Genomic DNA, 144,179 nt, shown 5'->3' on the forward strand with positions numbered 1-144,179 from the left:
AAGCCATCATCCCGACCGACATCGAGTTCGACTCGCCGTGAGTCGCAATGTACACAGAAGCCCAAACCAAGGAAGCCCATGAAGACGGCGTCGACTTACTCGAAGAAGCACGCCTTTGGCCCTTAGGAGATCGCCATCTATTAGCAAGGCCTGAGGCATTACCACAACAAAAAGATCAAGCCCCTCGCACTCCGTGAAGGGGGCCTCGTCCTTCGACATGTCCAGCACCAAGCCAGCCAGCACAAGTTGGCCTCCCCATGGGAGGGCCCCTTCATCGTCAGCAAGGCCCTGTGTGACCACAACGCCTACTACCTCATCGACGCCCGCAAGCCGAACAAGCGCAAGAGAGATACCGCCGGCGAAGAGACAAGCCGACCCTGGAATGCAGAGCTCCTCCACCCGTTTTAGAGTTAGTTGTATGCACATATGTATCACTTCCTTTTGTAATTCTATGAAAAACTATGGGACCCCCGAACGACACTCGGGGGCTGCCTTTTCCTGCCAAGTTATTGTGTTCTACACATCCTTGTGAATTTTCTTAAAACTCCACCGCCGGGTTGGCACGACTAACCGAGTGGTTCGGGGGTTGGCCGGCTTGGCCATGACCCGCCGTCCACCTTAGCACATTCCGGCGTGTTTGGACAGCCGAGGCCCTCCACTTTGCCCTATGCCATCGTCCAGCTTCGGCTGTTGGCCGGTAAGAACCATGGGCCAAAGCACCTACACGCCGTGAAACACTAAGTTGGATCCGCCGGATTGGCCAAGCCGGCCTCACCGCACTAAGTTGCCGCACGACCGGCTGCTCGCCAGCCGTCCCAATGGGTGTTTCGCTCGGGCTCAATGTTCGAAGGGCCCAAGTACTGCGCGCTCTTTCCAAGGACCGAACTCCTTGTCACACACCCGAACCCGGCTGTTTGACTCGCGGGGAGGGGGAGGCCCAAAGAAGGAGCAAGCAAGAAAAAAGCCTAGAGAACAAAGAGCAAAGGCATAAACATTCGCGAAAATATTTACGTTACAATAATATGGGCCCATGGCCAGAGTTCATTACATTCACCAAGACCCCAGTGGGTGGGTGGACCTACGTAACAAAAGTGTGAAAAAGATAAACAGTGCGGCTTCAGATGGCTCCCGTGCCAGGATGCGCAACCGCCGACTCCTCCTTAGTGGCCTCCGTGTTCATCAAGGTGCCGGTATCGGCCAACCGAGCGTCATCGTCTGCATAGGGGCCTGACTCCTCAGAGCTGCCCAAGGGGTCGCCAAGCAGCAAGCCGAAATCATTAGGGGGCACCACCCCGCCTCATCAGTTAGCTCTACCCGGAACTCATCGTGTAGCGTGAACGAGGACAGGTAGCTAGCCCTGGCGGTGATTCGGCCCACCTCCGCCTGCAGCTGGGGCTCCACGGTGACTCGTTGGGCCACCAGCTGACCCAGCGCCAAGTATGGGTACCAAGACATGACAAAACTTAGCGCCATGTCGGCGCCGGCACGGGCGGCAGAGACGCGCCACGTGTGAAGCTGCACCGGCCCGGCTTCCAACCACTGCGCCGGCACGGGCGGCAGAGGCGCGCCACGCGTGAAGCCGCGTTGGCCCGGCTTCCAGCCACCACGCCAGCCGCGTGAAGCTGTTAGGCGCAACGGCGCCAGGCCACAGGGCTACCATCATCCCCACACCGGTTGCGGAGACCCACACCATCTACTCGCCCAGGACCTGCAGGCGGGCCTCGACGGCGTTCATGATCTCCGAGCAAGGTCCAGGCGACTTACGGGTCAAGCCCAGCACCCGCGTCCGCCAGGGGCGACCATTGAACATGAACTGCCTCCTCCGCCGTCCTCTACGTCTCCGGAAAGTGACCTATGTAGATTAAAAGCAAGACGGTCATCAACAAAAACACAAAGTCGGCTTCTCAACATGGCAAAATCAATAAAGAAGCACTTACTAGCGAAGGAATCATCTAGGTGTTTGATAACCCACAAGTATAGGGGATCGCAACAGTTTTCGAGGGTAGAGTATTCAACCCAAATTTATTGATTCGACACAAGGGGAGCCAAAGAATATTCTCAAGTATTAGCAGTTGAGTTGTCAATTCAACCACACCTGGATAACTTAGTATCTGCAGCAAAGTAATATGGAAGTAACGGTAACGGTAGCAAAAGTAATATTTTTGGGTTTTGTAGTGATTGTAACAGTAGCAACGGAAAAGTAAATAAGCGAAGAGCAATATGTGAAAAGCTCATAGGCATTGGATCGGTGATGGAGAATTATGCCGGATGCGGTTCATCATGTAACAATCATAACATAGGGTGACACAGAACTAGCTCCAATTCATCAATGTAATGTAGGCATGTATTCCGAATATAGTCATACGTGCTTATGGAAAAGAACTTGCATGACATCTTTTGTCCTACCCTCCCGTGGCAGCGGGGTCCTAGCGGAAACTAAGGGATATTAAGGCCTCCTTTTAATAGAGTACCGGACCAAAGCATTAACACATAGTGAATACATGAACTCCTCAAACTATGGTCATCACCGGGAGTGGTCCCGATTATTGTCACTTCGGGGTTGCCGGATCATAACACATAGTAGGTGACTATAGACTTGCAAGATAGGATCAAGAACTCACATATATTCATGAAAACATAATAGGTTCAGATCTGAAATCATGGCACTCGGGCCCTAGTGACAAGCATTAAGCATAGCAAAGTCATAGCAACATCAATCTCAGAACATAGTGGATACTAGGGATCAAACCCTAACAAAACTAACTCGATTACATGATAAATCTCATCCAACCCATCACCGTCCAGCAAGCCTACGATGGAATTACTCACGCACGGCGGTGAGCATCATGAAATTGGTGATGGAGGATGGTTGATGATGACGACGGCGACGGATTCCCCTCTCCGGAGCCCCGAACGGACTCCAGATCAGCCCTCCCGAGAGGTTTTAGGGCTTGGCGGCGGCTCCGTATCGTAAAACGCGATGAATCCTTCTCTCTGATTTTTTTCTCCCCGAACACGAATATATGGAGTTGGAGTTGAGGTCGGTGGAGCGTCAGGGGGCGCACGAGGCAGGGGGGCGCGCCCCCACCCTCGTGGACAGGGTGTGGGGCCCTTGACGTGGATTCTTCTTCCAGTATTTTTAATATTTTCCAAAAATATGTTCCGTGGAGTTTCAGGTCATTCCGAGAACTTTTGTTTCTGCACATAAATAACACCATGGCAATTCTGCTGAAAACAGCGTCAGTCCGGGTTAGTTCCATTCAAATCATGCAAGTTAGAGTCCAAAACAAGGGCAAAAGTGTTTGGAAAAGTAGATACGACGGAGACGTATCAACTCCCCCAAGCTTAAACCTTTGCTTGTCCTCAAGCAATTCAGTTGATAAACTGAAAGTGATAAAGAAAAACTTTTACAAACTCTGTTTGCTCTTGTTGTTGTAAATATGTAAAGCCAGCATTCAAGTTTTCAGCAAAGATTATAACTAACCACATTCACAATAACTCTTAGGTCTCATGTTTACTCATGTCAATGGCATAATCAACTAGCGAGCAATAATAATAAATCTCGGATGACAACACTTTCTCAAAACAATCATAATATGATATAACAAGATGGTATCTCGCTAGCCCTTTCTGAGACCGCAAAACATAAATGCAGAGCACCTTTAAAGATCAAGGACTGACTAGACATTGTAATTCATGGTAAAAGAGATCCAGTCATAGTCATACCCAATATAAATTAATAGTAATGGATGCAAATGACAGCAGCGCTCTCCAGCTAGTGCTTTTTAATAAGAGGGTGATGACTCAACATAAAAGTAAATAGATAGGCCCTTCGCAGAGGGAAGCAGGGATTTGTAGAGGTGCCAGAGCTCGATTTTGAAATAGAGATAAATAATATTTTGAGCGGCATACTTTCATTGTCAACATAACAACCAAGAGATGGCGATATCTTCCATGCTACACACATTATAGGCGGTTCCCAAACAGAATGGTAAAGTTTATACTCCCCCTCCACCAACAAGCATCAATCCATGGCTTGCTCGAAACAACGAGTGCCTCCAACTAGCAACAGTCCCAGGGGGAGTTTTGTTTGCAATTATTTTGATTTAGTTTGCATAAAGCATGGGACTGGGCATCCCGGTGACCAGCCATTTTCTCGTGAGTGAGGAGCGGAGTCCACTCCTCTTGAGAATAACCCGCCTAACATGGAAGATAAGGACAACCCTAGTTGATACATGAGCTATTCGAGCATACAAAACAGAATTTCATTTGAAGGTTTAGAGTTTGGCACATACAAATTTACTTGGAACGGCAGGTAGATACCGCATATAGGAAGGTATGGTGGACTCATATGGAATAACTTTGGGGTTTAAGGGATTGGATGCACAAGCAGTATTCCCGCTTAGTACAAGTGAAGGCTAGCAAAAGACTGGGAAGCGACCAACTAGAGAGCGACAACAGTCATGAACATGCATTAAAATTAATAAACATTGAGTACAAGCATGAGTAGGATATAATCCACCATGAACATAAATATCGTGAAGGCTATGTTGATTTGTTTCAACTACATGTGTGAACATGTGCCAAGTCGAGTCACTTAAATCATTCAAAGGAGGATACCACCCCGCTATACCACATCACAACCATTTTAATAGCATGTTGGCACGCAAGGTAAACCATTATAACCCATAGCTAATCAAGCATGGCACAAGCAACTATAATCTCTAATTGTCATTGCAAACATGTTTATTCATAATAGGCTGAATCAGGAACGATGAACTAATCATATTTACAAAAACAAGAGAGGTCGAGTTCATACCAGCTTTTCTCATCTCAGTCAGTCCATCATATATCATCATAATTGCCTTTCACTTGCACGACCGAACGATGTGAATAATAATAACAGTGCACGTCCATTGGACTAAGATGGAATCTACGAGCATTCAATAAACAGGAGAAGACAAGGCAATATGGGCTCTTGGTTAAATCAACAATAATGCATATAAGAGCCACTTCAACAATTTAATCATGGTCTTCTCCTATCGACCCCCAAAGAAAAGAAAAGAAATAAAACTATCTACACGGGAAAGCTCCCAACAAGCAAAAGAAGAACGGGAAATATTTTTTGGTTTTATTTTTAATTATTACTACTATAGGCAAGAAAGGTAAACTAGCTAAAAGCTACAACTATTTTTTTTGGTTTTTCTTAAGGGTTTTTTTAACACACAAGAAGAAATCATAAAAAGGAAAATAAACTAGCATGGATATTACAGAGAAAGAGTATGAACACCGACAACTAGCAATAAGTGTGTGAACATGAATGTAATGTCGGTGAGAAATACGTACTCCCCCAAGCTTAGGCTTTTGGCCTAAGTTGGTTTATTGCCACGAATGGCCTGGCGGATATCCATAGTTGTAGCTGGGGTCGTACTAAGATGCGGCAGCTATTGCCTCCTGGGCTGCAGCGTGGCGGTGAGCTGCCTCCGCCCTCCTCTCGTACTCATCTGCCTCCTCCCTGGTTATAAAATGTCTTCATTTTGCCTGAAAGTCAAAGAGAGCAGGAGCAGGGAGAATAATATTGACAGGGCGACGCCTGTCAAAGATTAGTCGATACTGGAGAGGTGATTCATTCCTCTCGACAAACTGGTGGTGAACCATAGCATTAAAGTCTAGATAAGTAGGAGGCAATTCAATATCATCATTACGTATGGTTACACCAAGAAAATCAGCTAAGCGGGTTGCATAAATTCCACCGAAGAAATCTCCATTAAATCTATTATGATGCAACCTACGTGCAACAATGGCTCCCAAATTATAAGATTTGTCTCCTAACACAGCACTCCTAAGAATACTGAGGTCAGGGACACACATATGACATGCTTCATCTTTGCCATTTATGCACCTACCTATGAAGAGAGCAAAATAATGTATAGCAGGAAAATGAATGCTCCCTATGGTAGCTTGTGCTATATCTCTAGATTCCCCCATAGTTATACTAGCAAGAAAATTTCTAAATTCAGATTTGCGAGGTTCACTGGCACTACCCCATTGTGGAAGTTTGCAAGCAGTGGTAAAATCCTCTAAGTCCATCGTATAAGATTTTTCATAAAGATCAAACAGGACAGTTGGAGAATTGCGTGAAGATGAAAATTCAAACCTCCTCACGAAGGAACTAGTGAGATAATGGTACTGGCGGCACTTTTCCTCCTTGAAGCTCACAAGATCAGCGTTACGCAAATATGCGTTAAATTCTTCCTTGATTCCCGCTCGATCCTTAAAGTCCTCTGAAGGCCATTCACAAGGCCGCACTGGAGCGTTTCTTGGTGGCTCATCGTCAGCATCGCGCATTGCAAGCCTGGGTCCTTGCTTCCTTGAAGAACCACCTTGGTACATTTTCCTAAGAATATTTCTTCCTCTGAAAAATTTCTGAAATTTTTAGTAACTTCAAATAAAAGTGAACCAAGCTCAACAAAATTGATAGCAACTACTCCTACAAGTGCCTAGAGCCTATATCATGCATTAGAACTACTTGGAACCATATAAATTTGACATGCAAGCTCAAGAACATGGTCACCTAGGCAGCACAAATTTGCAATGAATAAAGCACTAGAACAAAAACTAATTGGACCAATGGAGGAGTCACATACCAAGGAACAATCCCCCCAAGCAATTTTGTGAGAGGTGCTTTGAACAAGGAGATCAAAAATCGCAGCAAAATGAGCTAGAACTCGTGCTTGAGCTGGATGGTGAATTTTTTGGGAGGAAGAAGAAGTGTGTGGGTGCAGGAATAAGTGGAGGGGAGCCACCGTGGGCCCACGAGGCAGGGGCGCGCCCTGTAGGGGTGGGCGCGCCCTGGACCCTCGTGGCCAGGTGGTTGCTCCCCTGCTGTGTTCTCAGTTCCAGATATTCTCAAATATTCCAGAAAAAATCATATTAAATTGGCAGGGCATTTGGAGAACTTTTATTTTCGGGGTATTTTTATATTGCACGGATAATTCAGAAAACTGACAGAAAATACTATTTTTGCTTTATTTCAACTAAATAACAGAAAGTAAAAGAGGGTACAGAAGGTTGTGCTTTCTAACTTCATCCATCTCATGCTCATCAAAAGGAATCCACTAACAAGGTTGATCAAGTCTTGTTAACAAACTCATTTCGAGTAACATGAAACCGGAGAAATTTCGAATAACACTATGTTACCTCAACGGGGATATGCACGTCCCCAATAATAAGAATATCATATTTCTTCTTGACAGTAGGAAGAGGAAATTCAAAACCTCCAAAAATAATCGATGGAATTTTTCCAATAGAGTTGATACTATGAACTTGAGGTTGTTTCCTCGAAAAGTGTACCGTATGCTCATTACCATTAACATGAAAAGTGACATTGCCTTTATTGCAATCAATAACAGCCCCTACAGTATTCAAAAAAGGTCTTCCAAGAATAATAGACATACTATCGTCCTTGGGAATGTCAAGAATAACAAAGTTCGTTAAAATAGTAATGTTTGCAACCACAACAGGCACATCCTCACAAATACCGACAGGTATAGCAGTTGATTTATCAGCCATTTGCAAAGATATTTCAGTAGGTGTCAACTTATTCAAGTCAAGTCTACGATATAAAGAGAGAGGCATAACACTAACACCGGCTCCAAGATCACATAAAGCAGTTTTAACATAGTTTCTTTTAATGGAGCATGGTATAGTTGGTACTCCTGGATCTCCTAGTTTCTTAGGTATTCCACCTTAAAAGTATAATTAGCAAGCATGGTGGAAATTTCAGCTTCCGGTATCTTTCTTTTATTAGTAACAATATCTTTCATATACTTAGCATAAGGATTCATTTTGAGCATATCAGTTAATTGCATACGCAAAAAGATAGGTCTAATCATTTCAGCAAAGCGCTCAAAATCCTCATCATCCTTTTTCTTGGATGGCTTAGGAGGAAAAAGCATGGGTTTCTGAACCCATGGCTCCCTTTCTTTACCGTGTTTCTTAGCAACAAAGTCTCTCTTATCATAACGTTAATTCTTTGATTGTGGGTTATCAAGATCAACAGCAGGTTCAATTTCTACATCATTATCATTACTAGGTTGAGCATCATCATGAACGTCATCATTAACATTTTCATTAGGTTCATGTTCATTACCAGATTGTGTTTCAGCATCAGAAATAGAGATATCATTTGGATTCTCAGGTGGTTCAGCTATAGGTTCACTAGAAGTATGCAAAGTCCTATCATTTTTCTTTTTCTTCTTTTTAGAAGGACTAGGTACATCAATATTATTTCTCTGAGAATCTTGCTCAATTCTCTTAGGATGGCCTTCAGGATACAAAGGTTACTGAGTCATTTTACCAGTTCTAGTAGCCACTCTAACAACATAATCATTATTCTTACTATTTAATTCATTGAGCAAATCATTTTGAGCTTTAAGTACTTGTTCTACTTGAGTGGTAACCATAGAAGCATGCTTACTAATGAGTTTAAGTTCACCCTTAACTCTAGACATATAATCACCCAAGTGTTCAATCATATAAGCATTTTGTTTTAATTGTCAACCAAAATAAGCATTGAAATCTTCTTGCTTCACCATAAAATTATCAAACTCATCCAAACATTGGCTACCAAACTTAGTAGGAGGGATTTCAGCTTTATCATATCTATAGAGAGAATTTACCTTTACTACCTGTGTCGGGTTATCAAGACCATGAGTTTCTTCAATAGGTAATGGATTAGGATCCTATATTTCTTCAACAGGCGGTAAATTAAGACCATGTATTTCTTCAATAGGAGGTAAATTCTTAACATCTTCAGCTTTAATACCTTTTTATTTCATAGATTTCTTTGCCTCTTGCATATCTTCAGGACTGAGAAATAGAACACCCCACTTATTCGGAGTTGGTTTAGGAATAGGCTCAGGAAGTGTCCAATTATTTTCATTTGTCAACATATTATTCAATAGAGTTTCAGCTTCATCCGGTGTTCTTTCCCTGAAGACAGAACCAGCACAACTATCCAGGTAATCTCTGGAAGCATCGGTTAGTCCATTATAAAAGATATCAAGTATTTCATTTTTCTTAAAAGGATGATCAGGAAAAGCTTTAAGTAATTGGAGAAGCCTCCCCCAAGCTTGTGGGAGACTCTCTTCTTCAATTTGCACAAAGTTGTATATATCCCTTAAAGCAGCTTGTTTCTTATGAGCAGGGAAATATTTAGCAGAAAAGTAATAAATCATATCCTGGGGACTACGCACACAACCAGGATCAAGAGAGTTAAACCATATCTTAGCATCACCCTTTAATGAGAACGGAAATATTTTAAGGATATAAAGGTAGCGATATTTCTCATCATTAGTGAACAGGGTGGCTATATCATTTAATTTAGTAAGATGTGCCACAACAGTTTTAGATTCATAGCCATAAAAAGGATCATATTCAACCAAAGTAATTATATCAAGATCAACAGAGAATTCATAATCCTTATCAGTAACACAGATAGGTGAAGTAGCAAAAGCAGGGTCAGGTTTCATTCTAGCATTAAGAGATTGTTGCTTCCATTTAGCTAATAACTTCTTAAGATCACTTCTATCATTGCAAGCTAAAATAGCTCTAGCAGATTCTTCATCCAAAACATAACCCTTAGGCACAACAGGTAATTCATATTTATTAGGGGGAGAGTCTTCATCATCACTATCATAAATATTATCAGTTTCTATAATTTCATTCTCTCTAGCCCTAGCAAGTTGTTCATCAAGAAATTCACCAAGTGGCACAGTAGTATCAAGCATAGAAGTAGTTTCATCATAAATATCATGCATAGCAGAAGTGGCATCATCAATAACATGCGACATATCAGAATGAATAGCAGAAGCAGGTTTAGGTGTCGCAAGCTTACTCAAAACAGAAGGTGGATCAAGTGCAGAGCTAGATGGCAGTTCCTTACCTCCCCTCGTAGTTGAGGGATAAATTTTTGTTTTCTCGTCTTTCAAGTTCCTCATAGTGACCAGCAGATATAAATCCCAAGTGACTCAAAGAATAGAGCTATGCTCCCCGGCAACGGCGCCAGAAAATAGTCTTGATAACCCACAAGTATAGGGGATCGCAACAGTTTTCGAGGGTAGAGTATTCAACCCAAATTTATTGATTCGACACAAGGGGAGCCAAAGAATATTCTCAAGTATTAGCAGTTGAGTTGTCAATTCAACCACACCTGGATAACTTAGTATCTGCAGCAAAGTATTTAGTAGCAAAGTAATATGGAAGTAACGGTAACGGTAGCAAAAGTAATATTTTTGGGTTTTGTAGTGATTGTAACAGTAGCAACGGAAAAGTAAATAAGCGAAGAACAATATGTGAAAAGCTCGTAGGCATTGGATCGGTGATGGAGAATTATGCCGGATGCGGTTCATCATGTAACAGTCATAACATAGGGTGACACAGAACTAGCTCCAATTCATCAATGTAATGTAGGCATGTATTCCGAATATAGTCATACGTGCTTATGGAAAAGAACTTGCATGACATCTTTTGTCCTACCCTCCCGTGGCAGCGGGGTCCTAGCGGAAACTAAGGGATATTAAGGCCTCCTTTTAATAGAGTACCGGAACAAAGCATTAACACATAGTGAATACATGAACCCCTCAAACTATGGTCATCACCGGGAGTGGTCCCGATTATTGTCACTTCGGGGTTGCCGGATCATAACACATAGTAGGTGACTATAGACTTGCAAGATAGGATTACTAACTCACATATATTCATGAAAACATAATAGGTTCATATCTGAAATCATGGCACTCGGGCCCTAGTGACAAGCATTAAGCATAGCAAAGTCATAGCAACATCAATCTCGGAACATAGTGGATACTAGGGATCAAACCCTAACAAAACTAACTCGATTACATGCTAAATCTCATCCAACCCATCACCGTCCAGCAAGCCTATGATGGAATTACTCACGCACGGCGGTGAGCATCATGAAATTGGTGATGGAGGATGGTTGATGATGACGACGGCGATGGATTCCCCTCTCCGGAGCCCCGAACGGACTCCAGATCAGCCCTCCCGAGAGGTTTTAGGGCTTGGCGGCGGATCTGTATCGTAAAACGCGATGAATCCTTCTCTCTGATTTTTTTCTCCCCGAACACGAATATATGGAGTTGGAGTTGAGGTCGGTGGAGTGTCAGGGGGCCCACGGGGCAAGGGGCGCGCCCCCACCCTCGTGGACAGGGTGTGGGCCCCCTGACGTGCATGCTTCTTCCAGTATTTTTAATATTTTCCAAAAATATGTTCCGTGGAGTTTCAGGTCATTCCGAGAACTTTTGTTTCTGCACATAAATAACACCATGTCAATTCTGCTGAAAACAACGTCAGTCCGGGTTAGTTCCATTCAAATCATGCAAGTTAGAGTCCAAAACAAGGGCAAAAGTGTTTGGAAAAGTAGATACGACGGAGACGTATCAGTGTTGCGTTCCGAGCAACGTACTATCCCGCTCCAGGTTCTGGGCACGGTCCCGCACTTTCAGTGCCTTCTCCAGCTCGGCGCACTTCTCGACGGCCGCCTTCAGCTCGTCATTCTTAGCGGCGGCCGCCTCCTCATGCTCCCCGTTGAGACGGAGGAGCTTCACCTGGTGGGCCTCCGCCGCCTTGGCCGCCTCTGCCTTCAGGCGCTCCACCTCGGCCTGGAGCTGGCCCTTGTCATCGGCCAGCTGATCGCGCTGCTGGCCGGCTTCGACAAGCGCCTACTGGGCCTCTGCTGCCTTCGCGGCCTCCGCCTTCAGCCCCCCACTTCATCCCGAAGTCGGCCGGCATAGGCAACAGCCAGGTCACACTGCTAACCGGCTCTGACCAGCCAGGTTCGCCAGACCGGCGCCTCGGCCGCGGCAACTGCGCGACGAAGATTCAAAGTCAAGGCAACAAAAGAACAAGAACACTTCAAGATTCGACCCAACTACTATGTAGTTGGCCCGAATCTCGGGGGCTACACCCAGTGGGTGCGCCCGCGCGCCCCCACTAAGAGAACGCAAAACATACCTTCGGCAAGGCTGAGCGCCTCCTCCTTGGCGTCAAGCCGCGCCGTGAGCTGTCGGTGCTTATCCAGAAGCCGGTTGTAAACACCGACCCGAAAGGCGTCTAGTTCCTACAAAAGAGCAAGAATCAACATAAGACGAAGCATTTGAAGATTCGACCCAACAAATACATAGTTGGCCCGAATCTCGGGGGGGCTACACCCAGTGGGTGCGCTGGCGTGCCCGCACTAACCGGCTGCAAAGAAAAAGCCAGAGGAAGAAAAACTCAACATCACGGAGCGCTCTAGCTCCCGCGCCTGCTCCATCTCGGCATGAGCGAAGGCCTGAACCCGCTTCGCGTGCCCGCGGAGACGCTGGCTCATAGCGCCCATAGCCTCCTCCTCCTGCGTCATGGGCCCGAAGACGGTCTGGCTGGGCCCAGCCCATACCTGCTGCGACCTGGCGGCGGGACGGCCTCCCGGCGCCGTTGGCGGCTGCCTATCCACCAAGGCATGCTCGCCATCCACCGCCTCCTCTGTGGCAGGCCTTAACTCTGGCACACTAGTAGGCGTCGCCTTCGGCGCCGCGTCTGATACGTCTCCAAAGTATCTATACTTTTTTATTGTTCCATGCTATTATATTATCTATTTTGGATGTTTTATATGCATTAATATCCTATTTTATATTATTTTTGGGGCTAACCTATTAACTTAGAGCCCAGTGCCAGTTCCTGTTTTCCCTGTATTTGAGTTTCACAGAAAAGGAATACCAAACGGAGTCCAGACGGAATGAAACCTTCGCAGTGATTTTTCTTGGACCAGAAGACAACCAGGAGACTTGGAGATGAAGTTGGAGGAGCCACGAGGCGGCCACAAGGACGGAGGGCGCGCCCAGGGCTAGGACCCGCCCCCATCCTTGTGGGGCCCCCATGCACCTCTTCACCTAATTCTTTCGCCTATATATTCCCAAATATCCCCAAACCACCAGAGGCATCCACGAAAACACTTCTCCACCGCCGCAACCTTCTATACCCATGAGATCCCATCTAGAGACCTTTTCCGGCACCCTGCCAGAGGGTGGTTCGATCACGGAGGGCTTCTACATCAACTCTATTGCCCTTCCGATGAAGCGTGAGTAGTTTACCACGGACCTACGGGTCCATAGCTAGTATCTAGATGGCTTCTTCTCTCTCTTTGATTCTCAATACCATGTTCTCCTTGATGTTCTTGGAGATCTATTCGATGTAATACTTTTTGCGGTGTGTTTGCTGAGATCCGATGAATTGTGGATTTATGATTGGCTTATCTATGAATATTATTTGAATTGTTTTATGCATGATTTGATATCTTTGTAATTCTCTTCGAACTTCGGTTTGGTTTGGCCAACTAGATTGATTTTTCTTGCAATGGGAGAAGTGCTTAGCTTTGGGTTCAATCTTGCAGTGTCCTTTCCCAGTGACAGTAGGGACAGCAAGGCATGTATTGTATTGTTGCCATCGAGGATAAAAAGATGGGGTTTTCATCATATTGCTTGAGTTAATTCCTCTACATCATGTCATCTTACTTAATGCATTACTCCGTTCTTTATGAACTTAATACTCTAGATGTGTGCTGGACAGCGGTCGATGTGTGGAGTAATAGTAGTAGATGCAGAATCGTTTCGGTCTACTTGACATTGACGTGATGCCTATATTCATGATTGTTGGCTTAGATATCGTCATAACTTTGCGCTTTTCTATCAATTGCTCGGCAGTAATTAGTTCACCCACCGTGCTTTTCCATCATATAAGTTTCTATTTTCCATCATATAAGTTTCCGATCTATTATTTTGCAATCTTTTACTTTCCGATCTATAAACAAAAAATACCAAAAATATTTACTTTATCGTTTATCTATCTCTATCAAATCTCACTTTTTGCAAGTAGCCGTGAAGGGATTGATCACCCCTTTATCACGTTGGGTGCAAGTTGTTTGATTGTTTGTGCAGGTATTCGGTGATTTGTGCATTGTCTCCTACTGGACTGATACCTTGGTTCTCAAACTAAGGGAAATACTTATCTCTACTTTGTTGCATCACCCTTTCCTCTTCACGGGAAAAACCAACGCAAGCTCAAGAAGTAGCAACGTCGGGTGTCGCCTGCGCGCCCCGTCCACCATCGACTGCGGCGCCCCGTCTGCCATCGCATGCGATGTCTCCTTCGGGGCAGCCCCGCCTCCGCCTCCTTCCACCTCCACCCGCTCGACCACGTCGGTCCGTGGTAGGGTGTCGTCGCCGATCATCACGACCTCCCGGCTGTCCACCACCATCTCCGCCCAGTCGTCCGGGTCGCGCCCCTCCTCCGTCAGCGGCATGACGACCGCCGGCTCCGTGCCTGCCGTCGTCTCCACCCACGCCGGCCAGGCCTGGGCCGCCGCCTCCAACTCCTCTAGGGCCTTGTCCCGGTCCCTTCAGGCGCAGCGCTCCATGTTCGCTGGGTCCAGGCCGAGATCCTCCCCGACCGAGCCCTCGGGCAGGTCGATGGCGTTGGTCCGGGTCTTCCGAAACGTAAAGCTGCCCCCAGATGCGGCATCTGTCGCTGCCAGCGTCAACGCCAATGACGACCTGGATCACAGCGAGAAAAGCATGAGAAAAGAACGACTCGACAGCTCGCCGGAGTCAACAAGAAAACGTACCCGGTCGTCGTCGGGATGGTCGATCTCGCCGGCGTCGCCGGGATGGCGCGGCACCTCTTCTGCCGGGTCGGCCGCGTGCTTCGTGGCCGGCTACCTCGACACCACGTCCTCTTTCACGTGCGGCCAGCTAGCTACTGTCGGCGCGCGGGACGACCCGGCCCCCTGCCGTGTTCATAGGCCGCCTCGGCGTGCCGGCATTGGCGTCTCCTCCCCTCGGCAGTGCTGCACCATCAACATGCGTCAAAACCCTCACATCATCTTCCAATCAATCTCGCAAGGGATCAGAACACAAAAACTTACCCGTATGGCACATCTCGCCGGCTTTGGCGTTGGCCGTCTCCGGGTTCCTAGCGAGGGTCTCCGCCTCCTCCGAGCCGGTTTGCTGGGCAGCCGCCACCTGCGTTGTTGTTCCATCATATGGATGTCGGATGGCGTTCAGCAGCGCTTCCCTTATCGTGTCGGGACGAATAAGAAGATGAGACATAGGAAAGTATGAAGACTAGGGACTCACTGCCGGTGCCGGGTTCCCGTGGCTGTAGGGCGCCTTCCCAAACTGCCACTCCTCCTTCATCCCAGCCTTCGAGATGTCATTGACCTGACCGGCGATCTGCTCCTGCGTCAAACGCCGGGATGACATCCAGTTGGGATCCTGAAGGCCAGTCATCTGGCCGACGATATGCGTCCGGCGCTGCAGTGGCAGCACCCGGCACGCGATCAAGGCCGCGACGAGGTCCGTCCCGGTGAGCCCCTCGCGTGCCACCATCTCGGCAACCCGGTTGCTCAAGTTCAACACCTCCTGCACCGGGTTCTTGGGGCAGTAGGTCCAGTTGGTCTTGGCGTGCGGCATCACGTCAAGGAAGGGCGGCAAGTTGATGCGGTCCGCGCCAAGTTTGCGGATGTAGAAGAAAGAATTATGCCACTTCTTGGCAGAATCCTCGAGTGGCATCTTGGGGCACACCCCATGCTGCATGGTCGAGACAACGGCGGCCCCGCAGGCGGACATCACGCCGGCATCCGGCCCCTGCTGCTTCAAGAAGAGGAAGCGGACCCAAAGATCGACGCTGGGCTCGACGCCCAGATAGCCCTCGCACATGGTGACGAACCCCGAGAGCTGCAGCACCGTGTTCGCCCCCAGGTGATGCGGTTGAAGCCCGAAGAACTCCAAGAACGTGCGGAAGAAGTCACTCGCGGGGAGGCCGAACCAACGCTTGAAGTGGGAGAAGAAGACCACGCGCTCGGTCCCCTCCGGCCATGGTGCCAGCTCATCATCTGGCAGGCGCACGACCACCTCCATTTCCGGCGGCAGCCGCCGCGTATCACGCAGTGTTGGGTTCTACGGTAGGGTGCGTCGACTGCAAATTAAAATTTTCCTGCTCGCAGAACTCCCAGGAACATGCTATGGGAGATGGATCACAGTTCGTTACCACTAAACACGCGGTGCCGTGCAACGGAAGAAGAGTTGGGGCAGCGCGTCCGCGTGGTTCGTCTCCTCCTTGTCCAATCTCCCTCGAACAGCCGGTCGTTGGTTCCCACGTACAGGTTCGCCGGAGTGGCGCAAGTGCACCGCCTCTAACGGTATCCGCGCGTGAAGGAGGAACGTCGTGCGGCGGACTGCTAGGTCCGATCACACAACCGGCGGCGAGTGGAGGTGTCTATTCGCAACACATGCAAACCCTAGTGACAGCGCCAAAGCAATCAACTGCATGAGTGTGTTGCACCCCACTTTATATAGGCATCCGTCGTGGGCTCAACAATTGGGCCTCGCAAGGATCCTAAAGTCCACAAGTCTACTCGGCCACAATCTGAATACAGCTCGGACCACATCCGACCAGTGTCCTCGGATCCGACCTCGTAGGTTCCTTCCCTTAAGCGCGCGACCCCTTAGGTTCAAGCCGGCTTGGTCGCAGTTCGGATCACCTCCGAACTGCACGGTTGGTAGCTTCCTCTAGCAAGGCATACCGAACACCAAGCAGACTATGAAGCTGGTTAGCAAACATGTACATCACACTTCCATTCCTTTTGCCACACGATATATGTTGTCGAGCTCAAGGCGAGTCTGTCATCCTTGTGTTAGCCCAACCTCTTTCTCGTTCCAGTGATGCCGACCACAAACCGGATTATCTCATAATCCATGTCGCATGGCCATGCTTATCTTGGTCGGATCACACGAGGGGCCCAGAGTATATCTCTCCTGATCGGAGGGGTAAATCCCATCTTGGTCGACCACGTCTTGCGGCATGGGTCTAGACAAACCCGAAACCTACCTTTGTAAATACCCAGTTATGGAGTAGCGTTTGGTCGGCCCAAAGCAAGTCTGTCACCATCCCGAGTACATGCGTTAGCTCAGGTCTTAGGACATAGAACGTATGTTGTACTAGAGACTCACAGATGACATATCGATGCATCTCATAGTTGGGTCTGTCCGACTCGGACCTTATCTCGACTCGGATCCGACTACGTCGAATCTGACCAGATCCTTCCAAGTCCATATTATCCGGTTAGCATCCAATGCTCCATGGCTAGTGAGACCAAGCCATCGACCGTGTCATATGCTATTCTAGTCGGCTGCGCATCCACACAGCCCTTTCGACTAGGGACCTTTTAGGACAGTCATCATACAATGCATAGTCCCACAAACAAGTCACATACTTGCTGATACACATCATTGATAATGTCCAAGGACTATCTTTATTCATAAACACATAGGAAATATCATCATACATGATTGCCTCTAGGGCATATCTCCAACAGTCTCCCACTTGCACTAGAGTCAATCAAATAGACATCGAAGGCCCATAGCTCTAACGTGCCCCTCATGCTTGGGTTGTGGAAGTGGCTTAGTCAACGGATCTGCAACATTTGCATCCGTGTGAATTTTTGCATAACTCTATATCACCCTTCTTTACGATCTTTCATATCAGGTGATATTTCCGATCTATGTGTCTGACCTTGTCGTGATTCCTCGGCTCCTTGGCTTGTGCGATGGCACCCGAATTATCACAATAAAGGTCCACGGTTTCACCGAGGCTTGGAAAATACCAAGATCATCCAAAAAGTTTCGGATCCAAACACCTTCCTTTGGAGCTTCACAAGACGCAATGTATTCGGCTTCTGTGGTAGAATCGGCCACCGTATCTTGCTTGGAACTCATCCAGCTCACTGCTCCTCCGTTCATGACGTACACTAATCCAGACTGTGATCGACAATCATCTCTGTCGGTTTGGAAACTAGCATCGGCGTAACCCCTTACGACGAGATCTTCCTCACCTCCATAAACTAGGAACATCTCTTTAGTCCTTTTCAGGTACTTTAAAATAGTCTTTACCGCTACCCAGTGACTCTCACCTGGGTTGGCTTGGTATCTGCTTGTTAGGCTTATTGCAAAAGCAACATCTGGCCTTGTACATATCATGGCATACATGATGGATCCGATTGCCGAGGCATACGGAATCCTACTCATCCTGCTTCGCTCATCAGATGTCGAAGGACTCTGAGTCTCACTTAGCTTTATACCATGTGAGAGTGGCAAGAACCCTTTCTTCGCCTCACTCATGTTGAAGCGCTTCAACACTTTATCTATGTACGTGCTCTGGCTTAAGCCGAGAAGCCTTATCGATCTATCTCTATAGATCTTAATGCCTAATATATACATTGCCTCACCAAGGTCCTTCATCGAAAATTTGCCATTCAATGAATCCTTGACCGAGTTCAGCATCGAAACATCATTTCCGATCAGTAGTATGTCATCCACATACAAGATCAAAAACACTATCAAGCTCCCACTTAACTTCTTGTATAAACAAGAGTCCTCTTCGCTTTTGATGAAGCCGAAACCAGTGACGACCTCATCAAAATGAATGTTCCACCTCCGAGATGCTTGCCTCAACCCATAAATGGATCTCTTGAGCTTGCATACCTTACTAGTGCTAGTTGGATTGACAAAACCCTCAGGCTGTATCATATACACGTCCTCGGTCAAATTTCCGTGAAGGAAAGCCGTCTTGACATCCATCTGCCATATCTCGTAATCGAAATATGCAGCAATAGCTAGTACGATCCTTACCGACTTCATCATCACTACCGGCGAGTAAGTCTCGTCGTAGTCACTTCCTTGAACTTGTCCATAACCTTCAGCGACAAGCCGAGCTTTGTGGATCTGAACATTTCCATCCACATCGGTTTTCTTCTTAAAGACCCATTTGCAACCAATGGCTGTTACGCCAGGCGGCGGATCAACCAAGTCCCAGACTTGATTCTCATCCATGGACTTTAACTCGGATCTCATGGCCTCCAGTCATGCCTCGGAATCTGGGCTTACCATCGCTTCCGCATATGTGGCTGGCTCGTCGCTTTCTAGCAACAATACAACGCGCACTCTGCGCAATCTTTCCGACCTCCGTGGTTCCGGTGATGCTTCCACTACGGGTTTCCTGACTAACTCCGGTATGATCTCATCACCATCCGAGTCGTCCCCGAGTGGTCCTCGAAAATCTTCGAGTCGAACCGTCCTCCCACTGGCCTCCCGACTGAGAAACTCTTTCTCAAGGAAAACCCCGTTCCGAGCAACAAATACTTTGTTCTCTTCCCGCTTGTAGAAGCTATATTCCAAGGTTTCCCTCAAATATCCCACAAATATGCATTTATCCGACTTGGGTGTAAGCTTGTCTGACATAAGTCGCTTGACGAATGCTTCACAACCCCAAATCTTTAGAAAAGACAAACTGGGCCTCTTCCCGGTCCACATCTCATGTGGTGTCTTGTCTACGGATTTTGATGGTACCCTGTTAAGTGTGAAAGCTACAGTTTCTAGAGCGTATCCCCAGAATGACAAGGGTAAATTCGATTTGCTCATCATAGACCGAACCATGTCCAACAAGGTCATATACCTCCGTTCCGACACACCATTTCTTTGTGGCGTACCCGGAGGTGTGAGCTGAGGTACTATACCTCGGCTTTCCAGATGATCTTCAAACTCCTGGCTCATCACCTCCACGATCAGATCGTAGAAGCTTTATAGTCTTGCCGAGCTGATTCTCAACCTCGTTCTGAAACTCTTTGAACTTTTCAAAAGTTTCCGACTTGTGCCTCATCAAATAGATATATCCATATCTACTCAAGTCGTCGGTAAAGTCACGAAGTACTGATAGCCACCTTTGGCAGTTGTGCTCATTGGTCCACACACATCACTGTGTATCAGTTCCAACAGCTTGGACGCCCTCTCGCAACTCTTTGCGAAAGGAGACTTAGTCATCTTGCCGAGCAAGCATGATTCGCATGTCTCGAATGACCCGAAGTCGGACGAAGTTAGGAGCCCATCATCATGGAGCTTCTTCATGCGTTTCAGACTAATGTGTCCAAGCGGGCAATGCTAGAAGTATGTCGGATTTATCTCATTAGGCTTATGCCTCTTGACATTCACGTTATAGACCGGTTCCTGTTCCAGATTCAATATAAATAACCCATCAACAATGGGTGCATAGCCATGGAACATACCATTCAAATAAAATGAACAACCATTGTCCTTTAAATTGAATTCAAAACCCTGACTCATCAAACATGAGGCAGAAATAATGTTCCGACTAAGTGCAGGAATGTAATAACAATTATTCAATTCCAAAATAAACCCAGAAGGAAGCTAGAGTTGCATCGTGCCGACCTCCAACGCAGCAACTCTTGCTTTGTTGCCGACCCTGATGTCAATCTCCCCTTGTGCCACACGCCTAGTTCTTATCAGCCCCTGCATCGAGTTGCAAATATGAACAACCGATCCAGTATCAAATACCCAAGAGCTACTAGGTATGTCAGCAAGGTAAATGTCTATAACATATGCAACAAGTGTACCTTTGCCTGAAGCAGCATTCCAGGCCTTCTTGCCATGCTCTGCAAGCCACTTGCTACAGTTCCTCTTCCAGTGACCAGTCTCCTTGCAATAATAGCAGATGGTCTTCGAGTCCGATCCTGACTTCGACGCAGCAGCGGAGGTTACCGTCTCCGTGCCCTTTGCCTTAGCCTTTTTCTTGGACCAACTCTTCTTGAACTTAGCCGATTTCTGCACCATCAACACTTGATGTGTGCCTTTCTTAATATCTTTCTCTGCCACTTTAAGCATCCCATGCAATTCAGTGAGCTTCTTATCCATGCCATGCATATGATAGTTTGAGATGAACGTCCCATAGCTGGGCGGAAGAGAACCCAGAACTGCATCAGTAGCCAGCTCATCCAAGAGCGGGAAGCCCAACCGATCCAAAGCTTGCACGTATCCGATCATCTTGATCACATGCGGGCTCAGTGGATCACCTTCCTTCAGCTTGCAATCCATCAAGGATCGCCAGACGTTGAACCTTTCGGTCCTAGCCTATGTCTGAAACATGCTCTTGAGACTCTCGATCATATCGTAAGCCTCAACATTTTTGAAATGCTGTTGCAAATCGGGCTCCATACAAGCCAGCATCGGACAACTGATCTCTGTTGATTCATCAATGTAACATCCCAAAATTCTAAATTTTGGAATGTTATAATAAACAGATAGATTGGATTGATTGTTTGATTGATTGACTGAAAGTGAGTGGAATTCGAAATCTTTTGAAAATTAAATGAGAGGGAATAAAAGGACTTTCCCAAACTTTCATTTTGCTTTTATGATCTCCATGAATTCAAATTCTTTTCATCACAAAACCCTCGAGAGAAGATGACATGACTTCTTCCATTTATTTAAATGAAAAGGGGTGTTGAAAGTATTTGAATTTCATTCGAGAATATTTTTCCAATTCTGAAACTTTAGGCAACTCAATGATTTTCATGAGAGAAGATAATATGACTTCTTCAAAACAAATGAAATATGAGTTGGGAGTTTCAAAGGATTTATTCAAAGTCCCATTGAAATTATTTTTCAATATTGGAGTTATTTGAGTTTTATTCAAATTATTTTTCTCCAAAAACAAAATATACAGAAAATAGGGTAACATGATTCCCTACATCAGAAAATTGGAGAGAAATAAATTTGAAATCATTTTGGTATTTTAAAAATGATTTTTATTGGATTTTATTAAGACAGTAGCACTTTTTGCTTTATTTAAATTTGTGAGGATTTCATTTGACTTTACAAAAATGTTCACGCGGTAGGAAATCTTTTTCTGAAAATTTTGATATATTATATGCCTATATAAGTTTATTATTTATTTTGGTTTTATTGTTTGTCTGATAAAAAAACCAAAAACAAAAAACAAAAAAACTTCTAGACCGACCGGGCCGGCCCAGCCTGCCAGCCAGGCCACGGCCCAGCCGGCCCACGCGCCCGCACCGCCGCCTCCGACTCCGGGAGGAGTTCGCCGCCCGCACGCCTCCCGAGCGCCGCCACCGCGCCGTGCCGCCTCCGGTCTCCCCTTGCCCCTCCTCCAAGCCGCGCCCCTCCCCTGGCCTTTATAAGGCGAGACCGCCGCCCCGCCCCTCTCTTCTCGTCCGCCGCCGCCGCACCCCGCACTCGCCGGAGTTGCCGCCGCCACCGAGATTCGTCGCCGATGCCCCGCTCCGCCCCGCCACTCCCGACCGACGCCGCCCCCTCAATCCTCACTGCCGCGCTGCGCCGAGCCCCCTGACGCCTTCGCCGCCGCCGGAGACCCACCGGAGCCGTCGCCCCGTCGACGTCCGAGCCGCCGCCGCCATCTCCCTCGCCGCCGGCAGCCACCGTCGCCGCGGTACGCCTCGCCTTTTCCCTCATACGTTAGATCTAAGATTGACGGTTCAGATTAGATCTAGGTTTCATTTTTTTTCAAACCAGTATGTTTAGTTAACGAACGTTCATTCGTTTAGCGTTGGATGTGGATGTTTTCACTATATAAGCCTCGGCAGCGAATGTTCATATATTAGATTTGTTTTTATTGCCAGGGACCCGTTTGTAAGTATTTTTTAATTGCAGTTTAGCCCCTGTTTTTCAAACTAGCACAACTTTTTACTCGTTTGTCCAAATCCAACGAAACCAACGCCCACTTTTTCGTTATGATCCCCTCTATCCAGTTAAACAACTTAAACATGTTTTTGAAAGTTTTAAAATTTGATTTCAAACAGATTTGTATTTGAACTTCTTTTGTTCATAACTTGAGTTCCGTAACTCCGTTTGAGTTGATTCTTTTTGCAAATCGAAGCTCTTGACTAAACTTTCTGATAAGGCCAAATTCACATAATTTTGGTACTCTTAGAAATTGTTTTATGTCGCAAGAGTTATTTGCTTTGTTTTGATGTTTTCCGAACTATCTTCTTCGTTCTTCTCGATCTTTTGAGTGATTGCTTATGTGTGGTTACTATTGCTTGCTTACGATAGATTGACCGGAGTGTGACGAGTAGATCTATCCAGAGTTTTGAGTGCGAATCATCTTCATCAACATTGCAGGCAAGTTCACACTTTGATCATACCCCGTTCATACCCAGTTTTTATTGCATTAGATCTATTTCCTCAAACACTTGCCTGATTAGGATCTAAATAAACTGTGGGTACTGGGAAGTAGTTGAGGTAGTACCTATTACCTGTTTTCTTATCAAACCCTTGGGAGTTACTTCTACGTCACTTTTATTATTACCATGCTATGCTCGTAGACGTGGATTGGGTTTGAGAGATATTCACGACAGATGTGAGATGTTTATTAATGGTTCAACTTAAGGTGGCAACTAAAACTCACATCTGGGTGGATTGAGGCACCTGGAGAACCCAATGTTGTCTGTATGTATAAGGTCCGCCACCCAGGCTCAAAGGGATCATAAGATTATTCATGCTAGAAACTTCCGTGTGCAGCCACAAGCTATTATGGGCTCTAGCATAGCTGAGTAGGTTACAGGATCTCTTGAAGAGGTGGACTAGCAGATGTAGGGGAAAGTAGGTGTACCGGTCCATCCAGAGTAAAGAGTGATTGTTTCTGAAAGACTGTGTCTCGGTCATCCGTTTCTCAAACATCATGCAGTGCGAGAATCAAGCGGAGGCGATCGAGTCTTGTGGGGAAAAGTGCGCAAACCTCTGCAGAGTGTACAAACTAATCATGGTTAGCCGTGTCCCCGGTTATGGACATCTTGAGTATCTAGTTCTTGGATTATCCCGTTGATCTCATCATGTTACTTTTATTAATATTGTTGGGTTAATGATGATACTTAATTGGGATTGAGATGCTGTCAACCATCTCAATGTTTCACAACCACCATGATAGTTAAATAAAATTTATTCCTTTGCAGTAGGGAAAAATTGGCTTTTCGCAAAAACATTATAACCATAGAGCTTTTCCACTAGCCATATATGCATGTAGTGATAGCCTTTGTTCATCATTTCTCTATGGTGTGAATTTGCCAGCATATTCCATGTGCTGACCCGTTTTCGGGCTGCAACGTTTCATGTTGCAGGATGTCTTACGACGAGTAAGTGATTCGTTAGGGTTACGATTTCTACACTCAACTTTGCCGTTGGTGTTGATGGGAATCCACAACCTTGTTACTTCCGCTATTTTGGATTGAGGTAATAGTATTTACGTTATTTTATACATGTGATTTACCTCTGTTATAAATCCTCGAGTACTATGTGTGTCAGCATACCGATCCAGGGATGACACTTAAGCACAGAGACTTGATCCATTCGGGTCGGGTCGCTACAAGATGGTATCAGAGCGCATGTTGACTGTAGGACGTGACCCTAGAAACTGGCAAGCCCATAGGAAGGATTTTCTCAAAAACTTTCCTTTTCAAAAAGATCTTTTACCTCTCTTCTCTTCTGAGTTTATTCAAATATTCCCTTTTAGTGAGACCATGCCCTTTTTCCTTTTGGACCACTCGAAGATTCGACGGATGAGACCACTTCAAGAAGTACAAGATATCGGACAACTAAGACCATTCGGAATGAAGAGGAATTTACCGTGCATTATGATAATGGAAACTACAACGGTTGAAGACTCCGAAGACTGGGAGAATTTGAAGGCTCTGAAGAATTGCCAGATGTGTATGACCTAGGAAGGTTACCCTTATGGAACTTGGCAGACTATGGAAGCTGTCAATACCCGAGATCAAGGTGTATCGGAGAAAGACCGAAACATGGAGAGTTAGAAACTCAAAGTTTTGTCAAGGAAACCCAAAGACAGGAGATACCAGTTATGGAATGAAAGCTCATGGCAGTAACATGGGCATAGACACGGCTGACCATGGTGTTATTACCCATTTATGCTATTGTCACCGTGCGGAGTTAAGCATGCAGATGCATGGAAGGATTGGATGGTAGAAGGCTGATGGAGCACCTATCAGCAAGACGAAGTTTTAACCTTAGCTGGTGTATCACCAGGGTCTGGAGCATTACATCAGGAAGTTTAAAGATGAACCTTCAGGAAGCAGTATTCGACAAGTAAGTGTTTCGTGAAGAACTCAGAACCTAGAAGTTGAAAGTAGCCATGATGGAGGAGCAAAACCTCGAGATAACAGAGACTCGTCAGGAACTGAAGGACAGTAGGATCAGGGTTCATGTCAAGGATGTTGAGACCCAGAAGTTGGAGCGCAACTCCAGAAATATTAAAGGACGTCATGAGAGACTTCGCGTCAACAGAGATGATTTGGCAAAAGAACTTGAGAAGGACAAGCATGATCGGAAGAAGCCATTGGAGGCATGAACAAGACTTGGAGAGTTTGATGACATTGAAGACTTATTGACCTTTAGAAGACCAAACCCCTGTTATACCTACGTTAGATGCGACGTTTGTGAGCTGTCATTTGTTTGTTGTTTTTCCGACAGCCACAATAAAAATCTGTCCTTTCAAAACTATTGTTTGTATTGTGTGCATCCCTCTCGACCTCTCTTATCTCACCCCAAACCCATGGACCCAATAGAGGATGAATGGAGATGAGCTTGTATTTTCTGGACCGATGAGTCAATTGGAGACGGACCGATGGATTCAGAACATGGAGGATCACATGAAGAATAACCCTATAGTCGGAAAGGATATGACCCGGCATGCTCTTCAATGTTTTGAAAGAGGTGCTGCTACTTGGTGGAGGATGTACCAAACCATCAATGGATGGCAAGGAGTAACCACTTGGAAAGAATTTAAGTGGACTCTACAAAGATCTCGTCTTGTGTCCCAGAAATTGAAGCCTTATGGAAAGGATATGAAGAAACCTTGTGCATACAAGCCTTGTGGAGAAATAGGACACAACCATAAGGAACACAAGGATGAATGCCTAATTGTGAAGGAAGCCACCCAGCTGAAGAATGCCCAACTCGGCAGATCACTTGTTTCTTGTGTGAAGGGACTACCCACTACCCTGCTCAGTGTCACATCTACCCCATGGTACAAAGGACCGTCCAGCAGAAGAAAGAAGCAATGAAAAGAGCCCTCATGGAAATGTTAGAGGAATCTGTGATGAAGGAAGGGGTGGAGGACACACCCAAAGAAGAACCAAATAAACCCTGCACCAAGTCATGCTATTCATGTGGAGAAGAAGGACACATCTCCCAAAATTGTCTGAATGGGGATTTAGTAGAATTCCCGACAGAGGAAGTAGAGTATGACCCACAGGAAATAGAAGCCCTGATTGGAACGGAAAAGTCCAGGAAGAGAAATAGATTGGATCCCAGGAACAACCCAATTTCTACAAAAAAGACCTGAGTCATATCACATGTTACAGGTGCAAAAATTCAGGACACTACTTCAGTGATTGCCCAAAAGGGAAGATGAGGACCCCAGGAGGCTATATAATCACAAGGAAACCTCGAGATATGTCAGAAGTAATATGTTTCCGTTGTGATGAAGCAGGGCACTTTGCCAGAGAATGCCCCAAGGAGACGGAGACTTGTGGCAAATAGTTGAGTGCAACGAGAATATAGTAGTAGTAGTGTGGACATTCTTTATTAGTGAGGTGTCGGATTGAGGCATGTAATGGAATGCAGGAGATTGTAATAATTTGAGAATCAATAAAGTTAGCATCATTGGTATTGATTTGGATTTTATGAGTTGTTACTCTATGAAGAAAGATTTTTGACCATTTTCGAGGATATGAGAAATATGGTCTATGGAAGATTGTGCATTTTAAAGGGGGTAGTACCCTGTGAGGAAACTTGACCCTTGGAAAAGGTAATGATATTCCACGAAGTGGATTCGAACAAAATAAGTATGAGTTTTATCTCGATATGTTGGATACCCCAAGAATATGAGGGTATGGAGTATTATTGGATGTAAAGGAGGTAGTCTATGAAATTGGAGACGGAGCATGTCTTCGTGTGTTCCCTCTGCGAGGAGTTAAACTATTTGGAGTTAAGGGAAAGTTAGCCCCGAGATTTGTAGGACCATACCGAGTTTTGGAACGTATGGGAGAAGTGGCCAACAAGTTGGAGTCACCGAAGGACTGTCATGAGTTCATGATGTGTTTCACGTTTCCCAGTTGAAGAAGTGCCATGCAGAGATGGCCAATATTCCCCTGTAAGGACGCTTGACCCTGGAAAGGATAATGATGTTCCACGAAGTGGAGTATGGACTTCATAAGTATAAGTTTTATCTCGGTATGTGGGATATCCCACGAGGATGAAGAGTACTATTGGATATAAAGGAGGTATGATGTTGGAAATATGTACCAATGGAAATTCCATGATGAGTCTGAGTAATCATGTCCTAGTGGTGCCAATAGAAGGAAGGAAGACAGTACAATTGGATGGATTTAAGAATACTAGGAAGTTGGATGTTGGATTAATGATCAGTTGCTCGATGATAAGTTCAAGGACTACAAGTGATGAGATGGGCCATAACCCGCAGGCCCAGGACCTGCCAAGAAGCAAGCACACTCTTGTTGAAGGGAAGACCCTGGAAGAAGTTACGATTTTATCGATAGACGATTTTATAGGAGTAACGCAAAACCTGAGAGTTGTGAAGGAACGATAGATGTTTGTTTGGCTTGCAGAATCCATGGATTTATCCGAACTTGGTTCGTCGACAAGAGAAATTCTGCAATGCTTGCAAGGTTGACCGAGTGTTAGAATGCGAGATTCGCTAAACCATATACAAGGTAATGATTTGGGTGCGGAATGGATTGATCACCATACTGACTTACTCTTATTGTTCGCCTTGCTATACGGGATGGTAAATCTGAGTGACTTGCCTATAGTAGAGTGACGACGATTTAAACCTTGTTTAAACCTTAGAATGGTGTAAGTACTTTTTCCCCTTGTACAAGGCAGCTCTTGCCAATAGTAGGTTATACTGTGAGGATCAACCAGACCCATTTCCTGCTGGAGAAACCATAAATTGTTGACCACCAAGAGATGTCGATAGTTGTTTAGTTTGGCGCCAGACCCGTCAGCTACGAAGACCGAGTCATGGAAGAACCTTACCAAGATGAAAGGACAAAAGAATTGAGGAAAAGGTTATGCCGCTACCCAAAGAGCCAGAGAAGGAATTTTTCCGAGAATCTGAGAAGACTGACACTGTCAACAACAAGGATGGAGTATACGAGTTTTGATGGAACCGTAACAATGATTCTAAGGGTGGTAGCACCCCAGACCCTGAGATGATCGATGGATTTTGAGGACACCCCAAACCTAACCTATTTCTTTCTAGCCTCTCCGAATCTCGAGGACGAGATTCATTTTAAGGGTGGTAGGTTTGTAACATCCCAAAATTCTAAATTTTGGAATGTTATAATAAACAGATAGATTGGATTGATTGTTTGATTGATTGACTGAAAGTGAGTGGAATTCGAAATCTTTTGAAAATTAAATGAGAGGGAATAAAAGGACTTTCCCAAACTTTCATTTTGCTTTTATGATCTCCATGAATTCAAATTCTTTTCATCACAAAACCCTCGAGAGAAGATGACATGACTTCTTCCATTTATTTAAATGAAAAGGGGTGTTGAAAGTATTTGAATTTCATTCGAGAATATTTTTCCAATTCTGAAACTTTAGGCAACTCAATGATTTTCACGAGAGAAGATAATATGACTTCTTCAAAACAAATGAAATATGAGTTGGGAGTTTCAAAGGATTTATTCAAAGTCCCATTGAAATTATTTTTCAATATTGGAGTTATTTGAGTTTTATTCAAATTATTTTTCTCCAAAAACAAAATATACAGAAAATAGGGTAACATGATTCCCTACATCAGAAAATTGGAGAGAAATAAATTTGAAATCATTTTGGTATTTTAAAAGTGATTTTTATTGGATTTTATTAAGGCAGTAGCACTTTTTGCTTTATTTAAATTTGTGAGGATTTTATATGACTTTACAAAAATGTTCACGCGGTAGGAAATCTTTTTCTGAAATTTTTTATATATTATATGCCTATATAAGTTTAGTATTTATTTTGGTTTTATTGTTTGTCTGATAAAAACAAAAAACAAAAAAACTTCTAGACCGACCGGGCCGGCCCAGCCGGCCCACGCGCCCGCACCGCCGCCTCCGACTCCGGGAGGAGTTCGCCGCCCGCACGCCTCCCGAGCACCGCCACCGCGCCGTGCCGCCTTCGGTCTCCCCTTGCCCCTCCTCCAAGCCGCGCCCCTCCCCTGGCCTTTATAAGGCGAGACCGCCGCCCCGCCCCTCTCTTCTCGTCCGCCGCCGCCGCACCCCGCACTCGCCGGAGTTGCCGCCGCCACCGAGATTCATCGCCGATGCCCCGCCCCGCCCCGCCACTCCCGACCGACGCCGCCCCCTCAATCCTCACTGCCGCGCCGCGCCGAGCCCCCTGACGCCTTCGCCGCCGCCGGAGACCCACCGGAGCCGTCGCCCTGTCGACGTCCGAGCCACCGCCGCCATCTCCCTCGCCGCCGGCAGCCACCGTCGCCGCGGTATGCCTCGCCTTTTCCCTCATCCGTTAGATCTAGGATTGACGGTTCAGATTAGATCTAGGTTTCATTTTTTTTCAAACCAGTATGTTTAGTTAACGAACGTTCATTCGTTTAGCGTTGGCAGTGGATGTTTTCACTATATAAGCCTCGGCAGCGAACGTTCATATATTAGATTTGTTTTTATTGCCAGGGACCCGTTTGTAAGTATTTTTTAATTGCAGTTTAGCCCCTGTTTTTCAAACTAGCACAACTTTTTACTCGTTTGTCCAAATCCAACGAAACCAACGCCCACTTTTTCGTTATGATCCCCTCTATCCAGTTAAACAACTTAAACATGTTTTTGAAAGTTTTAAAATTTGATTTCAAACAGATTTGTATTTGAACTTCTTTTGTTCATAACTTGAGTTCCGTAACTCCATTTGAGTTGATTCTTTTTGCAAATCGTAGCTCTTGACTAAACTTTCTGATAAGGCCAAATTCACATAATTTTGGTACTATTAGAAATTGTTTTATGTCGCAAGAGTTATTTGCTTTGTTTTGATGTTTTCCGAACTATCTTCTTCGTTCTTCTCGATCTTTTGAGTGATTGCTTATGTGTGGTTACTATTGCTTGCTTACGATAGATTGACCGGAGTGTGACGAGTAGATCTATCCAGAGTTTTGAGTGCGAATCATCTTCATCAACATTGCAGGCAAGTTCACACTTTGATCATACCCCGTTCATACCCAGTTTTTATTGCATTAGATCTATTTCCTCAAACACTTGCATGATTAGGATCTAAATAAACTGTGGGTACTGGGAAGTAGTTGAGGTAGTACCTATTACCTGTTTTCTTATCAAACCCTTGGGAGTTACTTCTACGTTGCTTTTATTATTACCATGCTATGCTCGTAGACGTGGATTGGGTTTGAGATATATTCACGACAGATGTGAGATGTTTATTAATGGTTCAACTTAAGGTGGCAACTAAAACTCACATCTGGGTGGATTGAGGCACCTGGAGAACCCAGTGTTGTCTGTATGTATAAGGTCCGCCACCCAGGCTCAAAGGGATCATAAGATTATTCATGCTAGAAACTTCCGTGTGCAGCACAAGCTATTATGGGCTCTAGCATAGCTGAGTAGGTTACAGGATCTCTTGAAGAGGTGGACTAGCAGATGTAGGGGAAAGTAGGTGTACCGGTCCATCCAGAGTAAAGAGTGATTGTTTCTGAAAGACTGTGTCTCGGTCATCCGTTTCTCAAACATCATGCAGTGCGAGAATCAAGCGGAGGCGATCGAGTCTTGTGGGGAAAAGTGCGCAAACCTCTGCAGAGTGTACAAACTAATCATGGTTAGCCGTGTCCCCGGTTATGGACATCTTGAGTATCTAGTTATTGGATTATCCCGTTGATCTCATCATGTTACTTTTAATTAATATTGTTGGGTTAATGATGATACTTAATTGGGATTGAGATGCTGTCAACCATCTCAATGTTTCACAACCACCATGATAGTTAAATAAAATTTATTCCTTTGCAGTAGGGAAAAATTGGCAAAAAAAAAAAACATTATAACCATAGAGCTTTTCCACTAGCCATATATGCATGTAGTGATAGCCTTTGTTCATCATTTCTCTATGGTGTGAATTTGCCAGCATATTCCATGTGCTGACCCGTTTTCGGGCTGCAACGTTTCATGTTGCAGGATGTCTTACGACGAGTAAGTGATTCGTTAGGGTTACGATTTCTACACTCAACTTTGCCGTTGGTGTTGATGGGAATCCACAACCTTGTTACTTCCGCTATTTTGGATTGAGGTAATAGTATTTACGTTATTTTATACATGTGATTTACCTCTGTTATAAATCCTCGAGTACTGTGTGTGTCAGCATACCGATCCAGGGATGACACTTAAGCACAGAGACTTGATCCATTCGGGTCGGGTCGCTACAATCAATGAGCTTCTGGTAGGCATTCTTAGTTGTGGCACTAGCATTATCGGCAGGTTCCTCTGGAAGTGGATCCTCTAGAACATGTTCCTTTTTATCATGCTTGAGAACAATTCTCAGATTTCTATACCAGGTGGTAAAGTTTGTTCCATTTAGTTTATCCTTTTCCAAAATCTATTTCAATGCAAAGTTGGGTTGAGCAGGTGGTGCCATTGATCTACAACAGAAAATATGCAATCACTAAGCAATGTGTTTATGTAGAGTAATTCAAGCCTGAACAGAAATACTCCCACTGAAGTTAGCATCCCTCCGCAAACTCTCAGTGATTCAGGATCCGACTAGCACATGCGACTATTGAGCTTTAGCATCACTGCTAGACAACATGCCTATCCGGTAAGCAACTCCTTGCTAATCGTATCTCTATACGACTCCTGTCGGTCGGGAAGGTATCTCACACCCGGCCCCCAACCTTCTTTGCCACAAGGCCCAAAACCATTTTGATAGCCTTGTCAAGTTAACCTGATGCAATGCATGTTCGTGTCCGACACGAACCCTTCGGTTCAAGGACACCCAGCAGCACCCCAATTTTATGAGCCCACTACTAGACGTACTTGACATGCGAAGGTGCAACATCGGGGATGGAAAATTGCTTGATATTAACGAGGGATCTTTCTACCATTCTAACATGCATAGAAACAAAGAAGCATAACAATCACAAATAAACATATATTGTGAAATAGTATGGCTCCTTCATGGATGTTCTTCCAGGTCGGCTCTGACTCCGATGACCATCTAGGAACTCCATCTTGTTTGTCACGCCCGGACGCCCAGCCACCAACCTGATATCTATTATCCAACTACTGCAACTAGTAATGAATTTTACATAGGGTCACAAGTCGACACGCAGGTTGTTATACAATATAATGACAACACTTTGGCTCCTGCCGGCTGACAAACATGACACGCAGGCCATGTATAATTACACACATGCATCACATACACATGAGCCATACTATTCACATCAAACCTGCAAAACAAAGTTATGCATAGAATCGCATTCTACCGGTTTGTGTGTCGGGTACGAAATACACGGCGCTACGCACTCGGCGTTTTCGGAAATCACAGATCATATCTGAACTCCGTTCACGCCGAATTTTCTGATTTGGCCGATCTTATCGATCATCGTGAATCCCATTCGGATTTACGTTTCACTGTTAACCCCGATGGCGGATAACCGACCGGTAGGGGTAGATCGTGTCACGTCCTCATCGATCCCGACTAACAGAAAACATAGCCTCAACGATCCCCATGTGCAGTTGACCACATCAACCATGCACATAGTCGATCTCATCAACGATGACAGATCTCATCTACCGCCTCCACATATCTAATATGCATACGATCTGAATCCCAATCCTATAGCAGAGGCTCTGATACCACTGTTGGGTTCTACGGTAGGGTGCATCGACTGCAAATTAAAATTTTCCTGCACGCAGAACTCCCAGGAACATGCTACGAGAGATGGATCACGGTTCGTTACCACTAGACGCGCGGTGTAGTACGGTGGAAGAAGAGTTGGGGTAGCTCGTCCGCGTGGTTCATCTCCTCCTAGTCCGATCTCCCTCGAACAGTCAGTCGTCGGTTCCCACGTATAGGTTCACCGGAGCGGCGCAAGTGCATCGCCTCTAACGGTATCCGCGCGTGCAGGAGGAACGTCGTGCGGCGGACTGCTAGGTCCAATCACACAACCGACAGCGAGTGGAGGTGTCTATTCGCAACACATGCAAACCCTAGTGACAGCGCCGAAGCGGTCAACCGCATGAGTGTGCCGCACCCCACTTTATATAGGCATCTGTCGTGGGCTTGGGCCTCGCAAGGATCCTAAAGCCCACAAGTCTACTCGGCCACAATCCGAATACAGCTCAGACCACATCCGACCAGTGTCCTCGGATCCAACCTCGTAGGTTCCTTCCCTTAAGCGCACGACCCCTTAGGTTCAAGCCGGCTTGGTCGCAGTTCGGATCACCTCCGAACTGCACGGTTGGTAGCCGCCTCTAGCAAGGCATGCCGAACACCAAGCAGACTATGAAGCTGGTTAGCGAACATGTACATCACACTTCCATTCCTTTTGCCACACGATATATGTCGTCGAGCTCAAGGTGAGTCTGTCATCCTTGTGTTAGCCCGGCCTCTTTCTCGTTCCAGTGATGCCGACCACAAACCGGATTATCTCATAATTCATGTCGCATGGCCATGCTTATCTTGGTCGGATCACATGAGGGGCCCAGAGTATATCTCTCCTGATCGGAGTGACAAATCCCATCTTGCTCGGCCACATCTCGCAGCATGGGTCTAGACAAACCCAAAACCTACCTTTGTAACTACCCTGTTATGGAGTAGCGTTTGGTCGGCCCAAAGCAAGTTTGTCACCATCCCGAGTACATGCGTCAGCTCAGGTCTTAGGACATAGAACGTATGTTGTACTAGAGACTCACAGATGACATATTGCTGCGCCTCATAGTTGGGTCTGTCTGACTCGGACCTTATCTCGACTCGGATCCGACTACGTCGAATCCGACCAGATCCTTCCAAGTCCATATTATCCGGTTAGCATCCAATGCTCCATGGCTAGTGAGACCAAGCCATCGACCGTGTCATATGCTAGTCTAGTTGGCTGCGCGTCCACACAACCCTTTCGACTAGGGACAGATACTAAACGTCGCCGACGGTGATGGTGGATCCCTCCCACGAGCCTTTCAGCGGAGCCACCGGCGGCGCTCGGCATGAGTGCGAGGCACGAAGGAGCTGGCGGCGCTGGTGGGCGATTCGAGTGGCGTCTGTTTCTCCGGCGGGCGGTGAGCTGCTACCTCTTGAGCTTGCGTTGGTTCTTCCCTTGAAGAGGAAAGGGTGATGGAGCAAAGTAGAGTAAGTGTTTCCCTCGGCTTTTGAGAACCAAGGTATCAATCTAGTAGGAGACAACGCAGCAAGCCACCGAATACCTGCACAAACAAACACCAACTTGCACCCAATGCGATAAAGGGGTTGTCAATCCCTTCACGGTTATTTGCAAAGTGAGATCTGATATAGATGGATAAACGGTAAAGTAATATTTTTGGTATTTTTGGTTTACGGAATGAAAAGTAAAAGATTGCAAAGAAAGTAAATAGGAAATTAAAATTGTAGATCGTAAACTTATATGATGGAAAATAAACCCGGGGGCCATAGGTTTCACTAGAGGCTTCTCTCAAGATAGAAAATATTATGGTGGGTGAACAAATTACTGAAGAGCAATTGATTGAAAAGCTCAAAGTTATGATTATATCTAAGGCAATGATCATGAATATAGGCATCACGTCCGTGTCAAGTAGACCGACTTCTGCCTGCATCTACTACTATTACTCCACACATCGACCGACTCCTGCCTGCATCTAGAGTGTTAAGTTCATAAGAACAGAGTAACGCATTAAGTAAGATGACATGTTGTAGCGGGATAAACTCAATCAATATGATAAAACTCCATCTTGTTATCCTCGATAGCAACAATACAATACGTGTCGGTTCCCCTTCTGTCACTAGGATCGAGCACCGCAAGATTGAATCCAAAGCTAAGCACTTCTCCCATTGCAAGAAAAACCAATCTAGTTGGCCAAACCAAATCGATAGTTCGAAGAGACTTGCAAAGATATCAAATCATGCATATAAGAATTCAGAGGAGATCCAAATAATATTCATAGATAAGCTTATCATAAATCCACAATTCATCGGATCTCGGCAAACACACCGCAAAAGAGTATTACATCGAATAGATCTCCAAGAACATCGAGGAGAACTTTGTATTGAGAACCAAAGAGAGAGAAGAAGCCATCTAGCTACTAGCTATGGACCCATGGGTCGGTGGAGTCATGAGGGGCCCACAAGGGTGGGGGCGCACCCTACCCACTGGGCGCGCCTCCCGACCTTATGGCCGCCTCGTGGCTTTCCTGACATGCACTTCAAGCCCTCTGGATGTCTTCTGGTCCAAGAAAAATCATCGCGAAAGTTTCATTCTGTTTGGACTCCATTTGGTATTCCTTTTCTGCGAAACACTAAAACAAGGAAAAAAACAGAAACTGACACTGGGCTCTAGGTTAATAGGTTAGTCCCAAAAATCATATAAAATAGCATATTAATGCATATAAAACATCCAAAACAGATAATATAATAGCATGGAACAATAAAAAATTATAGATACCTTGGAGATGTATCAGGCATCCCCAAGCTTAATTCCTACTTGTCCTCGAGTAGGTAAATGATAAAAACAGATTTTTTATGTGGAATGCTGGCTAACATGCTCATCTCATATATATTTTTATTTATAGGATGGACATTTTGACTTTTTATATGGTTCAAGCAATAGTCTTGTTTTGACATGAGGACTTTAATACTCAAGCATATCAACAAGCAACCATGTCTTTCAAAATATCAACGCTAAAATAAGTTATCCCTAGCCCATTATGCTCAATCATTGATCCATTCATGAAACACACTCGCATATTAGCTACACCCAATGCTCAAGTACGGTCATAGTGCCCCTTAGTTGGTGCTTTATAAGAGAAGATGGAGACTCAAATAAAAATAAAAATTGCATAAAGTAAAAGAAAGGCCCTTCACGGAGGGAAGTAGGGATTTGTAGAAGTGGCAGAGCTCAAAGCGAAAAAGATAGAGATAAAAACATTTTGGGAGGCATGCCTTTCCTGTCAACGAGAACGATCGAGTAGTTCCCAATACTTTCCATGCTAGATATATCTTAAGCGGTTCCCAAACAGAAATTAAAGTTTATTCCTTTTTCAACCATACTTTCACTCTCCATGGCTAGCCGTATCCACAGGTGCCTTCCATACCAACACTTTCCAAGGAATTTATTATTTGACAATATAAAGTAAATTCATTTTTCACTTCGGGACTAGGCATCCCTAATACCTTTGCCTTACTCTCGTGCAATGACAAGTGAATAAACACTCATCGTGAGAATAACATATCTAGCATGGAAATATATTAGCCACCCCTACCGTTTCATGAGTGGTATGAGCACATAAAAGAGAAATTTATTTTCAAAATTAGAGATGGCACATACAAATTTGCTTAGAACGGCAAAATAATACCACATATAGGACGGAATGGTGGACTCATGTGGAAAAACTGGTTTAGAGGATTTTGGATGCACAAGTAGTGATCATACTTAGTGCAAAATGAAGGCTAGCAAAAGATTGAGAAGCGACCAACCAAGAAACGAAAAATATCATTAGTGAGCATTGAGCATAATTAACACCGAATAATGCACCACGAGTAGGATGTAATTTCATTGCATAACTATTGACTTTCGTGCTTGCATAGGGAATCACAAACCTTAACACCAATATTCTTACTAAAGCATAATTACTCATCAACATGACTCACATATCACATCGTCATATCTCAAAACTATTACAAGGAATCAAGTTTATTTTGTCCAATGGTCTTCATGGAAGTCTTATTATATCCTTCTTGGATATCTATCACTTTGGGACTAGTTTTCATATGTTGTTTTTGATAAGCTCAAACAAATATAAGTGAAGATCATGAGCATGATATTTCTTTCTTTCAAATTAATTTAAGTGAAGCAAGAGAGAATTTCTTAAAAAATTCACTAACTCTCAAATAAATCTAAGTGAAGCAAGAGAGCATTTCTTCAAAAATACTAAAGCACACTGTGCTCAAAAAGATATAAGTGAAGCACTAGAGCAATTCCATAGCTCATAAAGATTTAAGTGAAGCATAGAGAGCAATTCTAACAAGTCATGGCATAATTTTGGCTCTCTCAAATAGGTGTGTCCAGCAAAGATTCATGACTTAGAATAAAAAGCAAAAAAGCAAAGACTCATATCATACAAGACGCTTCAAGCAAAACTCATAGTATGTGACGAATAAAAACATAGCTTCGAGTAAAATACCGATGGTCGTTAGAAGAAAGAGGGGATGCCACTCGGGGCATCCCCAAGCTTAGTTGCTTGGTTCTCTTTGGATAATAGTTTGGGATCCCATGGGCATCCCCAATATTAGGCTCTTATTACTCCTTATTCCTTCATCCATCGTAACATCATCCCAAACTTGAAAACTTCAATCACACAGAACTCAACAAAACCTTTGTGAGATCCGTTAGTATAAGAAAACAAGTCACTACTATAAGTACTGTTGCAACCCATTCATATTTTATTTTGCATTATATCTACTATATCACAACTTTTCTATGGCAAAAAGTCTTCAAAGAAAATCATAGAATCATCAAAACAAGCACACAACACAAAGAAAGCAGAATCTGTCAAAAACAGAACAGTCTGTAGCAATCTGGATATTTCGAATATTTATGGAACTCCAAAAATTCTAAAAAATTAGGAACGCGTGAGAAATTTGTATATAAATCGTCTACAAAAATAATTGGTATTTTATCACGCTTGTGTTAAAAATGAGAATTATTTTCGTGAGCGCAAAAGTTTTTGTTTTTCAGCAAGATCAAATCAACTATCACGCAAGAAGATCCTAAAGGCCTTACTTGGTACAAACACTAATTAAAACACACAAAAAACAATCATAACAGTAGCATAATTTTACAAACACTCAAGAACAAAAAGCAGAAGACAAAAATAAATTTTATTCATTGGGTTGCCTCCCAACAAGCACCATCGTTTTACGCCCCTAGCTAGGCATAAAGCAAGGATCTAAGTTTTGTCATCTTTGTTTCTAGATCCATAAGATGCCCTCATGATTGATTCATATGGTGGCCTAATTCTTGTTCTTGGGAAGTGTTCCATACCCTTCCTTACTGGAAATTGAAATTTAATATTGCCTTCTTTCATATCAATCACGGCACCAATAGTACGTAAAAACGGTCTACCAAGAATAATTGGACAAGATGGATTGCAATCAATATCAAGAACAATAAAATCTATGGGCACATAATTCCTATTTTCAAGAATAAGAACATCATTAATTCTTCCCATAGCCATTTTTATAGTAGAATCCGCCAAGTGCAAATTTAAAGAACATTCTTCAATATCGGTAAGACCAAGCACATCACATAGAGATTTCGGAATTGTAGAAACACTAGCACCCAAGTCACATAAAGCAAAACACTCATAATTTTTAATCTTGACTTTGATAGTAGGTTCCCATTCATCATGTAATTTTCTAGGAATTGAAACCTCTAATTCCAACTTTTCTTCTAAAGCTTTCATCATAGCATCAACAATATGTTTAGTAAAAGCTTTATTTTGTTCATAAGCACGGGTGAATTTATCATAGATTGCAACAAAGAAATACAATCAACCAAAGAGCAACTATCATAACTAAAGTCTTTGTAATCCAAAAGAGTGGGCACATCACTAGTTAAAGTTTTGACCTCTTCAAACCCACTTTTATCAATTTTCTCAACAAGATTTTCACCCTCCAAATTATCGGGACACCTTCTAGCTAAAGTTGACTCTTCGTCAGTCCATTTTTGATTAATCTTAATTTTACTAAACAAGGAATCAATAGAAGAAACACCAATCATTTTAAGATGTTCATCACTTTTATGAAAGCAATCACTAGAAAACATTTTTTCTAAAAATTCCCTTCTAGCTCTAAGCATAGCGGTTCTTTTCTTACTTTCATACAAAGAAACATAAAGATCTTTAATTGATTCCTCAACCTTAGGCACAAAAATTTTCATATTGATATTTTCTACATCATGAGAAATTCTATCAACACTTCTAGACAAATCATCAATCTTATTCAACTTTTCTTCCATTGTAGCATTGAAAACTTTTTGAGTGTTGATAAATTCTTTAATATTATTCTCAAGATTAGAGGTGTTCCTATTATTATTAAAAGAAGGATTACTATAGGAATTACCATAATTATTAGAGTAATTACTAGGAAAAGGCCTAGGATTAAAATTACCTCTATAAGCATTGTTATTGAAATTGTTTCGCGAGATAAAATTCACATCTACGGCATCACTATTTTGATCAATCAAAGTAGACAAAGGCAAATCATTAAAATCAATAGGAGCGGTTTTATTAGCAACCAATTTCATAAGAGCATCAACTTTTTCACTCAAAGAAGAAATTTCTTCAACCGAATTAACTTTTTTACTAGTAGGAGCTCTTTCGGCATGCCATCGTGAATAATTTGCCATAATATTATCAACCAATTTGGTGGCTTCATCCAAAGTAATTTTCATAAAAGTACTACCCGCGGCGGAATCTAAAAGATTACGAGAAACAAAATTCAACGCCGCATAAATTTTTTGTATGATCATCCAAAGATTTAAACCATGAGTTGGGCAATTCCTTAGCATCATTTTCATGTTTTCCCAAGATTGTGCAACATGCTCATGTTCAAGTTGCTTGAAATTCATAATCTGGGTTCTAAGGGAAATATTTTTTATGGGCGGAAAATACTTAGTAATAAAAGCATCTTTGCACTAATTTCAAGAATCAATACTGTTGCGAGGCAAAGAAGAAAACCAAATTTTTGCATGATCTCGCAAAGAAAACGGAAATAATTTCATCTTAACAACATCATTGTCCACATATTTTTTCTTTTGCATATCGCATAATTCCACGAATGTGTTAAGATGGGACGCGACATCCTCATTAGGAGTACCGGAAAATTGATCTTTCATAACAAGATTCAACAAAGCGGTATTAATATCACAAGACTCCGCACTAGTGGCGGGAGGAGCAATCGGAGTGCCAATAAAATCATTGTTGTTGGTATTTGAGAAATCACACAACTTGGTGTTCTCTTGAGTCATTGTGACTACGCAACAAGATTGCACTCAAAAACAGATCCGGCAAGAAAATGGCGAACGAGAAAGAGGGCGAATAAAATGACAATTCTTTGTGAAGTGGGGGAGAGGAAAACGATAGGCAAATGGCAAATAATGTAAATTTCAAGGAGATGAGATTTGTGATTAGGAACCTGGTAGATGTTGATTATGTATCCCCGGCAACAGCGCCAGAAATTCCTTTTGATGTCCGCTAAAACTACGTCGGTATTTCCCCAAAGAGGAAGGGATGATGCAGCACAACAGCGGTAGGTATTTCCCTCAGTGATGATACCAAGGTTATCGAACCAGTAGGAGAACCACGCAACACTACGTGAACGGCACCTGCACACAAATAACAAATACTCGCAACCCGACGTGTTAAAGGGGTTGTCAATCCCTTTCGGGTACCGGTGCCAGAAATTGGCACGTGGACGGGAGAAATTTGTAATAAATTGATAGATCGAACGCCAAATAAAATAAAGTGCAGCAAGGTATTTTTGTAATTTTGGTTTAATAGATCTGAAAATAAAATAAAATAAAAATAGATCGCAAAGGCAAATATATTAAAGAAGAGACCCGGGGGCTGTAGATTTCACTAGTGGCTTCTCTCGAGAAAAATAGAAAACAGCGGGTAAACGAATTACTGTTGGGCAATTGATAAAACTTCAAATAATCATGATGATATCCAGGCAATGATCATTATATAGGCATCACGTCCAAGATTAGTAGACCGACTCCTGCCTGCATCTACTACTACTACTCCACACATCGGCCGCTATCCAGCATGCATCTAGTTGATACGTCTCCAACGTATCTATAATTTTTGATTGCTCCATGCTATATTATCTACTGTTTTGGACAATATTGGGCTTTATTATCCACTTTTATATTATTTTTGGACTAACCTATTAACCGGAGGCCCAGCCCAGAATTGCTGTTTTTTGCCTATTTCAGAGTTTCGCAGAAAAAGAATATCAAACGGAGTCCAAACGGAATGAAACCTTCGGGAGCGTGATTTTTGGAACGAACATGATCCAGGAGACTTGGACCCTACATAAGAGAAGCTTCCAGGAGGCCACGAGGTAGGGGGCACGCCCACCACCCCCAGGGCGCGTCCTCCACCCTCGTGGGCCCCACGTTGCTCCACCGACGTACTTCTTCCTCCTATATATACCTACGTACCCCCAAACGATCAGATACGGAGCCAAAAACCTAATTCCACCACCGCAACCTTCTGTACCCACGAGATCCCATCTTGGGGCCTGTTCTGAAGCTCCGCCGGAGGGGGCATCCATCACGGAGGGCTTCTACATCAACACCATAGCCTCTCCGATGAAGTGTGAGTAGTTTACCTCAGACCTTCGGGTCCATAGTTATTAGCTAGATGTCTTCTCTCTCTTTTTGGATCTCAATACAATGTTCTCCCCCTCTCTCGTGGAGATCTATTCGATGTAATCTTCTTTTTGCAGTGTGTTTGTTGAGACCGATGAATTGTGGGTTTATGATATGGTTTATCTATGAACAATATTTGAATCTTCTCTGAATTCTTTTATGTATAATTGGTTATCTTTGCAAGTCTCTTCGAATTATCAGTTTGGTTTGGCCTACTAGATTGATCTTTCTTGCAATGGGAAAAGTGCTTAGCTTTGGGTTCAATCTTGCGGTGTCCTTTCCCAGTGACAGTAGGGGCAGCAAGGCACGTATTGTATTGTTGCCATCGAGGATAACAAGATGGGTTTTTTTTATCATATTGCATGAATTTATCCCTCTACATCATGTCATCTTGCTTAAGGCGTTACTCTGTTTCCATGAACTTAATACTCTAGATGCATGCTGGATAGCGGTCGATGAGTGGAGTAATAGTAGTAGATGCAGGCAGGAGTCGGTCTACTTGTCTCGGACGTGATGCCTATATACATGATCATACCTAGATATTCTCATAACTATGCTCAATTCTGTCAATTGCTCAACAGTAATTCGTTCACCCACCGTAAAATACTTATGCTCTTGAGAGAAGCCACTAGTGAAACCTATGGCCCCCGGGTCTATCTTCATCATATTAATCTTCCAACACTTAGTTATTTCCTTTGCTTTTTATTTTTACTTTGCATCTTTATCACAAAAATACCAAAAATATTATCCTATCATATCTATCAGATCTCACTCTCGTAAGTGACCGTGAAGGGATTGACAACCCCTTATCGCGTTGGTTGCGAGGATTTATTTGTTTTGTGTAGGTGCGAGGGACTCGCGCGTAGCCTCCTACTGGATTGATACCTTGGTTCTCAAAAACTGAGGGAAATACTTACGCTACTTTGCTGCATCACCCTTTCCTCTTCAAGGGAAAACCAACGCAGTGCTCAAGAGGTAGCAAGAAGGATTTCTGGCGCCGTTGCCGGGGAGGTCTACGCAAAAGTCAACATACCAAGTACCCATCACAATCCCTTATCTCCCGCATTACATTATTTGCCATTTGCCTCTCATTTTCCTCTCCCCCACTTCACCCTTGCCGTTTTATTCGCCCTCTCTTTTTCGTTCGCCTCTTTTTCGCTTGCTTTTCGTTCGTGCGTGTGTTGGATTGCTTGTTCGTCACGATGGCTCAAGATAATACCAAATTATGTGACTTTACCAATACCAACAATAATGATTTCCTTAGCACTCCGATTGCTCCTCTTACCAATACTGAATCTTGTGAAATCAATGCTGCTTTGTTGAATCTTGTCATGAAAGATCAATTCGCCGGCCTTCCTAGTGAAGATGCCGCTACTCATCTAAATAGCTTCGTTGATTTGTGTGATATGCAAAAGAAGAAAGATGTTGATAATGATATTGTTAAGTTGAAGCTATTTCCTTTTTCGCTTAGAGATCGTGCTAAAGCTTGGTTTTCGTCTTTGCCTAAAAATAGTATTGATTCTTGGAACAAGTGCAAATATGCTTTTATCTCTAAGTATTTTCCTCCCGCTAAGATCATCTATCTTAGAAACGATATTATGAATTTTAAGCAACTTGATCATGAACATGTTGCACAAGCTTGGGAGAGGATGAAATTAATGATACGTAATTGCCCTACTCATGGTTTGAATTTGTGGATGATTATACAAAAATTTTATGCCGGATTGAATTTTGCTTCTAGAAATCTTTTAGATTCGGCCGAGGGAGGCACTTTTATGGAAATCACTTTAGGAGAAGCCAGTAAACTCCTAGATAATATTATGGTTAATTATTCTCAATGGCACACTGAAAGATCTACTAATAAAAAAGTGCTTGCGATAGAAGAAATTAATGTTTTGAGTGGAAAGATGGATGAACTTATGAAATTATTTGCTAGTAAGAGTGTTTCTTCTGATCCTAATGATATGCCTTTGTCTACTTTGATTGAGAATAATAATGAATCTATGGATGTGAATTTTGTTGGCAGGAATAATTTTGGTAACAACGCGTATAGGGGAAACTTTAATCCTAGGCCTTATCCTAGTAAGTCCTCTAATAATTATGGTAATTTCTACAACAACTCTTATGGAAATTTTAATAAGATGCCCTCTGAATTTGAGACTAGTGTTAAAGAGTTTATGAATTCGTAAAAGAATTTCAATGCTTTGCTTAAAGAGAAATTGCTTAAAGTTGATGAATTGGCTAGGAACGTTGATAGAATTTCTCTTGATGTTGATTCCTTAAAGCTTAGATCTATTCCTCCTAAGCATGATATCAATGAGTCTCTCAAAGCCATGAGAATTTCCATTGATGAGTGCAAGGAAAGAACCGCTAGGATGCATGCTAAGAAAGATTGCTTTATGAAAGCGTGTTCTTCAAATTTCTATGAAAATAAAGATGAAGATCTAAAAGTTATTTATGTGTCCCCTATTAAATATTTGTTTTGCAATATTAATCTTGATAATGATGGGACTGAATATGATCCACCTTTACCTAGAAGGCATTCCAAAAATTCGGAGTTTTTAGATCTTGATGCTAAATTTGATAAAAGTGGGATTGAAGAAATCAAAACCCTAGATGCTAATAAACCCACTATTTTGGATTTCCAGGAATTTAATTATGAAAATTGCTGTTTGATTGATTGTATTTCCTTGTTGCAATCTGTGCTAAATTCTCCTCATGCTTATAGTCAAAATAAAGCGTTTACTAAACATATCGTTGATGCCTTGATGCAATCTTATGAAGAAAAGCTTGAGTTGGAAGTTTCTATTCCTAGAAAACTTTATGATGAGTGGGAACCAACTATTAAAATTAAAATTAAGGATCATGAGTTCTATGCTTTATGTGATTTGGGTGCTAGTGTTTCCACTATTCCCAAAACTTTGTGCGATTTGCTAGATTTCCGTGATTTTGATGATTGCTCTCTAAACTTGCACCTTGCGGATTCCACTATTAAGAAACATATGGGAAGAATTAATGATGTTCTTATTGTTGCAAATAGGAATTATGTGCCCGTAGATTTTATCGTTCTTGATATAGATTGCAATCCTTCATGTCCTATTATTCTTGGTAGACCTTTCCTTAGAACGATTGGTGCAATTATTGATATGAAGGAAGGGAATATTAGATTCCAATTTCCATTAAAGAAAGGCATCGAACACTTCCCTAGGAAGAAAATAAAATTACCATATGAATCTATCATGAGAGCCACTTATGGATTGCCTACCAAAGATGGCAATACCTAGATCTATCCTTGCTTTTATGCCTAGCTAGGGGCGTTAAACGATAGCGCTTGTTGGGAGGCAACCCAATTTTGTTTTTAGTTTTTTTTTTTGCTTTTTTCTTCTGTTTAGGAATAAATCTTTGGTCTAGCCTCTGGTTAGATGTGTTTTTATGTTTTAATTAGTGTTTGTGCCAAGTTAAACCTATAGGATCTTCTTGGATAATAGTTATTTGATCTTGCAGAAATTTCCCGAAACTTTCTGTTCACGAAAACAATTGTTAAAAATCATCAGAACATGATAAAATACTGATTCAAATTGCTGCTGATCAATAAACAAATTTCCTAGGTCGTACTATTTTGGCTGATATTTTGGAGTTCCAGAAGTTTCCGTTAGTTACAGATTACTACAGACTGTTCTGTTTTTGACAGATTCTGTTTTTCATGTGTTGTTTGCTTATTTTGATGAATCTATGGCTAGTAAAATAGTTTATAAACCATAGAGAAGTTGGAATACAGTAGGTTTAACACCAATATAAATAAAGAATGAGTTCATTACAGTACCTTGAAGTGGTCTTTTGTTTTCTTTCGCTAACGGAGCTCACGAGATTTTCTGTTGAGTTTTGTGTTGTGAAGTTTTCAAGTTTTGGGTGAAAGATTTTGATGGATTATGGAACAAGGAGTGGCAAGAGCCTAAGCTTGGGGATGTCCATGGCACCCCCAAGATAATCTAAGGACACCAAAAATCCAAAGCTTGGGGATGCCCCGGAAGACATCCCCTCTTTCGTCTACTTCCATCGGTAACTTTACTTGGAGCTATATTTTTATTCACCACATGATATGTGTTTTGCTTGGAGCGTCTTGTATGATTTGAGTCTTTGCTTTTTAGTTCACCACAATCATCCTTGCTGTACACACCTTTTGTGAGAGCCATACATGATTTGGAATTTGTTATAATATTCTTTGTGCTTCACTTATATCTTTTGAGTTATATAGTTTTGCTCTAGTACTTCACTTATATCTTTTAGAGCACGGTGGTGGATTTGTTTTATAGAAACTATTAATCTCTCATGCTTCACTTAGATTATTTTGAGAGTCTTAAATAGCATGGTAATTTGCTTAAATAATCCTAATATGCTAGGTATTCAAGATTAGTAAAAACTTTCTTATAAGTGTGTTGAATACTAAGAGAAGTTTGATGCTTGATGATTGTTTTGAGATATGGAGGTAATAATATCAAAGTCATGCTAGTTGAGTAGTTGTGAATTTGAGAAATGCTTGTGTTGAAGTTTGCAAGTCCCGTAGCATGCACGTATGGTAAACGTTATGTAACAAATTTGAAACATGAGGTGTTCTTTGATTGTCCTCCTTATGAGTGGCGGTCGGGGACGAGCGATGGTCTTTTCCTACCAATCTATCCCCCTAGGAGCATGCGCGTAGTGCTTGGTTTTTGATGACTTGTAGATTTTTGCAATAAGTATGTGAGTTCTTTATGACTAATGTTGAGTCCATGGATTATACGCACTCTCACCCTTCCATCATTGCTAGCCTCTTCGGTACCGTGCATTGCCCTTTCTCACATTGAGAGTTGGTGCAAACTTCGCCGGTGCATCCAAACCCCGTGATATGATACGCTCTTTCACACATAAACCTCCTTATATCTTCCTCAAAACAGCCACCATACCTACCTATTATGGCATTTCCATAGCCATTCCGAGATATATTGCCATGCAACTTTCCACCGTTTCGTTTATCATGACACATTCATCATTGTCATATTGCTTAGCATGATCATGTAGTTGACATAGTATTTGTGGCAAAGCCACCGTTCATAATTCTTTCATACATGTCACTCTTGGTTCATTGCATATCCCGGTACACCGCCGGAGGCATTCATATAGAGTCATACTTTGTTCTAGTATCGAGTTGTAATCATTGAGTTGTAAATAAATAGAAGTGTGATGATGATCATTTTCTAGAGCATTGTCCCAAGTGAGGAATAAAAAAAGATAGAGAAAGGCCATAAAAAAAGAGAAGGCCCAAAAAAATGAGAGAAAAAGAGAGAAGGGACAATGCTACTATCCTTTGCCACACTTGTGCTTCAAAGTAGCACCATAATCTTCATGATAGAGAGTCTCTTGTTTTATCACTTTCATATACTAGTGGGAATTTTTCATTATAGAACTTGGCTTGTATATTCCAACAATGGGCCTCCTCAAGTGCCCTATGTCTTCGTGAGCAAGCAAGTTGGATGCACACCCACTTAGTTTCTTTTGTTGAGCTTTCATACATTTATAGCTCTAGTGCATCCGTTGCATGGCAATCCCTACTCCTTGCATTAACATCAATCGATGGGCATCTCCATAGCTTATTGATTAGCCTCGTTGATGTGAGACTTTCTCCTTTTTTGTCTTCTCCACATAACCCCCATCATCATATTCTATTCCACCCATAGTGCTATGTCCATGGCTCGCGCTCATATATTGCGTGAAGGTTTATAGGTTTGAGATTACTAAAGTATGAAACAATTGCTTGGCTTGTCATCGGGGTTGTGCATGATGAGAGCATTCTCGTGTGACGAAAATGGAGCATGACTAAACTATATGATTTTGTAGAGATGAACTTTCTTTGGCCATGTTATTTTGAGAGGACATAATTGCTTAGTTAGTATGCTTGAAGTATTATTATTTTTATGTCAATATAAACTTTTGTCTTGAATCTTTTGGATCTGAATATTCATACCACAATTTAGAAGAATTACATTGAAATTATGCCAAGTAGCACTCCGCATCAAAAATTCTGTTTTTATCATTTACCTACTCGAGGCGAGCAGGAATTAAGCTTGGGGATGCTTGATACGTCTCCAACGTATCTATAATTTTTGATTGCTCCATGCTATATTATCTACTGTTTTGGATAATATTGGGCTTTATTATCCACTTTTATATTAATTTTGGACTAACCTATTAACCGGAGGCCCAACCCAGAATTGCTGTTTTTTGCCTATTTCAGAGTTTCCCAGAAAAAGAATACCAAACGGAGTCCAAACGGAATGAAACCTTCGGGAGCGTGATTTTTGGAACGAACATGATCCAGGAGACTTGGACCCTACATAAGAGAAGCTTCCAGGAGGCCACGAGGTAGGGGGCACGCCCACCACCCCCAGGGCGCGTCCTCCACCCTCGTGGGCCCCACGTTGCTCCACCGACGTACTTCTTCCTCCTATATATACCTACGTACCCCCAAACGATCAGATACGGAGCCAAAAACCTAATTCCATCGCCGCAACCTTCTGTACCCACGAGATCCCATCTTAGGGCATGTTCCGGAGCTCCGCCGGAGGGGGCATCCATCACGGAGGGCTTCTACATCAACACCATAGCCTCTCCGATGAAGTGTGAGTAGTTTACCTCAGACCTTCGGGTCCATAGTTATTAGCTAGATGGCTTCCTCTCTCTTTTTGGATCTCAATACAATGTTCTCCCCCTCTCTCGTGGAGATCTATTCGATGTAATCTTCTTTTTGCGGTGTGTTTGTTGAGACCGATGAATTGTGGGTTTATGATCAAGTTTATCTATGAACAATATTTGAATCTTCTCTGAATTCTTTTATGTATGATTGGTTATCTTTGCAAGTCTCTTCGAATTATCAGTTTGGTTTGGCCTACTAGATTGATCTTTCTTGCAATGGGAGAAGTGCTTAGCTTTGGGTTCAATCTTGCGGTGTCCTTTCCCAGTGACAGTAGGGGCAGCAAGGCACGTATTGTATTGTTGCCATCGAGGATAACAAGATGGGGTTTTTATCATATTGCATGAATTTATCCCTCTACATCATGTCATCTTGCTTAAGGCGTTACTCTGTTTCCATGAACTTAATACTCTAGATGCATGCTGGATAGCGGTCGATGAGTGGAGTAATAGTAGTAGATGCAGGCAGGAGTCGGTCTACTTGTCTCGGACGTGATGCCTATATACATGATCATACCTAGATATTCTCATAACTATGCTCAATTCTGTCAATTGCTCAACAGTAATTCGTTCACCCACCGTAAAATACTTATGCTCTTGAGAGAAGCCACTAGTGAAACCTATGGCCCCCGGGTCTATCTTCATCATATTAATCTTCCAACACTTTGTTATTTCCTTTGCTTTTTATTTTACTTTGCATCTTTATCACAAAAATACCAAAAATATTATCCTATCATATCTCACTCTCGTAAGTGACCGTGAAGGGATTGACAACCCCTTATCGCATTGGTTGCGAGGATTTATTTGTTTTGTGTAGGTGCGAGGGACTCGCGTGTAGCCTCCTACTGGATTGATACCTTGGTTCTCAAAAACTGAGGGAAATACTTACGCTACTTTGCTGCATCACCCTTTCCTCTTCAAGGGAAAACCAACGCAGTGCTCAAGATGTAGCACTAGTGTATTAAGTTCATGGGAAACAGAGTAATGCAATAAGAATGATGACATGATGTATACAAGATATATTTATGTAGAAATAGACCCCATCTTGTTATCCTTAATGGCAACGATACATACGTGTCATTCCCCTTCTGTCACTGGGATCAAGCACCGTAAGATCGAACCCATCACAAAGCACCTCTTCCCATTGCAAGATAAATAGATCAAGCTGGCCAAAAAAACCAAATATCGGAGAAGAAATACGAGGCTATAAGCAATCATGCATATAAGAGATCAAAGAAGACTCAAATAACTTTCATGGATAAAAAGATAGATCTGATCATAAACTCAAAGTTCATCAGATCCCAACAAACACACCGCAAAAAGAGTTACTTCAAAAGAGAGAGAGAGGAAGCCATCTAGCTACTAACTACGGACCCAAAGATCTATAAAAGACTACTCACGCATCATCGGAGAGGCACCAATGGACATGATGAACCCCTCCGTGATGGTTCTGGAACTTGCGGCGGCTGGAATTGATTTTCGTCGACTCCCCTAGGGTTTCTGGAATATTGGGGTATTTATAGAGCAAAGATGCGGTTCGGGAGGCCACCAAGGTGGGCACAACCCACCAGGGCGCGCCTGGGTCTCCAAGCGCGCCCTGGTGTCTTGTGCTCACCTCGGGCTCCCTCTCCGGTACTTCTTTGGCCCACTGGATATCTTCTGGTCCAAAAAAATCCACAAAAAGTTTCGCTGCGTTTGGACTCCGTTTGGTATTGATTTCCTGCGATGTAAAAAACATGCAGAAAACATCAACTGGCACTTGGCACTATGTCAATAGGTTAGTACCAAAAAATGATATAAAATGATTGTAAAACATCCAAGAATGACAATATAACAGCATGGAACAATCAAAAATTATAGATACATTGGAGATGTATCAAAGGTATGCATGCTTCCAGCATATAATTGCTCTATGAGGGAGTACACATCTTTTAGTTTCATTAAGTTATCTTGGAGGTTGCGAGTTCTATCACCTGCAACAAATTGCAATGTGTGAGCCACCAGGCGAATTATTGTCTATACATGACTCGCCAAGCGAGTTATTACTCATCTATGACTCGTTAGGCGAATTTTTTTGACAAGAACTTAAGGGTTTGCTTGCCAAATATGGCATGGGTCATTTGGGAGATATGGTGCTTTAACCGGCCAACTCTTCAGTAACCGACACCAACTGGCCTTCGGCGGCTTCGGCACGCTTGATCAGGGCGGCTTTTTCAGTCTCAAAGGACTTCTTTTCTGTCTTAAAGCCTGCCTTTATTTTCTCCAATTCTTCCAAAGAAGATTGCAAGCATGATTCCACCTTAGCTCGTAGAGCTTGTTCAGATTCAAGTTCTTTTTTCAAGCCGGTCAAATTTGACTCGGCCGTACTGAAAGCTTCATACCATATAAAGAGGTCATTCAGCTATAAATTTTTGGATCAAGCCAACATCAAAGTCTAACCCGGTATTTGGGGGCTATGACAAGTAAAATCATTCTATTACTGAAGTCTCAAGCAGATTGCAAGCAATATGCTTAGCACTTGGGGGCTAATGCATGCCATTTTTTCCTCCTTAACAACACAAAAGATCCAACTTGGTTCATAAAAATAAGTCGGCCCAGTTCTTGTAGTGGTACACTAGCAGCCCCTCCTTGGGCAGTTTGTCTGCCTCCTCCGGGAAGAGGATCCTCACGATATCGCTCAGCTGCATCGGATCCTTCACGCCGGTGATCGTCCACACCGGGCGCGTGCGCTTCTGAAGGGGTGCGCTGCACCGGCGCAAGAACTCCTTAGCGACCATTGTTCCTGTCACCTTGGCGGCCCTCGGCTCCAGCATCCTCTCCATGAGCGACACTAGCCTCTCGTCGCGAAGCATGTTGTGCTCCCATCCGGAGCTCTTCACGGCTGGCGCGGTTGGGATCTGAAGGAGGGGGCTGAATTGTCCACATACACCCAGCGTGATCTGTAGCCTTCCACCTTCTTCAACATCTTCATGTCGATTATGCGCTTGGCCATCCTGTCAATGATGCGGAACGAGGCGCAGCCCATGCGCTGGTTCCCCGCCGTCAGTCGCAGGTTGTAGAAAGCTCTGAAGAGCGCTACCGAGGGCATCACACCTACGAAGCCTTCGCAGAATAAGGCAAAGATTGAGAGGAGGAGGATGGAGTTGGGTTGCATGTGCAGCAGATGGATCTGATAGTGGTCAAGGATGGCGCAGAGGAAGTCAAAGAAGGGAGGCATCAGACCAACAAAGATGAAGTGGAAGAATATAGGGATCGTCGTGGCCACCAAGTCGTCCGGGGAGCGTGAGCCCGGCCAGATGCTGGTGGCCTTCCACTCGTTGTGGTCGCAGGCCACCATTGGGCGCAGGCGCGCAGCTGTGACGCCCGGATAATTAGGCTACAGTAATCCCATGTTAATGATGCCACGTCACCACGGTTACTGTTGTTAATCTCGTGTTAGTTCAAAATCGATTCGAAATTCAAACTTAAAATAAAGTCAAACGGTAAAGATTTTCAAATATTAAAACTAAAATGTTGGGGTGTTGCCAAATAAGGCATAGGTAATTATTGTGGAGAAACCACACTTTTATAAAATGTTTAAAGGCTCTAAAGTAATTAAAACAGCAGCTATGACAATTAAATAAATGCCTTTTAAAAATAATAATAATGCAAACTATTTTAATTAGGTGTCAAACTTTTTGGGGCAGTAGAATAAATTATAACATTAAATTAGGAGTTGTATTTATATTTTATAAAACAGAAATTAAAAGAATAAAATAGAAAAGAAAATAGATAAAGAAAAGAAAACAGAAAAGAAACAAAAAAAGGAAAGACAAAGCCCCCCTCCCCCTGGGCCATTCGGCCCAACTGGGCATCCAGGCCACCAGGAGGCCCACCCCATTCCCCCTTATCCCCCTGACCGACCGAACCCTAGCCCGATCCCCTTTCCCCACTCGCCCCACTCCCTCTCCCTCGTCCCACTCCTCCTCGTGCCTTCCTCCCCCGTTCAAGAACGGATCGGGGCATGGGGCCCCGATCCCGAGCGCGCCTCGCCGTCGCCATCCCGATGCCATGCCCCATGCTCGACGTCGCCCACTCCCCCCCCCTCGATCTGGATCGAGATCGAGGGCTCGACCACTGACCCGCTCGACGCCGCCCCGCTGTCATCGCCGTCACCTCGTCACCGGGGCTACCTCGACGGACACCATCGCCGGCCTGCTTCCTCTCCGTCGCGCCGTCGTCCTCGACTTCCTCCTCATCCCCCCGTTGCCCCGATCCCTACTCCCCGCCGTGAGCTTCCTCCCTACCCCCCTTTTCTGTCGCCGGCGCCGTCCCCCCCCCCCCCGCCGCGCCCAGCGCGTGCTTGTACCCGCTCCCGCGCGCCCGCGGCCCGCGCTCACCTCGCCTGTCGCGCTCCTGCCGCGCCCACCGTTGCTCCCGCTCCGTCCCGCTCCTGGCCGCGGCCCAACGCCTCCCCCCCGTTGAGGCCTCTCTGCCGCGCCCGTGGCTGCGTCCAGCTGCGCCGTGGCCACGCCGTCGTGCCCTTTCCCCCGCCGTGGCTCGCATCCGCCCCGCTCGCCGCCCCTGCTTCACTCCCCGTCCGCCCTTACGCCGCGCCCTTCTCCAGCCGTCGCCGCCTCCTGCCACGACCCTCTAGTGCCGCCCCCCTCCACTCAGCCACGCCGGCCCAGAGCGCGACGGCCGCATCCCGCTCGCCCGGCCTGGCCGCGCCTCCTACCTCCCACTCCCCGCCTAACCGTCTGCGCCGCCACGACCTTGGGCCCGCCCACACGGGGGCCGCACGCTCTAGCCGCTGCCGGCTCCGGTCGCCGTGGCCCTGGGCCCCCCCCTCCGCGCCTGGTGCTGGCGCTCGTCGCCGACGCCTTCTCTATGCAAGAGCGCACAACCAGGACGCATGGCCGTGTGCCACTGGCCAATGGGGCCCGTTCCCTGAAAAGGAAAAGAGACAGAAACAAAAGAGAAAGAAAAGATTTGGTAAAAAAAAATTTAATTAATTAATTAACTAAATTAATTAAGTTAATTAATCCTGTTTAAATTAATCTAATTAATTAGTTAATTTAATTAAACAGTAATTAGTTTAACTAAACCCTAATTAACCTAGCAGAGTATGACACGTGGGTCCCACTGGACCCACGCGTCAGTTAGACCCAGTCAACCCCTGTTGACTGCTGACGTCAGCATGACATCATGCTGACGTCATAAATGCATTTTAGGATTAAATTAATTCTGTTAATTCTAGAAAATGATAAAATCCTTTTAAAATTAATATAAAATAAACCGTAGCTCGGATGGAAAAACTTTGTACATGAAAGTTGCTCAGAACGATGAGACGAATCCGGATACGCAGCCCATTTGTCCGCCACACATCCCTAGCATAGCAAACACGCAACTTTCCCCCTCCGGTCCGTTTGTCCGAAAACGCGAAACATCGGAATACTTTCCCGGATGTCCCCCCCCTTCGCCGGTACCTCCTACTGCCGCGTTAGGGCACACCTAGCACCGCTCATTGTCATGTCACGCATCGTCATGCTTATGTTTGCATTGTATTTACTGTTTCTTCCCCCCTCTTCTCTCCGGTAGACTACGAGACCGACGCTGCTGCTGCCCAGTTCGACTACGGAGTTGACGACCCCTCCTACTTGCCAGAGCAACCAGGCAAGCCCCCCCTTGATCACCAGATATCGCCTATTCTTCTCTATACTGCTTGCATTAGAGTAGTGTAGCATGTTACTGCTTTCCGTTAATCCTATCCTGATGCATAGCCTGTCATTGTTGCTACAGTTGTTACCCTTACCTGCTATCCTACTGCTTAGTATAGGATGCTAGTGTTCCATCAATGGCCCTACACTCTTGTCCGTCTGCCATGCTATACTACTGGGCCGTGATCACTTCGGGAGGTGATCACGGGTATATACTATATACATTATATACATGACACATGTGGTGACTAAAGTCGGGTCGGCTCGGTGAGTACCCGCAAGTGATTCTGATGAGGGGGCTGAAAGGACAGGTGGCTCCACCCCGGTAGAGGTGGGCCTGGGTTCCTGACGGCCCCCGACTGTTACTTTGTGGCGGAGCGACAGGGCAGGTTGAGACCACCTAGGAGAGAGGTGGGCCTGGCCCTGGTCGGCGTTCGCAGATACTTAACACGCTTAACGAGATCTTGGTATTTGATCTGAGTCTGGCCATTTGGTCTATACGCACTAACCATCTACGCGGGAGTAGTTATGGGTATCCCGACGTCGTGGTATCAGCCGAAGCTCTTCTTGACGTCAGCGACGGAGTGGCGCGCGCCGGATTGGACTGGAAGCGCGCTGCTAGGGGCTAGGTCTGCTTCCGGCCGCCGTACGCAACGTGCAGGTGTGCAATGGGCGATGGGCCCAGACCCCTGCGCGCATAGGATTTAGACCGGCGTGTTGACCTCTCTGTTGAGCCTAGGTGGGGCTGCGACGTGTTGATCTTCCGAGGCCGGGCATGACCCAGAAAGTGTGTCCGGCCAAATGGGATCGAGCGTGTTGGGTTATGTGGTGCACCCCTGCAGGGAAGTTTATCTATTCGAATAGCCGTGTCCCTCGGTAAAAGGACGACCCGGAGTTGTACCTTGACCTTATGACAACTAGAACTGGATACTTAATAAAACACACCCTTCCAAGTGCCAGATATAACCCGGTGATCGCTCTCTAACAGGGCGACGAGGAGGGGATCGCCGGGTAGGATTATGCTATACGATGCTACTTGGAGGACTTCAATCTACTCTCTTCTACATGCTGCAAGATGGAGGCTGCCAGAAGCGTAGTCTTCGACAGGATTAGCTATCCCCCTCTTATTCTGGCTTTCTGCAGTTCAGTCCACTGATATGGCCCTTTACACATATACCCATTGCATATGTAGTGTAGCTCCTTGCTTGCGAGTACTTTGGATGAGTACTCACGGTTGCTTTTCTCCCTCTTTTCCCCTGTCTATACCTGATTGACGCAACCAGATGCTGGAGTCCAGGAGCTAGAGATCCCGAGGATGATTCTACATGGAGTTCGGCTTCGAGGAGTAGTTAGGAGGTCCCAGGCAGGAGGCCTTGCCTTTTCGATCGTTGCTACTTTTGTGCTAGCCTTCTTAAGGCAAATTTGTTTAACTTATGTCTGTACTCAGATATTGTTGCTTCCGCTGACTCGCCTATGATCGAGCAATTGTATTCGAGCCCTCGAGGCCCCTGGCTTGTATTATGATGCTTGTATGACTTATTTATGTTGTAGAGTTGTGTTGTGATATCTTTCCGTGAGTCCCTGATCTTGATCGTACACATTTGCGTGCATGATTAGTGTACGGTCAAATCGGGGGTGTCACAAGTTGGTATCAGAGCCGACTGCCTGTAGGAATCCCCCTTTCCACACTCTTTGGCCGAAGTCAAGTCTAGTCATTGAAAAACCTTTACTAACATGGCTGTGTGGCTTACGGGCCCACGTCGCCATTGGGTGGTATTAGGATCTTTTACTCCTTGTCTATACTCTGGGACTCTGAACTCTCTCCTATTCGGGTTAAATGATTTTGCTAAAAGGACTAACTGTAGGTTCTCGTAAATACTTTCTCCCGGAGAGCCCTTTATCACAGATGGTCGCCGACTGCACCAGAAGATGTTGAAGATACTCTTCGATCATTCCCGAGACCCTTGTGCCCTCTGCCTTTTCAATTCCCTACTACCGATATATGCATATGGATAACAACATACACTTGTTGTTCATACAATTACTCTGAGTTTCTTGTGTTATTACCAGATACATCGAATTGCTCTCCGGCTTTTTAAGAATCCCTTGTACCACTGCCTTGCAGTTCTTTTCCACCTGAATACCCCTACGAATAATTTCTCGCACTTATCGAGTATCCGCTCATCCCCAAATGATTCATGTATTTCACAAAGTCTTCGAAATACCATTCGATCTTCCGAAAATCCTCAGCAGCCTGTTGCTCTTGAAATTCTTGCTTACTAGCATTATGATTAATCCCATAAGTCTCGAAATCTTATTGGCACCCTTTGTCATTATCATTTTGAGTCCGTTGATTCAATTTGTTGCGAATGCTCGCAATCCTCAATCATATCCTAGAATTCATTCTTCCGGCTCAGACGTCATTTTAAACGTGCGCTGGATCTCGACCTATCAAATTGCCATCGATTGTACCCCTAAGCCTACTCAATTTATCCATCCTTGCTCAGAGCGTTGCTTCTGACCCCCTGATTTGGAAATCATAATTCTTTTGCATTTGAACTTTGAGTTAGTCAGTTGTTTCTATAATCAGATCTCCTTGCATTCTTCTTCCTTTGATAGAGTACCGATACTCACATCAGCTCCGTTGTAGACCACCAGACCTCTTGTTGGATTATTATCTGACAGTGTCCTCCATATTCAAATAACCTTGTGAGCCTTTCCATGGATATATAAGGCCTTTGGTAAATTGTATCCTCTACTTTCTCAACCATGCTCTGTTTTTGAGCTGGTGGTATTTACTATTGAAGCTTGTGGTATATGTTTCCACGATACCCTGATGGGTTGAACCTATGCCTTCCTTAATCTGTGTGAACCCGAAAGTTTTCCAAGGTTCATACTCCTCTGGTAATTCACCAGGTAGGTCTTCGCACTCAAATTATTTTTAATGGAGCAGTGAATGAAAGGTTATGCATTGCAGAAGTGGGAGTCGACCTTGAACTTTGTGTTCATGCCCATGGACACGATGTAGATCTTATCATTAAAAGCTTCTCTTAAATTAATTATTACCTTGGTATAAGTTCATCTTATATCTGGGATCTGGCCTTTTGCAATCGTGGTTCCGACCATGTTCTCCTTTAAACACCATTTCTCGTGCAAGTTTAAGCACTTGACTTCTGTAGAGCAATACCCAATCCAACCTCTACTTTAATCTGTCGTCGAGTATTACCCCCTGGTATCCCGAGATTATCACGGAACTGCATAACTTCTTATGAGTTCTCCATCAAGTATTACATTCTCATTTATTCCAATTTTTCACGAGCCCCGAGTTATTAAACACTCAAGGACATCGATAACTGAATCGAGTCCGCATCACGATTAAACAACTCTTAGTAATCTCCTTTGCTTACGAGTTTGTACTTGATCACGTCATCCCTAGCCTGCTCGGCTATGTCATTATCATGCAACTTTTTAACTGTGCTATCTGGTCCTTCTTTCTGAAGCATGATTTTCGACGATGAGCTAAGCTTACGCCGACCTTCCTCGTCTTATCAATTCGCCTTGGACAACAAGCTTGGTCTCGAGTTTGTGTCGTACCCGTGGTTTCAATAACCTTTCGCTTCATCATTCCTTTGACTTGATGTCATCGCCGATCGATTACACCTTCATGAAATCTCTCGACAAATGTGTCGTGATCATCATGAGCATTCTGAGCTCTTCCAGGATATCAATGGAATTCATGATGAGAAAGACCATCCTTGCCCTCGATGATTAGTATTATCATCGACCACTCTACCACCTTTCCTCCAACACAAACTTGTTCTTGTTTTGTGTTATACCTTGAGTTCCTTGCAATCCAGCAATTGTTCTTCTTTACACTGGAGTATTACCATCTTTTATGTCAAGAATGTCGTGAGAGTTTCACCACCTCTTAAGAAATTCTTGATACAGTGATGCTTCTCACCATCATCATTCTTCTCTTGGTCCCCGTGTTGAGTGAACTCTGTTATGAGAATTTAACATCTCTAGCAACCTTGTTACTTCAGAGTTAATGGACAATAATTCCAATGTAGTGTGTTGGTTGCTAAATTTCCATTCCGATGTTGGTCGTGCAACCCAGCCCATATTTCGGGTGCCCCTTTCAACCAATGTTTAATTGTGTATGTTTTCCTCGAGCATACATCATTATACCATTTGATCTGACAAATGTTATCTCCTTGTTCACATAGTTGTGGAAATCCATCTTTTGTTAATCTCGATGAATTGTCGCTGATTCCATCAGCCACCTCCTCATCCTCTCGTTGGTTTACTGAGGGACTCTTGTTTCGGAACTCGCTTCCATAGTTCATTTCCCGAGAATCTTACAATGTTATCTCGTCAAATTGTGCCGCACCTTTTCTTCTCAGGCATCCTAAGTCTGAGGTATCCTGACACCAATCAGATCTGAATCTCGGTCAGATATGATGGTTGGAACATTTTCCAAGAGTCACAACATTGGTCTTTATATGGCCCGGTAAGGTGATGACATACCTAGCACACCTGGCCGGAGGACCTATTGTTATAGTTTCCATCTTAGCAAGGTTAACCATTCTTCCATGAGGAAATTGTAAGACTTATTCTATAAGTTGTTCCTGATGAATCCTCTGTATATCCAAGTCCAACCTTTGCTTGAAAACCATGTCAATGCTATCTCGAAGCATGTCTATGGTACTCCGGTTTTCAACAGAACATTTGAAGCCCAAAGCTAATGTTTCCTGCTCAATTATCCAAACACCATTGTATGGGTAATGTCATGAAGTTTCTCTCCCCTTACCTAAAGAGTTTTCTACATTATATCATGTCATGGATATCATGCTCTGCTTGTCCTAGGGAAGGATACACCCTTGAAATATGTGTTTAAACACATTTTCCTTTCCATTCTTCTATTTAATCTGATAATCATATTTTCCTTCCCATTGTTTGGTTTAACCTTTCTGGTGATCTATATGATCTAAGCAGTAATATTCTCCTGCTTATGTAAACACCTCGGTGTACAATTCTGTCAGCAAGACCCTGTTACTATTGTTGATGACATCCCGGTAGCCACCGATGGACGAGAACTTTGCCTTATGGTCCGCCTCGTTTCAACGAGCAGGAAAATGGTTCTCTTCGTCCCTCGCCCTTGGTACCAACGTGTTGCCGACATAACTGACAGGGTACTCTCTGACATGCCTTGCTATCATGACCATGCAACATGTCACTGCTCCTATAAAAAAAACCCCACATGGTGGGCCCATAACCCACAGTTCCACAGGATCGAAAACTGACTCTCCTGTACACCCCTGTTGCCAAAGCTATTCATTTTGCTTGACTTCGTAAGTAATTCACGGGTCACCTTCCTAGTGCTCAATTTTGGTATCAGACACAATACTTATTCCCGTTGCTTAGAACCCTTCAGGCATCAAACGATTGCCTGCCCGCTCGAAACTTCCCCACGATACCTCCTTACTTTGCTCTCGATATTGTCTTAAATTTCCATTCGAGAGTTACTTTCCGCCACCTTCCCCGATGTTATCAACCAGATAGTCAACCGTTCAGAGGCCTATTATTCCGAAGTTACCCCTTGTCCTTCGTAAGTACGATGGAGTTCCCGAAGGAAGGATGCCAGCTTCATCATGATGACCTGAAGCAGGAAAATGAAGACATCAACGTAATGGATCAACCGCTTCGAGAAGAGCAACCAAGATCGAGAACGCTCTTAGAATTTCGTGACCAAATCCCTTTCCCGTCACTTCCCCTCTTAAATCTCGGGACGAGATTTCTTGTAGTGGAGGAGAATTGTGACGCCCGGATAATTAGGCTACAGTAATCCCACGTTAATGATGCCACGTCACCACGGTTACTGTTGTTAATCTCGTGTTAGTTCAAAATCGATTCGAAATTCAAACTTAAAATAAAGTCAAACGGTAAAGATTTTCAAATATCAAAACTAAAATGTTGGGGTGTTGCCAAATAAGGCATAGGTAATTATTGTGGAGAAACCACACTTTTATAAAATGTTTAAAGGCTCTAAAGTAATTAAAACAGCAGCTATGACAATTAAATAAATGCCTTTTAAAAATAATAATAATGCAAACTATTTTAATTAGGTGTCAAACTTTTTGGGGCAGTAGAATAAATTATAACATTAAATTAGGAGTTGTATTTATATTTTATAAAACAGAAATTAAAAGAATAAAATAGAAAAGAAAATAGATAAAGAAAAGAAAACAGAAAAGAAACAAAAAAAGGAAAGACAAAGCCCCCCCCCCCCCGGGCCATTCGGCCCAACTGGGCATCCAGGCCACCAGGAGGCCCACCCCATTCCCCCTTATCCCCCTGACCGACCGAACCCTAGCCCGATCCCCTTTCCCCACTCGCCCCACTCCCTCTCCCTCGTCCCACTCCTCCTCATGCCTTCGTCCCCCGTTCCAGAACGGATAGGGGCATGGGGGCCCGATCCCGAGCGCGCCTCGCCGTCGCCATCCCGATGCCATGCCCCATGCTCGCCGTCGCCCACTCCCCCCCCCCTCGATCTGGATCGAGATCGAGGGCTCGACCACTGACCCACTCGACGCTGCCCCGCTGTCATCGCCGTCACCTCGTCACCGGGGCTACCTCGACGGACGCCATCGCCGGCCTGCTTCCTCTCCGTCGCGCCGTCGTCCCCGACTTCCTCCTCATCCCCCCGTTGCCCCGATCCCTACTCCCCGCCGTGAGCTTACTCCCTACCCCCCCTTTCTGTCGCCGGCGCCGTTCCCTCCCCCCGCCCCCGCCGCGCCCAGCGCGTGCTTGTACGCGCTCCCGCGCGCCCGCGGCCCGCGCTCACCTCGCCTGCCGCGCCCACCGTTGCTCCCGCTCCTGGCCGCGTGTAGCCCGCGCGCTGGCCGCGCCCAGCGCCTCCCCGCTGAGGCCTCTCTGCCGCGCCCGTGGCTGCGTCCAGCTGCGCCATGGCCACGCCGTCGTGCCCTTTCCCCCGCCGTCGCTCGCATCCGCCCCGCTCGCCGCCCCTGCTTCACTCCCCGTCCGCCCTTACGCCGCGCCCGTCTCTAGCCGTCGCCGCCTCCTGCCACGACCCTCTGGTGCCGCCCCCCCTCCACTCAGCCACGCCGGCCCCGAGCGCGACGGCCGCATCCCGCTCGCCCGGCCTGGCTGCGCCTCCTACCTCCCACTCCCCGCCTAACCGTCTGCGCCGCCACGACCTTGGGCCCGCCCACACGGGGGCCGCACGCGCTAGCCGCTGCCGGCTCCGGTCGCCGTGGCCCTGGGCCCCCCTCCGCGCCTGGTGCTGGCGCTCCTCGCCGACGCCTTCTCTGTGCAAGAGCGCACAACCAGGACGCATGGCCGTGTGCCACTGGCCAATGGGGCCCGTTCCCTGAAAAGGAAAAGAGACAGAAACAAAAGAGAAAGAAAAGATTTGGTAAAAAAATTAATTAATTAATTAACTAAATTAATTAAGTTAATTAATCATGTTTAAATTAATCTAATTAGTTAGTTAATTTAATTAAACAGTAATTAGTTTAACTAAACCCTAATTAACCTAACAGAGTATGACACGTGGGTCCCACTGGATCCACGCGTCAGTTAGACCCAGTCAACCCCTGTTGACTGCTGACGTCAGCATGACATCATGCTGACGTCATAAATGCATTTTAGGATTAAATTAATTCTGTTAATTCTAGAAAATGATAAAATCCTTTTAAAATTAATATAAAATAAACCGTAGCTCGGATGGAAAAACTTTGTACATGAAAGTTGCTCAGAACGATGAGACGAATCCGGATACGCAGCCCGTTTGTCCGCCACACATCCCTAGCATAGCAAACACGCAACTTTCCCCCTCCGGTCCGTCTGTCCAAAAACGCGAAACATCGGGAATACTTTCCCGGATGTCCCCCCCCCCTTCGCCGGTACCTCCTACTGCCGCGTTAGGGCACACCTAGCACCGCTCATTGTCATGTCACGCATCGTCATGCTTATGTTTGCATTGTATTTACTGTTTCTTCCCCCCTCTTCTCTCCGGTAGACTACGAGACCGACGCTGCTGCTGCCCAGTTCGACTACGGAGTTGACGACCCCTCCTACTTGCCAGAGCAACCAGGCAAGCCCCCCCCCATTGATCACCAGATATCGCCTATTCTTCTCTATACTGCTTGCATTAGAGTAGTGTAGCATGTTACTGCTTTCCGTTAATCCTATCCTGATGCATAGCCTGTCATTGTTGCTACAGTTGTTACCCTTACCTGCTATCCTACTGCTTAGTATAGGATGCTAGTGTTCCATCAGTGGCCCTACACTCTTGTCCGTCTGCCATGCTATACTACTGGACCGTGATCACTTCGGGAGGTGATCATGGGTATATATTATATACATTATATACATGACACATGTGGTGACTAAAGTCGGGTCGGCTCGAGGAGTACCCGCAAGTGATTCTGATGAGGGGGCTGGAAGGACAGGTGGCTCCACCCCGGTAAAGGTGGTCCTGGGTTCCTGACGGCCCCCGACTGTTACTTTGTGGCGGAGCGACAGGGCAGGTTGAGACCACCTAGGAGAGAGGTGGGCCTGGCCCTGGTCGGCGTTCGCAGATACTTAACACGCTTAACGAGATCTTGGTATTTGATCTGAGTCTGGCCATTTGGTCTATACGCACTAACCATCTACGCGGGAGTAGTTATGGGTATCCCGACGTCGTGGTATCAGCCGAAGCTCTTTTGACGTCAGCGACTGAGTGGCGCGCGCCGCATTGGACCGTAAGCTCGCGCTTGTATTAAGGGGGCTAGCTCTGCTTCCGGCCGCGTACGCAACGTGCAGGTGTGCATAGGGCGATGGGCCCAGACCCCTGCGTGCATAGGATTTAGACCGGCGTGTTGACCTCTCGGTTGAGCCTAGGTGGGGCTACGACGCGTTGAGCTTACGAGGCCGGGCATGACCCAGAAAAGTGTGTCCGGCCAAATGGGATCGAGCGTGTTGGGTTATGTGGTGCACCCCTGCAGGGAAGTTTATCTATTCGAATAGCCGTGTCCCTCGGTAAAAGGACGACCCGGAGTTGTACCTTGACCTTATGACAACTAGAACTGGATACTTAATAAAACACACCCTTCCAAGTTCCAGATATAACCCGGTGATCGCTCTCTAACAGGGCGACGAGGAGGGGATCGCCGGGTAGGATTATGCTATACGATGCTACTTGGAGGACTTCAATCTACTCTCTTCTACATGCTGCAAGATGGAGGCTGCCAGAAGCGTAGTCTTCGACAGGATTAGCTATCCCCCTCTTATTCTGGCTTTCTGCAGTTCAGTCCACTGATATGGCCCTTTACACATATACCCATTGCATATGTAGTGTAGCTCCTTGCTTGCGAGTACTTTGGATGAGTACTCACGGTTGCTTTTCTCCCTCTTTTCCCCTGTCTATACCTGATTGATGCAACCAGATGCTGGAGTCCAGGAGCTAGAGATCCCGAGGATGATTCTACATGGAGTTCGGCTTCGAGGAGTAGTTAGGAGGTCCCAGGCAAGAGGCCTTGCCTTTTGGATCGTTGCTACTTTTGTGCTAGCCTTCTTAAGGCAAATTTGTTTAACTTATGTCTGTACTCAGATATTGTTGCTTCCGCTGACTCGCCTATGATCGAGCAATTGTATTCGAGCCCTCGAGGCCCCTGGCTTGTATTATGATGCTTGTATGACTTATTTATGTTGTAGAGTTGTGTTGTGATATCTTCCCGTGAGTCCCTGATCTTGATCGTACACATTTGCATCCATGATTAGTGTACGGTCAAATCGGGGGCGTCACAGCAGCCAACCGTGAGCGCCGCGAAAAAGCTCACCTCGCGAGGATCTTGCCTCGCAAGGACCCCCGCCACGAGGCGGGACTCAACAAAAGACATCATCAGTCGATGAGCGGCCTCCCGAGGCTCCTCCCTCGCGAGGCGCCCTCCCGCTCAGTGGCCCGTGCGGCGCGGGCCGCATGGCCATGTGCCCATCATGTGGGTGACGTCGCCTCAATAGGTGACGACGGCAGGGCCGTGCTAGCAGGCGCGACCAGGACGATTTTCTTTTTGGTGCTAAGGGGACAGCGGCGTCTGCCTCCCCCCAAAGCAAGTACCAAAGCCTTTCGCTTTGGTGAAAGAAGACCAGTACGGTGCAACGCGACAGGATGGAGGTCATCGTGGAGCCCCCTACGCGTCATGGGTAACAACTTTAGCAGGCGAAGACCACCTTTAGTCAGGATAAGCCTGGTCGCCTGTCCCCTTTCGAGTTCCCGCCATGTGGTAGCCCTTCCCACCATTGTTTTCGGGGGAGGAGGACCGTGACGCTTTCAAAAGGGGCAGTGCTTCCAGCGTAGAAGGGGGTCGCGCCATGGCACCCTCAAGACTCTCGTCTACCTTGTAGCTCTAAGAGCACTGTCTCCACAAGCAATCACCACCAATAAGGAGTAGGGTTTTACACCACACGGTGGCCCGAACCTGGGTAGCTCGCCGTGTCCCGGTCATGCCTCGCGTGCAGCTCATAGCTTTGTGGTAGTGAGCCAAGCCCCCAGAGTTCAAACTAGGGTTTTAGTGGATTTCCCATAGCTCAGAATCAATCCCCTGACAAGTATTTCAAAATTACATGGGTCTGGCCCAAAAATAAGTGGTGCAGCACCTATATTAAGCTATGGACGAAATTTATGAAAGGCCATCTTGTATATTTCGTCCATGTCCTTGGATGTCATCATGGTGGCTCCAAAGTGGTGAAAACTCCACCAGAAACTCTGTTCTTGCTCCCCTTGCGCGCGCCATCTTCAACATGCTTGATCATGCTCCAATGTTCATCGTTCTTGTCCATGCTTGGCCCTTCATTTATAAGCAAAACAAATGTATCCAATTTAGGCAAAATCATATCCTATGAACATTAGAACCAGTACCAAGAAACGAAAGTACTTGGTAATTCAATTGGCGTGTGCCCGCTCTAGTAATTGGTACAGTATATGCAGTAGTAGGGGTTGTGGGTGTAACTTTGTTAGTGATTTCCTCATCGGGTTGTCAACAAACTCATGATTGATGCCCTCATCGGCATCGCCGCGGCACCTCTAGAAGAGAACTTCGGTATCAATAAAAAGGAGACTAAATGAATCCAGCCGGCTTAGCATGATAAGCTTGGGGGGATTTTGAGGCCCTATTGTATCCCTTATTGTTATTTTCCTATTGAACTTTATTTAGGAGTTTTTCATTTAGCCTGAATAAGTAATGACAGTCATACTTTCTTGATAAGAGGGGTGAGTTGTATCTGTTGAGTCATGGATGATTTAATGAGTGGTCGATTATGATCTTTATGAGTTTGCTTAGTATGATTTTGCATCTCCGTGTGTTAGATATTTTTGTTTTTAGACGATGATTATAAGTCTTCCACATCGTTACTATCAATCAGGAATGAGAAGTTGACAACTTGATGTGATGAATTGACCTTCATTTCAGTTTATTTCATGATTACTTGGCAAAGTCTTTAAACTAATAAGCCAGGTATGACAAGAGGACAATCTTTCTTTACTGTAAAAACAAAATTTAAAGGTTAAAATATTTTTTGTAATTCCTAATAATCAAACTTGGACAACCAAGCATACCATTCATATCACACCTCGAAGAGAGAAAAGGGAAAAAGAAAAATTCAAGTGATATGAGGTAGGCTTGGTAACTCAAGAAATAAAAGGGAAGAAGGAAATATAACTTGAGTAAAAGCAGTAAACCATAAGAGCTTGTCCAACTGAAGGAAGGGAGCCATTATCACTTAGAGTTGAGTAACGTCTTCTTAATGATTAATAGTAAGGTGTGGAAGCCTTCATACTCATCTAATGAAAACCGAGATATTATGGTGCACGATAGAGCCATTATATGATGCAAAATTTGAATTTATGATGGACTCATTCATTATCGGTTTATCTGCATCTCATAACTAAGATGACCTCTTTCTTACAAGCCGTGGCATTTGCTCGGGGATGAGCAAACCTTTAAGCTTGGGGGAGTTGATAAGTCCAAATTATGTGATTATTTTGTTAGTATTTTTCTGCCTACTCCGTAGGCTTCGTGGGATTTTACTGCGTTCGCGCACTTCCTTTTGTTGTTTTCCTCGGATAAAGCTTTTTGGACCAAACATTATTATATGGAAGAAATCTCAGAAAATGGCAGTGGAATCACACAATTAAAGTGATAATCACCTGCCATAAGAGAAAGAAGCAAAATGGGCAAGTAAGCAGTCGCCGCAGGATGTGCAGAGCAAAAGATGACGTTCCATACGACCGCACCTGCCCATATGTGTGGTCGTATGGAGTACCATTACTGCCCCCGGATCAACTATATTCACCCCGTGAAGACGGATCGTGGATCAAACGCCTAGAGACACCAGAAACTCGTCTAGAAGCAGGAACCCTAGCTGCCGGAGTGATCCAGAGGGAGGAACCGGCAAGGAGGAGGTCGCCGCCTCCACCGTCTTCATCAAGAAGGTTCAACATCATCCCCACTTTCATCATCACCATCTATCTTCTCCCTATTGTAATATCAAGAACCCTAGAGGAATAACTTGTGTATTACATGTGCGATTCGTTCATGTTGCCCATCTTTGGTGGTATGATGTTTGTTGCCTTCATGTGTGAGTAGTTCCCTTAGTTCTCGAGGACATGGATGAACCCTATTGTGTAATAGATCGATTGATATTAGGATTTAACATCCTCTTTGCATGTTTATGTTAATGATCTTCTTGACATTGGGTGAAGTCGACCATCCAATGCATGGCAACTTTGGACAGAAGGTTATTATTGTTGGCAAACCATGTGGTTGCGGAGGTGGGTGACGTGACGGGCCCCATCTCCCTTCGTAGCGGATCACTGCAGCAAGGGGTAAAACAGAGACCACTTTGGCGACGTCCACGGGGACATCTTTCCCCTTAATTACCGTTTGATAACTGGAGTGGGGAAGAACGGTGATGGCGTATGTGATACACAGTTGTCAGTGTATGCACGTATCTGTACCGGCTCTGCCCACAAAGAGAAACATGTAAAGTGGCTTAGAAATCCGAAGTAGTATTGTGTTTAGGCACCGCTATAGATGCACACTGAAGGGCATTCCGGATTCCCTGGGAACGCTTTAATCCCACTTGTCTCGAGTCTCTCATTTACTTTTGTTGAATTATTTATATTTAGACTCGCAACATCATTTCCATCACTTTACCACTGCTTTGGATCGCTAAAAATTTGCAGGCATTCTACTCGAACCATTCAAGAGACAAAAGGTTGATTCATGTGCTCCGTGTGGGATTGATACTCTTACTTTGAAAAAGCTACAACTAAACGTTGTGCACTTGTAGGACATCAGTGACCCATACAAGCCCCACGTGGTGAACTCACAGATCAGATGATGACACGATCTACGTGTTAGGTCAGCTCTTCGTCTTTGGCGCCATGACTTTTGTCGCCGACTCGACCAACCACATCGCCAAGTCGAGAACCACACTCTAGACCATATTGTTCAATTTGGCAATCTAGAGGACATCGTGGATTCACACAGCGAGCTTGTCCTCCAAGGCCTGCATGGTGCAAGGATGAGGGAAATATTCAGAAAGCGGATCATATATGACTCGCACTAGCTATTTTCTGATGTCTCAAAGTAAAAAAACGGGCAGGGCCAATGTTCGGAAGGGCGGTTGCGGAGAAGCAATGGAAGTCTCTTTGGATGATTAAGGCTCCTAATAAAATAAAATGAAGGTAGTCTTGTGAGGGTATGCTCAGAATTGTTTACCTGGTGGTTCTCACTTTTTGCACCGTCATGTACCTACATCCGAGCTTTCTTGTTTTTGTGCCTGGTTCGAATCTGTTGTGCAAGCTCTACTTTTTTGCCCATATGCTAGAGATATTTGGGATGTATCCTTCGGTGCGTTGTTCAGTTGGCACGGAATGAAGAAATTTCAGATACTATCTTTGCCTCCAATTGTCTTTCCTTGGTACAGAGGCTAAACTCTTCAGCTTTAGATCGTTCTCCAATTGGTGCGGTGGTTGCTGACATTAACCTCATCTCTAGTGGCTTTGCTTCTATGATGTTCAAGCATGTTTGTCGGCATTGTAATGTAGCGGCTCATTTATTAGCTAAATCGTGTATGTACTCTATAAGTCTTAGTTTTTTTTATATGTCCCAGATTGTATCTCAGGAACTCTGTGTAATTTGATTGATTGATTAATACAACATTCTCTAGAAGAAAACTCTAACAAGGAACACGCTAGCTTAGCGTAGAGGTGTTCCAAAGATCCATGATCAAACAAACAAAAACACAAAAATAATTCCCAGATTTTGAGAAGAGGTGGTGCCAATCAAACGAGAGCAACCTCCGTCATGAGTTTCATGAGAGTATCTACAACCAGGATTACCTAATTTGGTGCTATATACACCTGCAGGCGTGTCCGCTGGCAGTACCCGAATAGTAGCCAATTTTCCCTATCCACAATCACAAACATCAAATTCAGATACCCTATTTCATACAAAACCATGCAGTCTACGTAGACCATATAAATAGCATAAAACTTGAGCAATTCGGACATCAGACATGCAATTAGTTCATCCAAAAGGGCCGAGATAGTCCAAATTGAACCTAAAATGAACACCTGAGAGTTGCGGGCACGAGCACCCACCGTTGGCTGGGCGGTGCTAGCGCCAGAGGGGAAGGGGAGAACCTGTTTCGGATCTAGAGCAGCGCGAAGATAGAAGGGCGAGCACGGGACGGGCAGGTGTGGTTGGCATTCCGCGGAGCTAGAAGGGTGGGCGCGGCTAGCATTCTGCCGGAGGGATGAGGAGGAGCTTGTTGTGGGCGCGATGGAGCCCCGCCGATGTCGACGCGCGACCGCTGGATGGCGATGCGGAGCGCGAGCGCCTCCTCGTCAGATTCCTCCTTCACTAGACCGTCCAGTCCATGGGGCGGCCTCTACCGGAGTCCTGACAGAAGTTGGCCATGGCTGATAGGAGGGGAAGGGTTTGGGATGAATCGGAGGAGTCAAGGGAAACGGATAAGATAAGTGTGGACTGAAAAAATGGGTTTTACTAGGGTTTCATCCGATGGGGTGGGGCATTTGTGGGGGCATAAGTGGGGGGCGTCGCGGCGGGCTGATCCAACATGGCACCCGCGTTCGGACGCGTCCCTATATCCGCCTTATATATGGGCAGGATTTGAGGGTTGCTGGTCAGTCCGGACATTCGGGCCAAATTTGAGGCGCTCGTTTGGGTGTGATCTTTTGTGTCCGGTCATTGACCGGATAGCCATTCTGGACGTTTGGGGCGGGTATGGGTCTGGTTATAAATGTTGTGACATCCTGAAAAGAGCTTGACGAAAACAAAAACCTGATTTTTTGGGCGAACATAGTATATGGTACCTGAGGAGTGATACAAAGATATACCATATATATATATACTAGAGTATTAGAGCATTTACAGCCGGACTTCGCAAATCCGACCCCTTAAACGCGCGCGGACGCATCCAGGTGTGTCCGTGATCATTGATCGGGCACCCCTCAAATAATGTAATTCACACATTCGTACACCTCAATTATCATATCTCAAATCCATACAAACTCATGCAACTACGTCGATGCACACAAATCGTCCGGCTACTCCATCACTACTAACTAAACATGCCATCGGACTACCAAAATTTAGCATGTTTGGCTATAATGGAGTTCATCCACGGCCGCCCTTGTTGTCCTTCTCGCGGAAGTACCGGTCGTAGACGCAGTATGGATCGAGCCGGATCTGCTCGTCGCCGAAGCTGTCCTTGCCGGAGTTGTCCGCCTTCTCCTCCTTCGGTGGCAATCCGACCATGGCACGCCCGATTCTGCTCTCAGGCGAGGGTGCGCTGCCGTTTCTTCACAATGCGAGCGCCGCCGGCTTCCTCCTCCGCGGTTGCCGCACCGCCGCATCAGCCGACGCCATTTCTGCCGCGATACGGGCCTCGGCGGCTCTTATCCTCTCCTTCCCACGGCAGGTCGCCCGTTCCCGGTGGGACTCATAGTCTGCCCGACCGGTGATGGGAAATGAAAGGTGTTCCGGCTGCCGGGACCGCGAGGGTCCGGCACCAGAGAACCAGGGCCCGGTGAGCCGACGCTATGGTGTCACGGCGGACGGATCCGTCTGTCGCCCGGGCGCTTTCCTCCCGGGAGCGGCGGAGTGCAATGCGAACTACCATTGCCTCCTCCAACCCGCACGAGATGACACCCCAATCAAGGATCCGGAGTGGTCAGAGTCCGATCCGCTGCCTGCCATGCCGAAGAAGGCCGGAAACTGTCGGAGGTGAGCTCGGGTTGCGGAGGGGAGTGGAGTGAAGTGACTAGGGTTTGGTCCGACGAGCGGATGGGAACGAATATATATGGGTCGGGTGGGTCAGCATGGGCCGGATCCGACGTGATGGTGTGCCGGGCGCCTCCATATCCACCTCATATTTGGGCTGGATATAAGAGGTGCCGGTCATTTCGAGCGTTTGAGGCCCGTTTAAGGGGTCCGTCTGAATCGAAAAATCATAACCGGGTGGCCTGCCCAGGCGTTGGAGGATGGTTTGAGGCGTCCGGACGTAGATCTTACTGTTTGCTTGCTGTCACATGGGTTGGTCGACAAAAAATGAGCTGCACAAGGAAATTTTGACGAACAGCACTTCATGCGACCGCTTTGCTGGTCAAATTAATGACTGCGACGGCAGTCCATCGGCTTGTCTGTTTGCTCGATGCAGGATGTGCGGCGTTTCGCTTTCCTTTGCCATATTCGTGGACATGGCGCGCTCCACTTCAACGGGGCAGCGGACCTCTCCTCCACGACACCACAAGGAACCTCACGCTTTCACCGGATTACCTATTCGCCCTTCATCATTCTCTTTTTCCTCTTTTTGCAAAAATGGTCCAAATCTTTTTCTTTTTTGCGAATAATCACTCACTCGTCTGAGCGATAAGTAATATGAATCGGAAGAAATGTTGACTCCGAGATCATTCTCATCCGTGCTAAATCTCATTTTTTCTCGGATTAGTTTCGGCGTTAGTCGATTTAGAGAAGACGTGGCGTCGAATCATAGACGAGGAGAGGAGGCCACGGCCTCTCACACTATGATTAGCATGGACTTGACCAGAGATGGGGATATCGCGGTGTGCCGATGGAGGACAAGAAGTAGGATGATTTGCATTAGAGTTTACGTCTGCAAACTTCTTTTTCGCGTAAACGAGAAAACATTAGAATCCGAAACTTTGTAGATCAATTTCACACAAAGTACTACTATGTGTAGAACTTTTTTCAGGTTTTTTGGCGCAACATGTTATTTTAAAAATGATGCAACTCATTTGAAATGTGAAATTTGACAAAATTATGTTTCATAAAAAATCATTTTATGTGCATAGTGGCATTTGTATGTCGTTGACCTGCAAAGATCTAAGGTCAAATGTTTTCTTACTTGCAAGAAACAAAAAGGAGAAATTTCTATAGAAAGATAACATGGATTTTGATGCAAATTGGATGGCCTAAATAGAAGGTATAGCTACATAGGAGTGTGAAAAATCCACAATTCAGATTGATGGCATGGGTGCAATGCGGGGTGCGGTCACCGACGTTGGAGTTGGGCAGAGCTCTGGACGGACATAGGAGGCAGATCGAGCATGGTCGGGTGGCGAGACAGACATGGCACCGCTTGGCAGGGGCGACAATATGGAGGGGCGGGTCACAATAAGGAATGAGCAAGAGTAAGAAGAGGAAGAAGCAGTGTTTGTCAACCATTTGATTTTATTTTAAACGATCTAATGGCAGATGATGCGAAGCATTAGTATTTTGCTGCTCTAATAGTAAATGTATTTTAAAATGATGTTTTAAAATGATACCCAAACAAGAAGAAAATTGAAGAACGAAAATATAGCAGTGGCAGTATCGTAAAAGTTATCAGCCGCAAGTGCAAATCCGTCATCTAAACCCCTGCATAAACGATCTCCCCTTCGTCTTCTCTCTTGGTCACCGCCACCGCCACCTCTCTCCGCGCGCACCACCGCCAACGCCACTCGCGAGCCCTGAGATCTACTCGAGATGTGGCGCGGCTGCGTCTCGCGCGGCCTCTCCAAGGCCAAGGCCTCCGCCTCCAGGCTCTTCTCCACGACCTCGGTACCCTCGATCTCCTCCTTCTCTCTGCTTCATCTGATCGACGTAGTTTTTCCCGAAATCTTCGAGTATTCTTATAGTTGATCGCGGAGCTGGAGGTTTTGAGGTGGAAATTCTACCTTTTTCTTCGAGTAATCTTGGTTTTCCTTTCGCGAAAAAAAAGGAGTAATCTTGGTTTTCTATGCGATGAGATGTTTAGTGTTCGAGGAATGCACGACGATTGATTGTTCTTCTGTGGCTGTGAGCATTTGCAGTCTTCGTACACGGTGGTGGACCACTCGTATGACGCGGTGGTGGTGGGCGCAGGAGGCGCAGGTCTCCGGGCGGCCATCGGGCTCTCGGAGCACGGCTTCAACACCGCCTGCATCACCAAGCTCTTCCCCACGCGGTCGCATACCGTCGCAGCGCAGGTATATAGTACAATTATCATCGCAAACCCTGGGTATCGATATCTGTGTATCCTGTTATTCTATTTATTGAAATGAAATTCGCTGAAAGACATATAAGACGGAAGCTGTTTGTTTTTTCGTGTGCCGTTTGGTGCTAATTTTCGTTGGTTAGTCAGTTTTGGAATAGGATGAAAAAAAAATTGAACGATCCAGCAAAACGCTGGTTTATATATTATATAAGCAAGTAACAGGCTGATCCGTATCCAAGGAGGAAAGTAAAAGAACAGTAAGAGAAAAATATAAAGGCCCCGAAAAGGCCTGAAAGAGTTCCCAATCTTTCACGACGGATCCCTGAAAGAGTTCCCAAAGATCGCCGCGACTATGCTGGTGACAGGCGCAAGAACCACTCTGAAAGTGCAGTTGTTTCTCTCGTGCCACAGCTCCTAATCCCCCATGATGATCATCGACTTGATTTCCTTCTTGTGGTGACCATGCAAGGCATAGACGATCCCCATGGCAAACTCCGTTGAACTGCCCTCGCATGCCAATAAATTACCATTTGGTAGGGCTATTTATTTTTCTCTGGTACTCCTTGTGTAATATGCTAATCAAGTGAGTAAGATAGTAGAAGAGTGAAAGGCAGTCAAGTGGTTCTAAGCTGATGCTAGCCTGAGCATTAGATTGGATCAATATTGTTGCAATTCGCAAGGAGGAGTGGAGCATCTGTTCTCAGACTGCTGGATTTCATAATTAACAGTTTGTTAGGGGTGACCAAGGTAGAATAAAGTCTTGTATAGAATAAGCCGAAGTTCTGCTGTGTTTGGTCCAAAAATTAAATGATACGTGGGCTTAAAATCTGCGAATTATGTGTGACCCTGTTATTTCCATCCCTGAATTAGGCGTAGTATTCGCATATCTCAGCAATGCATTTTTCATGCTAAAGCAGATGTGCCGTTCAGGACTTTTTGCGTGCTTTCCTTTACTTGTAAGGTTATTACGTTAAGGAATATTCATATTGATGCCATACCATCCTAAGTTTGTAATGTCGAAACTCTCAATTTGTCAGCATGCATTTTACTGACAGAATACCATTCTAAGTTTGTAATGTCGAAACTCTCAATTTGTCAGCATGCATTTTATCTGACAAATTTCTGTGCTACTATGCCACTGAACTGTGCTTGCTTGACTTGTAATGTTGCATTTTCCATGTAGGTGTAACGTCACTTTCAGGCTGTGTGTCTTTTGCACTATTAATATGAACTGCTAGATTTCCTGTTTAGTTGTGAGTTATTGTCTAAGGTTTTTTTGACTTTGGGCATGCACTAACATGCAAGAATGTATGCAGGGAGGCATAAATGCTGCTCTAGGAAACATGAGCGAAGATGACTGGAGGTGGCATATGTATGATACGGTCAAGGGAAGCGACTGGCTTGGTAAGCTACTCCACAGATTTTGATGTTTTAGGGAAAATACATAGAGGTTATAATCATAGAAATTTGAGAGCTAATACGAACTGACATCTTTCTAAGCAACCCGCGTGAAACCCATTCATTTTTAACAGAACCTACAAAGCCTCATTGAAATTTCTTTATAATATGCAATTCTTATCCACTTTCAGGTGATCAAGATTCTATCCAATATATGTGCAGAGAAGCACCAAAAGCTGTTATAGAACTTGAAAATTATGGATTGCCATTTTCAAGAACTGAAGATGGAAAGATATACCAACGTGCATTTGGAGGCCAGAGTTTAGATTTCGGGAAAGGTACTTTCTAACTTAAGTGTAAGAAGGAAACCTTCATAGTATCTTATTCCTCATCTTACCACTATCTGCTACCATCAGGTGGACAAGCCTACCGATGTGCATGTGCTGCTGACAGGACAGGGCATGCTATGCTCCACACGTTATATGGTCAAGCCATGAAGCATAACACTCAGTTTTTTGTAGAATATTTTGCACTAGACCTTCTCATGGACAATGAAGGTAAGATAACTATGTTATTCAGATTGTCATGTATCTTCTCCCCTCATATCTGGTAGCACACGAGATTCAATTTGAATTAGATAAAATTATTTCGAATTGAAATGAATTGCTCTGCCAGACATCTTAGATTCAACTTTTTTTTTCTTGTGGCAACGCACAACAGAGACATCTGTTAGAACTTAATAACTCACTGGTAGGATCTAAAAGGAACATCTCAGTGGAAGTACCAGCAATGAAGGAACACCCAAAATTTGTCTGCTTGATTTTTTTTCCGAGCAACCGGCAGGAGCTCTGCCTTTTCATTAAGAAGAGAATTGGCCAGTTTATAAGGAAATCTGGCAGAAAACTGATACATCTGCGACAAGCGCACACGCCAGCCCAGAGGTTGCGCACCAACCGAGCTGTCGACACTGCCACCTAAGTGACAAGAGACGACACCCTATCACTCAACACCGGTTTTCGGGAGCTGTCGACACTGCCACCTAAGTGACAAGAGACGACACCCTATCACTCAACACCGGTTTTCGGAGCCACCGCTCCGACGACCACACCGACCCTGAGGCCGCGCACCAGCCTAGTTGATGTCTCTGTCACCCTAGCGACCAAAGACAACACCTTCGCACAGAAGATCTTCAGAGCCGCCGCTCCGATTTCCACATCAGCCCTGAGGCCACGAACCAGCTAGTCGATGGCACTGCCACCCAAGTGACCAAAGCCACCACCACGCGCAGGGGACTTCCGGAGCCGCCGCTCCGACTACCACACCGGCCCTGAGGCCACGCACACTCCTAGCCAACGAAGCTAACAAAGCCACTGCAATATGATTGTTAGACCACAGCAATTGTTCTTTCACTATCTTCAATTGCTTGATTCACCGCAATATGATTGTTATTGAAGCCAACTTCCTCCAGTCAAACAAAACACGACTTCATAATCAGCTTATTTCTGGTGGCGAATATTCAAAGACCGTAGCATTCATACCAATCCATATCGCCCAAGCAACTAACACAAAACCAGGCAGGGCAAGTTCCAGCCTATGTATTGCCCTGGAGCCACACATCCCCAATTTCAGAATATTACAAAGATATACGTATCTAGAAACAATCATATTCATCTTATGTGTTTCAAATTGTTGCTATGATGTAATAAAGTAACCCACTTCCCATAGACATGTTGAGCACTTCATATTGCGCTTTCTAGTTATGGTTCTGTATGAATCCGAAGCAATGTTTGATTATTATTTTTTGTTTTCCAAGCTTGTGGTGTTCTTGTTGCGCTAACCATAATGCTGCTTATGTGTTATGGACTTATAGGGGCTTTGTCCATTAGTGTTAACATGGTCTGTTTCATTCTCTATGCCATTGCCCATGAACCCAGGCCTGCTTGTTACATAGTTCTCCCTAAGTGTTTGTTGCCTCCTTTTGTTATTCTGTTCATAACGACATTGACATGCTTGCACTCTTCTTGCGCTTCTGGAGTTTTTGTATTGGGCTCATGAAGATTGTTTCGAGCTTTCCATGGTGTCAATACTAGTAATTAACACATAATGATATTTCAGGCAACTGCCAGGGAGTCATTGCCTTAAACATGGAGGATGGCACCCTTCACCGTTTCCGTGCAAAAAATACAATTCTAGCCACAGGGGTAATATTATTATTATTTCTACATTTGTAGGTATAAATTGTTTGTGCTTGCTTACTTTAGCCGTGAAATTATTTTTGGGTTATGGAAATAGGGTTACGGCAGGGCCTACTTCTCAGCAACCTCAGCTCACACATGTACTGGAGATGGCAATGCCATGGTTGCACGTGCTGGTTTACCTCTTCAAGTTAGTTTTTATCTAATGCTGATGCTAATTTTTAAGTTCCTCCTCTTCCATTATCCTGTTTGATTATGCTTGTGTGATATATGCATTGCAGGATCTTGAGTTCGTCCAGTTCCATCCTACAGGCATATATGGTGCTGGATGCCTCATCACTGAAGGTTGTATATATTCAACTATTTCTCCCTGTTGTTATCATTAGGGAAGCAACTTGGTCATAAAACCCTCTAATCTATGGATGATGTATTTCTGGAGTTGATGTTGTACTTGTCTGTTAAGCCCCCTTTTTCTCTTCTCTGGCAACTTGTGTTTACCTTGTTGATCTCACACGGTTTTCTCAGGATCCCGTGGTGAGGGTGGTATTCTTAGGAACAGTGAAGGTGAGCGTTTCATGGAACGATATGCTCCTACTGCGAAGGATCTTGCTTCTCGTGATGTTGTTTCAAGATCCATGACAATGGAAATTAGAGAAGGGCGTGGTGTTGGTAAGTAGTCTTAGTCATCTTTTTTATATGCAAAAAGTTGCCAAATTGTGTGGCTTATTCAGGTCAACCTAATCCTTTTGTCTGGTTATCGCAGGGCCATTGAAGGATCACATCTATTTGCATCTTAACCACCTGCCTCCTAAAGTTCTCAAGGAAAGACTTCCTGGTATATCTGAAACTGCTGCTATTTTTGCTGGTGTTGACGTCACCAAGGAGCCCATTCCAGTTTTGCCTACCGTTCACTACAACATGGGTGGGATCCCAACAAACTACCATGGGGAGGTTAGTCTTGAGTAACCATATTAAACATGATCATGGATCATGTTTGCTGTTCTCCTAATGGTTGTTCTGTTTTAAATATTATTAGGTTGTGGATATCAAGGGTGATAATCCAGATACTGTTATTCCTGGTTTAATGGCTGCTGGAGAAGCAGCGTGCGCGTCTGTTCATGGTGCAAATCGTTTGGGTGCAAATTCACTTCTTGACATAGTTGTGTTTGGTAGAGCTTGTGCAAACAGGGTAGCTGAGATTTCGAAACCAGGTAAGCTCCTTTCTTTTGTTCTGCATCTCATTGCTTTCTTGGCTCTGACTCACTATACCTATATTGCAGGTGACAAGCAGAAACCTCTGGAAAAAGGTGCAGGGGAGAAGACTATAGCATGGTTGGACAAGCTGAGAAATGCAAATGGTTCATTGCCAACTTCCAAGATCCGTCTCAACACGCAACGTATTATGCAAAATAATGCTGCAGTTTTCCGTACACAAGAAACGCTTGAAGAAGGTATTGAACATTGTAGAGTTCATCACCATCCTGTGTTTTTTCTCGAACAATCACCATCCTGTGTCCGTTATCTGTTCTCACCATAGACCCTTGAGAGGTAAGGGAAATTCTTAGAGCTATTTATGCATGAAAAGCACGAAGCATGAACAACATAGTAAAGATACACAAGCAGGAAGAGACGCTATTCTTGGTTATAATTATCATTTATCAAAAAATTCTCATTGGCCATATGTTTATTAGGTTGTCAACTGATCAGCAAAGCATGGGAAAGTTATCATGACGTGAAGATCAGTGACCAAAGCCTCATATGGTATATGTTATTCCTCGCAGGAATTGTATGAAGCAGTTTGACTTGTATTCCTGCAGTAATCACCCATTTTTCTTGTCGTTTGTTTATGCAGGAATTCAGACTTGATAGAAACCATAGAGCTAGAAAATCTGTTGATAAATGCATGCATAACTATGTATTCAGCAGAGGCTCGGAAGGAAAGCAGAGGAGCTCATGCTCGTGAAGATTTCACGGTTTGCTACTTGGCTTGTTTGTTTTACTGTCTCTTCTTCCTTGCACCCACATGCTTCTATGTAGTAACGGCAATTGTTTCTCCTCGTTGCTTACAGACAAGAGACGATGAGCGTTGGATGAAGCACTCACTGGGGTAAGTATCTTGACCGTCTTCTCTTCATTATTAAGCTTAATGTGGTTACATCAAACAATTTTGTGGAGTGAAACAAATTATAGTAGCGTGTAATTCGGTGTAAAACCCACTTAGGGAATCTCCAACGGTGTACCCCAAATCGAACACAATAAACGTCCGCGGACTCACCAAACTTCCGTGGATGCGTCCGCGGACCCGGATACGGGAGCCGGCCACCCAACCCTGTGCAGCAAACGTCCGCCCTTGTCCGTCCTTTTTTTTCTCCCTATGATTCCAAACATTAAGTTTTCAAATAAAATAATTCAATCTTGAATCCAACTTATTCACGCATATGCTCTAGTTTAGTTCTCCCCTTTAAGCGCAACAGATGCTCAATCAGATCATTCTGAAGCTGCTCATGAGTTGATCGATGGCTTGATGGCGAATATGTTGATGCATTTGGATAAAATCTCCAAACGTCGCCAAATTCTGCTCTGGAAGTTGGATAGGAACACTCAAATTCCAGACCTTCGTCAACTCCTTCACCCTCATCCTCCAGAATCATGTGGTACATGATCACATAAGTAACACCTCCTACAACGTCTTTGGATCTCGTTGTTTAACAGGTCCATGAACAACTGCAAAACAGGCTTGGAGCCCTCCAAATGCCTTCATCCTTTGTAGTGCCTTCGGACAAAGCAAGATCTTTTTCAGTACTAGCAAAAGAGCCCGTGCGTTGCAACGGGAGAGAAAACATAACACACGCTCTTAACCCAACAACCATCACTCAAGACCACAATAGGTCCATCTCCTTTATTTTTGCGAGGCATCATATTTGTGTTGCCGCTTATCCTCCTTCTCACCCTCGCCGGCGATGGCCTCGGTGTTCACACAAAACAACAAAAAACGTGTTTGAATATGGTTAATCCTAAGGCGTCTCTCTCTCCCTCTCTCCTCCCTCTCCCTCTCTCTCTCTCTCTCTCTCTCTCTCTCGCTTTCTCTCACTCTCCCGATGAGAAATCTGTTGTTTTCCCCTGCGACATTTTTCAGAGGTATGCATGTGTAGTTATCGATGTTTTCTTTTCCCTATATGGTTATAGTGGGGTGTTTATTTGCAATCCGGATCGTTGCCGGTACGAAAGAAAAACGGATCTTGCGCTATAAATTATAAGTTTGCTTCCAAAACAATATTTAAATAAAATTAACAGGTAAAATTAACATCATATTTAGATTCCACACATTTTTCTAATAAAATTTCATATATAATATATTAAAATCGAAGTTACGGTTTAAAAGATATGGATAATTTAGAAAATCATTTGTTTGATTTAAATATATTCCAAAATAATATTTAAAAATACTTAACAGGTAAAAATAATCTCATATTCGTATTCTACATATTTTTCTAATCAAATTTCATATATAACATGTTCAAATCGGAGTTACGGTTTAAAAGATATGGATGATTTAAAAAAGCATTTGTTTGACTTAAATATGATCCGCGGATGAATTACCTAAAACATGAGGGGGGGTTTCGAAAAATGTAAAATAACGGTTCGGGTGTGACTTAAATCCGGACTGCGGGTTGATTTCAAGAAAACAACAGGGACTTTTGTGTAAAATACGAAAAAACGATTCGTTCTAACTTAAAACAGGACTGTGGGTTGAATTCTCTGAAATAGAGGGACTTTTCTGCAAAATGCCATGACGGACTACCAGAAACCAATTTGCTTTATTATTAGGTAAAGATTTAGCTCAGACATGGTCTTGACAAAGGTCGCCCACCGATGATAGATACAATCAATCAAATAGTAGCCCATGTTGTGGTCATGACCATTGATGGTATAGTTGCACGGAGGAGCTTGTCACACTGTCAACCTAGCAAACAAAGGAGACTGCTGCAACACATTGATATCATTGTGAGACCCGAGCATGCCAAAAAAACTGCCAAATTCAGAGGTCTTGTGATGCATCTGCTTTAAGAATGATGGTAGGCTTCTTAACATGACCTTGATATTGCCCTCGTTTAACATATAGGCAGTTTTTCCATTTTCGGTGCATGCAATCAAGGGATCCGAGCATACCTGGCCACCCTCTTGCTTCCGAGAGTGCCATGAGCCTTTCGGTGTCTGGGACAGTTGGTTCTCTCTGCGGTCCAAACATCTTGACCACTGCAGTAGCAAACCTGACCATGGCATCTTCGCATGTGCTTTAAGACATCCGGAGCTACTCATCCCATGAATCTGCGGCCGTGCCATAGTCTAACATCCTCAATGCAGCCGTGCACTTCTAATAACCAGAGAAGACAATTTTAACGGCCTCCTTCAAGATGAAGTAGTCATCATAGGCTCAGACACCATTGTAGAGACCATCAAAAACATTTTTCCGCATCTGAAAGCGTCGGCGAAAATGGTCTACGAATAGGGCATTGGGTATAAAAAATGCCCCCAGCCCTATTCTGATTCAACACTCGTCCCTTGACTGATCCCTTGAAACTAAGAACATGCTCCCCGGCACATGCTCCTCCGTGCGCTCTGCATCTGGAAAGACCGCCCTCATCATCGCCATTAGTCATCATCCAATGAGCATGAATCCATGAAGTTGTAGTAGAAGTACTCCAAATCCATCGTGTTTGCTTCAAAGGAAGGAAAAAAAATGTCAAGAATTTGGCTATGGCATTTGGCCAAACACTTGTCAGGCGTGCTGTCCGCCATGGACGGCACAAGGCGGACGATACCTGGGCAGCGAACGGACGAGGGTGGAACGGTGCCGCACTCCAAGGCAGATAGGCGCGTGGGTGGGGCAGCGGGGGTGATACAGCGGCAACGTTGGTAGCTGCCACTCAGGGAGGGAGCGGATACAGAGTGTGGGGAAGGGGGAGTAAGAAAAACACAGCTCCAAGTGAGGTTTTGGGTGTGTCGGGGATGTTGGAGTCCTACGTGACGGATATCCGAACGCTCGCAACCTCCCCTTTGGTGCCGGTTTCTGGGTATTTGGACGCGTATGTGGTGTCCGGACATTTAGGGGTGGTACGGCGTATAGGGTTTGAGATGTCCTAAATTGAGCAACTTGATGTCATTTGTTATGTGTTTTACAGGTACTGGGAGAATGAGAAGGTACGATTGGCATACAGGCCAGTCCATATGAACACATTGGATGATGAAATCGAGTCGTTCCCACCGAAAGCACGAGTATACTGATTCATGCGTCTCAGCTCGGTGATTTAATTAAGGTTGTTAATAAAGCATGCGGTGGGTATTCTCTAGCTGAGAGTTGCAGCTGAATTTCGTCCTTGGTTTTTCCTGTGTATCCTGTGTAATTCATGAGAAATAAATAAAAAAACAAAAGAAAATACTAGTGCCTAGCCTGTTCCTTTCTGGGTACCTTGGTGTAAATGAAATCTTATATGAGCTGCTTTCATGCCGAACCAGATACTTATGATCTGGGATGATGATCTACCTTAGTTATGTTTTTCTTTTTCTTTTGTGAAACATTTTAGTTATGCATTTTGTGCTCGCGCTGGCTCCAGCAGAATCCACCGTCGATTTGGCTTAGGACTTTGGAGTCACAAAGGATCAAATAGGCTCTCACAGTGAGCACAGCCAACCACAAACGTGGAACAGGAATATGTACACGTACGTACGTACAAGTCAAGGACATGGAATTCTTGTTTCTTGCAAGGTACTGCCTTAATCTGCCTCCATCTCTTGACATGCTGCTGCTGCTGCTACGCCATTTCCATTGCCGCTGGGTGTTTCGGGCGCACCTGATGTCTCCGGAGTAGCTTCTCCGGCTTCGAATCTCGCTCTCCTCTCGACGGCCTCTTGCACCCTCTGCGCAAACTCCTCATCGGAACCAGGCAGCATGTACCGCAGCTTCATGTTTATCCTGTTGGCCACCAGAACCTTGTGCCGAGGCTCTATCCTATGCTCCAAAGAGTAACTGAAAAACCTGGCAAGGCACAAGGATGGGAAGCATCAGCCTGTATCATCTCATCTTCTTCTCAAAAGAGGATATGGATGCGGTACACTCACCGGGGAAACTCGATAAGATCTTTCAGCGGCCGTACCATGACACGCCTGAGGTACTGGTATTTTGGACGTAGAACATCCACATTGTATCGGAGAAGCGTCGGGAAGTCGGCAACCATCTGGCCGAGCACCAAGTGGTAGATGCCCAGTGACCGAAAGTACTTGACGCTGGCTTCCAGTTTGTGTGCGATGCTGCAGCCCATGAGCTGCGGGTCCAACGCAATGACCTTCCCAATGTCATCCTCTGTTACTCCAGCTTTTGTCCTCAGGAATATAACCTGCAGTTTCAAGACACATGAGCCGAATAGAGCACAACAAGGCTTAATGAGATTTGAAACTAACTGCACTTATGATGTACCTATACTTATCCTACTGAAAGCATTGTAAAACATGGTGAAATAAAATGATACGAGAACAAACCACTGGGCGTAACTTCCTGTACAGACTATAAGTTAGTACAGGGGGGAACTTCACTAGCACATTGCCGACTGCATCATTCCTCACACCAATATCCTGTAGAAATCGTACCTGGAAGAATTGATCGGATAGAAATGAGAAGGGTCAACTGTCAACAAGCCATGCATCAGAACTAGAAATCCAATTTGTACACTTTTCTCAGATACAAAAGGTAATTAATCCTAAGAGTAAAAAAAAGGCAGTTACTCCTATCAGAGTGTTAAAGAACAATGTTTAACAGATCATAATATATTTTGTGAACAGGCATACGAATCATAGTATCCTGCAGTGAATAACTCATAAAAGAGTGCCCAAGTAGCATCAAAACATGCATGCATAGTGCTAATTATTTAGGGGGTACCTTTGGTGCAATTACTGTCTCTAAATCAAGACAGAAAATCGTAGGTTGGACCACCAACATACGCTTCATACCATCCCGTGAAATGTTTAGATGATATAGGTACTTCACAAGTGGCTTCCACCTTTCTTCAATGCTGCAGGCCATGAGCTGTGGCTTATAAGCCAGCATTTTTCCAAGTTCTTCTGTGCTCAAACCAAACTCTTTCAGATATTGAACCTGTGAGCCAGAACGCCATTATTTTCAACACTGAATTTGTTCTAATTATGAAGTACAAACAACCATTGCTATACAATTAACAATGACAAACTGAAATGTTCAATTCAAGAACTCAGTTTTTCCTATATACTTGTATCCGTTTTTATGCTATCAGCTATTATGTTGATTCTTCTACAAACAGGAGCCACGGATTTACAAATTTTACTAACCACTGAATTTAGTGAGCAGCGCCAAATTCTTCTATGCATTGCTTTTCCCCCCTCTTTTGTCATCAAAGTGCCTATGGACCAGTTCTTTTTTAGTTACCCGAAGCCCATGTAGAGGCACCTACGACTGAGTCCTGTTTCTAAGTTTTTCAATACCATGTTTCCTGAAGCGAGATTTTGGCGCGATTGCTATAAAATATACTTCCTTGACAACTTGAAGAGAGATCAATCTTAAGAAGATCACTGCCTACTCCTCAGTACCCGATATAAATTTGGTGACTATTGGTATGTTTAGGCTTAGGTCACCTATTTTGAGTTATGGACACACAAGCAAGGCCAAAACATGTGTGTGGGGCGTGCAAGCCATCAACCTACTAGCTATAGGGGAGACAACTTAGCATCTCAAGACAAGACTTTCATTAATCCAAAGTCATATGAAAATATCTCCCAGAATTACAAGAAATTTACTTTCACTAGTTCATCAGTAGTTCAGTGTTAGATCGGTTATAATCATATGGCGGTCAACACTGCGCAGTCATTGATGCCTATCCAAAAAGGGAACTGTGAGTTTAGTTTTGCTCCACCAATGTTCTTTAACAAAATATGAATAGATCTTCAATCATCTGAAGATTAAATTGACTCTTGCATAATAGTAATAGTAAGAGAAAGGGAATAAATTGCAGGAAAAAATGGTGTCAAATATTCTTCCAAGTGGGCAAGATGCAGAAAGAAAAATAGCATGGAGCAAAACTTAATGCGCAATAAACACCTTACTGTTCATCTCTTCTAGGCTGAAAAACCCAAGAACTTTTGGATAATCATAGACCATAGTGCCAAAGTCATTCTCATTCATTCCCATATCTGTATAAAATCGCACTCGTGTCTCTAACTCATCCAAGGACAAATTCAATAGCTGTGGACATCTACTGACCACGTGACCAATCCAGTCTCTTCTAACACCACAGCATTCCAGATAGCCAGTAATCTCTTCCAATTCTTCAAAACTGCGACTCATAAGGGATTCACCCTTCGCAAGCACACGTCCCAAAAATACTCCTTTCACATAAATTGATCTCAACCACTTTAGCATCCTTCTCACTTTCTCCAGATCACCAGAACAGGAGCAAACTACTTTCGCGATTTGGGGATATGTCAATGAGTTGTGCTTGAACCACCTGAAGTAAATATATTGTTTCAATACTAGCGAGGAAACTATTTCCGTACGTATCATGAAATACACTACTTCAGAGTTTGCTAGAACAATGCCATGATTAGGACTTTGCACAGTTACTTATCATGTCAGTTCAAATGAAATGTTTAAATAGGCATAGTCATAGAACAGTGTGAAAACACATCAAATAAATGCAGTTTAGACAACTAAAACTGAAAAAAAAAAATCAATCAGCTCAAGTCCAGCAAGATAAATAGAACTGAAAATTTAATAAGATTAAGAGCTTGCTGAGGTTAAACAGCACGAATTGGAAAATAATCACAATGGAACTTGTTGACAGGGGTGTTATAGCCAAGCTTGTGATTGTCATGGTCGGTCACTGATAGGAGGGCACTATCATTTCAAGCCTAACAAAATATGCACCGTCTTGAAACCAGCTAGGTGGGAAATGGTCAAGCTTCTTGCTCAGATGAGATGGACCAACTTAGAATATGATTTTCTTTTCCCTCTGTTAAATGACAACTCCTGCAGCTTTTGCTCACACAAGAACGAAATTTCATTCGAGTCTCGTAATTGCATTATTGCAGTTCATGTGCTCGGTACTTGAGAAGAAATAAACAGAAGAATTGAACAAGAAAAAGGAAAGGGAACGCTGCGACGTTTACTTGACCAGCTCGACCACGCCCGATTCCTGGATGTAGGTCCGTGCCCGCGCGTTGAAGGACTGGTGCGCGAGCTCGGGGCGGTCGCGCCGCATGGCGGCGGCTCCGACGACGATGCGGTCGACGAAGGCGCCCATCCGTGAAGTGAGGTTGTTGACGTAGGTGAGGCCCCCGGCCTTGCCGCCGCTGAGCGCGGCCACGAGCGCCTCGGTGGCCACAGCGCGGCGCACCTCGAGCGCACGCCGCAGGACGTCATCGTCGGCCGGGACGTCGAGGTCCTCCCGGGAGTCCTGGATGCACGGGGGCGCGACAGAGCCCGGGAACCGGTGGGTGCGGCGCGGGGCGAGGGAGGCCTCCTCGGCGACGAGGAGGGAAGGGGATGGAGCGGGCGGGAGGATGGGATAGTGGGTGGCAGTGGTTGTGGCGGGGTTCTGGAGACGCGATGAGATGGCGGAGGAGGGAAGGAGGCGGCAGCAGCGAGGGTAGGAAGGGTTGGCGGTGTGGAGCGGGAGATGCAGGCGGATGTGAGAGCGTGGGAGAGTGGTGGTGGCCATTGGAGACGAGTGGAAGGTGGAGCGAGGTTTAGCTCTATCCTGTTTGGGTTTTTTCTTTCTTTCTTTTTTGAACTGTTTGCGGGTTAACTGCTTTTCTTGAGAGAGAGAGAGAGAGAGAGAAAAACAAGGCAAGGCAAACTGGCATGGCCAACTGCTAAACGGTCACATTTGAATTTATAAATTTAAAAATAAATATAAATTCAAATTGACTTATTTTTTCAACCTTCGACCCAGAACAATCGTGTCTCAAATTAATCAAACTAACTAGTACAGATTATGTCAAAATCAATGTGATTTGGTGAAAAGAAATTAATTGTGTCATACTGAATGTTGTTGCTCTATGTGCACTCTGAAAACATCATGTACCATCTCCATGTGCCAATGAAGGAAAACCCACAACTTAGCCTCTCTTTTATGCACACTTCTGACCTTGAGGAACCGAAGCCATGCACATCCGATGACAATTATACACAGGTAAGGAAGAATCACCAGCGTCTGAAAGAAACTCCGGATAAAATCTTCTCTTTTCTCTACACAGCGACGTCCTCGTCCAGCACTTGCGGGTCTGGAGCAATCTCCCGCAAAGATCTCTTGAAGGACGAGGAAGCTTCTCCCCCACTAATATGTGACCTAACCGAGCCTCTGCGATCAAGCATTCGCCCTGATGGCGACATGACCTCGTAGCTCTGGTAACGACTGCCCTGAAGAAAAGTAGACTGCCATGAGCTCCGCGATGACGAGCTCCTGAGCCTTGCGGAGTTGGACCGGGAACCCGCTCGGACCACCCTCAGCGGATTCTCCAGGGCTTTCAAGACGTAGCGAGCAGAGGGACGCCTTGACGGCTTTGAGTTTAGGCACGTCTTTGCGACGATCGCCACTGCCCATACTTCTTCAAGATGGTCCTCATCAACGACAAGTAAAGGATCGATGATATTAGTAATGCTATCCTTGTCACTGATGCTGATGCGATTTGTTGTGTTCGCCAGCCACTCCTCGGAGCCAGCATCGTTTGATCCACTTACACCAAAATTGCCTGTTACTAGCTCAAGGATCACCTTCCCAAAGCAGTAAACATCGTATGAACAAGTTGCTGGTGGGCCTGAAAATGAGAAAGACACACAAAAGAGATAAATTTTGTTCTTTTTCCGATATCAGACTTTGTATCAATTATGAAAGTAGCATGCGGACAAATGTGAAATATTTATGCACCTGATGTGTTCTTGTCAAGAGACCTGCCACAAGAAAGTGCCAGTTACCAATGTCAGTTAGGAACGTCAGTTAAGAAGACTGAAGAAGCTTAACAAAATACTACTAACATAAGTTTCTTCTAAAAATAGACAAGATTGGAATTTGCTCAAGACAACAGAATCAGAGGGCAGTAAGTAGGTGTGTGACCAAACAATGATTTACCAAGTACCAACCACCAATCAATCAAAATATGCCAAAAATTAAGATTCGTTATTCACTGATGTTTCTGCAATCAACAGTTTGCAGTCCTAGAAACTGGTAGTCAAGTAATAAACAACTCCAAATTCCTTACTGCCATGTCCTTATTTGGTGTGCATTTGGCAAATAAAAGGCACTTAATACCAGAACTCGTCACTTCTAGCATGCTGTAGTATTTTTAAGTTAGTACCAGTAAAATTAGTAAGAAAGTGGGCAAACAAATTGCTTACAGCAAGTCAAGTAAAACCACAAATATAAATTATGTAGATTAATGCCTCTAGCTTCTTTTCTATACATAGGGTCATCGATGATTTATAAGTAGAGTTCCTTTACCTTCCATTTATTTCTATATGTATGCTCCTTGTATATTAATGCTATATAAGCCTTAACATCAAGATAACTCAGAGCAAACTTTACAACATTAAGCTCAGGAGTTAATTAGCATGGTTATTAGATTCTTCTAAGCATATCACAAAACATGTAGAAAAAAAGAATTAAACAGGTCGCAATCTCACTTTGATGATCTCAAGATCCGAGAGAAAACATTCTGGCTTCCTGCACTTTGCTGAGCGCATATGTTACTCATACTTCCGAGTCGCACTTCAAATTTATCATCAAGAAGCACACTGCTTGCTTGGATATCTCTACAGTTGCAATGAAAGAATCAGAACTCAGAACATGATAAATCAAATATCAAGAACGATATTAAAGAAGAAGATTAGGGCATCAAGCAACATGCAGCTATGTGGAGATAAGGCCTGTAACTTAAAATACTTGACCTCACCTACTGACAAGTGACAACACTGACTAGTCAAAGTAATATAAGATGGCAACAAAAGATAAAGCAGTCAAAACAGGCAGGTGGAACAGAAGATGACTACTACCAATTATGTCAAAAGTAATACAATACTGGAATAACTGATGACGTCCAGAGAGCAGTTGGTAAAATACGAATACAAATGCTACGCCTACGCTCCAATAGAGACTTGAGGCTTTGGTAGAGCTTATTTCTATTAAAAAAGCTATTATCATATATCAAATTTATCTTCATTGTATAACTCTTCCTCAGATATTCTCTCGTGCAGCATATACGCTTTGTACAGAAACCACATGCATATATCAGAAAAACATACAATCAAGTAACATTTTTTACTTCCACGCAAAAAAATGTAACACTTTTTACTCAGCAAAACAATCAGAAAATGACTAGTCATACAAAATCATATACTTCTACATCAGGTCAATTCTTCTAACCATATACAAAGACAAATCATATTCCTCTAATCTTTCGTTCAGACTTGGGAATAATAGGTCAAACAAAAGTTTCACATATATAAAATTTCTCTCTCTTCAGCAATAATGCCTTGACAGATATGAATTTTACTGGTGTATTCATAAACGTCAAAAGCACAACCACCACTTAGAGGACCCCAGAAAGTATAAACTAAATGTAACAAATTTATACCATAAGATTAAATACTCCAATAGCATATTCCACATGTACTGGGAAATGCACCAGCAAGATGTTTGGAGCATACAGAAAGTATAAAATACCTGTGAACGAATGGTGGGCTGCACTCGTCATGAAGGAAGCACATGGCCTCAGCTACACCAGTGGCGATCTTCAGTCTAGTTATCCAATCCAATGAGTGCAAGCCATCTTCAGTGTCCACAGGTTTCTTGTGCAATGCATTGGTCAAGTCCGCCTTTGGCATATACTTGTAGGACAGAAATTCTTCGTCATTGTTGGCCAGATGGCCGAGCAACGGAACAATCCTCTCATGTGAGTACCTCGAATAGAAGTCCAATTCGCTTGAAACTTTGTTGATACTCTTTGTACCAATCTTCTTGACGATGACATGTGCGCCATTCTCCAACACACCATGGTAAATATCCCCCGAATGCCCATGCTTGAGGAGGTTGTCATCACCAAAGCCCCCGGTGGCATGGACCAATTGCTCATAGGTCAACTCACCAAAAACGGTAATCGCGTCCTTAGGAGTAGCATCGGCTCTCGGGGACACTGCTGCCGGTGATGAGGCCACAGGATTTACGCTGCTGTCCCTCCTACGCATGCCGCGTGCACCTTCCTCATTTGTTTCCGCCCCTCTCCCACCTCCTCTTTGTCTCCTCCTCATCAAACAGAAAAGCAATGCAACCAAAAACATAACCATCAATGCTGCCGCGGCTGCAAGAACCCCAATAAGTACATTTTTGGAGATCCCACGGCTCTTCTCCGGTGATGGCTGAGGCAAAGGTGCAGGCACTGGAATATCAACAAGTCTCACCCCTTCCCTCCTATAGAAGTCTTCACAATCAACATGGCGGCGCTGACCGGAGACACCAGAGAAGCAATTCACGCTAACATCCACCGTTGCATCGGATCCATTCCAATTTCCATCGAGGTAGTTGCTTGACACGTCCACCAGCCGGAATCTCGTCTTGAGTGCCCCAATGGCATCAGTGGCCACACCATACAGAGAATTCCCTGAAATGTTAAACAACGACGCCGCTACATCACCGGCGCCGACCGAGACGCTGGGTAGCTCCCCGGTGAAATTGTTGGTGGAGAGGTCAAGAACGCGAAGGCCTTTGACGGAGAGCAGCGTCTCCGGAACCTGGCCCGAGAGGCTGTTCCCGGAGAGGAGCAGCCTAGTCAGATTCCCCGATGAGCCGAGATCGGGCGGGAGCGTGCCATTGACTGCGGCGTAGCGGAGGTCGAGCACGGCGAGCGGCTGCGGGAGGTCGCGGCTGAACCACGCGGGCACCTCGCCGGGGAGCGGGAAACCGGAGGCGTTGAAGAGCTCGAGCGCTGTGAGGTTCCGCAGCCCGTCGACCGCGAACGCCGGCGCGCGGCTCGCGAGGCGGGTGCGGCGGAACCCCGCGACGCTGACGCCCACGACGCGGCCGGCGCGGCACATGACCCCCGCCCAGGCCGTGCACGGGTCGGCCCTCGCGGGCCACTCCCGCGCCCGCAAACCCAGCGACGCCCGCAGGCTGTACAGCCCCGCCAGGTCCGACGGCGACGCGAGCGGCTGCTGCGCCACGGCCGCCGCCACAGCCCCCAAAAGGGCCACGGCAGCCAGGAGGAGGCGGCACTGCGGCATGGGTGGAGCCGGAGCACCGAAGCGGCCGCGACAGTCTAGGTCTCTAGGGCGCGGCCATGGAGGGAGGCGGGGTCAGAGGCGCCCACGAGGTGTTTGAGGGAATGCTTCTGGCTCTGGGCGGCACGGAGACGTGGGGGAGGCAAGCAAGGAGGAGTTGACCGTGGCAGCGAGGCGGCGAGGCGAGACAAGCAAGCAAGAAACGAAACCGGCATGTGTGCGGGCGAGTAAACTAAAGAGCGAGGTTCTGTGGGGCCCTCTTCCAGCCGTCCCGGATCGCTTTCACGTGGGCCCGTCTCACGGGCTCGGCACTGCCCGCTTCAATGCGGGCCGTGTCCTACAGGTGGGAAGGCGGCCGGAGTGGCGGGAACGGCTGGCCCACCTGTCTGTGACCACGGGGCTGAGGGATGCGTGGAGGCGTGAGGGGCGTCTGGGTTACACTGGCTTGTGGGCCCGCTTGGTTTCCACGCGGGCGGGCGTGGTCGGGTTTGCGGGCTCGATCGTGGGCTCGGACCGACCGAGGAATGTTCGTTTTGTCCATCCGCTTCTTGTCCTGATCGGTCATTGCTTCTTTCTTTTCTTCTTAAATACAGTACTGTTTGGAATTGATGGAGAGAGATCTCTAGGTTTACGCGTCCGGCTAAGCTATCGGCCAGTGTCCTTTTCCCTTGGAGCCGAAGCTGTGCATGTGAGAACGGCAGACGTGTCCACATGGAAGTGAACAAGCTCCATTTCAAAGAAAAAGAAAGTCAACTCAAAAAAAGTGAAGAAGCGCAACACCGCAACTTTGTGAAAGCTCAAACAAGAGAAAGAAAAAGAGACACCTCACTTATGTCGGATATATATAATTAGTTAATACTAGCAAAACATGCCCGTGTGTTGTAACGGGAAGAAGAAAAATTATCCCTCATACACACCCGACAATATCAACAAATAATATTCTTAAAAAATCTTTATGGGCATAATTTCAAACAATATAGAAATCAATGTTAAGCCACTGGTTACATAAAGCTCGTATCCTCAGTTTAGATGAATCATCGTATAGGGATTGGTAGTGCATTGTGCGAAATAGAGAGGATGATTACGTACCTGTTTTAACCTTTAGCATATATGGTAGTTGGTATCAATCAACATCCCCTACGGTGCCAATAATAGATATTGTGAGAGCACAAACTGCATATCTACTAAATTCAAATGGGGTAGAAAACGTATATAATAGGCATACCCAAATAACTCATATGGTGAAGATATTTATTTAAGGTTGCATCCTAAAGCAATTTTGGAGATGATTAACCAGTGAGATAATAGCATATTTGAAATCTACATATTTTTTGAGGGACTTTCATATATAATATGTTATATTTGGAGTTATTTGGAGCGCGACAAGGCGACGGGCGGGCATGCGGGGGTTGGGGCGCGCGCGGGGCGAGCAGGCAAGGGGCGCACAAGCGGGCAGCGGCAGCAGTGCTGAGCAGGGCCGCGACGGGGGGCTAAGGGCACAGAGGGGCGAGGTAGCGCGATGCAGGGGAGCAGCAGTGGCGGAAGGCGCAGCCCCGGCGCGGTCGGGCGCGTACGCGGGCGGTGTGGCGGCTTACTACATCGGGAGCAGAGGAGAAGGGGTGGGGCGACGGCTCACCGAGAGGGGGTGGATGGCGAGCTCGTGAGGGGGTCGGGGAGGCCGGGCGGTGCCGAAGTAGCCTAACGGTGACGAGGCAGTGGCGGGTCCGAACGGGGTGAAGCTCTCGACCCCGCCGAAGAGGCGGCTCCCGGCTCGCGTTCTGCGGCGTAAAAGAAGTATCTGGTGGCAGCGAAGCTCCGGTACGCGTCGTGCGGGACGGGGAGCAGCGACAGGAGGCGCTCGGGTGGAGAAGGGCAAGGGAAAAGGGAGGAGTGGATCCGGGCGAGGGAGAGGGCGATGAAGGAGAGAGGAGGCGTCCAGGGGGAGTGGGTGAAGGGAGGAGAAGGAATCGAGGGGACGAGAGGGGGTCCTTATCCCCTCGCCCTCGACGCCAGTGAGGCGGTCGGGCGGAGCCCGTGCCCTGTAGCGGTCGAGGCAGGGGAACAGGAAGGGAGGGGCAAGGGACCGGGGAGAGGGGGCGCTAGGTGGGCCGGCCTGGCGCCTGTGGCCAGATGGGCCACGGCCCGGGGCGGTTTTCTGTTTTTTTTCTTTTTATTTAGCTTTTCCTTTTCTTTTATTAGTTTCAGTTTTCTTACAATTTCTATTTTAGTTTTAGTTTTATGAAACACAAACTTAGTCCCTAAATTTGTATTAATAGTTAGGTCACTGCCACAATTATTTTGGCACTAAAATAAATTAGTTTAGAGTTTTTATAAATTAAAAAGCTTTTATATAACTGTTTTAGCCATTGTTTTAATTAGTTTAGGGCATTTAAGCACTTTATAAAAATGTTGGTTCACCACCATAATTGGTTATGGAATATTTGCCACACTTTGAACATTTTAGTTTGCATATTTGAGAAATTTGAATTTTTTACTTTAACTTGAATTTGAATTTGAACGGTGTTTGAATGCAAGTGAGGATTAGCAACAATAGGAGTGATAACCTGGCATCATTAACAAAGAATTACTGTAGCTTAATTATTCAGGCGTCACATCTACTCTCTCGTAGAACTCACACGAGGTATTCCATGATACGTTTCTAACGTATCTATAATTTTTTATTGTTTCATGCTACTATATTATCAATCCTGCATGCTTTATATCCATTTATATGATATTTTATATCATTTTTTCGGACTAACCTATTAACCCGATGCCCAGTGTCAGTTCCTGTTTTTGCTTGGTTTTTGTCTTTTCAGAAAATCAATACCAAACAAAGTCCAAATATGATGAAACTTTATGATGATTTCTTCTGGACTAGAAGGGACCATGGGAGGCCAGAAGACCTACGGGAGAGCCACGAGTTCACAGGGCGCGCCCCCTGAACTCGTGGGCCCCACGTAGCTCCGTTTGACCTAATTCCACCTCTATAAATTTGCGAATATTCCCAAACCAATAGAGAGCCACCCGAAACACTTTTTCGCCGCCGCAAGCTTCTGTTCTTCCGCGATCCCATCTGGAGGCCTTTTCCGGTACTCTGTCGGAGGGGGATCGTTCATGGAGGGCTTCTACGTCATCATTGCTGTCTTCCGATGATGCATGAGTAGTTCACCACTGACCTACGGGTCCATAGCTAGTAGCTAGTTGGCTTCTTCTCTCTCTTTGATCTTCAATACAATGTTCTCCTCGATCTTCTTGGAGTTCTATCCGATGTAATCCTCTTTTGCAGTGTGTTTGTTGGTATCCGATGAATTGTGGGTTTATGATCAGATTGTTCCTTAAAAGTAATTGAGTCTTTTCTGAACTTTATTATGCATAATTGTTATAGCTTTGTATTTCCCTCTGAACTATCCGTTTGATTTGGCCAACTAGATTGATTTATCTTCAGTGGGAGAGGTGCTTTGTAACGGGTTCAATCTTGCGGTGTCCTCACCCAGTGACAGAAGGGGTAGCGAGGCACCTATTGTATTGTTGCTATTAAGGGTAAACGATAGGGCTTAATCATATTGCTTGAGTTTACTTTGTCTACATCATGTCATCTTGCTTAAGGCGTTACTCTATTTGTCATCAACTTAATACCATAGGTGCATGCTGGATAGCGGTCGATTGGTGGAGTAATAGTAGTAGATGCAGGCAGGAGTCGGTCTAGTTGTCATGGACGTGATGCCTATATACATGATCATTGCCATGAATACGTCATAACTATGCTATTTTCTATCAATTGCCCAACAGTAATTTGTTTACCCACCGTATGTTATGTGTTCAAGAGAGAAGCCTCTAGTGAAAACTATGGCCCCCGGGTCTACTTTTACCATATTATAAAAACCAATATATCTTGCTGCAATTTATTTACTTCTATCTTTTTTTGCAATGTATTTGTTTACTTATACAAGATTTGATCCTTGGAAGTAACGAGTTCAAGGGGATTGACAACCCTCTTGCCCGCGTTGGGTTGCCTCTCTTTTTATTTGCTCAAATCACTACAAGTACCTTCACTTAAACTATCATCTACTTGCTCCACTTTTTATTTGCCTCTCTTTTTCATCTCCCTCCATTTCTCTAAAAACAAAAACAAAAAATTGTTTTGTGAGTTTGCTCGTTTGTTTGCTTGCTTTGCTTGAAGTTGCTATCATGTCTGAGTTTGAAAAAGTTAGTGATGCTCCCGCCACTAGTGCGGAACCTTTTGATCATCAAACTATACCTATGGAATTTAGACCCTTTGATTATTTTTGCTTACCTCTTAGGAAGCTTGCTGCTGAAGGAAGGGAGTATGAGATGAACATGGATGGTCTCCCATACTTCTATTATGATACTTGAAACTATGCATTCTGCCTAGCTAGGGGCGTAAAACAATAGCGCTTGCTGGGAGGAAACCCAATAGTTATCTTAATTTTTTGCTTTTACTTTCTGTTTTGGTGTGTTGACACGATTATTGCTACTGTTATGATTGTGTTTTATGTTTTAATTAGTGCTTCTGCCAAGTGAAGCCATTGGGATGATTTGGTTGATAATTGACTTGATTTTGTGAAAAAACAAAAACTTTTATGCCCAGTGCTGGAATTACGATAATTCACTAGAATGTGATAAAATTATAAAATTTTACACATGATCTACGTACAAATTGCCCAAGATCTTCAAATTTTTAAGATTTTTGGGAGTTACAGAAGTATAGTTTTTTCATATCATTACAAACTATTCTGTTTTAGGCAGATTCTATTTTTAATGCACAGTTTACTTGTTCTAATGATGCTATGGATTATATCGGGGTATAAGTCATGGAGTAGTTAGAATACAGTGGGTTGATAACCCACAAGTATAGGGGATCGCAACAATTTTCAAAGGTAGAGTATTCAACCCAAATTTATGGATTCGACACAAGGGGAGCCAAAAAATACTTGCAAGTATTAGCAGTTGAGTTGTCAATTCAACCACACCTGGAGATTAAATATCTGCAGCAATATGATCAGTAGCACATTAATATGATAGTAGTGATAGTAGTGATGATAGTAGCAGTATCGGTAACAGTGATAGCAATGATTTTGTAGCAAGTGTAATAGTAGCAACAGCAGTAGTAACTTAGCAAGAACAATATGTAGGAAATTCGTAGGCATTGGATCGGTGAATTTGTTGGATGATATTCATCATAAAACAGTCATAACCTAGGGCGATACAAAACTAGCTCTAGTTCATAAATATAATGTAGCCATGTACTCCGTAAATAGTCATACGTGCTTACGGAAAGAACTTGCGTGACATATTTTGTCCTACCCTCCCGTGGCAGCGGGGTCCATATGGAAACTAAGGGATATTAAGGCCTCCTTTTAATAGAGAACCGGGACAAAGCATTAACACATAGTGAATACATGAACTCCTCAAACTACGGTCATCACCGAAAAGTATCCTGACTATTGTCACTCCTGTGTTTACGGATCATAACACGTAATAGGTGAATATAACTTGTAAGATCAGATATAGAACATAGATAAAATGGTGATAACATAAATGGTTCAGATCTAAAATCATGGCACCCGGGCCCAAAGTGACAAGCATTAAGCATGGCAAAGTCATATCAACATCAATCTCAGAACACAATGGATACTAGGGATCAAACCCTAACAAAACTAACTCGATTACATGATGAATCTCATCCAACTCCTCACCGACCAGCGAGCCTACGAAGGAATTACTCACTCCCGGTGGGGAGCATCATGGAATTGGTGATGGAGAAGGGTTGGTGATGACGAAGAACGAAGATCCCCCTCTCCAGAGCCCCAAACGGACTCCAGATCTGGCCTCCCGATGAAGAACAGGAGGTCGCAACAGCTCTGTCTCATGAAACGCGATAATTCTTCCTCTTTGATTTTTTTCCTCCGAATATAGGTATTTAATGAGTTGGAATCAGGGTCTGCGGGGCCACCAGGTGGGCACAACCCACCTGGGCGCGCCTGGAGGGGGGTGCCCTGGTGGGTTGTGCTCACCCAGGGGCCCCCCTCCGGTGGTTCTTGGCTCCAGTATTTTTCTTTTATTGTATAAAAATTCTCCAAAAAGTTTCGTTCCATTCCGAAAACTTTTATTTCTACACAAAAACAACACCATGGTAGTTCTGCTGAAAACATCGTCAGTTTGGGTTAGTTTCATCAAATCATGCAAATTAGAGTCCTAAACAAGAGCAAAAGCGTTAGGAAAATTAGATACGATGGAGACGTATCAACTCCCCAAGCTTAAACCTTTGCTTGTCCTCAAGCAATTCAGTTGAGAAACTGAAAGTGAAAAAGAAAAACTTTTACGAACTCTTTTGCTCTTGTTTAAATAAATAAGCTTAAGTAGCACCCAGGTTTTCAGCAAAGATTATAACTAACCATGTCAACAATAACTCTTAAAAATTATATTAACTCATATCAATGGCATAAGCAACTAGCGAGCAATAATAAAATACTTCAAATGACAACACTTTGTCAAAACAATCGTGATATAATATGACAACGGTGGTATCTCGCTAGCCCTTTCTGAGATCGCACAACATAAATGCAGAGCACCTCCAAAGTTCAAGCAGCGACTAAACATTGTAATTCATGGTAGAAAAGATCCAGTCATGATGCATCCAACATTAGCTATACACAATGCATGAGGATGACAATAGTGCTCTCAGATCTGGTGCTTATTTGAGAAGGTGATGACTCAACATAAAATTAAATAGTTAGTCCCTTCGTAGAGGGAGGTAGGGATTTGTAGCGGTGCCAGAGCTCAAAGTTTTTAAAACAGAGATAAATGAAATTTTGAGAAATGCTCCCTTCCTGTTTACGTCACGACCGGAAGTTATCAATATCTTCCATGCTAAACACATTACTTGCGGTTCCCAAGCAATAAAAGTAAAGGTTTACTCCCCCTTCCACCAACAAACACACTCCACGGCTAGCCGAATCCACGGGTACCGTCCATACCAACATCAATCCTGGGAGAGTTTTGTTTAATTATTTGCAATTTTTTATTTTGGGACTGGGAATCCCTATTACCGCCCCTCTCGTGCAAGGACAAGTGAATAAACACTCATCATGAGAATAACCCGCTTAGCATGGAAGATACTGACTACCCCCCTGTCGCTCTATGAACAATCCAAGCACACAAAAACAGTTGTTTATTTGAATTTTTTAGAGGTGGCACATGCAAATTTACTTAGAACGACAGGGTAATACCGCATATAGGTAGTTATGGTGGACTCATCTGGAATAACTTGGGTTTTAGGATTTTGATGCACAAGCAGTATTCCCGCTTAGTACAGGTGAAGGCTAGCAAATAGGTTGAGAAGCGCCCAGCTAGAGAGCGAAAATGGTCATGAACATGCATTATGCATAAGTAACACTGGATACTAGCATGAGTAGGATATGAACACCATGAACATAAATATCATAGAGGCTATGTTGGTTTTGATTCAACTACATGCCTGAACATGTGCCAAGTCTAGCCACTTGAAACATCCAGAGGAAGATACCATATCATCATACTACATCACAATCATTTTAATGCATGTTGACATCCAAGATAAATCATTATCCACTCCTAGCTACTTAAGCATGGCATGAGAAACTATAATTTCTAATTGTCATTGCAAACATGTTTGATCATAATATGATGAATCATGGATACTAGGTTAAACATATTTACAAAAACAGAACAAGTTGAGTTCGTACCCGTTTCTCTCTGCCACAACCAGCTCATCAAATATCATCATTATTGCCTTTCACTTGCACCACCGAATGATATGAAAACAGTAATAGCGCAAGGGTGCCATGGACTAAGCTGGAATCTGCAAATATTTTATTCAAAAGGAGAAGAAAAAGTAATATGGGCTCTTTGTTAGATCAATATCAATGCATATGAGAGCCACTCAACATTTTCATTGTGGTCTTCTCCTTGGTATGACTCAATAAAAAGAAAAGAAATTTAGAGAAACACACTGAAATATTTTTGGAGTTTTTCTTGAAGAAAGCAAATTAAGGAAAAGGAGAAACAAAAACAAGAAAAACTATTTACACGGGAGAGCTCCCAACAAGCAAAAGAAGAATCAAGAAATCTTTTTGGGTTTTCTTCTAATACTACAACTAATTAAACTAGAAAGAAAAACCAAAAAGAAGTAGGAAATATTTTTGGGATTTCTCAAAGTTTTTCAAACACACAAGAAGAAAGCGAGAAAATAAATCTAGCATGGATAATACAATGAAAGAGTGTGAACACCGACAAATGGAATGAAATGTGTGAACATGAATGTAATGTCGGTGGAAATACATACTCCCCCAAGCTTAGGCTTTTGGCCTAGCTTGGTAATCACCATCCACGGCCTGCGTAGTAGTCAGAGTGGTAGCTAACGGAGGCTCTTGGTGCAACCTCCTCAGCCTGCCGAGCAGCCACGACCTCCGCATTGTGCGTGCGGGCCTTGCTCTCAAAAACATAATATCTTCCTTTGATGTGAAAATCAAAGAGAGTAGGCACGGGCAAAAAGGTATGCACAATGGATTCTTTATTGAACCCAAGTTAAGTTTAATCATCGATTTTGCCCTTAAGAAACATATGGCACTTCATGGCCTCAAAGTCTAAGTACTGAGTAGGTAGGATAGGGTCATTAGGCCAAGGTGATACACCTAGCTCCTTTGCTACACGTGAAGCATAGATCCCACTATAAAAATATCCACTACCAGCGTTGTGTTGTAATCTGCGTGCAACAATCGCTCCAAGGTTATAACATTTAATATCGGTGAGAGCAGTGTGTATGAGGCTCAAGTCAGGAGCACATAGTGTACTACAGTCTTGTTTTCCTACGATGCATTTACCATTAAACAATGCAGAGTATTGAATTGATGGGAAATGAATACTTTTTATTCTACCTTGTGTCACTCCTCCATCCTCGCCATAACAAAGATTAATCAAGAATGACTCATACTCAGATCTTGGTGGCTCGTCCAGCGAACTCCAAAATGGAATTTTACACATACCACCAAACGTGTCTAGAGGCATGGTAATTGGATAGTCATAAAGTTTAAATGAAACTCTAGACTCACGAGGATGAAATTTAGGGGATTGCAACAGTTTTTGAGGGTAGAGCATTCAACCCAAATTTATATATTCGACACAAGGGGAGCCAAAGAATACTTGCAAGTATTAGCAGTTGAGTTGTCAATTCAACCACACCTGGAGATTAAATATCTGCAGCAATATGGTCAGTAGCACAGTAATATGATAGTAGTGATGATAGTAGCAGTATCGGTAACAGTGATAGCAATGATTTTGTAGCAAGTGCAACAGTAGCAACAACAATAGTAACTTAGCAAGAACAATATGTAGGAAATTCGTAGGCATTGGATCGGTGAATTCGTTGGATGATATTCATCATATAACAGTCATAACCTATGGCGATACAAAACTAGCTCCAGTTTATAAATATAATGTAGGCATGTATTCCGTAAATAGTCATACGTGCTTATGGAAAGAACTTGCATGACATCTTTTGTCCTACCCTCCCGTGGCAGCGGGGTCCATATGGAAACTAAGGGATATTAAGGCCTCCTTTTAATAGAGAACCGGAACAAAGCATTAACACATAGTGAATACATGAACTCCTCAAACTACGGTCATCACGAAAGTATCCTGACTATTGTCACTCCGGGGTTTACGGATCATAACACGTAATAGGTGAATATAACTTGCAAGATCGGATCTAGAACATAGATATAATGGTGATAACATAAACGGTTCAGATCTGAAATCATGGCACCCGAGCCCAAATTGACAAGCATTAATCATGGCAAAGCCATATCAAATCAATCTCAGAACGTAATGGATACTAGGGATCAAGCCCTAACAAAACTAACTCAATTACATGATGAATCTCATCCAACTCCTCACCGACCAGCGAGTCTTGCGAAGGAATTACTCACTCCCGATGGGGGGCATCATGGAATTGGCGATGGAGAAGGGTTGGTGATGACAAAGACCAAAGATCCCCCCTCTGGAGCCCCAAACGGACTCCAGATCTGGCATCCCGATGAAGAATAGGAGGTGGCGGCGGCTTCGTCTTGTGAAACATGATAATTCTTCCTATCTGATTTTTTTCTCCAAATAAAGGTATTTAAGGAGTCGGAATTAGGGTCTGCGGGGCCACCAGGTGGGCACAATTCACCTGGGCGCACCTGGTGGGTTGTGCTCACCCAGGGGCCCCCCTCCGATGGTTCTTGGCTCTAGTATTTTTATTTTATTGTATAAAAATTCTCCAAAATGTTTCATTCCATTCCAGAACTTCTATTTCTGCACAAAAACAACACCATGGTAGTTCTACTGAAAACAACGTCAGTCCGGGTTAGTTTCATTCAAATCATGCAAATTAGAGTCCAAAACAAGAGCAAAAGCATTAGGAAAAGTAGATACGATGGGGATGTATCATAGGTATTATGCAATAATAAATTATGATAACAATACCTAAAGTTTATGATTTGTCTATTATACTAACGGGTCTCACGAGGTTTCTGTTGAGTTTTATCTGCTGGAGTTTTCAAGTTTTGGGTGAGATCATGATGGATGAAGGAATACGGAGTGGCAAGACCCTAAGCTGGGGATGCCCAAGGCACTCCAAGGTAATAATCAAGGAAGACCGAAGCGTCTAAGCTCGGGGATGCCCTGGATGGCATCCCCTCTTTCGTCTACAATCTATCGGTATGTTAGTTGGAGCTACATTTTTATTCATCACATGATATGAGTTTTGCTTGGAGCGTCTTGTGCCATAGTTTTTTGCTTTATTTGCTTTTTAGTTTGCCACAATCATTGTTTGCTCGACACACTTTCTGAGAGGGACACACATTTATCGTGATTTGTTAGAATACTCTATGTGCTTCACTTATATCTTTTGAGCTAGGCAGTTGCTCTAGTGCTTCACTTATACTCCCTCCGTTCCAAAATAGATGACTCAACTTTGTACTAAAGTTAGTACAAAATTGGGTCATCTATTTTGGAACGGAGGGAGTATCTTTTAGAGCACAATGGTGGTTATATTTTGTATAAATGATTGCACTATCATACTTCACTTAAATCTTTTTGAGAGTCTATTAATAGTAAGTGGTAATATGCACATGTTATTAGAATAGTCCAAGAAGGATAGGTATTCAAGGGGATATAATAAAACTTTCATCTAGATCACTAAATATGAAACACATGGTTTAATTATAGGGATAATCGATTTTATGCCCCTAGTTGTGTCCCACTCGACAGTTTTGCCCTTAGTTTTCGAAAATCCTTGGTTTTGCCCAAGGCGGCTTGCTCCTCTTGTGGTTTTGCCCTTCCGTCACGTTTCCGTCCAGTTAGTGCCGTTTGACCGTGCGTTGACCGTCTATGGATTTTTCGCTTGACCATTTTGCCCCTGCTTCGTCACTCTTTGAATAGACACTTCTAAGTGGGACCCATCACTAAGAAAACCATCTGTCACTCTTCCCACTATCATGTGGGACCCACAATGGACCAAATATCTCTAATGGACACTGCCATGTTGTGAACATAACATCAATTTTGCAATCCTTTTTTATGCAATAATCAACACAGCATGAACTAATCAAAACACCAGTAATTAACACAAATCAGTACTTAAGGTCGGTCTCATCTCGAATATAATTAATCATTAGTCCATAGTTGCTACCTATACTAGCTAATTACATTGCGGCAAGTGTTAAAAAATGTCGGGCCAACGATTAAAAAAAAACCTTTGTAGGAGGGGGATGAGCTCGCCAGAGCCAAACGAATCGGCGCCGGAGCTCGCCGGAGCCAACGGAATCGGCGCCGAAGCTCACCAAATCCTCCTCGCCCGTGCGTCCTCACGATGAGCGCTTGGACTCCGCCGCTGCGGCGTGGAAGGAGGCCTGGGCGAGGCGCGTGCCACCCTCCTCCACCATCTATCCCCACCGTGCGTCCCCAGTCGCCGCGCGCCACCCTCCAAACCATCTCTCCCCACCGTGCGTCCTCGGCCACCGCATACATTAGCCACCGATGAGATCTGTGCCTCCCTCGGGGCGCTGTGGATCTGGGCCAGAGGGAGGCGTCTGTGGAGGCTGGCCCGCGTTGGCGTGGACGAGTGTCAACGGGGACACAGGCAATGCAGTTCATGCCTCACACATTCCAGCGCCAGATCGAACAGGGCTCGCGGCGGCGGTGAATGGATCGAGAGATGGACCTCCATGGGCAGTGACATGGTGGCTTTGGGGTTGCTCCCTGCTCCTATCGGGAAAGAGAAAAGAGGAGGGTGAGAGAGACAGAGAGAACCGATAGAGAAAAGGAGAAGGAAGGAGCACTGGCAGGGCGGCGCTCGCGCCCAACCCCGACGAACGGTTGTGGAGATGAGGCGTACCTCAGGCGCGGAAACGAGGCGGGTCGGGGCGGTTTTGCTCCTGTGGGCGGTCGAGCCCAACCCCGATGGGATCCGTGGCTCCACCACCGATGGGACCTCCGCTAGCCTTCCTTCGCTGGCCATGGACGGGATGTGTGGCTCCAGCGCCGACGGGATCTGAGAGAGGGGGGAAGGGCATCCGGGACTAGGGTTTGACCAGCGGGAGAGAAATAAAAGGGAACATGGGATGGTGATGGGTCCCACTTGGCAGTGTCTCGCCATAGAGTGAAGAAGCAGGGGCAAAATGGTCCAACAAAAAGTCCACAAACGGTCAACACACGGTCAAACGGCGCTAACTGGACGGAACCGTGATGGAAGGGCAAAAACACAAAGCAAGCTAACCGAGTTGGGCAAGACCGCGTGTTTTACAAAACTAGGGGTATTCCTGTCGAGGGTGACACAACTAAGGGCTCAAATGCAATTATCCCTTAATTATATTGATGTCGTAATATGAAAGGATATTGGTTCATGATCATTGGTTAATACAAATATCGGTATTAAAGCTTGTTATTAACTTCTCAGCTAAGCTTTGGTCATGGCATGGTGGGGAGGTTTGAGAATTTGTATTTCTGATTGAAATCCTTGAGTGATGTTATAATCAAATGCGCGCGATGGTTAACTCCTACCAACAAATTCCTTGGGGGCATGCGAGTAGTACTTTGCTTTGACGGCTAATAGGCTTTCAATAAATATGTGAGTTCTTTATGACTAATGTGAGTCCATGGATTACATGCAATCCTACTTTTCTGCAATTTGCTAGCCTCTTCGGTACCGTGCATTGCCCTTTCTCACCTCAAGAGTTGGTGCAAACTTCGCCAGTGCATCCAAACCCCGTGGTATGATATGCTCTATCACACATAAGCCTCCTTGTACCTTCCTCAAAATAGCCACCATACCTACCTATTATGAAATTTCCGTAGCCATTCTGAGATATATTGCCATCCAACTTCCACCATTCAGTTTTCATGACATGTGTGTTCATCGTCATACTGCTTTGCATGATCATATGGAACTAGCATGATATTTGTGGCACAGCCGCCATTCATCATTATTATACATGTTACGCTAGATCATTGCACATCCTGGTACACTGCCAGAGGCATTCATATAGAGTCATATTATTTCAGTTATCGAGTTGTAAGTAAATAAAAGTGTGATGATCATCATTACTAGAGCATTGTCCCATTTAGGAAAGGATGATGGAGAACATGATTCCCCCACAAGTCGGGATGAGACTCTGGAAGAAAAAAAGGAAAGAAAAAAGAAAAATGAAAAAAATGAGAGAAAAGAGAGAAGGGGCAATGTTACTATCCTTTTTCCACACTTGTGCTTCACAGTAGCACCATGTTCTTCGTATAGAGAGTCTCCTGAGTTATAACTTTCATATACTAGTGGGAATTTTTCATTATAGAACTTGGCTTGTATATTCCGATGATGGGCTTCCTCAAACGCCGGAGGTCTTCATGAGGAAGCGAGTTGGATGCACACCCTCTTAGTTTCTGTTGAGCTTTCATACACTTATAGCTCTTAGTGCATCTGTTGCATGGAAATCCCTACTACTCACATTGACATCGATTGATGGCCTCTCCATTGCCCATTGATTAGCCGCGTTGATGCAAGACTTTCTTCCTTTTTTGACTTCCCTTATTGATATCTATCACCGCTTTCTATTCCACCTCTAGTGCTATATTCATGGCTCACGCTCATGTATTGCGCGGGGTTGAAAATGCTGAAGCGCATTAGAAGTACGATCCAATTGCCTGGTTTGACACCGGAGTGCTCATGATTTATATTTATGCGGTGAAGGTGGAGCCATGCCATGCTAACATGATAAAATGAGTAGGGATAACATTCGTTAAGGATAGTATATTTTGAAAAGTAATGATTATGCTTCTTATATTCATGGATATTATTATGTTGATATTGTTACTTCATCGTTTCTCAGTAATTATACCGTAAAGAGATTACATGTGTGACGCCCGGATAGTTAAGCTACAGTAACCCTCCGCTAATGATGCCACGTCACCACGATTACTGTTGTTAATCTTGCAATGATTCAAATCCCATTCAAATTTCAAATTTAAAATCAAGTCAAACAGTTAAAGTTTCAAAAGTCAAAACAAAAAATGTTCGGAATGTGCCATAATTAAGTTTACTAAATTAGGTGCAACCTATGCATTTTTCCAAAACTATAATGTTTAGGAAATATGAGAAAACAGTAGAGAAAATAAAGAAAAAGGAAAAGAATAAAAACAGAAAACAAAACTACAAAAAAAAGAGGAGAAGAGCCCCCCTGGCCAACTGGGCCAGACGGCCCAGTTGGCCGACCCACTGGCCCAACCGGCCGCCCCCCCACTCCCCTTATTCCCCCCCGAAACCCTCACCGCTCCCCAACCCCCACTCCCCACTCGCTCCACTTCCCCCTGATCTGGATCGGGGGCTGCGACCCCGTCGTTGTTCGCTACCTCCGGCGCCGTCCCGCCACCTCCGCTGGACCACGTCGCCATTGCCTCCTCGCCCCTCCTCTCCCTCGCGCGACGCCCTCCTGAAGACGCGACCACACCTCGTCGCTCGTCGCCGACCCCGTTGCTGGCACCCATCCCCGACGCCTTCACCTCACCGCCGTCGCCCCAGAGCTGCCACGCCGTCGCCAGACCTCGTCGCCGCCTCCCCGTCCTCCTCCTCGTCTCCTCCTCGCCGGACCACCTCGCGCACGCTGCCCGAACCCTACGGCCCTAGTGAGCGCCTCCCCCTCTCCTCTCGGTCTCCCTCGCACAGCTCACACGCCTCGTCGCGCCCGTCGCGTCAACGCCGTGCTCGCTACCCCATGTACTGCTGTAGCTGTTGCCGGCTACGGCCTCCCCTGCGCGCGCCTGACCGTGGTCGCCAACGCCCGCGGCCTCGCCCGCGTCGGCCACTCTACCCTCACAACCGCGCACCCCCTCCCCGCGCCGTGCCCCGCTCCACCTTTGACCTCGCCGGCTCCACCTGCCGCTAGTGCCCGGCCATGGCTGTAGCTCCCCTCCCACCGTTCGCCTGGGCCAGTGCCCAATCGGGTTGGGGCTTCGCCCGCAGTGCCCGAACCAACTTTGGCCATGGGCCAATGACACAAGGGGCCCACGCCCCTGGAGCTTTTTTTTAAAGTTAATAAAATATTTAATTACTTAATTATCAATTAATTAATTAAGTTAATTAATTCTGTTTAGCTAAGCTAATTAAAATTAGTTAACCTAATCAATGTAATTAAGCTAATTAACATGTTTAGTTAATCTAAGTCAATGACATATGGGACCCACGCGTCAGCTTGACCCAGTCAACACCTCTGTTGACTGATGATGTCATGCTGACGTCATGCTGACGCAGTAATATCATTTTCGAATTAAATTAATAATAATAATTTATAAATTGAATAAAATCTTCAAAAATTAATATAAAATAAACCATAGCTCGGATGAAAATACTTTGTACATGAAAGTTGCTCAGAACGACGAGGCAAATCCGAATACGCAGCCCGTTCGTTCGCCACACATCCCTAACCTATCGAACTCGCAACTTTCCCCATCCGGTAGACTACGAGACCGACGCCGCTGCTGGTGCGCCGACCGACTTTGTCATGCATCGTCATGCATTTGTTTGCATTGTATTCATTGTTTCTTCCCCCTCTTCTCTCCGGTAGACTACGAGACCGACGCCGCTGCTGGTGCGCCGACCGACTATGCTGTTGACGACCCCTCCTTCTTGCCAGAGCAAACAGGCAAGCCCCCCCTTGATCACCAGATATCGCCTATTCTTCTCTATACTCTTGCATTAGAGTAGTGTAGCATGTTACTGCTTTCCGTTAATCCTATTCTGCTGCATAGCCTGTCCTTGCCACTACTGTTGTTACCTTTACCTGCAATCCTACATGCTTAGTATAGGATGCTAGTTTTCCATCAGTGGCCCTACATTCTTGTCCGTCTGCTGTGCTATACTATCGGGCCGTGATCACTTGGGCGGTGATCACGGGTATATACTTATATACTTTATACATGATACATGTGGTGACTAAAGTCGGGTCGGCTCGAGGACTACCCGCGAGTGATTCACGGATTGGGGGCTGAAAGGACCTTTGTCCCGATGGCCCTTTGGGTGGATCTTTGTGGCGGAGCGATAGGGCAGGTTGAGACCGCCTAGGTGAGAGGTGGGCCTGGCCCTGGTCGGTGTCTGTGGTTACATCAATTAACACGCTTAACGAGATCTTGGTATTTGATCTGAGTTTGGCCATTTGGTCTATACGCACTAACCAACTACGCGGGAACAGTTATGGGCACTCGACGTCGTGGTATCAGCCGAAGCCTTCGTGACGTCAGTGACTGAGCGGCGCGCGCCGGGTTGGACCGCGTAACGTGACTTCCTTTGAAATGGAGGTTGCTAGGTCTGCTCTCCGGCCGCGTACGCAACGTGCAGGTGTGCAATGGGCGATGGGCCCAGACCCCTGCGCGCATAGGATTTAGACCGGCGTGCTGACCTCTCTGTTGTGCCTAGGTAGGGCTGCGACGTGTTGATCTTTCGCGGCCGGGCATGACCCAGAAAAGTGTGTCCGGCCAAATGGGATCGAGCGTGTTGGGTTATGTGGTGCACCCCTGCAGGGAAGTTTATCTATTCGAATAGCCGTGTCCCTCGGTAAAAGGACGACCCGGAGTTGTACCTTGACCTTATGACAACTAGAACTGGATACTTAATAAAACACACCCTTCCAAGTGACAGATATAACCCGGTGATCGCTCTCACACAAGGTGACGACGAGAGGATCGCCGGGTAGGTTTATGCTATGCGATGCTACTTGGTGAACTTACCATCTACTCTTTTCTACATGCTGCAAGATGGAGGTGGCCTGAAGCGTAGTCTTCGACAGGATTAGCTATCCCCCTCTTATTCTGGCATTCTGCAGTTCAGTCCACCGATATGGCGCTTTACACATATACCCATGCATATGTAGTGTAGCTCCTTGCTTGCGAGTACTTTGGATGAGTACTCACGGTTGCTTTTCTCCCTCTTTTCCCCCTTTCCATTCTACCTGGTTGTCGCAACCAGATGCTGGAGCCCAGGAGCTTGACGCCACCGTCGACAACGACTCCTACTACACCGGAGGTGCCTACTACTACGTGCAGGCCGCTGACGACGACCAGGAGTAGTTTAGGAGGATCCCAGGCAGGAGGCCTGTGCCTCTTTCGATATGTATCCCAGTTTGTGCTAGCCTTCTTAAGGCAATCTTGTTTAACTAATGTCTGTACTCAGATATTGTTGCTTCCGCTGACTCGTCTATGGTCGAGCACTTGTATTCGAGCCCTTGAGGCCCCTGGCTTGTATTATGATGCTTGTATGACTTATCTTATTTTAGAGTTGTGTTGTGATATCTTCCCGTGAGTCCCTGATCTTGATCATACATGTTTGCGTGTATGATTAGTGTACGGTCAAATCGGGGGCGTCACAAGTTGGTATCAGAGCCGACTGCCTGTAGGAATCCCCCTATGAAACTCCTTGGCCGAAGTTGATTCTAGTCATTACAAAACTTTTACTAACATGGCTGTGCGGCTTACGGGCCCACATCATCATTGGGTGGTAGTAGGATCTTTTATTCCTCGACCTATATTCTGGGACTCTAATCTCTCTTCTATTCGGGTTTAAATGAATTTACTAACTCCGACTCTAGGTTCTCGTAACTACTTCCTCCCGGAGAGCCCCTTCATTCCAGATGATGGCCTGCTTCACCAGAAGATTCCGAAGATACTCTTCAATATTCTCTCGAGACTTTGTGCCCACCACTTTTGCTATTCCCGACCACCGATAAATCCTTATGGATAACTACTTACATTTGGCATTCATACGATCATCCCCCGTTGATCTTTTTATTACAAGATACCACAAAGTTTTCTCTATTGTTCCGAGAATACTTTGTGCCTACTGCCTTGCAGTTCTTTGCCACATGAATACCCCTACAAATAAATCCTCGCACTTGTCGAGTATCCGCTCATCCCAAGTTGTTCATGTGTTTCACAAAAGTCTTCAAAATACCATTCAATCTTCCGAAAATCCTCAGGAGCCTTTTGCTCTTGAAATTCTTGCTTACTTGCATTATGGTTAATCCCATAAGTCTAGTAATCTTATTGACATCCTTTGTCATTATCATTTTGAGTTCGTTGATTCAATATGTTGCGGTTGCTCGCAATCCTCAACCGAATCATAGAATTCACCCTTCCGGCTCAAACGCCAATTTTAGACAGGAGCTGGTTCTCGACCAATTAAATTGCCGTCGATTGTACCCTTAAGTCTATTCAACTTACCCATCCTTATCAGAGTGTTTGCTTTTGGTCCCTGATTTGGAAATCATAATTCCTTTGCATTTGAGCTGGGAATTAGTCGGTTGGTTCGATAATCCAATGCCTTGGCATTGTTACTTCCTCTGGTTGTGTGCCGATGCTCACCTCAACTCCGTTGTGGGCCATCAAGTCCTTTGTTGGATTGTTATCCGACAGTGTCCTTCACATTTGATCACCTTGTGAGTTCTTTCCCTGATACATAATGCTTTTGGTAAATTGTATCCTCTGCTTTCTCAACCATGCTCAGCTTTTGAGCTGGTGGTATTTACTATTGAAGCTTGTGGTATATATTTCCACGATACCCTGATGGGTTGAACCTATGCCTTCCTTAATATGTGTGAACTCGAAAGTTTTCACGAGTCATACTCTTCTGGTATTTTGCCAGATAAAATTTCAACACTACAACTTCTTCGAAAGTGAGAAGTGAATGAAAGGTTATGCCTTGGAGAAGTGGGAGTCGACCTTGAACTTTGTGTTCATGCCCATGGACATGATGTAGATCTTATCATTAAAGCTTCTCTTAAATTAATTATTCCTTTGGTATAAGTTCATCTTATATCTGGGCTCTGGTATTTCGCAATCGTGGTTCCGACCATGTTCTCCTTTAAATACCATTTCTCGTGCAAGTTTAAGCATGCAGAGCAATACCCCAGTCCAACCTCTACTTTGATCTGTCATCGAGTATTACCCCCGTGGTATCTCAAGATTATCACGAAACTGCATAACTTCTTATGAGTTCTTCATCAAGTACTACATTATCACTGATTCCAATTTTTTTCACGGGCTCTGAGTTATTAAACACTCAAAGACACCGTAACTAAATCGAGTTCGCACCGCGATTAAACAACTGTTGGTAACCTTCATTACCTACGAATTTGAACTCGATCACGTAAGTCCTAGCCTGCTCGGCTATATCATTATCATGCCGATTTTAACTGTGCTACCTGGTCCTTAACCCCGGAGCACAACTTTCGATGATGAGCTAAGCTTACGCCGATCTTTCTCATCATACCATTTCGCCTTGAACAACAAGCTTGATTTCGAGTTTGTGTCATACCCTTGGTTCCAATAACCTTTCGCTTCATCATTCCTTTGACTTGATGTTATCGCCGATCGATTACATCTTCATGAAATCTCTTGACAAATGTGTCGTGATCATCATCAACATTCCGAGCTCTTTCAGGATATCAATTGAATTCATGATGAGAAATACCATCCTTGCCCTCGATGATTTGTGTTATCATCGACCACTTTATTGCCTTCTGTTCAACACAAACTTGTTCGCGTTTTGTGTATACCTTGAGATCCTTGCTATCCAGCATTTGTTCTCCTTTACCTTGGAGTATTACCATCTTTTATGCCAAGAATGTCGTGAGAATTTCACCACCTCTTAAGAATTCTTGGTATGGTGGTACTTCTCACCATCACCATTCTTTCTTGGTCCTCATATTGATTCTAACCGGGATACCAACAAGCGAACGGTGCTGTTTGGATTATGTACTTCTAGCGACCCGATTGCTTTGAAGTTAATGATCGACAGTTCCTTCTTAGACTACCGGTTAGGGAATCACTATTCTTAAATTGATCATGCTACCTAAGCCAATATCTCGGGTGCACTTTTCAACCAACGTTTAATTGTGTGTGTTTTCCTCAAGCATACATCATTATGTCATCTAAATCTGACAATTGGCATCTCCTTGTTCACATAATTGTGGAAATCCATTTTTTTGGAAACCTCGATGAGTTGTCGCCAAGTCCATCAGCCACCGACTCATACTCTCCTTGATTTAATGATGAACTCATGTTTCGGAACTCGCTTCCATAGTTCATTTCCTGAGAATCTTGTGAGGTCATCTCGTCAATTTGTGTTGCCCCTTTTCTTCTCAAGCATCCTGTGTCTGAGGTATCCTGACACCAATCAGATCCGAATCTCTGTCAGATATGATGGTTGGAACATATTTCCAAGAGTTATAACATTGGTCTTTATATGACCTGGTAAGTTGATGTCATGCCTAGCACACCTAGCCGAAGGACCTATTGTTATAGTTCCCTTTTTAGCAAGGTTAGCCATTCTTCCATGAGGAAAGTGTAAGACTTATTCTATGAGTTGTTCCTAATGGATCCTTTGTTTATCCCAAGTCCGCCCTTGCTTGAAGACCATATCAATGCTATCTCGAAGCATGTTTGTGGTACTCCGATCTTCAATAAAAACATTTGAAGCACAATGCTAAATTTTCGTTATCAATTATTCAAACACCGTTGTTTGGGTAATGTCATGAACTTCCTCTCCACTTACCTAAATGGTTTTCTACTTTCTATCCTGGCCTGGATATCATGCTCTGCTCATCCTTGGGAAGGATATACCCCTGAAATATGTGTTTAAACACATTTTCCTTTCCATTGTTCTGTTTAATCTGATAATCATATTTTCCTTTCCATTGGTTGGTATAACGTTGCTTGTGATCTATATGATCTAAGCAGTAATATTCTCCTGCTTATGTAAAAATCTCGGTGTACAATTCTGTCAGCAAGACCCTGTTACTATTGTTGATGACATTCCGGTAGCCACCGTTGGATGAGAACTCTGCCTATTGGTCCGCCTCGTTCAACAAGCAGGAAAATGGTTCTCTTCGTCCCTCGCCCTTGGTACCGATGTTGTTGCCGACATAACTGACAGGCTATCCTCCGGCATGCCTTGCTTACATGATCGTGCAAGACGTCACCACCCTTCCTACTTTTAACCCACATGGTGGGCCCATAACCCACAGTTCCACAGGATCAAAACCTGACTCTCCTATGCACCCCCTGTTCTTAAGGTTGTTCCTTGCATTTGGCCTCGTATGTAATTCACGAGCCACCTTCTGAGAGATCATCAATTCTAGTATCAGACACAATAGTTATTCCCATTGCTTTGATCTCCTTTCACGCTCTGTATCAGGCATCGAACGATTGCCTGCCCGCTCGAAACTTCCCATGATACCTCCTTACTTTGCTCTCGATATTTTCTTAAGTTTCAATTCGATAGTTACTTTCCGCAACCTTCCCCGTTGATTCGACCAGATAGTCAACCTTGCAGAGATCCGTTCTCCCGGTCTACCCCCTTTATTCTTTTGTAATTACGTTGGGTTTCCTGAAGAAAGGATGACGACTTCATCATGATGCCCTGATGCAGCGACATGAAGACATCAATGTAAGGGATCGACCTCTTCGAGAAGAGCAACCAAGAACAAAAGGACTCGTTAGAATTTCGTACCCAGAACTTTCCCCCTTATTCCACCTCTTAAATCTCGGGACGAGATTTCTTGTAGTGGAGGAGAATTGTGACGCCCGGATAGTTAAGCTACAGTAACCCTCCGCTAATGATGCCACGTCACCACGATTACTGTTGTTAATCTTGCAACGATTCAAATCCCATTCAAATTTCAAATTTAAAATCAAGTCAAACAGTTAAAGTTTCAAAAGTCAAAACAAAAATGTCCGGAATGTGACATAATTAAGTATACTAAATTAGGTGCAACCTATGCATTTTTCCAAAACTATAATGTTTAGGAAATATGAGAAAACAGTAGAGAAAATAAAGAAAAAGGAAAACAATAAAAACAGAAAACAAAACTACAAAAAAAGAAGAGAAGAGCCCCCCTGGCCAACTGGGCCAGACGGCCCAACTGGCCGACCCACTGGCCCAACCGGCCGCCCCCCACTCCCCTTATTCCCCCCGAAACCCTAACCGCTCCCCAACCCCCACTCCCCACTCGCTCCACTTCCCCCCGATCTGGATCGGGGGCTGCGACCCCGTCGTTATTCGCTACCTCCGGCGCCGTCCCGCCACCTCCGCTGGACCACGTCGCCATTGCCTCCTCGCCCCTCCTTTCCCTCGCGCGACGCCCTCCTGAAGACGCGGCCACACCTCGTCACTCATCGCCGACCCCGTTGCTGGCGCCCATCCCCGACGCCTTCACCTCACCGCCGTCGCCCCGGAGCTGCCACGCCGTCGCCTGACCTCGTCGCCGCCTCGCCGTCCTCCTCCTCCTCGTCTCCTCCTCGCCGGACCACCTCGCGCACGCTGCCCGAACCCTACGGCCCTAGTGAGCGCCTCCCCCTCTCCTCTTAGTCTCCCTCGCGCAGCTCACACGCCTCGTCGCGCCCGTCGCGTCAGCTCCGTGCTCGCTACCCCGTGTACTGATGTAGCTGCTACCGGCTGCGGCCTCCCCTGCGCGCGCCTGGCCGTGGTCGCCAACGCCCGTGGCCTCGCCCGCGTCGGCCACCCTACCCTCACAACCGCGCACCCCCTCCCCACGCCGTGCCCCGCTCCACCTCTGACCTCGCCGGCTCCGCCTGCCGCTGGCGCCCGGCCATGGCCGTAGCCTAGGCCAGTCCCAATCGGGTTGGGGCTTCGCCCGCAGTGCCCGAACCAACTTTGGCCATGGGCCAATGACACAAGGGGCCCACGCCCCTGGAACAAATTTTTTTTAAAGTTAATAAAATAATTAATTAAGTTAATTAATTCTGTTTAGCTAAGCTAATTAAAATTAGTTAACCTAATCAATGTAATTAAGCTAATTAACATGTTTAGTTAATCTAAGTCAATGACATATGGGACCCACGCGTCAGCTTGACCCCGTCAACACCTCTGTTGACTGATGATGTCATGCTGACGCAGTAATACCATTTTTGAATTAAATTAATAATAATAATTTATAAATTGAATAAAATCTTTAAAAATTAATATAAAATAAACCGTAGCTCGGATGAAAATACTTTGTACATGAAAGTTGCTCAGAACGACGAGACGAATCCGAATACGCAGCCCGTTCATCTGCCACACATCCCTAACCTACCGAACTCGCAACTTTCCCCCTCCGGTTCATCTGTCCGAAAACGCGAAACACCGGGAATACTTTCCCGCATGTTTCCCCCCTTCGCCGGTATCACCTACTACCGCGATTGGGCACGCCTAGCATCACGCTTTGTCATGTCATGCATCGTCATGCATTTGTTTGCATTGTATTCATTGTTTCTTCCCCCTCTTCTCTCCGGTAGACTACGAGACCGACGCCGCTGCTGGTGCGCCGACCGACTACGCTGTTGACGACCCCTCCTTCTTGCCAGAGCAACCAGGAAAGCCCCCCCCCCTTGATCACCAGATATCGCCTATTCTTCTCTATACTCTTGCATTAGAGTAGTGTAGCATGTTACTGCTTTCCGTTAATCCTATTCTGCTGCATAGCCTGTCTTTGCCACTACTGTTGTTACCTTTACCTGCAATCCTACATCCTTAGTATAGGATGCTAGTTTTCCATCAGTGGCCCTACATTCTTGTCCGTCTGCTGTGCTATACTATCGTGCCGTGATCACTTGGGCGGTGATCACGGGTATATACTTATATACTTTATACATGATACATGTGGTGACTAAAGTCAGGTCGACTCGAGGACTACCCGCGAGTGATTCACGGATTGGGGGCTCAAAGGACCTTTGTCCCGACGGCCCTCTGGGTGGATCTTTGTGGCGGAGCGACAGGTCAGGTTGAGACCGCCTAGGTGAGAGGTGGGCCTAGCCCTGGTCGGTGTCCGTGGTTACATCAATTAACACGCTTAACGAGATCTTGGTATTTGATCTGAGTCTGGCCATTTGGTCTATACGCACTAACCAACTACGCGGGAACATTTATGGGCACTCGACGTCGTGGTATCAGCCGAAGCCTTCGTGACGTCAGCGACTGAGCGGCGCGCGCCGGGTTGGACCGCGTAACGTGACTTCCTTTGAAATGGAGGTTGCTAGGTCTGCTCTCCGGCCGCGTACGCAACATGCAGGTGTGTAATGGGCGATGGGCCCAGACCCCTGCGTGCATAGGATTTAGACCGGCGTGCTGACCTCTCTGTTGTGCCTAGGTAGGGCTGCCACGTGTTGATCTTTCGCGGCCAGGCATGACCCAGAAAAGTGTGTCCGGCCAAATGGGATCGAGCGTGTTGGGTTATGTGGTGCACCCCTGCAGGGAAGTTTATCTATTCGAATAGCCGTGTCCCTCAGTAAAAGGACGACCCGGAGTTGTACCTTGACCTTATGACAACTAGAACCGGATACTTAATAAAACACACCCTTCCAAGTGGCAGATATAACCCGGTGATCGCTCTCACACAGGGCGACGACGAGAGGATCGCCGGGTAGGTTTATGCTATGCGATGCTACTTGGTGAACTTACCATCTACTCTTTTCTACATGCTACAAGATGGAGGTGGCCTGAAGCGTAGTCTTCAACAAGATTAGCTATCCCCCTCTTATTCTGGCATTCTGCAGTTCAGTCCACCGATATGGCGCTTTACACATATACCCATGCATATGTAGTGTAGCTCCTTGCTTGCAAGTACTTTGGATGAGTACTCACGGTTGCTTTTCTCCCTCTTTTCCCCTTTCCATTCTACCTGGTTGTCGCAACCAGATGTTGGAGCCCAGGAGCTTGACGCCACCGTCGACAATGACTCCTACTACACCGGAGGTGCCTACTACTACGTGAAGGCCGCTGACGACGACCAGGAGTAGTTTAGGAGGATCCCAGGTAGGAGGCCTGCGCCTCTTTCGATATGTATCCCAGTTTGTGCTAGCCTTCTTAAGGCAATCTTGTTTAACTAATGTCTGTACTCAGATATTGTTGCTTCCGCTGACTCGTCTATGGTCGAGCACTTGTATTCGAGCCCACGAGGCCCCTGGCTTGTATTATGATGATTGTATGACTTATTTTATTTTAGAGTTGTGTTGTGATATCTTCCCGTGAGTCCCTGATCTTGATCGTACACGTTTGCATGTATGATTAGTGTATGGTCAAATCGGGGGCGTCACAACATGGTACGCATGTTAGGTAGCATTTCACATCAAAATTTCTGTTTTTATCATCTACCTACTCGAGGATGAGCAGGAATTAAGCTTGGGGGTGCTGATACGTCTCCAGCGCATCTATAATTTTTTTTCGTTTCATGCTATTATATTATCAATGTTAGATGCTTTATATGCATTTTTATGCTATTTTATATCATTTTTGGGACTAACCTATTAACTAAGTCCCCAGTGCCAGTTCCTAATTTTGCTTTTTAGAAAATCAATACCGAATGAAGTCCAAACACGATTACGGCAATTTTTTCTAGACAAAAAGGGACCCTAGACGGTTCAGAAGGAGGCCAGAAGACCTATGGGAGAGTAACAAGCTCACATGGCGCGCCCCCTCAGCTCATGGGCCCCACGTAGCTCCGTTTGAGCTAATTCCACCTCTATAAATTTACAAATATTCCCAAACCAACAGAAAGCCACCTGAAACACTTTTTCCGCCGCCGCAATCTTATGTTATTCCTCAATCCCATCTAGAGGCCTGCTACCTCTTGAGCACTACGTTGGTTTTCCCTTGAAGAGGAAAGGGTGATGCAGTAAAGTAGCGTAAGTATTTCCCTCAGTTTTTGAGAACCAAGGTATCAATCCAGTAGGAGACCACGCTCAAGTCCCACGCACCTACACAAACAAATAAGAACCTCGCAACCAACGCGATAAAGGGGTTGTCAATCCTTTCACGGTCACTTACGAGAGTAAGATCTGATAGATATGATAAGATAATATTTTTGGTATTTTTATAATAAATATGCAAAGTAAAATAAAAGGCAATAAAAATAGCTAAGTATTGGAAGATTAATATGATGGAAAATAGACCCGGGGGCCATAGGTTTCACTAGTGGCTTCTCTCAAGATAGCATAAGTATTACGGTGGGTGAACAAATTACTGTTGAGCAATTGATAGAAATGAGCATAGTTATGAGGATATCTAGGATCATGTATATAGGCATCACGTCCGCGACAAGTAGACCGAAACGATTCTGCATCTACTACTATTACTCCACACATCGACCGCTATCCAGCATGCATCTAGAGTATTAAGTTCATAAGAACAGAGTAATGCTTTAAGATGACATGATGTAGAGGGATAAACTCATGCAATGTGATATAAACCCCATCTTTTTATCCTCGATGGCAACAATACAATACGTGTCGTTTCCCCTACTGTCACTAGGATCGAGCACCGCAAGATTGAACCCAAAGCTAAGCACTTCTCCCATTGCACGAAAGATCAATCTAGTAGGCCAAACCAAACTGATAATTCGAAGAGACTTGCAAAGATAACCAATCATACATAAAAGAATTCAGAGGAGATTCAAATATTGTTCATAGATAAACTTGATCATAAACCCACAATTCATCGGTCTCAACAAACACACCGCAAAAGAAGATTACATCGAATAGATCTCCACGAGAATCATGGAGAACTTTGTATTGAGATCCAAAGAGAGAGAAGAAGCCATCTATCTAATAACTATGGACCCGAAGGTCTGAGGTAAACTACTCACGCATCATCGGAGAGGCTATGGTGTTGATGTAGAAGCCCTCCATGATCAATGCCCCCTCCGGTGGAGCGCCGGAAAAGGCCCCAAGATGGGATCTCATGGGTACAGAAGGTTGCGGCGGTGGAATTAGGTTTTCGTGGATGCCCCTGATGGTTTGGGGGTACGTACGTATATATAGGAGGAAGAAGTACGTTGGTGGAGCAACGTGGGCCCCACGAGGGTGGAGGGCATGCCTGGGGGGGGGGGGGGTAGGCGCGCCCCCTGCCTCGTGCTCTCCTCGTTGATTGCTTTACGTGGTCTCCAAGTCCTCTGGATCACATTTGTTCTGAAAATCACGTTCCCGAAGGTTTCGTTCCGTTTGGACTCCGTTTGATATTCTTTTTCTGCGAAACTCTGAAATAGGCAAAAAACAGCAATTTGGGCTGGGCCTCTGGTTAATAGGTTAGTCCCAAAAATAATATAAAAATGTAAAACAAAGCCCATTAATCATCCAAAACAGAATAAAATATAGCATGAAGCAATAAAAATTATAGATACGTTGGAGACGTATCAAGCATCCCCAAGCTTAATTCCTGCCCGTCCTCGAGTAGGTAAATGATAAAAACAGAATTTTTGATGCGGAATGCTACTTGGCATAATTTTTTAATGTAACACTCTTAATTGTGGTATGAATATTCAGATCCAAAAGATTCAAGATAAAAGTTTAATATTGACATAAAAGCAATAATACTTCAAGCATACTAACTAAGCAATTATGTCTTCTCAAAATAACATGGCCAAAGAAAGTTCATCCCTACAAAATCATATAGTTTGGTCATGCTCCATTTTCGTCACACAAGAATGCTCTCATCATGCACAACCCTGATGACAAGCCAAGCAATTGTTTCATACTTTAGTAATCTCAAACTTTTTCAACCTTCACGCAATACATGAGCGTGAGCCATGGATATAGCACTATGGGTGGAATAGAATATAATGATGGGGGTTATGTGGAGAAGACAAAAGAAGAAAGCCTCACATCAAGGCGGCTAATCAACGGGCTATGGAGATGCCCATCGATTGATGTTAATGCAAGGAGTAGGGATTGCCATGCAACAGATGCACTAGAGCTATAAATGCATGAAAGCTCAACAAAAGAAACTAAGTGGGTGTGCATCAAACTTGCTTGCTCACGAAGACCTAGGGCATTTGAGGAAGCCCATGGTTGGAATATACAAGCCAAGTTCTATAATGAAAAATTCCCACTAGTATATGAAAGTGACAAAACAAGAGACTCTCTATCATGAAGATAATGGTGCTACTTTGAAGCACAAGTGTGGAAAAAGGATAGTAGCATTGCCCCTTTTTATTTTCTCTTTTTTTGGGCCTTCTTTTTTTTATTTGGCCTTTCTTCTCCTTTTTTTTCATTGGGACAATGCTCTATGAATGATGATCATCACACTTCTATTTATTTACAACTCGATACTAGAACAAAGTATGACTCTATATGAATGCCTCCGGCGGTGTACCGGGATGGGCAATGAATCAAGAGTGACATGTATGAAAAATTATGAACGGTGGCTTTGCCACAAATACGATGTCAACTACATGATCATGCAAAGCAATATGACAATGATGAACGTGTCATGATAAACAGAACGGTGGAAAGTTGCATGGTAATATATCTCAGAATGGCTATGGAAATGCCATAATAGGTAGGTATGTGGCTGTTTTTAGGAAGATATAAGGAGGTTTATGTGTGATAGAGCGTATCATATCACGGGGTTTGGATGCACCCGCGAAGTTTGCACCAACTCTCAAGGTGAGAAAGGGCAATGCACGGTACCGAAGAGGCTAGCAATGATGGAAGGGTAAGAGTGCGTATAATCCATGGACTCAACATTAGTCATAAAGAACTCACATACTTATTGCAAAAATCTACAAGTCATCAAAAACCAAGCACTACGCGCATGCTCCTAGGGGGATAGATTGGTAGGAAAAGACCATCTCTCGTCCCCGACCGCCACTCATAAGGAGGACAATCTAAGAACACCTCATGTTTCAAATTTGTTACATAACGTTTACCATACGTGCATGCTACAGGACTTGCAAACTTCAACACAAGTATTTCTCAAATTCACAACTACTCAACTAGCACAACTTTAATATCACTACCTTCATGTCTCAAAACAATCATCAATCATCAAACTTCCCTTAGTATTCAACACACTCATAAGAAAGTTTTTACTAGTCTTGAATACCTAGCATATTAGGACTAATTTCCCAATTTAAGCAAATTACCATGCTGTTTAAGACTCTCAAAATAATATAAGTGAAGCATGAGAGAATAATAGTTTCTATAAAACAAAACCACTGTCGTGCTCTAAAAGATATAAGTGAAGCACTAGAGCAAAAACTATATAGCTCAAAAGATATAAGTGAAGCACATAGAGTATTCTAATAAATTACGAATCATGTGTGTCTCTATCAAAAGGTGTGTACAGCAAGGATTATTGTGGTAAACTAAAAATCAAAGACTCAAATCATACAAGACGCTCCAAGCAAAACACATATCATGTGGTGAATAAAAATATCGCTCCAAGTAAAGTTACCGATGGATGAAGACGAAAGAGGGGATGCCTTCCGGGGCATCCCCAAGCTTTGGCTTTTTGGTGTCCTTAGATTATCTTGGGGTGCCATGGGCATCCCCAAGCTTAGGCTCTTGCCACTCCTTGTTCCATAATCCATCAAATCTTTTACCCAAAACTTGAAAACTTCACAACACAAAACTTAGCAGAAAATCTCGTGAGCTCCGTCAGTGAAAGAAAACGAAACACCACTTCAAGGTACTGTATTGAACTCATTCTTTATTTATATTGGTGTTAAACGTACTGTATTCCAACTTATATATGGTTTATAAACTATTTTACTAGCCATAGATTCATCAAAATAAGCAAACAACACACGAAAAACAGAATCTGTCAAAAACAGAACAGTCTGTAGTAATCTATAACTAACGCAAACTTCTGGAACTCAAAAAAATCTACCAAAATAGGAAGACCTAGAAAATTTGTTTATTGATATACTGAAATTGGAATCACTATTTTATCACGTTCTGGTGATTTTTAACAATTGTTTTCGTGAACAGAAAGTTTCTGGAATTTTCAGCAAGATCAAATAACTATCATCGAAGAAGATCCTATAGGTTTAACTTGGCACAAACACTAATTAAAACATAAAAACAAATCTAACCAGAGGCTAGATCAAATATTTATTCATAAACAGAAGCAAAAAGCAAAAAACTAAAAAAAAAATTGGGTTGCCTCCCAACAAGCGCTATCGTTTAACGCCCCTAGCTAGGCATAAAAGCACGGATAGATCTAGGTATTGCCATCTTTGGTAGGCAATCCATAAGTGGCTCTCATAATAGATTCATAAGGTAATTTTATTTTATTTCTAGGGAAGTGTTCCGTGCCTTTCCTTAATGGAAATTGGAATCTAATATTCCCTTCCTTCATATCAATAATTGCACCAATCGTTCTAAGGAAAGGTCTACCAAGAATAATAGGACATGAAGGATTGCAATCTATGTCAAGAACAATGAAATCTACGTGCACATAGTTCCTATTTGCAACAACAAGAACATCATTAATTCTTCCCATAGGTTTCTTAATAGTGGAATCTGCAATGTGTAAGTTTAAAGAACAATCATCAAAATCACGGAAACCTAGCAAATCACATAAAGTTTTTGGGGAAACACTAGCACCCAAATCACACAAAGCATAGAATTCATGATCTTTAATTTTAATTTTAATAGTAGGGTCCCACTCATCATATAGTTTTCTAGGGATAGAAACTTCCAACTCAAGTTTTTCTTCATAAGATTGCATCAAAGCATCAACGATATGTTTTGTAAAAGCTTTATTTTGGCTATAAGCATGAGGAGAATTTAGCACGGATTGCAACAAAGAAATACAATCAATCAAAGAGCAATTATCATAATTAAATTCCTTGAAATCCAAAATAGTGGGTTCATTAATATCTAAAGTTTTGATCTCTTCACTCCCACTTTTACCAATTTTTGCATCAAGATCTAAAAACTCTGAATTTTTGGAACGCCTTCTAGGTAAAGGTGGCTCATGTCCAGCCCCATCATTATCAAGATTCATATTGGAAAACAAAGATTTAATAGGAGACATGTCAATAACTTTTAGATCTTCGTCTTTATTCTCACAAAAACTAGAAGAACACGCTTTCACAAAGCAATCTTTCTTAGCACGCATCCTAGCGGTTCTTTCTTTGCACTCACCAATGGAAATCCTCATGGCTTTGAGAGACTCATTGATATCATGCTTAGGCGGAATAGATGTAAGTTTCAAAGAATCAACATCAAGAGAAATTCTATCAACGTTCCTAGCCAATTCATCAACCTTGAGCAATTTTTCTTCAAGCAAAGCATTGAAATTCTTTTGTGAATTCGTAAACTCCTTAACACTAGTCTCAAATTCAGAGGGCATCTTATTAAAATTTCCATAAGCATTTTTGTAGGAATTACCATAATTATTAGAGGAGTTACTAGGATACGGCCTAGGATTAAAGTTTCCTCTATACGCGTTGTTACCAAAATTATTCCGACCAACAAAATTCACATCCATAGATTCGTTATTATTCTCAATCAAGGTAGACAAAGGCATATCATTAGGATCAGAAGAAACACTCTTATTAGCAAATAATTTCATAAGTTCATCCATCTTTCCACTCAAAACATTAATTTCATCTATCGCATGCACTTTTCTATTAGTAGATCTTTCGGTGTGCCATTGAGAATAATTAACCATAATATTATCTAGGAGTTTAGTGGCTTCACCTAAAGTGATTTCCATAAAAGTGCCTCCCGCGGCGGAATCTAAAAGATTTCTAGAAGCAAAATTCAATCCGGCATAAATTTTTTGTATAATCATCCATAAGTTCAAACCATGTGTAGGGCAATTACGTATCATTAATTTCATCCTCTCCCAAGCTTGTGCAACATGTTCATGATCAAGTTGCTTAAAATTCATAATATCGTTTCTAAGGGAGATGATTTTAGCGGGAGGAAAATACTTAGAGATAAAAGCATCTATGCACTTATTCCATGAATTAATACTATTTTTAGGCAAAGACGAAAACCAAGCTTTAGCACGATCTCTAAGCGAAAAAGGAAATAGCTTCAACTTAACAATATCATTGTCCACATCTTTCTTCTTTGCATATCACACAAATCAACGAAGCTATTTAGATGGGTAGCGACATCTTCACTAGGAAGGCCGGCGAATTGATCTTTCATGACAAGATTCAATAAAGCAGCATTAATTTCACAAGATTCAGTATCGGTAAGAGGAGCAATCGGAGTGCTAAGAAAATCATTGTTGTTGGTATTGGTAAAGTCACACAATTTAGTATTGTCTTGAGCCATCGTGACAAGCAAGCAATCCAACACATGAGCAAATAAGAAGCAAGCGAAAAAGAGGCGAGCGGAAGAGAGAGGGCGAATAAAACGGCAAGGGTGAAGTGGGGGAGAGGAAAACGAGAGGCAAATGGCAAATAATGTAATGCGAGGGATAAGGGTTTGTGATGGGTACTTGGTATGTCTTGACTTTCCCCGGCAACGGCGCCAGAAATCCTTCTTGCTATCTCTTGAGCACTGCGTTGGTTTTCCTTTGAAGAGGAAATGGTGATGCATTAAAGTAGCGTAAGTATTTCCCTTAGTTTTTGAGAACCAAGGTATCAATCCAGTAGGAGACCACGCTCAAGTCCCACACACCTACACAAACAAATAAGAACCTCGCAACCAACGCGATAAAGGGGTTGTCAATCCCTTCACGGTCACTTACGAGAGTGAGATATGATAGATATGATAAGATCATATTTTTGGTATTTTTATAATAAAGATGCAAAGTAAAATAAAAGGCAATAAAAATAGCTAAGTATTGGAAGATTAATATGATGGAAAATAGACCCGGGGGCCATAGGTTTCACTAGTGGCTTCTCTCAAGATAGCATAAGTATTACGGTGGGTGAACAAATTACTGTTGAGCAATTGATAGAATTGAGCATAGTTATGAGAATATCTAGGATCATGTATATAGGCATCACGTCCGCGACAAGTAGACCGAAACGATTCTGCATCTACTACTATTACTCCACACATCGACCGCTATCCAGCATGCATCTAGAGTATTAAGTTCATAAGAACAGAGTAATGCTTTAAGTAAGATGACATGATGTAGAGGGATAAACTCATGCAATATGATATAAACCCCATCTTTTTGTCCTCGATGGCAACAATACAATACATATCGTTTCCCCTACTGTCACTGGGATCGAGCACCGCAAGATTGAACCCAAAGCTAAGCACTTCTCCCATTGCAAGAAAGATCAATCTAGTAGGCCAAACCAAACTGATAATTCGAAGAGACTTGCAAAGATAACCAATCATACATAAAAGAATTCAGAGGAGATTCAAATATTGTTCATAGATAAACTTGATCATAAACCCACAATTCATCGGTCTCAACAAGCACACCACAAAAGAAGATTACATCGAATAGATCTCCACGAGAATCATGGAGAACTTTGTATTGAGATCCAAAGAGAGAGAATAAGCCATCTAGCTAATAACTATGGACCCGAAGGTCTGAGGTAAACTACTCACGCATCATCGGAGAGGCTATGGTGTTGATGTAGAAGCCCTCCGTGATCAGTGCCCCCTCCGGCGGAGCGCCGGAAAAGGCCCCAAGATGGGATCTCACGGGTACAGAAGGTTGCGACGGTGGAATTAGGTTTTCGTGGATGCCCCCGATGGTTTGGGGGTACGTAGGTATATATAGGAGGAAGAAGTACGTCGGTGGAGCAACGTGGGCCCCATGAGGGTGGAGGGCGCGCCTGGGGGGGCGCCCCCTGCCTCGTGCTCTCCTCGTTGATTGCTTTACGTGGACTCCAAGTCCTCTGGATCACGTTTGTTCCGAAAATTACGTTCCCGAAGGTTTCATTCCGTTTGGACTCCGTTTGATATTCTTTTTCTGCGAAACTCTGAAATAGGAAAAAAGAACAGCAATTTGGGCTGGGCCTCCGGTAAATAGGTTAGTTCCAAAACTAATATAAAAGTGTATAACAAAGCCCATTAATCATCCAAAACAGAATATAATATAGCATGAAGCAATCAAAAATTATAGATACGTTGGAGACGTATCAAGGCCTTCTCTGGTACTCCGCGGGAGGGGGAATCGACCACAGAGGGCTTCTACATCATCCTTACTGCCTTCCGATAATGCGTGAGTATTTCACCACAGACCTACGAGTCCATAGCTAGTAGCTAGATGGCTTCTTCTTCTCTCTCTCTCTCTCTTTGATCTTCAATACAATGTTCTCCTCAATCTTCTTGGAGTTCTATCCGATGTAATCCTCTTTTGCAGTGTGTTGTTGGGATTGATGAATTGTGGGTTTACTATCATATTATTTATTGAAAGTAATTGAGTCTTTTCTGAACTTTATTATGCATGATTGTTATAGCTTTGTATTTCTCTCTGATCTATCCGTCTGGTTTGGCCAACTAGATTGATTTATCTTTAGCGGGAGAGGTGCTTTGTAATGGGTTCAATCTTGTGGTGTCCTCACCCAGTGACAGAAAGGATAGCATGGCACGTATTGTATTGCTGCTATTAAGGGTAAAACGACGGGGATTAATCATATTGCTTGAGTTTACTTTGTCTACATCATGTCATCTTGCTTAAGGCGTTACACTGTTTTTCATGAACTTAATATCATAGTTGCATGCTGGATAGCGGTCGATTGGTGGAGTAATAGTAGTAGATGGAGGCAATTGTCGGTCTACTTGTCACGAACGTGATGCTTATATACATGATCATTGCCCTTAATACGTCATAACTATGCTCTTTTCTATCAATTGCCCAACAGTAATTTGTTTACCCACCGTATGTTATGTGTTCGAGAGAGAAGCCTCTAGTGAAAACTATGGCCCCGGGGTCTACTTTAATCATATTATAAAAACCAAAAATACCTTGCTGTCATTTATTTACCATTAGCTTGTTTTGCAATTTATCTATCTACCTATGCAAGATTTGATCCTTGCAAGTAATGAGTTCAAGGGGATTGACAACCCTCTTCCCGTGTTGGGTGCAAGTATTTGCTTTTGTGTGTGTGCAGGTGTTGTTCACTATGGTTTGGTTGGTGCTTCTTCTGGTTCGATAAACCTTGATCTCACTGAGGGAAATACTTATCTCTACTGTACTGCTTCACCCTTCCTCTTCGGGGAAAATCCCAACACAACTCACAAGTAGCATTCCACCATTAATATAAAGAACAACAAGCATGACATAGGGTATTAATCCACCATGGAGGCCCGAACCTAGGTAAATTCCCCATGCGACCTCTGATTTGTGACTTCGAGCTACGCAAGGTGCCCTACCAAGGGTATTGATGAAATATGCATTGTCAATTGTCTTGAGTATTTGAATTATGAACAACATTGCCAACAGGCTTAAGAAAAGTGACAATTGAAGAAGAGATGATCTGTAGCCTCCAACATTCTCAATCCACACATGACACATGTGTAGTCAAATAAGAATGTTTATCTTCCTTTGAGAAACTCTCTGACATTTAGCCTATTTTCCAATGTAAAGTTGTCATTTTACAATGGAAAATGCAGAGAGAGGTTGGAGCCGATCTTCAGAAAAATTGACTGGATAGATATTTGGCTTACAATGGTTAACCTTCAATCATTCAGCTACAAAAAATTGAAAGTGCATCTAATCCCCCCGTGGTTTTGGTAATTCATAACAACATACATATTGAACTAATGCCTGCTCAAAGATTATTTCTGGAAACTTCAATTTAGGTACAACAAGGGATGTGAAAATGGACCCCTCAAAATGCTAAGGACAAGCATGGTTTATGCCTCAAGACTCTTCATTTCATATTTAACTGATGAAAGATCACATTGAGTCCATAGGTATGACAATACTATCAAAAGGGGATGAGGTTGAGAAGATGAGTTCTTTTCTCAAGTGCTTAAAGATCAAACTCTGACAGCCTCAAACAATTTCACAAGCTCCCACTATATCAAACCCTAAAGTTAACTTGAACTCACTGATTCCACATTGGAGTCACCCATCCATATAGATATAGCCAATGTCCTAAACCTTAGCTGCATCGTTCTCACCGAGATGACCCTTCAGTCTCACTAAAGAGCATATGCGAACCTTCGGTAACCTCATGTAATTTGTTTGGAATTTATAAAAGGTTTCAGTCAGTGACACCAAAGCGTGGAAAGTGCTTAGGTCATTACCTCTTGGAGCCACCGATCAGTTCCACCCGGTGTGACTGAACAATCCAAAGTTCATACCTTCTATACATACCAGTATGACTGAGTGTTTTGAGTCGGTCTCACAGATGTGTCCAATGTGTGTGTAACGGTCAAATTATTGGTTCTGCCTATATATACCCCACCCACTCCACCATTGTCTCTCAAGGTAAACTCCACTCATATCCATTTTTATAGAGAACACCATCCTTTTGCTGATTTCGAAGGTATTCCACTCCAGCCATCAATCCTTCGATTTCTAGTCACCTCATTGCTTTCCACCCAAACCTCTCCTACCAAAATACAAAATCCGTGAGAGAGTGTACGAGTGTTGAGGAGGTTATATTTTGAATCACAAGAGCAAGGAATTCATCATCAACAACACCATCTATTGCCTTCTGGAGGTGGTGCTTCCTAACTTGGATAGGTGTGCTTGAGAGTCTCCAAATCTTGTGGAGAAACCAAGAAGTATGTGAGGGCTTGGATATCACCTACTTCATGAAGATCCACCCAAGTGAGGCTAGTGCTTCGTGGGTGTAAGCCATGGTGCGGTAGGAAAGGTTGCTTCTTCGTGGACCCGTCGTGGCTGTGAGGCCTCCGTGGACTCGATTCCTCCATTGAATCTCGCAACTGTAATCCTTGTGATCTTGGATTCTTGAGATTGAAGCATCCATCAACATGGTGGTCATAGGATAGCACCACCTACCGGAACCATGGGTCGAAATCTTCACCATGTCATGATTGCATTTGCGTATCTCTAAACTCTACTCTCTACATTAGTATCACTTGCATGTCTTTACTTTCTACTGCCTATACTCTAAACTTGCATGTGCAGGGTGTTCCTTGACTTGCTAGCTAAGCTAAAATCTACCAAGAATTAAAATTAGAAAAAGAGTCCTTAAATTTGGCTAGTAGTCTATTCATTTCCCCCTCTAGACATACTTTTGATCCTAAACAAATTAATCTGCCAGATGCTTGAAGCTAATAAAGGCAAGATTTCATTATAACTAGTGTATCACTTGCATATTCCGAAATGAGGAAATATGTATTTGAGTCTAGCTAAAGGGGTCTCTGAAGATAGCCACTATTAATATTTTATGGAGGTAGAGATATTTGAGATTCGGTTGATGACTTGACCACAAACCTCTTCTAGCACACTTGTCTTTACATATTAGTCTTAGAGATTTGTGATATCCTAGGTGACTAGGTATCGGCTGAGAGCTTCAACTTGTGTATTCGACTCAAAAGATTTTGTGAAGGCTTGGAGGTCACCTTAAAGCCTACTACTTCTTGAATGAACTTCGAGTTACATCTTTGTTTATGTGTGTCTAGTTATTTCTGTCCTTACTCTTTTACCATGCTTGAATAGTCATCTTGGGAGTTGGCGGTGCCATACGCTGGGGATGGCTCACCCATGGGAGCTTGGCCTCCGGATTCACCTAGAGGCCCATTAGGCCCATAACAAGGGCCAAACCCTAAGGAGGACACTGAAGATCTTATTTGTTTACCAAGGTAAGGGCGGTGGTGGAGGAGATCACATCTGCACCCCTGTAAACCCTGGGCCTCCACCATCTATATAAGGGGAGGCCAGGAAACCTTGATGACCATCTAATGTCAGATAGAAACTCTCGGTAGCATACCATACACCATTGTAACCCCTCACACGAGGTATCCCTCCACCATGAATAAATAAAACAAGCAGGATGTAGGGTATTACTCTACGGAGGCCCGAACCTGGGTAAAACCCTCATGTGATCTCCGTCCCAGACTTCCAGCTACGCTTGGACCCCTACCAAGAGATTTGACGGTATTTTTGGCCGTCAATTGGTATGCTAGGCATGGGTGGCTACACGGCATCGGGAACAGGCTACCTCGTTCCCCTTATCTTTGTCAATATTAGTTTATCAGTTTTGTTTTAAACAAACCTTCAATAAAATAGTGTTTCTATTTTCCCGAGGCCTATCATATAAAGCATTGAAGCGATGGTGCTATAAACAAAACTTCACACCTTGGTCAGACCTGCGGTAACAAGAAACACCCCATACTGAGCTCGCCGTGTTAAGGTCCTGAGGAGAGTTGAAGAGATCCTTCTATGAGATGGGCTCGGGGCCGCATCGTTTTTCGCACTTCCCCATTGTCATCTTAGGAGCTATATCCACCAGCCACTCACTCTTACTCTGGGGCTGCATCAATGTACACAAACATCCGAGCCACCCTACACTAGTGCGCGTCGGTCCTAAACAAACGGTTCAAAACCCCTTTCCGCGACGACATTTGGAACCGTCGCCAAGTGAGTGTGGGCGATAGTGGGGTCCTTTCCACATGACCCAGAAACCGTCGGGGATAGGGCCCCTACAGTACTCCTACTCGTTTCTGCTTGCATTGCCATCGCGGTCGGTATTCTGTGACTACGTTTACGATGCGCGGCCCATCACAAATGGTTCACTATTATAGAACGTGTATGATGCGCGACCCATCACAAAGGGTTCACCGTTAAGAAGATTAGCTAATCGTCGTACGAGTGTCGGACAGGATTACGAAACGTCGGACTGTCGTAACATCGTCGTACACGACAACTATCACACACGCTATTCTGTGGTGCAACGTTTACGATGCATACTCAGAAACAGTTCATGGTTGCGAATCGTGTACGATAAGGCAACTAACACAAACGTTTAGTTTGCCCGCACCGTTTGTGATATTGTCTGACATCGCACACACTTTGCAAATGGCAATTGTGTGCATGCTTGCACACGTTTCCTCTCTGTGAACCGTCTCGGATTATGGTGCATATCGCAAACGTGTGTGCCGTAACAACCTGGAGAGCGTAATTTCACCGTAATTTAATTGCTGCTTTTCCAAATTGTACCGGATTTGGATTTGAATTTGAATGTATGCTATAGCTTTATTCATATCCATCAGCTTCAAACAACCAATGCATTATTTGATTCATAGGTACATATGTTCAAGAATTACATAAGAACCAAATAAAGAATGATGGAACACAGTTGTATACTTGTACTATTAAAGACGGTAAAGAAAGAGGCAAAATATATTCTGGTTGCCGAACAAGGTGAAGCGGAATGCCCATATTGTGCCCTCCTCCATGCAGAAGGCACGCACGACTCTAGTCCAACCCCTTGTGATGGCCGACCGCCCATCCTTCACGGTCTTCATGAAAACATCTAGATAATCATCGTGTTCTGGTAGAAATACTTTAACCTTTGCATGCCCACCAATTATGTAGTTTGAGAGGTAATCTTGAGTAAACTGCTTTGGCAACCACTGCAAAGGAATAAGATTTCAGACATTGTCATTTAACACAACTCATTATGGGCAGTAAAAAGAAGGCTGCAGAGTTCTTACTTACCATCTTGCAGTCCGCTGTTGTCTTGAATAAAGTGTAAACAAATAGTTTAATTGCCATCTTTGGACCCATTTTACTAACAATCTTTATCAGCTTCCTCACTTGATGCTGGTTCATTGATATCTCATTACCCCATACGCGGAAAGGGTCGAAACGCAGACCTTTACCAATGACATATGTACCTAAAAGCACCAAGTTAATATTAGAAGCTAAACAGCAATGGCACAATGATGTAGTACAACACTCTTTTATAATATGTCTATATACATCCGTATGTGGTAGTCCATTTGAAATCTCTAAAAAGACAAATATTTAGGAACGGAGGGAGTATCTTATAACATCCAATATACTCACATATTAGATGAATTAACATCTTATATTATGGGCCGGAAGGAGTTTAGTTCGTTCTTAAAAATTATCTGCTGTTGTATCCACGGGTTACAGTTAGTTTGAGCTAGTTCGGGCTCAAATAGCCCTAAAGTATATCTAAACATGAGGGCTAGTTTGAGCTAGTTGCATCTATAACCCACCCAAAAAAACTAGTATCCAACCCAAGAGGTGCTAATTGGAGCTAGTTCTCCTAGTGCATTTATTGTCAATCTAACCCTGCCATCCAAACAACTCTTTGGATGGAGTTAGTTCAGGGTTAGTAATGAGCTAGAAACTAACTCTAACCTCTAGCTAAGTTGAGTTTCCAAACAGGGTTGTGTTGTTGCTGTTGCTGCTCTTCTATGTATATCTAGACATCACTAGAACATTAATGTAACATTCTTCCTTGTTGCTATGTAGCCTAGGATTGCATATTTAGACATTAAGTATAGTGCATGTTGCTACGTAGCCTCAGATATATTACATATGGCCCTAGTTAACCTAAGGAAAAATGGGTTGCAGATATATTCAGTTAAAAGTCCGATTCACCAATTAGTCCCTTATCAGCCGCCGGCCTATATGGTGCCAGCTACGGATATCCTGAACAGTGAGCAGATATAAGCCATGGGATGAAACTAACCTCGATGGAAAACAGCAGTCGTTCCCAAAATTGTCCTGTGTAGGTACATCAAGAAGCATGTTAAGCACAACAGGCTAAACATCAACCAAAATTACACATGGTAGACAAAATAATCTCCAAAAGATAGCTTTAGTGTGCAGGTTTAAGCACGCTAGTAAAGCAAAGTGGAAAGGTGTGCTAACTGCAACAGGCCTAACATTTAACAACAAGCAAACATGGTCATTCAAACTGGTATTGTGCCGGTCTAAGTACACTGGTTATGGTTAAATAAAAATGGAAAGGCATGTTAACTACAAGATGCAGCAACCAAATGTAGTCATTCATAGTGGTATTGTTGAAACTGGTACTGATGAAATTGAACTGCACAGTTCATACTTGCACATATAGAACATCACGTTGTGAATAACTGGAATAAACAAGGCATACTACGAACAACCAAAGATAGCATTTGAAACTGTACATATGCTAACTACAAACAACCGAACAATCAAAAAACTTTAAAAGAGGCATATGGTAGTTATAACAGGCTTAACAACAAGCAAATATATGCATTCCTATCGGTATGTTTAAAACTGGATTGATGAAATGTACTGCATAGTAAATAATTGCACATATAGAGCATCACATTGTGAACAACTGAAATAAACAAAGCATGGGTTTCCTCACTTGTCACAGATGGGCTCGTTCCCGTGGGAAGAGCACGGACCCTGGATGCGCTCCATGTTGTCGCAGATGGGCTCCTTCCCCTTGGAAGAGCACGGCTGTAGGGTGCCCTCCCTGATGTCGCAGACGGGCGCTTTCCCCTTGGAAGAGCAGATGGGCTCTTTCCCCTTGGAAGAGCCGGAGAGGGTGCCCTCCTTGTGGTCGCCGTCGATGAGGTCTAACTTGGAAGCTATGGATCCCAAGCCAGCGTCGCAGAACGTGTCCTTCAGAAATGACAAAAGGGGCTCGATGGCGATGTAGAATGGCAAATTGTTGACAGCGAGCCAGAGGAGATCAGCGGCGGGGCCATGGATGAGATCGACGGCGGTTGAACCCGAGGGGTTGGGGGTGGGCCAATTAACCTGTGACACAGCCCGCCTCACGGCGTTGCTGTCGATGACCTCGATGTCATAGCCGGCGGATGAGACATGCCCACATACTCTAGCTCGCTGCTTGAGTGCCTGTCGCCAGTAATGGTCGTCAGCTTCCTCGGCGACGTCGGGCGAAGAGACCGCTATACACCTCTTTTGGGCCAGTCGCTCCTCGAGCTCCACGGGAAGCGTAGCCGGGCTTAGGCTACGACGCTCTGGAGTGGGGGATGGGGATCTATGGGAAAGGGGGTGTTTGGCAGGCACCATCTAAGAAACTGAGGGCGGCCTGGGTATGGAGATCGATGGGTAAGCTGCACGGGCAAACTGGCAGATGTTGATAATGGAGGCCTTGCGGTGGCGGCGGGGACTTTGCTAGGGTTTCGAGTGAGGGAAGGTGTGTGTGTGTGTGTGCGCGCGTGTGCACGCCCGAGGAGGTTTTGGTGTATGTGTGTGTGTGTGTGGAGGGGGGGTGTTTGAGGAAATGACGCGAGTACTGAAAATTTTACTACGCGGGAGTCAAACACGGGAGTGAAATGCCGGGCTATTGAAAATTTTGATGATAGTGCATCGCACACGGTCCGGAGATAACAACCGTGTGTTATGAAAAAGAAAAACCCTCGAGGCGGGCAGATACTTTTGATGCAGGCGGGATTGGGAACAAGAAACATCGCACACGGTCCGGAGATAACAACCGTGTGTTATGAAACAGAAAAACCTCGAAGCGGGCAGATATTTTTGAGAGGGGGAGCCTCGTGGAGCCCAATGTACTGTGCGGATGTGTGCGTGACAGGTGCACCAGCATGGCACACGGTTAGTTTGAGTGAACCGTGTCTGTTGCATCATCCGAGTTTTCTAATGTTCATAAATTTGGCGGAAAATGACGCGGGAGAGGGTCAGAACACGAACACACTTTCATGTGGACCAAATGTATGTATCAAAAGGGTGGTTTGATTTTCAAATACAAAATGCAACTTCGATGTGGCACCTGTCTCACAAAGCACACGGTATTGCTTGCTCCCACCCTCTCATGTTGACACGAAGGGAATCCTAAGCTATGAATGCATGCCCCCTCCCCCTCAACCGAGGTTCACCTAGCTAAGTGCGAAGTAGCTAGCAGCCCCCCTCCTCCCTCGTGTCGGCACGAAGGGATTCCTAAGCTATATATGAATGCATGCCCCTCCCCTCAACCGAGGTTCACCTAGCCAAAGTGCGAAGTAGCTAGCAGCCCCCCCTCCCTCGTGCCGGCACGAAGGGAATCCTAAGCTATATATGAATGCATGCCCCCCCAACCGAGGTTCACCATAGCAAAGTGCGAAGTAGCTAGCAGCCCCCCTCCCTTGTGTCGGCACGAAGGGAATCCTAAGCTATGAATGCATGCCCCCAACCAAGGTTCACCTAGCAAAGTGTGAAGTAGAGCTAGCAGCCTCCCCTCGTGTCGGCACGAAGGGATTCCTAAGCTATGAATGCATGCCCCCCAACCGAGGTTCACCTAGCAAAGTGCAAAGTAGCTAGCAGCCCCCCTCGCTCGTGTCGGCACGAAGGGAATCCTAGCTAAGCTATGAATGCATGCCCTCCCCCCCAACCGAGGTTCACCCTAGCAAAGTGTGAAGTAGCTAGCAGCCACCCCTCCCTCGTGTCGGCACGAAGGCAATCCTAAGCTATGAATGCACATGCCCCCTCCCAACCAAGGTTCACCTAGCAAAGTGCGAAGTAGCTAGCAGCCCCCCTCATGTCGGCACGAAGGGAATCCTAAGCTATGAGCATGCCCCCCTCCCCCCCCAACCGAGGTTCACCTAGCAAAGTGCGAAGTAGCTAGCAGCCCCCCACCCCCCTCATGTCACCACGAAGGGAATCCTAATTAAGCTATGAATGCATGCCCCCCAACCGAGGTTCACCTAGCAAAGTGTGATGTAGCAACCCCCCCCACACACACTTTCAGTCGGCAGGCCAGAGAGGCATATATCTCACCAAGATGGATCGTAAAATGGACCAAGAATAATCCACCTTGGTCGTACAACCTCTCTCTTGTTGTTGGTCAAAGTGATGTCCGTCCATGTGACGCCGGAGATGGGCTAGCTCGCCAATAATCACGCAAGTAGCTAGTCCCCAAAGACAACCACTGCATGCGTGTGGCCCAAACATATGTATGGAGAGGTGTGTTTTTGAGTAACAATGAACAACTTTGATGTGGCACCGTGATTTCGAACTAGAAATCCCCAGACTGAGTGAGGGTTAGGTTGACGATGCATATGTATGTTACACCACACTTCAAGCTAACGACGGGGATTCATATATGCATGCATGCGTGCATAGTATATGCGCTCAAACTTAATTAGGTCTGAATCTCACCATGACCTATACTACGATAACACTAACCAAATGAAGAATCCGCCATCGTAACCTATCTTGTTGTTGGTCAAGGTGATCATGGATGTCCACGCGGGCCCATGAATATATAGGCTTGTCGCCGATAACCACGCGAGGGAGTGTATCACTCAAAGGCAACCACTACATGCATATGTATGGAGGTGATGCGTGCATGCATGTTTGAATACACAACATTGATCTGGCGCGTGTGTCAAAAATCGTACACTAGCTCCCCACACAGAGCGAGATCGGTTCATGATGGTGTCGTTGTACTAGCCACTTCGACTCGATGGGAGGGATTCATGCGTACACATGCATATGTGTGTGCTCAAAGTGTATCATGCATGTCAGTCCAAAGCAAAAATAATAATCCCCTCCCAAGTCAAATTAAACTTTCTTGTTGTCAGGCAAAAAGAAGTGATGGACCAAGCAGGCCCACAGATGGAAAGCATCGATATCACTGATAACCGCTTAAGTGGGTGCGAGAGGACAACCACCACCGCTTTGCATGTGGGCCAAACATATATATGTTGAATACCCAAAATGCACAACTTTGATGTGCCACATGCCTCAAAAACCGTAAACCATGCACCCACAGAGAGCGAGGTTCATATCAAGCGTACTACATATGATGGTCCCCTTCCCCCCTCTTCACCGCATACTATATGCTCTTGCCGTAATATATGTACAACCCAAAAGAATCCTCATTGATGGTGAAATTAATTAACCTCTTCCGAGGTAGGTCAAAGTGATGCATGCATCGACGATGGCCTCGTGGGCCCACAGATGGAAGCGTCACACGTGAGTGTCCTAGCTAGGATATATATGCATGTGGCCCAAAAAGGTGTTGTGTGATGTTTGAATAACCAATTTCACAATTTTGATGTGGCACGTGCCTCGGTAACCAAAAAGTCCCAACACTGAGTGAGGTGTACTTGTTCACGGACGCATACGTATAGTATATATGCTAGTCCCCTCCCACCTCTTTGACGGCGTACTATATACCACCATAACACAAAGAAAAAAGATTATACCTTGCTGGTCAAATTAACCTCACTGCCGGCTGTTCGTCAAAGTGATGGACAACGACCTCGCGGGCCCACAGAAAGCGTCACACGCGAGTATCAAGTGTCGTGTAGGACAACCACCGACTGCATGTGGCCAAAACATTTATGTATGAAAGGGTTGTGTAATGTTTTAAATAACGATTTCACGACTCTGATGTGGCATCAACCGGCCTAACAAAACGGCCAACCCACACGGTGGCTCACAACTCGTAGTGTACTGCGAGCCACCCGCCACCCCCAGACGCACACACCCACACACACACACCGCGAATCCACCGCAACTACGATGTATGTTAATTTAATTATCCCGCGGTGAACATACATGTTACCAAAGGAGGGACGTTTTAATTTCAAAAAATTCACAGAGATCATTAAGACGTTTTAGTACATTGATTGACTTTCTATGGGTATAATGTGCAAAAATCAAATTTGAGCTACATGCACACGTGACAGTGCACCTAAATGGATTGCAAAAACACATGTGTCTCACTGGGTGCATGTTTACTCCCTGTGCAACAAATTTCAAACATTGAGAACCTTGATTTTTAAATTCTAGTATATCCAAAACTTATTTGAACTTCATCAAACTTATCGTGTTGTCATATGGACACGAATACAAAGTGGCATTGTACTTCTTTTTGTCAAATTTGAGACCAGTTTTGATGCACTCTTTATCTAATTACAGGTGGGAGATTATTAATAATTGGGAACCAATATCCCAAACGGATTATTTATTCGAACCGTGAGCGTTAGACCAACAATGGATACGTGCCATGCTTCGGTTAAGCAATAAAGCGGCAACATTAATCATCCAAATAGAAAAACAATATACGTGCCGCCGCGCACCCGTGTGGCGTGCGAGCAGGCGTGAGTTGATGGGACGCATGCGAGCAGTCTGCCGCGCAGGCAGACTGGGAGGCGTGCGTGCAGGTGTGTGAATTGACGGAGGGGTGCTCGCTGCGCAGTGTCATCGGCAGGCGTGCGAGTAGCTGTGTGAAACTTTGGTAGGCAAGCCAGCAGTCCAGTGCGCACGGCGAGCCATCGGTTTGACCGCCGCCCGCCTCTCTCCCACAACTCCCACTACTCCATATTAATGGTGCACCCGAGCGGCCGCACCCCCATCATCGCTACGCACACACAATCCTCTCTCTCCGCTTGCAACCTCGACGCCGCTCTCAGTCCTCAAAGCCGTCAGTGTATGAGGATGCCGCCGAAGCGCCCCATCGGAGGGAGTGGCGATGTCGGGGCTGCTAAATGTAGGAACGAAAGTATGTCTAGAGGGGGGGGGGGTGATTAGAATACTTGACCAAATAAAAATCTAGCCTTTTCCCAATTTTAGTTCTTGGCAGATTTTAGCAACTTAGCACAAGTCAAGCAAACAACCTACACATGCAATTCTAAGAGTATAGCAGCGGAATGTAAAACAATTGCATATGAAGGTAAAGGGATGAGTTTGAGGGAGCAAACGCAATGTTAACACGGAGGTTTTTTATCCGTGGTTCCGATAGGTGGTGCTATCGTACATCCACGTTGATGGAGACTTCAACCCATGAAGGGTAACGGTTGCGCGAGTCCACGGAGGGCTCCACCCACGAAGGGTCCACGAAGAAGCAACCTTGTCTATCCCACCATGGCCGTTGCCCACGAAGGACTTGCCTCACTAGGGTAGATCTTCATGAAGTAGGCGATCTCCTTGCCCTTACAAACTCCTTGGTTCAACTCCACAATCTTGACGGAGGCTCCCAAGTGACACCTAGCCAATCTAGGAGACACCACTCTCCAAGAAGTAACAAATGGTGTGTTGATGATGAACTCCTTGCTCTTGTGCTTCAAATGATAGTCTCCCCAACACTCAACTCTCTCTCACGGGATTTGGATTTGGTGGAAAGAAGATTTGAGTGGAAAGCAACTTGGGGAAGGCTAGAGATCAAGATTTATGTGGTTGGAATGGAATATCTTGACCTCAACACAAGTGTAGGTGGTTCTCTCTCAGAAAATATGTGTTGGAAGTGTAGGCATGTTCTGATGGCTCTCTCCACGAATGAAGAGTGGGTGGAGGGGTATATATAGCCACCACACAAAATCTAACCGTTACACACAAATCACCAAACTCGGTGGGACCAATTCAAAGAACTTGGTTAGACCGATTTGGTTCATAATGTGACCGTTAGGTGTTTCGGTGGGACCGACACGTCAACTCGGTGGGACCGATTTCGTTAGGGTTAGGGCATAACGTAATCTCGGTGAGACCGATTACACGAACTCGGTGAGACCGATTTTGGTAATAGACTAACAGCGAGTTGGTCATGCAAACTCGGTGGGACCGATTCGCTCATCTCGGTTCGACCAAAACGTTACGAAAAGGAAACAGAGTGTTTGCATTGCAATCTCGGTGGGACCGATCACTCATCTCGGTTTGACCGAAATGTTACGAAGGGAAACAGAGAGATTACAATCCCATCTCGGTGAGACCGAGATCCCTATCGGTGAGATCGAAAAGACTAGGGTTTCTGGCAATGGCTATGTCAACTGAACTCGGTGGCTCCGGATATGAAATTTTGGTGGGGCCTAGTTGGACTTTTTGGTTTGTGACATATGTGGATGTGAGAAAGTAGTGGAGGGTTTTGGAGCATATCACTAAGCATTTTGAGCAAGAACCTCATTAAGCAACACCTCATCCCTTCTTAATAGTATTGGCTTTTCCTATAGACTCAATGTGATCTTGGATCACTAAAATAGAAAATGTAGAGTCTTGTGCTTTGAGCTTGAGCCAATCTTTTGTCCTTAGCATTTTGAAGGGTCCACTTTCTAATCCATGCCATGCCAACCATTGAGCTTTCCTGAAATATTCATCTTGGAATAGCATTAGCTCAATGAGCTATATGTTGTTAGGAATTACCAAAACCACCCAGGGACAGTTGCACTTTCAATCTCCCCCTTTTTGGTAATTGATGACAATATATAGATAAAAGTTTCGAAAAATGATAAATAAGATTGAAAAACATCGTCGCTTTGAGAAGTATGTGATAAGCAAGAGCTCCCTAAATTTGTGCATTATTTAAAATTTGCTTGTGAATGCAAATGCACAATCGATTAGGATCATGGGTTACTCTTCCATGTCACGTACATCTTGGTGGAGCGCTCAAAATGATAGAGATTAAAACACATGCACTCATCACAAAGCAAAGTGAATGATCATAAGAGGATATGAAAGATAATATCATCCAACAAGCATTAAGGTAGCATATGATCAAACACACGATCAAACAAGTATCTCACAAGGACATAAAGTAGTATCTCACACAAGCACACAATAAAGTTTCAACCAAAATAGCAAGAGAGAATAAAAAAGGCAACACTCTCTCTCGAAGCCTATGATCTATACATTTTTCTCCCCCTTTGGCAACAAGTTACCAAAAAGATCAAAAATGCATAGTGCTAAACGACTCTCAGGCTTGATCTTCGGTAGGAGGTGTTGAGAGAACTCCAAGGACGAAGGCTTCAGATGAAGTAGCTGGAGCTGGTGGAGTAGCTGCTGGAGGTGGAACTGGAGCTGTAGTTGCTGGTGCTGATGCTGTGGCTCTAGTGTCTGTCATTGGCACTGCAGCAGATCTCTGTCCTCTGGGCACTCTGGCAAAAGCATCTGTGGTAGACTTGCCCTTCTTCTCCTCAGCTTCCTCCTGAAGTTGCTCAACTGCAGTTTGGATCTCTGTCACCTTGACATCAAGGTCATAGAATTTTGTCTCAATAATCCTTTCCAAGCTCTCCTGGTTCTTGGTCAGGGTGACCAAGCCCTTCTCAATCCTCAGGGTGGATTGGATCAGATATCCAAGCTGGTCTTGCTTGCTCTTCAAGAATACCTGAGATGCCTCCTCTACTGTTGGCATCTTTGCAGCCTTCTCTGCCTTAGCCTTCTCTCTCTTTTCCTATGCTTGAGCTGAAGATGGTTCATTCTCATTCATCACAACTGTGTTATCTTCAAATTCAGGATAGATGGGCAGGTGTTCCTTATCCAAAATGTACTTGCATTTGCCCATCTTTGAGTTGATGAGCTCCTGAATTTGTGGGGCATACCCATAGCTTCTCTTCTGGTCAGCAGCAGTTCTCTTGATTGTCTCAACAATCAGTCTCATGACCTTGAACTTCTGTGGGACATCAAATATGTGCAGCAAGTTTATTGCATGTCCTCTGATCATCTTGTGATCACCTGACTTGGGTAGTAGTGTGTGCCTTAAGATCCAGTTGATAGTTGGCAGACTAGACAACAAGTAGTGAACAGATCCAAACTTATGTGTATCCAAAGCAGCACCTGGGATCTCTTTGTACATGTTGGCCATTGTGTTGTGGTCTTTCTTCTTCTCTGCATAGATATCCAAGTCATCCTCATGTTCCTCAGGAGCATTGATAAGCTTGGCCCATTCCTCAACTGTAGACTGGTACCTAGTACCCTCAGACATCCCCACTATCCTTCCATCTGGATAGAAGTGGGCAGTGGAGTAGAACTGCATGATGAGCTCATCATTCCACTTGGTGAGCTTTTGGGCAACAAAAGTGTCAACTCCACATGCCTTGAAGCTATCAAGCACACCAGGGAAGTGATCCTCATTCTCCTTGATGAACTCCCAGTCAACCCATCTCATGTCACACAATGGGCTTCTTGTCAAGCAGAACTGTCTCATAGAAGTCATGTTGTTCCTTAGGTGGAACCTGTAGTCCACAGCAGTCCTTCTCCTGATAGCATATGGATCAGACTGTCTCCATAGTCTCAATCCCGCATCCTTCCTGATTTTCATGTTCTCTGCAACTGGGTGTGCATCAGTGTGGTCAGGAATCTTGGGTTTCAGCTTCCTCAATACGACAGAGTCATCATCTTCTTCTTCAGCAACTTCAGGCACTGGGGCCTTGTTCTTCTCTTCAGCAGGGATGTTCCTAGTGCTTCTCTTGGGTTTAGGCTTTGGAGCTGGAGCAGCAGCCTTGGGAGCAGGTTTGGGCTTAGATGGAGTAGCCCCTAATTTGATCGCATCCCCCATAAGCTTTTGAGCTTTGGGTGCTGGTGCAGCATCCTCTTCCTCTTCCTCTTCAGAATCTTTCCTCATTGAGGGCTTGCCAAGAACTCTGGCAGTAGTGGTTCTGGCCCTCTTCTTCTTCTTCTTCTTATCTTCACCAGCTGCCTCTTCTTCAGACTCAATGGTGAACTTCATAGTTTCACCTGTGGCAACTTTTCTTGGCTTAGACATGGGTTGTCTTCTTGCTGGAGCCTTTGTTTTCAGACCAGGCTTTGTTGCTGCAGCTGTGCCATACTCTTTCTTCAGCACCTTTCTCTTTGAAGTGTCTTCATCTTCAACTGCCACATAGTCTTCATCTTCTGAATCAGAATTCCTCTTCTTCCTTGTCCTAGTGGCATCCTTTGGCAAATTGCTGGGAGTGCTCCTGCTGCCATCATCATAACTGCTGGAGGGATCTGAGCCCTCACTCATCTCCACTTGCTGTTCAGACTTGTTCTGGCTGTCACTCTGGTCAGACATCTTTGCAAACTCTCTGACAGCAGACCCTGTGAATAGATTATAGATGAGGTAGAGAAGATGAGCATCACAAAGTACATGAGTTTTGCAAAACAGATGACTTAAAACTTAGTTTTAGTTCTTCACAGAAAGCATTTCGGATCTACCGATTTGTAAACTCGGTGATACCGAAGCAGCTTTTGGAACCTAAACTAGTGAACTCGGTCAGACCGAGTCACAGTTCGGTGGTATCGAGACTGCTATGGTTTCACAGAGAATCGAAATCGGTCACACCGATTTGCAATTTTCGGTCAGACCGAAAATGCATGTGCTCTGGCCTAAGCCAAATCGGTGAGACCGATTTCTACAACTCGGTTGGTCCGAGATGAATTCGGCGGAGACCTAACCCTAAATTTTCAAATCAAAACTAATCTACGAGATGTTTTCGCTGGACAGGATGATTTTAATCATGGCAAAGCAATGTGCTAAGAATCAGAGTTATGGATTAGCACAAAGTTCAAGTTCGTACCCTAGTTCGGCGGCGAACTTGCTACGGCGGCAACGGCGGGGCAGATTGCCGTTGATGCGGAGACCAGCGGCGGGAGGTCGCTGGCAACGAGAGGATGATCCGGAGACCCGAAGAGGCAGAGCAGGTTATGCGCGGGCGAGGAGGTTTGGAAATTTTTCCAAAATTTGGCCCGTCGATATATATAACCTGACCCTGTCGGTGTGACCGAGTGGAACGACTCGGTGGCACCAAGATGCAAAACTGCAAGCAGTTACTGCAACTCGGTGTGACCGAAAGGTTCTAATCGGTTGCACCGAGATTGAAAATCCTAGATCAACTTAGTGATCTCGGTAGGACCGAAAGGGATGAATCGGTCAGACTGAGATGCACAAAGAGGTTTTGGAGGTTTAAGTCTATGATGAATCGGGAACTCCGAGTGCTCCTCACACAGAGTGGTTCGAATCTGACTTGATCAAACTTTGTGATGTAGCATGAATAGAGTTTGAGACGAGGAAAGCATAGATAACTAGAGAGAGTTCTTAGGCATTCTTGTCCATCCATTTGGCAAAAGAGAAAAAGCCAGACAATCAAAACAACAAATGGATGTCCTCGAATGAGTAGAATATGCATCCAACATGCTCACACAATAAAATGGCAAATGAAATATGTGACAAAGCATGCACAATCACTCTAGCATCTATCAAGCAATTTGGCGATGACTAGGTTATCTATATATGAGTATATTGACTTAGGAGTCAAATGAGAACATTTGATCATAGGTCATACTCATCATTTAAGCTCAAGTGGGGTTACCACTTTTACATAAAGCATTGTTGTGTTCACACCATTAGAGTTGCTTTAGCTCAATTGATTTGAGTAAAGCTCCCCCTAGATGTGATATCCCCCTAAGAGGGATGAACTAACCTTGGGTTTTGTCGATGATGACTTCATGTAGGTGTTGAAGATGTAGATGCTCAATGTTGATGTAGATCATTCGGAGCAATCCTTTGGAGTGAGTTGCACTTTCAATACCTACACGGGTTAGTCCCACAAGGAACAAACAAGGATATCCATAGACATAGAGTGATGCATGCACAAGATGATGTCCATGAAAGCATTAGGTTACCTTGTCCCTTGTCTTACCAACAAGAGGATTTGTGACTCCTTGAACCAGTGCAAGATATGGAAGTTGTTTGCACTTGTTCTCGCCAAAATGATAAGAGTGAAGTATGTTGGCGGAGTCACCCTCAAGAACTTTCTAGTTCTTCTTCTTCGGGATCCACACCATCTTGATGGGAATCCTTGGAGTTGTAGTCATACTTGATGAGGTAGAACTTGATGTAGTCTTGGGAACCCACTTGACCAAGGCCTTAGGTGCTTCTTCAAATGCATCAATTTCCTCTTGAAGCTTGTCCTTGCCTTTTTGCTTGTGGTCTTGTGGTGGAAGATCATCTTGAGCTTGTGTCCCTTTGAAAGAAGTAGGATCATACTTCTCTTGTTGAGGAACAAACTTCATCTTGGGGTATTGATCTTCTTCCCACTCAACTCCATTGGCATTGAACTTTCGTTCAAAACCAACACCTTGATTCTTCCGGTGTCTTCCTTGCTTGCGTACAATTTCCTCAAATTGCTTACTTCCGGCAAGGCTCTTGTAAACACCTTTCTCTATAATTCCCTTAAATAAGCTATTTTCTTGCTCAAGTGTAACTTGGCTAAGAGAATCATTAGTGGAATCAAGAGAACTACTAGATGCAACAACATTGGATTTAGCATAATTGTTGTTACTACTACATGAAGAATCTTTCTTGTTCTTGTTGCTAGATTTAACTTGTGGCATGTAAGTAGACAAGAGTAAACGCTTGGCAATGTAAGAAGAACTTTTCTTGCGAAGATCATCATTGATTGCCTTTAAAAACTCATGCTCTAGCTCAAGGTTGAGCTTTTCAAAGCATAGCTTGTCATGAGTGTTCAAAAGTTCTCGATGATCTTCCAAGGTAGTTTCATGATCTAACTTAAGAGTGTTTAGTTCTTTAGTTAGACATTCAATCTCCTTCTTATCATCATCATTCATTTTATCTTGATTAGCATGATTAATTGACGTTTGATCATAGTTTTCATCACTAGAGTTGTCAACAAGTAAATCATCATCACCTAGCAAATCATCTTCATCACTATTGAAATCAACATACTCGGGATGTGTTACCTTTGGACCTTTGGCCA

General features: G+C 44.5%; 3 protein-coding genes and 1 long non-coding RNA gene across 5 annotated transcripts; 1 reads left to right on the forward strand and 3 right to left on the reverse strand.

The window, feature by feature from the left end:
• Window positions 1-67,279: 67,279 nt before the first annotated feature.
• On the reverse strand, window positions 67,280-69,197 carry LOC123052888 (uncharacterized). 2 transcript variants are annotated; one of them, XR_006425150.1, is made up of 2 exons: window positions 68,464-69,197; window positions 67,280-67,628 (listed from the first exon to the last, which is right to left on the reverse strand). It is a non-coding gene; the product is annotated as an uncharacterized lncRNA (long non-coding RNA). The 2 variants fall into 2 exon arrangements; XR_006425151.1 differs by having other exon boundaries at window positions 67,841-69,197.
• A 2,815-nt stretch (window positions 69,198-72,012) lies between these two features.
• On the forward strand, window positions 72,013-81,779 carry LOC123052891 (succinate dehydrogenase [ubiquinone] flavoprotein subunit, mitochondrial). The gene is made up of 16 exons (XM_044476252.1): window positions 72,013-72,208; window positions 72,460-72,615; window positions 73,940-74,027; window positions 74,213-74,359; window positions 74,438-74,578; window positions 76,137-76,222; window positions 76,314-76,406; window positions 76,498-76,561; window positions 76,742-76,885; window positions 76,980-77,167; window positions 77,253-77,427; window positions 77,497-77,667; window positions 77,908-77,977; window positions 78,069-78,189; window positions 78,286-78,323; window positions 81,400-81,779. Exons 1-16 carry the CDS (start codon window positions 72,134-72,136, stop codon window positions 81,500-81,502), a joined length of 1,860 nt encoding a protein of 619 aa, XP_044332187.1. The 5' UTR covers window positions 72,013-72,133; the 3' UTR covers window positions 81,503-81,779.
• A 96-nt stretch (window positions 81,780-81,875) lies between these two features.
• On the reverse strand, window positions 81,876-86,023 carry LOC123052892 (transcription termination factor MTERF2, chloroplastic). The gene is made up of 6 exons (XM_044476253.1): window positions 85,409-86,023; window positions 84,342-84,747; window positions 83,151-83,366; window positions 82,754-82,861; window positions 82,337-82,611; window positions 81,876-82,253 (listed from the first exon to the last, which is right to left on the reverse strand). The coding sequence occupies exons 1-6, from the start codon at window positions 85,957-85,959 to the stop codon at window positions 81,992-81,994; spliced, it is 1,818 nt and encodes a 605-aa protein (XP_044332188.1). The 5' UTR covers window positions 85,960-86,023; the 3' UTR covers window positions 81,876-81,991.
• A 75-nt stretch (window positions 86,024-86,098) lies between these two features.
• LOC123052890 (probable LRR receptor-like serine/threonine-protein kinase At2g16250) lies at window positions 86,099-90,713 on the reverse strand. Its single transcript, XM_044476251.1, has 4 exons — window positions 88,960-90,713; window positions 87,921-88,049; window positions 87,169-87,191; window positions 86,099-87,058 (listed from the first exon to the last, which is right to left on the reverse strand). The coding sequence occupies exons 1-4, from the start codon at window positions 90,510-90,512 to the stop codon at window positions 86,490-86,492; spliced, it is 2,274 nt and encodes a 757-aa protein (XP_044332186.1). The 5' UTR covers window positions 90,513-90,713; the 3' UTR covers window positions 86,099-86,489.
• Between the last annotated feature and the right edge of the window lie 53,466 nt (window positions 90,714-144,179).

Source organism: Triticum aestivum, chromosome 2D (genome assembly GCF_018294505.1).
Source record: "Triticum aestivum cultivar Chinese Spring chromosome 2D, IWGSC CS RefSeq v2.1, whole genome shotgun sequence".
Taxonomy (NCBI): Eukaryota; Viridiplantae; Streptophyta; class Magnoliopsida; order Poales; family Poaceae; genus Triticum; species Triticum aestivum.

Excerpts from the sequence above, each read along its gene's own strand:
- LOC123052890 (XM_044476251.1), bottom strand. The coding sequence starts at position 90,512 with ATGCCGCAGTGCCGCCTCCTCCTGGCTGCCGTGGCCCTTTTGGGGGCT. Across the intron at positions 87,192-87,920 it reads CGGATCTTGAGATCATCAAA|GTCTCTTGACAAGAACACAT; the intron begins GTGAGATTGCGA and ends TTCTTGTGGCAG. Across the intron at positions 87,059-87,168 it reads TCTTGACAAGAACACATCAG|GCCCACCAGCAACTTGTTCA; the intron begins GTGCATAAATAT and ends TCTCATTTTCAG.
- LOC123052891 (XM_044476252.1), top strand. The coding sequence starts at position 72,134 with ATGTGGCGCGGCTGCGTCTCGCGCGGCCTCTCCAAGGCCAAGGCCTCC. Across the intron at positions 76,562-76,741 it reads TGGATGCCTCATCACTGAAG|GATCCCGTGGTGAGGGTGGT; the intron begins GTTGTATATATT and ends CGGTTTTCTCAG. Across the intron at positions 77,168-77,252 it reads CAACAAACTACCATGGGGAG|GTTGTGGATATCAAGGGTGA; the intron begins GTTAGTCTTGAG and ends AAATATTATTAG.
- LOC123052892 (XM_044476253.1), bottom strand. The coding sequence starts at position 85,959 with ATGGCCACCACCACTCTCCCACGCTCTCACATCCGCCTGCATCTCCCG. Across the intron at positions 84,748-85,408 it reads GGCGTGGTCGAGCTGGTCAA|GTGGTTCAAGCACAACTCAT; the intron begins GTAAACGTCGCA and ends TATTTACTTCAG. Across the intron at positions 82,862-83,150 it reads AGACAGTAATTGCACCAAAG|GTACGATTTCTACAGGATAT; the intron begins GTACCCCCTAAA and ends CAATTCTTCCAG.